At 38.8% G+C, this 144,179-nt stretch overlaps 3 protein-coding genes and 1 pseudogene across 3 annotated transcripts in view; all 4 read left to right on the top strand.

Annotated features, from left to right (window-relative positions):
• The window catches only part of LOC150077705 (alpha-tocopherol transfer protein-like), a 62,608-nt gene extending 35,650 nt beyond the window's left edge, over window positions 1–26,958 (top strand). The window contains exons 5-7 of the mRNA XM_090385512.1: window positions 5,985–6,181; window positions 19,572–19,682; window positions 26,467–26,958. Of these exons, the coding sequence (XP_090241638.1) occupies window positions 5,985–6,181; window positions 19,572–19,682; window positions 26,467–26,646 (488 nt within the window). The 3' untranslated portion in view covers window positions 26,647–26,958. The remainder of the gene's footprint in view (window positions 1–5,984; window positions 6,182–19,571; window positions 19,683–26,466) is intronic.
• Window positions 26,959–44,212: 17,254 nt separating this feature from the next.
• On the top strand, window positions 44,213–69,550 carry LOC150077703 (uncharacterized). The gene is made up of 5 exons (XM_090385214.1): window positions 44,213–44,295; window positions 45,096–45,239; window positions 62,908–63,061; window positions 64,609–64,776; window positions 69,546–69,550. Exons 3-5 carry the CDS (start codon window positions 62,917–62,919, stop codon window positions 69,548–69,550), a joined length of 318 nt encoding a protein of 105 aa, XP_090241340.1. The 5' UTR covers window positions 44,213–44,295; window positions 45,096–45,239; window positions 62,908–62,916.
• On the top strand, window positions 46,565–46,678 carry LOC150077704 (U2 spliceosomal RNA; annotated as a pseudogene).
• Window positions 69,551–69,573: 23 nt separating the features above from the next.
• Window positions 69,574–121,396, top strand: LOC150077702 (alpha-tocopherol transfer protein-like). Its single transcript, XM_090384700.1, has 4 exons — window positions 69,574–69,811; window positions 84,942–85,138; window positions 92,225–92,335; window positions 119,897–121,396. The coding sequence occupies exons 1-4, from the start codon at window positions 69,664–69,666 to the stop codon at window positions 120,074–120,076; spliced, it is 636 nt and encodes a 211-aa protein (XP_090240826.1). The 5' UTR covers window positions 69,574–69,663; the 3' UTR covers window positions 120,077–121,396.
• The last annotated feature ends 22,783 nt before the right edge of the window (window positions 121,397–144,179 follow it).

The following is a 144,179-nucleotide window of genomic DNA, read 5'->3' as shown; positions in this document are numbered from 1 at the left end:
TCTCCTTCTTGAGGTAGAAAAAAAAAATATATATATTACGGTTACCCGTAATTGTATCTGTAAGTTGCTTGTGTTCTCCGGTCGCTTTGCCTGCCTGTTTAGCTGGACGAAAAAAAACCCAGTTTCTGAGGGCGGGGGACCTTACTATCGACGGCTGCAACCGACTAACTCAGCCACGGAGTGAAAAAACCCCATTAAAGTTCCTCGCGTTATTGATGGGATTCGAACTCGGGCCTTTTCCACCTGGTGTGGGGAAGACCTTCTTCAGGTAGAGGCGTATGCCGTTTGTTTATTTTCCACATGGCTTGATAGATGATCTCTGCCTCCTACTCGGATTCAGAGCTTTATTAGGCTGTACATGTCACGTTAAAAGTTCACACTGCACGCGTGGATATAGCAGTCGTCGACATCCCTACCGTCCCTAATCTACAAGTGATAAATAAAATAGTAGACTGGCTTCTCAACAAACTACATGTGTCAGCCACCCATATAATATATGGAGATTTCAATCTTCCACCACCACCACAGCTCAATAACCTGCTGGACACCATGTTAAATAGGCTGCAGCCATTTCCATTTCTCTTATCAATAACCAGCCTACAATAGGCGAAAATAGGCTAGACCTGATTATATTCTGTCTAACTGATGTACCTACAGACATTTTTTCTATCCGATCACACTGCAGTCGCTGTCCTATTAATGCTACCCTACATTGACTTCAATGTTAACGACAAATGCAAGAGCCAGCTTGCGACTTCGTCAGCCTTTCTGGACCCGAATAAATGCCTATATTTTGCTAGCTGTATCCCATGGAATTGCCTACTCACATGTGACGGCTTACTCGCGACATCTCTCTAAACCTGTTGGAACAACTCAGTTTCAGAATTTGCGGGTTCGAAACTTGTAAGGGATCTCATCAAGATCGAATGACAGTTCCATTTCCTGTGCACAGGAAATGGAAACTGTCAAATGATACACAAGACAGAATTAACTACTCATTTTCCAGAACAAGATTTAATAGGGAAACATCTAAAGCAATCAACTGCTTCATGAAAGACACACTTGACAAGGGACAGCTATCTCGGTGTAGGCATAGGAATGACACATATCAGCGAATTGACAGTGAAGCTTGGATGGACCACATCAGTAGATTCTCCAACATCATCAGTTGTAGATCATGGAGGCTGTGTGGGTTCCGTTGGTTGATTATGATCTGGAGTCTGTTATTATCACAAAATAAGCGCTGATACAGAGCATTTACTACCTCAGCGCCACTAAGACAGCTGAAGTCGATTGGGTTCCTCACTTCATGGTAAAGTGTCTCGGCCCATACCCAATTGAACCACTGCAAGCTATTTATAACTCTATACTTGTTAATAGAATTTTCCCTGAAAACTGGAATAAGTATGCTGTCATTTCTATGCCAAAACTTTCAAACCCTAACCGCATGGAGCACTACAGGCCTATATTTATTGCATCTAAACTCTTGAAAATACTGGAGAAAGTTCTACTCCCAAAGTTGGGGCATCAGATTCTGGCCAGTCAGCCTCAACAAATTCATTATGCTGTATCTAACAGGTCAACTATAACGAACCTCCTTACAGTGCAGACCGTGATACTGAACGCTTTCCAAGCTGGAAATGAAGTTGCAATAATATATGCAGCCTTCGATAGTTTCAATGTACATGCCCTACTACATCTGCTGCAGCACGACTTCCAAATAAAAGGAAACCTACTCAAGTTCCTGCACTCCCTATTAACTTGTCGATCCATTTATTTTCACACAGACAGTCAGATCCTCCAACGACCAGTCCATGCAGGTGTTCCACAAGGTGGCGTCTTATCCGGACTCCTATTTGCCGCAACGATAATCCCATTCTGAGAGGGCAGGGACGATGTATACACGTACGCAGATGATATTAAGATATTGACAACCATCCAACTGGCCTTGTCTAAAAGTGTAGTGTGTGCCCAGATCAACCACCATAAGATTATGGAGCTATTAATATATTTAGAAAAAATTGCCCTAGCCCTAAATTCGCAGAAGACTAATGATGGTGTACTCTCTCAAAAATGACTTACACTCGTGCGTCCAGAACAAAATGGGACAGCTGTCCCAATTGTCACAATTCATAGATATCTGGGAATAATATTTGACACCAAACTTACGTTCACGGCCCATGTAAACGGGCTGTAAAGAGATTAAAAACTATCAACGTTGGATAACCAAACAACGCCTGTTGCACGTGAAACAAACTACGACAACCGCAAGGTATATAAGAAGAACGGTGTATTCGGCCATGTTGTATGGTGCTGAATTGTGGGCGTCAGCTACCCCTACCCACATTAGGAGAATATATGCGACTTAATTCTGGCTGCTGAAGTGGACCAATAATTATAATAATTTATTTATTATCGGTGTTGTGTTTTCCTGTAAGTAATCCTGCACCTACTTAATTGCCATTTCCTGTTGTTATAATAATAGTAACAGAAATAGCCATATAGAGCAAAGAAACTACAGCCTTTTGCAGCACAGGTCTAAAAAAAAAAACAAGTAGATAAGAAAACATCTATCTGACCAGATAGATATTTGCCAGACCAGTCCCTCATTCTTTCTTGGCTATGGTCAGTGTCTCGATGGCCGACTTTGGATGGTTTTGGCGGCTCCTTTGTCATTATTATCCTGGTAGATCTGATAATCACCTCCAGATCCGTATTGGTTCCATCTATGATCCTGGAGGGGTATGTCATTAATATGACTGCTTAGGTTTTTACGGCTCTAACATGCTCTTGCCATCCAGCTCTCTTTTTACCAGGAACTTCAGCGTGATAGTACTTCTCATTCAGGCGGGCCTTGATCTCGTTATGTTCTTACTGTTGTCCTCTCCCTTCTTCTCTCATGGTTTCATAATCTCCAACGGTCTTCAACTAATAGTTTTGGCCTACTGGATTTTCATGATGCAATCCATAGGTCTTGCATTTGTCTATACTAAATTGCCTTCTGATTTCAGTGTTGAACCTTTCGGTGATGCGGAGCAGCTGGTGGAGTTGATTCTCGGTAACGGTAAGAATTTTATGTCATCCACGTACATCAGATGAGAACGGATGTTCAGGTTTTTCCTTTCTTCTTTTAGGGTGCATGAGTATTTGCTGTTATTGAGCATGGTGGACAGTGATTTGAGTGCTTCACAGAACCATAGTGGGCTCAAGGCACTGGCTCAAGGCACCCTGGAAGAATCATCGTTTGATGGGGATCGACTGGTCTTGATGGTCTCGACCTTGATAGTAGTCCTCCATTATGCTCCGGTTGCTTCTTAAATCCATAAATCCATAGACAATTAAGAATTCTTAAGACAAACCAAACTATTATTTTTCGGCCACCCGAATAATTAAATTCATCTGCCGTGTTGTGTCTTATGTCTGTTAAATGCGTGTGTTCTATGGTCGATTTGTCTGTTTTGCTGGACGAAAAACCCCATACGCCTGAGACCGACTAACTCTGCAACGGAGTTGAGAAAGCCCATTAAAGTTCCTTGCGTCATTGACGGGATTCGAACCTGGCCTTTTCCACCCGGTGTGGGGAGGTCGGTGACGGTACCACTGTGCTACCCGCGCAAGCGTCGTCTTACGACAATTGTCTTCTTAAGACAATTAAGACGTTCTTGTATGGTTACCTACCCTGACACACCCCTTGAAGTTATATAAGCTCGCTTCCCTGACATTTGCTACCCGCTCATTTGAAATGTTTCTGCCCTCAGAACATCTTGCTAATATGTTGTTGTGGTAACAAACAAGAACTCTTGAGGTATGTGCAAGCGTTAATTTGACCAATATTATCAGAGAAACGCGTATATGTATTACCCTTGTCCCCCCAAAACTAGCAGTTTCCCTGAACTTTAAAGATATCCTCAATAATACTGGCAAAAACTGTTGCACCACCTCTGTTTAAATGTATCTCGTCTCTACAAAACAGATTCCTTCTAACTACAAGTGCGGGCCAAGCTGATAGAAATTTCCCTCCAAAAGCCTTGCCGAGTCCTTCAAATCTTGAGTTAATCCAACAAGGCTCTCAGCATATAATCCTCCTATCGTCCTGGGCAGAACTGCAGACACATAGACATTGTGACCTAACTCGCGGAATTTCTTCAGGATGGTCCTGTATTTGTCTAACAAACCGTCAGATCATGTATGCTTAATGTCATTAGCCCCCACATGAATAATAATATTCTCTTCCCCTCCTCCTTAAAATCTGACAGTCTGTTGGTGACGTTATTAATAGTTGCTCCTGGTACAAATACCCTGGTTCTAGTCTACCTATCCATATTACAAAAAAATATTCCCTATTTCCTTGACAATGGACTCTCCTAACAGAACTTTCGAACCAGACTAGTTTGCACTTGGTTATTGTGCTCTGGGGCTCGAATCGGGAGTGCAACCCTTCGTAGGTTACTGGAATCTTGAGTCCCTGATGAGCTTCCAGTTATATCATTCTGGAGGAGAAGCACCTGTGTTTTCAGTGACTCAAATTCTTCTAGCAATGCACCAAATTTTATCTTTATCCAGGTAGGGAGGTGGCCCTGTTTAGTTTAGGCTTTGCTTCCAGTGATGGATGGTAGTTGATGGAAACGACAGCAGATGGAGTCACTCTCTACCTCGAAACCATTTCGACCTTTGAGGAGTTCCAATAAAGTCACTTGTACGTTTTTTTTTTCCCCAGCATATTTTTTTTTTTTTTTTTTTTTTTTTTTGTCTGTGGTGTCAGGATTCGATCTCAGGTACATCACATTCGTGGTCGTTGTCGCAATTCGCCCTTATTAATAACAATTATAATTCATCTCATTCCTTAATATAATTATTACAGTATTATAAAACCCTTTATTCAAATTACATCCACTTCCTGAACACCCATTTGGGTTGGGAAGGCGCAGAAGTAATGTGCATACACTTAGAGACAGGTCATAATGCGATTAAAAACGCAATTTTTAATAAATAAACAAGTGAAAATCATTATAAACTCGCATATAATTTTGATCGGGTTTGTATTAAATTTCAAGGAGTTCAAAGACGATGCGCATACAAAAGTTGCGGATTACACCAGTCTGTTAAAAGTTTCTGCAGGCCACTTAGCATTTCTTTTCAATAGACATATTTTTTTCTTTTCAATTTCCGCGGAGAACTGCTATAGATGGTTTACGGTTTGAAGATGGTTCAAAACTACACAGTTCGCAGATTCCAGTTGTATTAAAAAAAGTAATAATTCAGAAGAAGAAAGCGACGAACTCGCAGGAGAATACGTTAGATGACTTATCCCAAGCTTCAATACAAGGCGATGCTCCCATGTCAGTCTTCCAGGACTTTGTGTACTGCAGTTTTTTAAACTGATCCGCATGCTGGGACCAATTTTCGCACTGCTAGAAATATGTATAGCGATGTTTATTTCGCTTTCTAGAGTGTATACTTGAAGTGTATACATTACTATTATTGGAAATTGATGAAAGAAAACAAATTTACACAGCAAAACAAAAATAATAATAATAACTTTGCGCATCACCTGCCCATCCCCTCCAACAGTTTGTTTATATCTTCCTTAAGTTTATTCGAAGTACCCAAATCCAGAACAACAGATGGAAGTTTATTCCAAGAACTAACTACCTTCTGGTTGAAGATATAAATCCACCCTTCTATCCTACTACGATCGTTCCTCAAGTGTGTAATCTGAGCATATCCAACCATCCCCTCACGTGTGCATTTTTAGCAAGGAGAAGAATTTCATCAGCACCGAGCTTGTTTAATTAATGAAAAGCATGAAACACCTCAATCAGATCACGCCGTAGATGTCAACTCTCCAGACTCTGCTATTTGCAAAACCATTCACTTTGGGATCTTTGTGAGAATTCACCCTCTGTTTTTTTGTTTTTTTTCAATACGAACAGTATGAATATTTCGTTTCACTTTATCCGTTTTATTTATTTTTTGATATGCAGATTACTATACCCGTGAAGAGCTTCCAATGGACCTAATGATTCAAGCTTCACTTTGCATAGTTGATTGGGATTTCGACAACGAAGTCACTCAGATTTATGGACAAATTTCGATTATAGACATTGAAAGCGTAACCTGGGCAAATTTTTCTAATCGCTTTGGAGTGCGTGCCCTTGCAAAAATTGTGAAACAAATGGAGGTAAGTTTATTTATTTTATTTTATTTAGAATGGAGGCAAGTAAGTACGCAGTTTTAATAGAAATTAATACTTCTATTAAGCATTATAAAAATCATTGTACATTTTTCACGATCCTCACAAGAGTTTTCTATCTCTGTAGATGCAAATCGCTGAAACATTTTGACAAGTAATACAACTATTTTAATACCTAAATATTGCTGATTACAATAAATTTACGAGTATTTATTTAATATTTAAAAATGTACAAATATTAAAAAAAAGTTAAAATGAATACCAACAGAAGCATAAATTCTAATAGTTTCACATGTAATTAAAACAAAAAGATGTGCTACTGCACTGATAAAATTCTGATCGGTCATTCCAGTTTTCCTGCTCATTATTCTGCTGTATGGCAACCGGACTCTTTGAAGGACTATCAGATGCGTACTGTTCATTGATTATTAGCTTTCGTATTGAGTGTTCTCACAAAGGAGGGGCAGTCAAATTGGATCAGGTTATCAGAATACCTGAATTCTGTTTGCTGGCATAAGATGAGCTGAATTACGGCAGTAAAGAGAAGTTCAAATAGGATCAAGCCAACCCTGTGGTGCCAATAAGAATTAACGATCCGCGTGTAAGACTGCTTAGTTGCTTGAAGAACCCTTCGTCCTCAAGGGTAGCACATGGTTACAATTCCAACCGTCCTCCTACTTAGGACGGGTGGAAAAGTCAGGGCTCTTCTTCTCTGTATGGTTACTTTAGTCGGTCGGTGGTGAGGATTGAATCAATCATCCGGCTAGTCAACACCCAATTTATGGACATAAAAAATAAAGTGGACCCGGTTGTTCCTCATACAATCATAATACTGTATGAAAATTTATTTCTTTGTTTACTTTTTTTTGGATGCCCCCTACCCCACGTTATTAGTGACGCATTTAAGAATGTTACCACATCGACTTTTTCCTTGGTGCTTCGAGAAAATACAAGTTAATCAAGTACGGTACTCGCCAGAACAGAACTTTGAAAGAACAGGCCCAAATTGTTATCATATTCCTTGACCTAAAGGTAGCTTTTGATAATGTATCGTTAGCCGCAATCGAAAATTTATCGAAAGTTTATTTTCGCATTGAGGGAAAACTATTACAGATCATCAAGACCATTTTGAAGCCAAGGTATCTAATTGTACAACATCAAGTAATCCGTGAAGAATACACCCTCACCTGGGCATCCCTCAGCGAGGTGCTTTACCGACGTTGCTGTTCCCTGCCGTCCTGGAACCTATCCTTGCGCAGAATCATAATTTTATTTCTTATGCCGCCGACATTTTGTTGTCTCTAACGAAAGAACTCTTTTGTCCAATGTCAATATCCATGCCAACTAAGCTTTACGAATTGCATTTATACTTAGATAAAATAGGTTTATGGCTAAACTCTAAGAAGTCAGCACAACTGACAATAATTAATAAGAAGATAAAGAATCAAATCGAATTATGGAGCACAGGTAAAGAAAGTCACCTCATACACCGACCTAGGAGTGATGTGAAACGAGGGCCTCACCTTCCAGAGGCATTTTCAGAATACCAAATTAAAAAAAAAAAAAAACTCTAGGACAGGAGATAACTGGAATTTGAAACCAGCAACTAGTTACCCAGTAATTCCAAAAATGTATTGTGCCGGAACCACTTTATGCTTCAGTAATTTTGTCTCCTGCCCCAAATACTTATATCAGAAAGTTTCTCAGGTGGTTGAACAGGATTGCAGGAAGCCGTTTACAATTTCAAAAGCCACACTCTGTACAAACTGAAACGTAGATACATGGATTCAGATGGTCATGTGGACATGTGGACATGTGTATATGTAATGGGCGGCACCTAGAACGTCTGTTCAACTCCGCCTAGTGTCTCTGTGAAGAACAGTATCACTACAAATGGGTCAGATATGTGTGTAACGTAGGTTTATGTGTATTGTGTGTGTGTTCTGTTGTTATGTTCTGGCCACTTGGCTACCCAGAAGCATCAGTCACCTGGACAGATGATTCTGGGTACTCGTCCACACCACGGGAAGGTGGGCCAGTTCCAGTAGAGCACGTAACGCCTCAAAAGAGACTCTGACCCACCTGATGTTGCCAAAAGGTGGGCCAGATTCCTCCGGGGGCCCATTCCAGAGGAAAAAGGAAGGAGCGAGAGAGAAGAGAAGAGAAAAAAAAATAAAATAAAAAATAATAAATAAATAAAATAATAATATTAAAAAAAAAAAAAAAAGAAAGAAAATAATAATAGCACTCTTGCACAACTTCTGACTGGGAGTTTTGATATCCCTCAAATTGAAAATCTTGCGGTCAGGCTCCGCCCTCTAGCTCGACTCCACTAACCTCGTTGTCCCAGTAGTGCTCTCCATAATACGGATGGGTTAAGGCGGATGTTTCCTGTTAATACTCTGGAACTATACTCCTGGACGTTTCCTGTCAATACTTTGGAACTCTTTAGATACTTCAAAATAGACCCGGACATGTACTGTAATGACAGAACTTGAACCTGATTGTAGGGGATCTGTTTACTAAACACAAATATAGTGAAGAACGCAATTCAAGAAAGTAGAGTACTCATAGCAAAACACTTCAAGTGCCCATGAACTCATGAGAATCTGTACTGAACGCTTTATAGGTTCTCAAATGACTGTTATAGGATTGACGATATTTCTTTTTCAGTCAACAGAATGACTGTAATTTTGTACTTTTCTTATGTATATATCGATTTTTGTATCTATGTAATTTTTCTTCTTTATTTGTTTTACTTATTTAGTGATATTTTATTATATGATACTCTCTAATAAGTGTTGTTGGATGTATGTATGAGCCACTCTCCTAGATAATTTCCGCACATAGGTGTACATAACTTAAATAATTTCTGTACATAACATCTAGCAGAAATAGGTCTCCCAGCGAACGTCTACAAGGACCTCCAGAAAATCGTAATCCTGAACACCTGTAGGATAGTCAGAGAGTTCTTCGACCAACACCAGACATAACATCAACCATCCAGTGTACTTGGCTGCAATATCGGTCACGAAGTGGAACCCCCATTCAGGGGAAAATAATAATAATATAATAATATACTTATGTCTCAAAACTTAGGTTTTTTTTGGTAGAGAACCCATATAATAAATTCTGCCATCATTCCTTTGGATCAGGAATATGCTTGTGATCATGTTGATACACCGAACTAAAAACAAACATTCTTGGTCAAGAAACAGTGCAGATAGAGGTCTGTCATGTTATTGTAGACCCATATACACTGAGTGGTCACTGACTTATGAACACCCCTATGAAAATTTGCTATTTGCTATTTGTTTTTTAGGAGCATTAGCAACTAAGGCCATATTGCTCCGTGAATATGCGGTGGTCATTCCCTGACCTCTCGGCATCTTCCGTATTTGGTAGTCACGGGCTCGAACCACGGTCTAATCAAGAAGCGTGTACTGCAAAACTGCAAAGATCAGCGAAAGGTTGAACTTAGAGGTGAGCGCTGGGTCCGACGACTTGTACAGAGGAATATGCGCAGCACTGTTGAAGAGTTGACTAACCAATACAACATGGGCCAACCCGGAACAATATCTGGCATGACCATGCGTCGCACGCTCGCACGTATGGGCTATACCAGCAGACGACGCCTACGGCATCCACTCCTAACCAAGGTTCATCGACGTAAAAGATTCGCCTGATGCAAAGAGCATGCAAGTTGGAAGTTAAAAGACTGGAAGGTGTGATGGTCGGATGAGTCACGTTATTTACTCCATACCGTGGATGGTCGTGTACGGATTTGGCGTAAACAACAGGAGGCTCTTGATCCATCAAGCATGGTATCAAAAATGCAGGTCGGTGGAGGCGTTTGTATAGTGCGGAGCATGTTTCACTGGCAGGAACTTGGATCCCTGGTGCATGTGGAACAAGCTGTCGTCTACTGCTTGCTGACTGTGTACACCCGGATATGTTGCACTTTTTCCAGAATGGCGATGGTGTCTTCCAAGATGACAATTCGTCGAGCCATCGGGCACTTGTTGTGCAGGAATGGTTTGGAAACACAGTTCTGACTTCCAGCATATCGATTGGCCTCCGAACTCCACCGATATCAATCCCATAGAGCACTTGTGGGACACTATGGAAAGGTATATAAGGCGTCTGGATACACCAATCACCTCTATACTTGCATTGCTGACCGCATTACACACAGTTTGGTTGACCATACCTTCCGAACGGTCCGACATCTTGTTGAATCAATGCCACGTCGGATAACTGCTGTACTGAGGGCAAAAGGAGAACCTAAGTATTAGGTTGGTGGTCACATTCAGTGATACCTCAGTGTATTCTGGCAGTGCATTGGCTTTAATCACATTCCTGCCTACACCGGTTAGAAAAGGCCGAGGTTCAAATTTGTTAATGACGCAAGGATCTTTCATGGACTATTTTCACTCTGTGGCAGAGCTAGTCGATATCAGTAGTAGTGAGCACTTGTTTTCCCCCAGAAACTCAGGATTTTCTTTCTACCGAAACAGGTAAATGGACCAGAGAAGACACGCAATTGAAGGGCGTAGTACATGCGGTAGATCAGATCGTTGTCGGGTAGCGCTAAAATGAATGTTTTTTTTTGCATCCGTGTATAGCCACTGACCACTTGTGTTCCGAAGTCCAAGGATACACCTCCTACGCTGTCTCATATACTGGTTTCCTTTAAAAGGCATCCAGTTGAATCGTTATCGTGGGTAGCACAGTTGGCAGAATGATCGTCCCACCCCCTGGTAAAAAGTCTTGGATTGGAATCTCGATAATGAAGGGAAGAATTTTTATGGGTCTTTTTCACAACATGGCTGGGATAGTCGGTCTCAGAGGAAGGTAACGTTTATTTTTTTTGTCTCGAGGCTCTGGCACTTCGTCCAGCAAAGAGCAAATCTCTCACAGAACGCCAGTAATTTACAGACATATTATAGAGGGGGCAATATGGCCTAAGTTACAGACGCAACTAAACCTTACAACAAATAAATAACAACGAGAGGCGTGTACGCTTAAACTAACACAGCTATGACCTAATTCGTAACAAGATGTCAGGTTCAAGCCCTCAGAGGAACAAACTGTTCTCTTCCTTAAACTTAGACTGCTAGTGTTATTGACACTAGCAGTCCGAGCAAAAATTAACGAAGAGGAAATACCCTGCATGGTTGTGTGCTGAATTAAGGCACACTATATCAGACTTCAGAAAGATATAAAACGTTTAAAAATTTAAAAAGTAAGTGCTTTAAAAGTATAAATGTAATATACAGAGAGGAAATGTTAAACTGATGGTAATGTTTTCAATTAATATTTCTTTGAGTTGGTTTTAAATTACTAAATAAGAATATACTCAAATACAGTAAACTCCCGCTATTCGCGGGGGTTACGTTCCTGAGAAATGCCGCGAATACCGAAAACGCGAATACTGAGTTATGGCTCCCATAGTAATAAAGGGGTTCCGTTCCAAAGTTTGAAATATATAAGAAAAACTAGTCTAAAATTTTGTCTGTGTAGGTATTATATGTACCTTCATAATATGACTATGTACATAGACAGTACGTAGTGAAATGCAAGCATATGGCATTGAAATGAAAATAAGAAACAATTTAATATTAAATGTAATATTTATTAGAAATTTCAAACAAATCTTTCAAACCAGCGTCTTTGCTAGCTAAAAAACCTATCCCGCCAGTGCTATCACCAGTTTCGCTAAAGCGTTGATAAGGAGTTTTGCGTTTTGAGTTTTCACGAATGATGAGTGAAGTTAACGGAATTTTATTTTGAGTTCGGTCTTCTATCCACAGATTTAAAGCTTTTTCCATCTTTTCTAATTTAACATCACGAGTTACAGAGCGAATTTTTGAAGCAATTAGCGCGTTTTCACGGACACTACGGCGGATTTTTTCTTCCGATTTTTTGATTGATCGTACCGTTGACTCATTGATTTTATAATGTTTTGCCACTGAAGAGAGACACTTTCACCATTAGAAATTTTGTCTAATAACTCAATTTTTTTCGCTAATGTCATCACCTTCTTTGATATTTTCACATTTCTCTTGCTATTCGTAGTCATATTTTTGTAGGGGTTAGAAAGAACTTGTCCACAATAAAGTCACATTCTTCCGTTAACACACTCGAAAAAGTCTGTTTTACACTGCAAAACGGTAGATTTATTACTTTTGTAAGCATATCAATTTATAAATTTATTCAATTTATAAGCATATAAATTAAAAGCAAACGACGAAACCTTCCATAACAAGCGCATAACACATACTGAACAAGGATTAGCGAGAAACATTCACGCTCGCGATTTTGTCACCCCTCTCCCCCCACCCACTGAGCGCTGTTTTGACCGGGAAAGATAATTTTAGCCACGCCCATGTTTTTTTTTTATGGCGGAAAATATTCACGGCGCTTTAAAATCCACATTTTTTAGGTTTCATTTTATATTAAATCGGCGATCGCGAATACGCGAAACCGCGAATAGCGGGGGTTTACTGTATAGTGGTTCACACGGTCGCATTTCTACTGTGCTCCGTGTTTTCTTAGCCTCATAGCAGATAAAGATAGTAGCAGTTGTTCCGGTTTTTATGAGGTGGGAGGAGTAGTCTGATTATACATAGTCAGAATTACTGTTTTGTTTGAAAACTATTTATTTTTGGAACTAATATTTATTAATATCAATAGGGATCAGTAGAAAAGAATAGCGTACTGGTTTATTGTTCTGCATGTGTTTTTTTTTTTTTTTTTTTTTTTTTTTTATAATCTAGCAGTTGATTAGTTTTCACTGCAAAGTAATTAGTTTGAGTTTACTGTTCGAAATTAATAAGAACTAACACATTGTTAGCTGTTTAGTTGGATAATTGAATTTCATAAGAATTATGGAAGGATCAAGTGGAACAGTTAGGAAGCATACAGTGGGATCTGATACAGGGGAGGACGGTTCCCCCCTACTTCCACCTAAAGTGCCACAGTCACGGGAAGAGTTTATAAAATATGGGGAGTTTGTATACTCTCGAGGACGTAGTCAGGATCAGTTTAGAGCTTATGGGAATACGGACATTCAGTTAGCGCATGAAGAGGAAGTTAGTGAACAAGTAACTGTGAATAATACTGAGGTGCAACTTATACCAAGTCAGGATGTTGAAACTATGACAGATGAGCTATACAATGTACAAGATGTATCGTCAAGGTGTGAGGAGATTTCTAAAATGAGGAAAGATATTAGGAGCTTCCTCTTGGCAGAAGTTAATAAGGTTACAAAGAAGGCAGGAGACATAATTATGGACAAGTGGGCTAAGTTAGAAACAGCGACTACGGCTGTATTAATAGAAAATGAAAAACTTAGAGCTTGAAATGCTGAGATTAGTAAACGGGCGAATTTATTAGAACATTTAATTCAAACATTTTCGTCTGAGCCTTATAGTAAGACTGAGGCCCACAAAGAGCGCAAGTGCAGGGGGTGGAAGTAAAGCGTACTTATGCGGAGATAGCGAGTGGTACTCGTCCTAAGGAAGGAATACCCAGGTCTGGGGAAAATCTTATGATTCTTCGAGCTTCTGATAGTAGTGAGCTTAAATCGAGTTCTGAAGTGAAAACTGCTGTGGCAAATGCTTTAAAAAATGAAATTAAGTCAGTGAAAGTCCGAGCTCTACGGTTGGTGCGAAATAAAGGTGTGTTATTAGAAACAGCTATAAAGACGGATTTGGTGAATATAGCTGCATCGGATTCTTTGGCGTCTGTTGGAATAACAACGGGTGTTCCAAAAAGGGCAACCCATCTGTGATTATATATGATATTCCTAAGGAGTTAAGTCAGGAAGATATCATTGAAGAATTATACTGTAAGAATTTGGAAGAATGCGGGATCACGTTTGAGGAAGTTAAGAAAGACATAAGTTTTAGGTTTACGACCAAGTCTAGAAGTACAGCTTTTGTACACTGGGTTATTACTCTCTCCCCAAGGTTATATAAGTTTATATCCACATTGGATCGTTTATACTTGGCAGTAAGTTCGCATAGGCACCGCCCCTTTACTATAGTTTCCAGATGTTTTCTATGTCTTGGATACGGACACGTTACGAAATATTGTACTCACAGCTCCCCTACTTGTGGTCATTGTGCAAGAGGGGGGCATGTATATGCTGAATGCCCAAACAAAGATCAGGAGCCAAGCTGTGTTAACTGCAAGCGCCGTAAGCGGGATTGTTGCCATTCAGTAAGGGACGTCAGATGTCCAGAATATCAAAGAGCACTGGAAATGGTACGAACTCGGACTGCTAATGAATAGTTGTAATGAACGAAGAGAGAGGGGGTTGGAAGAAGATCCTGAGTTAACTGAAGTTTTTTATTCTACAGGAATTAAAATAATGCAGATTAATGGACAACGATCGAGATTGGTAGCGGACGAGATTAGGAAGATTAGTGAGGATTTTCAAATTGATTTGGTGGCAATACAGGAACCTTATTGGGCTAGAGTTCCAGGTGAGCAAACATCTAGAATATTTGGTTATCCCTTAACGTCACGAATAATACAACCGGTGCAGGAAGAGCCTAAAACTGGAATTGTGGTCAATAATAGAGATCTAGACGTAGTGGTTGTTCATAGGTTATGTAACCAGTTCGCTACATGTGTTATGGTGGCCTCGGCAAATGTTCAATTCTATTTTATATCTCTGTATTGTGCTCCTTCAATGGACTTTAATAATTGCGTGGATTATTTAGAGTATGTGTTGCTCATTTTAAGACCTAAACAAGTGATTATTTCGACAGACGCTAATGCAAAGTCTCCATTGTGGTATAGTGCAACATCTGACATGAGAGGTTTATTGCTGGAAGAGTTTTTATCGAGCCATAATTTATTTGTAATGAACAAGTCAAATCAACTCTCTACTTTCTGTGGACCAATGGGTGAATCTAATATTGATTTAACTATAACAACTTCTGGTATTAGACATTGTATTTGTAACTGGAAGGTAATGCCTGATTGGACATCAAGTGATCATCGAGCCATATTGTTTTATGTGAAGAATGTGCCGGATTTAACTGGTACTCAAGATCGGATACCACACATTGTTCGGTTTTCGTTGAAATCATTTGATTGGTCCATGTATGAAGCTTCTATTCTTCGGGACTTTTCCTCGGATAAACAACAACAGATAGTTCGTGAATCTGCAATATATTTAGCTAATACTATAGAGGATTCAATAGTAAGAGCGGCATATAAGTCAGGTAGGAAGAAGGTTATTAAACTAAAATCCTGCCCATGGTGGACAAACGAACTGACTGTCTTACGACGGGCTGTATATCGAGCTAGGAGACAGTACCAGCGGCATCGGAATTGGGGTCATTCTGAGGTAGTTAGATTGCATGACAATTATGTATCTCTTAAAAATAATTACAAGAGAACCATGGCAACTCGGAAGAGAGAAACCTGGCAATTGTTTGTAAAACAATCGGGGAGAAACGATCCCTGGGGTTTGCTATATAAGTTGTCAAGAGATAAACTGAGAAGTTTGGAGGTATTTAATACAATTCAAGAGGATTCTACTGAGACTATTGGCTGGGAGGATTCAGTAGATGCAATATTAACCAGGCTGTTCCCGGTTGACGATCCCATCTTAGACTCACAGTGCCAATTCGAACTGCGGAGAAAAAATCAATTTTATGTAGCTAGAGGCAATACCATGGCGTTTACAATAGATGAACTAGCAGGGGTGTTAAAGAAACTTAATTTTGCAAAATGTCCAGGAATAGATTTGATTGAGAACGCATTTATAGTGAGGTTTTTTAAGTTAATACCTAACATGTTACTTTTGTTATATAATAAGTGCCTAGAGGAAGGACTGTTTCCATTGAAATGGAAGATTGCTTTATTGAGGCTAATTAGGAAGCCTGGGAAACCTTTAATTGAGCCTAAGTCGTACCGTCCAATTGTTTTGTTGGCTAATCTGGGGAAAGTGTTAGAGAGGTTAATGGCAATACGTTTACAAGAATTGTTAGAACGCCATGACATGATTACACCTAATCAGTATGGTTTTACACCGGGGAAATCGTGCGAGGATGCTCTTCTGGACTTTCATACATACATTTCAAACTCTGATTCAAAATATGAACTCGCTATATATATAGATTTTGAAGGTGCGTTTGACTCAGTATGGTGGGAGGCAGCTCTTTCTCAACTGTGTCGTGCTGAGTGTTCTAAGCAGTTATACAGTCTGTTCAGGAGTTATTTTTCTGAGAGATATGTGACTGTAAGGTCTAAACATTTTCTCCTTCAAAGACAAATCACGCGAGGTTGCCCTCAGGGCTCTGTATTAGGTCCTTCTATTTGGAATTTAGTGTTACAGAACTGGCTGGTTCGACCACAAGTAAATTGTCACGTGATAGCTTTTGCTGATGATGTCACATTAATTGTGGCAGGTCGATCACGACACGATTTGGAGCAAAATGCAAACCGTGTAATAAATGATATTAATACCTGGGCACAAGGATTTAAGCTTACCATTAGCCCCCAAAAGACCAAAATGATGCTTTTTAAAACCAAACTTGATTTGGGACGACCGCCGCAAATAAAATTAAATGGGAGACAGCTGACTATGGTTTCTGAAACTAAATACTTGGGGCTCATTATTGATCACAAGTTGTCTTATTATGCGCATATAACACATCTACATAGCAAGATTAGGAAATTTGCCGGCTATATTATAAGAGTATCAAGAGGAGATTGGGGTGTGTCCAATAAAACTTTATTTTTATATTATAAGGTGGTGTTTCTGCCTATGGTTACATATGCAGCGGGAGTTTGGTCTCACAGAGTGGCTCTTGTTAGATTTCAGGCTAAATTAAACTCACTACAAAGAACGATGCTTCTCAGTATATTAAGGGTATGTAGAACTGTAGCTACGACTGCACTTCAAGTGATGGCTGGGGCAGTCCCTTTGGATTTGTTCGTGGCTTATCGAGGGCTGTGCTATGGCATTAAGAAGAAAATATCTACTAGACTTGTTGGCATAGAAGTTGACATAAATTCTGATATTAAGAGGGAGAAGAGAAGATGTTTAAATGAGATTGTTAACTTGTGGCAAACAAGATGGGACACTGTATCTACTGGTCGAGTGACAAAGAAATTTATTCCGGATGTTACCTTTTTAAGTGACAGAACAGTTCGAAGTTGGTTTACGCCAAGTTTACAAACATCATTTTTACTAACAGGTCACGGCTCGATGAAAGCGAAATTATTTCAGTTGGGTCTTTCGGATACAGATCTCTGTTTTTGTGGTGAGAGTGAAAGTTGGCACCATATATTATATGTGTGTACAATTTACGATAATGTCAGGGAAATAATCAGGGAAATCATTGCTGAAAATGAGTTAGGTCGGGAAGAGGTGTTTGTATCTAATAGGAGTGTATTTCAATTATTCCAGGATTTTGCAAAGGGAGCCTTTGAACTGAGGAAACGCCTGTTAAACACTTGAACCAGAATAGTGTGTTGAAAAGAATACTGAAGTGGGTCCAGAATGCCCAAGAGACTATTGGTGATGATGAGGAGGATTTTATTTATTTATTATTATTATTATTTTTTTTTTATTATTATTTTTTTTAATTTATTTATTTATTTATTTATTTTTTTTTTTTTTTATTTATTTTTTATTTATTTTTTTTATTATTATTTATTATTATTTTTTTTTTATTTTATTTATTTATTTTTTATTATTATTTTATATATATATATATATATATACACGTGTGTTATTTATTATTATTATTATTATTATTTTTTTTTTTTTTTTTTTTTTTTTTTAAGCTCTGGATTGGGCCCCCAGAGGGTTTTTTTTTTTTTTTTTTTTTTTTTTGTTGTCTCATAACCTGAGACCTTATGCGTCCCATCTACTGGAACTGGCCCACCTTCCCGTGGTGTGGACGAGTATCTAGAAGCAGCCTTCCTGGTGATAGCTGCTTCTCGGTAGCTAAGAGGTCAGCATAACACAACAACATAACATGCATTAAACTACACGAACATTGCACTACTACACGCTGGCCTGTTTTGCAGAGTCTGTTCAACGTACAAAGAAACGAGGTGGATTTGAACGGACGTTCTAGGAGCCACCCTACCTATACACACACACACACACATGTATAGTGGTTCACGCGATTTCCAGAAAGGTTAAATGCACGAAATGTACCAGTGCCAGTTTGGGTGTGCGTAATACTATATGGTTCTTTCAGAGAAAAAAAGAAGCAATTAATTTGAGTTATTAAAAATTGTTTTTCCTGGTAAATGGCAGCCTTCTGCGTCTCTTTAAAAAGTACAACCAGAAACATCTTTTCAAGTTGAATTTCAAGTTTCCCCGTTAGATGGCAGCACTTATCTGCCATCTAGCGGGGAAACTTTTATTCATTTTTAATCAACTTTTCATTTCCCACACTAGATGGCAGACAAGTGCTGCCACCTAGTGTGGAAAATGAAAAGTTGATTAAAAATGAATAAAAAATAAATCTAATTAAAAATTTACCCCTGTAATGAAATTAAACAATAAGAGGACCATCTGGCTGGCGCGACCCGACGATAGCAGTGCCATCTGTTGGAAAATTGAGAGAAATGCAAATTTTGATAAAAATTTAAAAAAAAAAGTGAGTCTAATTAAAAAGTAGGCGGTTATAATGAAAACAGACTCAAGTCGACTGTTTTTTTTTTTTTACAGAGAGATCAACCGCGGATCGTTGCACGTCAAACTCGCTTTCAGAAGCACGAATACGTGTTAGAATCGACACCTAATGTACTCACTTGTAACTTCCTATGTTTACATTTTTTTTTCTGAATTCTAACGTAATTTGGAATATAATCTCGAAAACTGCCATTATTAAGTCATAATCCCGAAGAAATTGTGAAAAATTCCCAGGGGATCGTCTTAAAGGTGCCACCGCTTCTTGACACAGTAAACGGTTTTCCAAGGTGTTCTGTTAGCAAACGATTGATCCAGATTAGACGCAAAGGAAACTTTTGATTTGAATAATAGCTGAATGAAACTAAATTCGTAGAAAACAACTGCGGGGGCATATTTTTTAATATATACTGCCTTAGAAAGCACCAGTGATAAATCCGGTAAGTTTTGTTTTGATCTCCTGAGGGCTGCAAAGACCTTTATAGCGATTTAACTGAAAGTATTTCTTCAATGCCGAGTATCTGGCCGATGCGAGAACAGGACTCGTTTATTTCAAAAGAGAAATAAGTCGAAATATCACCTGACTTCAACGACAGGGAAGCGATACAGAAAATATTGCTTGACATCTCCTTTATTTTTTATGCCACTCAGTTTCAAAAAATATATATTTGTCATACTACAGTAATAATTTAATTTTCTTTCTAGGATGGATATCCATATCGAACAAAACAGCTTCACTTCATAAAGGCAGGGTATCTTTTAAAAGCTGCATGGTATATAGTAAAACAGTTCCTCAGTGAGAAGATGCAAAATCGGGTAAGTATTCCTCTGTCCCGGAAACATCTCTGATGAATCCTCGATTGATAAATCATTGCACATATCTTGATAAACCATTTCACTTATGAATCCTCGATTGATAAAGATCATTGCACATATTTTGAATATAACAACGGGTTAAAAAACAAAAAAAAAAAAACGTAATAACTATGGAGTTGATCTTTTTAAATTTGAATTCCGATAAATCTGCTGGAATTTTGCGGAAAATCCCTGAGCGGCGCTCATGATAGTCTATGTGAGGAGAAGTTTTCTTAAGAAAGAGTCAGAATTTTAATAAAATTAACTAAAGGGGAAGAGCTCCTCGGCTGTTACACGCACTTCTCTAAAAATACTGGTGTACCTGACCTGGCTCCACGGGCTTAGTGCGGGCAACGTTCAGCCTCAGCAAGGGTCCAGCGGCTGAATGGCCAGATGAACCACGGTACACGACACTACACCCAACAATATCCATACACTTTTAAATCTCTGGCCTTCAGAGCGTACTCACGACAATGTAGACTACGGGGAGATGGGGGGAACCCCCTGGTGTCGTTAGATCCTAAACACACTATACACACTTTGAATGTCCCTTGTCTAAACACACACATACACAAAAATTCCCAGGCCTGTAGATAGTGTTACTGCTTTCATCACAGATTTTCCAAGGTGGAGTTCGATTAGCATCTAGGTGCCACCCAAAACAAGTACACTACATTGTTTGAATGCCCCCGACATTGATAAAATTCTATGCAACGAGAGGAGAAGAGAACAAAATTACAACATTACCACCTACAGAAAATTACTTCAAAGCCTAACATGTATTTCATATATGTTCTCCTCCAACATCATCAGTTTCTGCAACATCATTGAAATACACCCAAGTAAAATATGTTTCGAAAAGAAATACAGAAAACAAATCTTGGCTGAAACCTTCTCCGTGGTTCAATTCTGACGCAGCACGAGCGATTCCAGAAACCGATCTGATTAGTTCTATAGATCAGAAGCTCCCATGACGACGGCTGAGAGGGTCAATTCGGAATGTGTTTTCTACTTCGGAGTTTACCAATCGTCATTCTTTATGATGAAGCCCAAAATGGACCTCGGACTTCTTCCTACTAATCGCATTGATCCATTTTAAGGCTTACGTAGACGTGGTGCCACCCGGAAATTGGGGATGATGAGTTTCAGTACGGCTTGTATAATGTATTTAGGAAGGATAGGGTAGGTAGATAGAAGGGGTGCTGGGGTAATGCTTCTTATCAGAAGCAGCCTGAGTGCGACGATAGCTTTTACGGATTCAGACGTTTCACATGCTAGTATAGAATCTGTATGGTGTGAGATAGCTGGAAACAAAGGTAGGAGTAATCTACAGACTAGGTGATTGTGAAGCCTCTACTTGCAAATGGAATGGGCAAGTAAGCGTCAATGTCTTATTATGGGTGATTTCAATTTGCCTCTAATTGATTGGAGTAAATGGGAAGGAAACTCGACATGGGGAACAAAATTTTTAAATCAACTAGATGACTGTTATTTGTATCAACATGCCAGGGAAAGTGCTACAGAAAAGAAGATCGTAGACCTCATCATCCCACATGAATCAGATGACATAACAGGGCTGACAGTAGAGGAACCAGTAGCAGGAAGTGATCACGGAGTTCTACGGTGGATCATGACGAGAGAGGTAGCAGAAGTAAAAGGCAAAGGAATGGGTTTTAATTTCAGAAAAGGAAATTATGATGCCTTAAGGTACTACATGGCCTCTATTAACTGGATAGATATCGCGCAGAGAATGAATACAATTGAACTGTGGTACGCTTTTAAAACATTAATCACCGATGCCTTGAATGCGTATATACCATTAAAAAAATACTCCACGAGAAGGGTTCCAAGTTGGATGAATAGTGAAGTTGCCGCATTACTGAGCAGAAAAAGGTGGCATGGGAAGGTTACAGAGCAATAAAAGTACTGAAGCCTATAACAGCTACAAGGTGATGTGTAATAGAGCCACAGAAAAGGTTCGACAGGCAAAGGCAGTTTATGAGAAATCACTAGCAAACAGAGCAAAGAGGGGGGATAAAGGATTCTTCACATATATAAATACCAAGAAGAAAAGAACAAACCAAGTCGTATTAAATACAAGATAGTATTAAATAGAAACCAAATAGTATTAAATACACCAGCTGCTGTTGCAGATGAACTCAACAGTTATTTTGCATCGATGGACAAATCATGTTTAACAAATCTGGTTCGCTATTTCGAAAGGGTCACTCACGAGCTGGATTTAGGGAATAATTTGGACATTGTTTATTTAGATTTCAGCAAAGCTTTTGACTCAGTCTCACATGAGCGGTTGCTTTATAAGCTGGAACAGGTTGGAATCACTGGGAAAATCCTTAGATGGATAGCAGGATGGCTGCAGGGCAGGAGGCAGAGGGTTGTGATAAAGGGCTATTCTTCATATTGGGTTGATATATTAGTATTAGTAATACTAACAAGGTCCGCATGGCGCAAGAAAGCCTATGGCTTATTCTGCACCGGCAAAAAAAAAAGAAAAAAACCCGAAACCAGAAAAAAAACAATGATATAAAAAATAATAATAATAATAACATTTAATAAAAGAAAAGGAAATTACACCTATCATCCTATGCGCTTCCCTTACCCGAAAAAAATTATTATTATTTTAGGGTTGCCCGTAATTAAATACATTAGCCCTAATTTGTGTCTGTAAATTGCGTATGTTCTATGGTCGATTTGCCTATTTTGCTGGACGAAAAAACACCAGTTTCTGAGGGAAAAAACCTTGCTATCTACGCCTGAGACCAACTAACTCAGCCACGGAATGAAAAAAGCCCATTAAAGTTCCCCGCGTCATTGACGGGATTCGAACCCAGGCCTTTTCCACACGGTGTGGGGAGGGCGGTGACGATACGACTGTGCTATCCGCGCAGACACCATACCCCAAAGTACTATCCATATGACCTTTGAATTTCCCCAAACTGTCGGCCTCTACCACCCATGAAGGCAACTTATTCCAGTAATTTATAACTCGCTGGCTAAAATAAAACTTCCTGCAGTCCAATCTAAACATTTCCCCCCGTAACTTGAATTTGTCCCCTAGTTCTAGCATCATTTATAATCTTGAAAATTTCGTCCTCATTCATTTTACTGATGCCTCTCAGAGCCTTAAAACCTCAATCAAATCTCCTCTACTGTGTCTAGTTTCCAAACTTTGCAACCCACATATTCGAAGTCTCTCTTCATAAGGACGCCCTTTTGCCGATCTCACCAGGCGAGTTACCCTTCTTTGTACCCTTTCAAGAAGCTCGATGTCTTTCTTTAGGTGCAAATGTAAGCAGTGGGGTTCCCCAAAGATCAGTATTAGGACCACTGTTGTTTTTAATTTTCATAAACGACATTGATGAAAGAATAGAGGGCGTGATGTCTAAATTTGCAGATGATGTTAAAATTGGTGGAGTAGTTAATGATCACTGTCAAGCTCAGCTTCTTCAGAGAGACCTAAATAGACTTCAGGAATGGTCAGAAAAATGGCAGCTATGCTTTAATCCAACAAAGTGTAAGGTATTACACCTGGGAAACAGTAATCCCAAAAAAACCTATTCACTTGGTGGAGTTCAACTAAACCCAGTACTGGAGGAAAGGGACTTGGGTGTTACGATACGGTCAGACATGAAATTCTCTAAGCATTGTAAATAGGTTGCAAGGAAGGCCCATGGTGTCCTATCGATGATCTATCGAACTTTTGCAAGTAAAGATAGGGACGTGATAATCCCATTATATAAGGCTTATGTTAGACCACACTTGGAATACTGTGTTCAAGTATGGAGACCGCACCTAAAGAAAGATATCGAGCTTTTTGAAAGGGTGCAAAGACGGGTAACTCGCCTGGTGAGTTCGGCAAAAGGGCGCAAAGACGGGTAACTCGCCTGGTGATTTCGGCAAAAGGGCGCCCTTATGAAGAAAGACTTCGAATATGTGGATTGCAGAGTTTGGAAACTAGACACCTTAGAGGAGATTTGATTGAGGTGTTTAAGGCTCTGAGAGGCATCAGTAAAATGAATGAGGACGAAATTTTCAAGATTATAAATGATGCTAGAACAAGGGGACATAAATTCAAGTTACGGGGGGGGAGAAATGTTTAGATTGGACTGCAGGAAGTTTTATTTTAGCCAGCGAGTTATAAATTACTGGAATAAGTTGCCTTCATGGGTGGTAGAGGCCGACAGTTTGGGGAAATTCAAAGGTCATCTGGATAGTACTTTCGGGTGGAGGAAGCGCAAAGGATGATAGGTTTAATTTCCTTTTCTTTTACTAATTATTATTATTTATTTATTTTATTTTTTATTTTTTTTTATCATTGTTTTATTCTTTTTTTTTTTTTTTTGGCCGGTACAGCACAAGCCATAGGCTTTCTTGCACCATGCGGCCATTAGTAATACTAATTTCTGTTCATTTTTATGTAATTAATTTTATTTAATTTACTCTTGTTCTCATACATTTATTTTTATTTTATTTATTCCCATTACATCATAAATCTCTTATTTTATTATTGTTATATATTAATTATATTTCTCTTGAGTCTTATAATCATTATTTTAATTACTGACGTGTAACTAATGTAAACTCCGCTAGCACCTTGCTTTCCACGGTTGAGATTATGATCTCCAACTGAATAAATAAATAATTAAATAAATAAATATAAGTGCTTCGTAAGACTTGGAGAGATTCCTTTACGCTGGAGGAGTACCAACTGATTGTTAAAAGAGGTTCTTAGAGTGAAGTTGGTACCTATAGACCAGGTATTCTGACTTCAGTTCTAGTGAAGACCTTGGAAATAATGATTAGGTGTGCAATCCAGGGTCATTTAGATAGAAATGCAATTCTGAAAGACAGTCAAAGATTTGTTATAAGAAATTCAGAATTTACTAACGTGGTAAGAAATGTTGACACTAGTTACTCATCAACTAGATGTGGGGAACAATTTCGTCATACTTTATTTGGATTTATGAGTTGGTACTGTATAAGCTTGAACGACCTAAGATAGAGCATACGGTGGCTGAAGGGTAGAAGGTTGTGATTAATGAATATTCTTCAAATCGGTGTAACATCAAAAATGCGGTCCCCAAGGATCATTTTTTGGAGTACTGCATTTTCTGATTTACAAAAACGAAATTGACAAGGGGAGAGAGGGCATGATGTCAAAATTTACAGTTAATGTAAAGATTGAAAGAGTCGTTAATGATCAGTGTCAAGTAGCCCTCCTTCTAAACGAGTTGGACAGGCATCAAGGATTTAATGCAGCAAAATTCGAAGCATCCGAAAAGCCCATGCTGTCCAATCCATGATTTATCGAATAATAATCTGTAGAGATGGGATCGACATAATCCCACTGTATAAAGTATTTGTAAGACTGCATTTTAAAGGCTGCGTCCTTGTATGGAGATTTTATCTGGAAAAAAGACATTGACTTCTTTAAAGTGTCCAAAAGCGGAAACCTCGCATGATGAGATCGAAACAGGGCGACCCTAGGAGGAAAGACTTCGATTATGTGGGCTACAGAGCTTGGCAACCAGGCGCTGTACAGGGGACCTGAATGAGGTCTGTGAGGCTCTGAGAGTGGTTAGTAAAATGAATGAAGGCTACATATTATTTACGAATTTGAACGTTATGCACTAACTCAAAGTGTCAGTTTTTTGTAAAATGATATTTGCTACATTTCCAGAAGAACAATGTGATTCTGTGGTAATGCCTGATGGTTTGAATGTTTGCCCACCAATTTTGCGGAATTATCCTATTTGTCATCAACAATTTTTTAAATCGAAACTCAATTTTTTTGTAACATAACATTTGTTAAATATTTAGATGAACAATCCAATTCTATTGAATTGGATTGTTCATCTAAAAATCTAAATAGTACTGAAAGTAAAAAAAACATTCCATAACCTCCCCATCTGATTTTAAATACCTTAAAATGAAAATTAATTATTTCACAACTCCCATCGGGCTTCGAATTAACTATAATAGAAAAACATTTGGATTTGCTTCGTTAATAAAATTGTTCAACAACTATTGCTGCATAATATAAAAAAAAAAATCATTAATGAAGCAATAAAAAGTTAATTTTGCAGGAGCCGCAATACTGATACTTTCTCAGATGTCTTTTTAAGAAATCATGAAATTCTGCAAGATAACATATCCGAGTTATTAAGCTACACTTATGACTCGAACCCACATATTCATTTCGGCCTCTTAAACGAGGTCTTGAATTAGCAAGCAATTCAAAAACCGCAAAACAAGATTGAGTACCTCTCGCCGTTAATAACTTATTTTTCAAATTGAAGTGCCAGTTGGGAATCAACTCGTTCTGTTAGTTTGGTTTTATTGAAAAAAAAAATTAGTATTTGGGGATATCCTTATATTAGAGTTGTGTTAGCAATACTGTGGTATTAGGATTTGGTGCCATTTGATCTCGATGCATATAATGCGATTACCGATTCTGAACATAGGTCAGAAATCCTGTGGCACGCTTTTCGCACCTTGTAGATTCAATTACCCGAAGGATCCACGCTGTTCTGAGGGCTAAAGGGAAGGCAGGTCACTCGCTCTTAGGGTACTCGATCGTGTTCAAAGTGTACTCGATGAAGTGTCAACTCAGTGTAAATTGCAATTGTCAGAAAATATGTATATTTTCGGCCAGTAATGCTTAAACTCAAGTTAAGTCCATTCTGCGCATATTTATTTAATTATTGAATGTATTCTCTTTCAGTTTGTTTTCCATGATAGTTTTGAGACCCTACATGAATACATCTCCCCGGCTCTTCTTCCATCAGAATACGGTGGAAATCTCGGCCCTATGGAAGGACTCTCGGTGTATAATGAAATAGCAAAGTGGCATCCGGAGTACTTGAAGGGTCTTCAATATGGTTTCAAATCTCCAAAGCGCTAACTGTTTATCCAGGGTGTTTGTATCCAACGTAAATTTGTGTAAAGGAAGCATTCGAATTGTCTTGTTGTGCTTATAAAGAGATTTAAAGATCATAGGGACTTAGTTTGAAATGTTCGCCGTCTAAATCTAGTAGGACCGATTTCTTATTACATGCTGCAGTATTGCCAGTTTTACCTAATACAAAGTGGACAGGTGGTTTTCGACCTTTTTTTGTTCCCAGCCAAAATGTTGCTCCAATTCGTGTATACAACTGGAATAAAGTTTTCAAATTTAAGGTAAAAATATTCATCGTCAATTTCATAACTGTTTATCGGAAGTACTTCCCATTGAACAGAATAAATTTACTAAACAAAATGGGAATTTTTAATAAAGATTTTTTTAAAAAGAGAGAAGTGATTTGTGAGTTACTTAATAGTGATCTATAAATTACTTAATAAAATAAAATAAATGTTCTGTTTATACTGTGGGACAACCACGGCCAGAAGAGTTCAAAAGATAATACAGAGAACACAAGAAACAGCGCCGTAATTAGCAGTCACAGGATTGAATCCCAGTCACTTGCAGCACGTGTACTTATGCACCTTCGTGCTTGACTACTTGGCTGCGCTGAGGCCTGTAAGTTTGTAAATTTGTTTGAATTAAAATAACGAATTATTAAAAAGCCTTTGAGCATCTGGAACCTAAACACAAAGTCTTACAATTAAATTCCTGAATTGAGTTCAAAGCACACAGTCGAAGAGCATGGTGCAAAGGGCAGTAGCAGAGGGCTTACAAGTATTTCTCTCAACAATTTTACATGTATCGAAAGTCGTTCGGATGCAGTCTTGTTTAGAGGTAAGGGAGTCTTGTTATGTGGTGATGCAAAGAACGAAAATTCAATTTTGTTTCAAGCTATAGAAAACTGCGACTGTAACCTATGTATCGGTAACACCAGCATATGGTAAAGATGTTCTGATTCGCTTCCTTTTTTCACTGGTGTCAGATTTAGGATTACCAGGGAGTGTGTGGATAATGAGGTGCACTGTAGAAGTTCAGCAACTCTTCTAACACAAAAATGGTGCACTCGTGAATAGCACTGTTGGTATAAACACCGTCTTGGAAAAGACACCAGTTCGAATCTCATCAATAAAGCGAAGCATTTTTAAGGGTATTTTTCGAAACGCGAATGAGTTAGTCGGTCTCAAACGAAGACAGCATGGTTTTTACTCCCGAACACCAGGATTTTCGTCCGGCAAACGGCAATTGGCCACAGAACGTATCATGCAATTTTCAGTAATGTTATGTCGGTTCAATTCGGCCGAAGTTGCTGATGCGCGTAAACTCTACCACAATATTGGGCAATAACAGAAATAGTAGAAAAAATTAGCACATTGATGTCGACTGATCGTGGAATGATGTAAAATCAATTTTAAGTTACAAAGGATCCTACGCACAAGGCTGACAGAAGATTTGGAAGAGGAGAACATCGGTCCTAGTTTCGTTTCACATGAACAAGAGCTGCTCAGACTCCAAACATTGAAACAGTTATTATTATTAATATTATTCCGCTGCTAGAGGGGGCTAAGAGTAAGCATGGCTACTGTATTAGCGCTATGAGTAGATTGGAAATCTTTGCCATTTGTAAATTGCTAAATTCTTTCTTTAGTTGTTTATTTCGTGTAAGTGCATTATCTGAAACGTCTTGTGTTAAAACTAACTCTACTCCAAAGATTTGCAAACATGAGTCATAATATATGCAAAACGTGTAACCTACCGCTCAGGTGCTAGATGTGGTATGTCATGGCTGTGTGGGGGGGGGTTATTTTAATTCTATTTATTTATCTCTTTTTATCTTTATTTATTAAACCTATATCTCACACAAGATTACTACCCTTATTTATATTTATTTAGATTTTTCTTAGGTGCCCTCACACCTATCAAACCCCACCCTTTGCCACCTGACTGCTATACCCTGTATATATCACAGAAGATTCTCAAGATCTTGAGGGTAATTTCTTTTGATTCCCTTTAATCAGAGACCAGGATTCTCTAGCCAAAGTGTGTGAGAGAAAACTCTTAACTAGGCAAGCAAGGCGTATGTTACTTAGAATAACAGGACTCAAAGTGAAAACAAAACAGGAAATTTATTACACGCACATATACAACACAATATACAATTGAATTAGAAAGCATACAGTCGGAATATACAAAGTCGACTCAGAGATAACTTGCATACATTATTCTAATTACAGTTTACATTCACTAGCTAATCTGAGTGACCATTATATGAAAACACTTGATTCATTCTTCTTGCCCTAACTAACTCCTAACACTTGTACATTCACTATACTTATTTCATTTCTCCTGGATACAAATCTGTTTCATATATTAATAATCAAATATGATACATTCATCATTCAGCTCTGTGTTCTCACCACACTGTTACAATATATTTGTTAACCAATCTTCAGTATCCTAAAGTCTCTACTTGTTATTAGTCGTTCAGATAAACAAACAAATCTTCATCAATTAAAACACTATATTCAAAGTTGCTCATGTAACTTAATTATCTATAACTTTAAAACATATTCAGCATCCTTCTTTATAATCTTTACCACCCTTCTAACACATTATATCTGTTATATCAATTTCATCTATTACTCATTCCTTAGTTTCCCTTGCATTATACACTAACCCTTTTTAACATAGTGAATTCTGTTAGTATATCTACTTCAGAGATAATTTATCTTTCACTTTACTGTCTAGTGCTACTCCCTTTTCATTAATTACCCTACTATTTCACTAACAGTCCTTCTTGTTAACTTAGTGTATTTAATATATCGCTTACCTACTTCTATCTTTTTCTCTTCTTCTCTGGGGAGGTTTCAGGCTTCCATCTTAGGCTCTCCAGGCTATCTTCGAAGGCTTTCCTTCATCTGCTTTCTCCTGAATCTGCTTCAGATGATTTTCCGGAACTCTTAGCTGCATGGGTCTGGCGTCCTTTCTCCTACTGTGAATACATAACTCCTCCTTTACTACAGATCATTCAGATGTATCTTTCTCGAAGAGGTCGTTATCTTTCCTGGTTCACTTAACTGTCTTTCATAATCCTTTTCTTATCATCCTTAGCCTTCCCGTTACTTTTCTACTCTTAAATATTTTTCCCCTTTCTGTCTAGGGCAGATGCGTTCCAGTTTCAGTGCAGAAATGTAGGGAGTGCCTTTTTTGGCACTCTGTGCCAAAAAAGGCACTCCCTACATTTCTGCACTGCCCAACTTACTTTTCTCACTCTGTCTCTGCCATCCCCCTTTAGCCACACTCCCTCTTACACTTGCCACTTCTGTTGTGCAACAACTGCACAACAGAAGTCTCTTGCCACAACTGCGAGGATTGGATGTGACCCAATCCTCGCATTTGACTTAATCACAAGATGGATAAATACAGTCACCCTCTATGCATCAGCCAAAACCGTACACATTTCTCCAAGAACTAGAGCTTGGTGGACCAAAGATCTAGCGCGCAGTTTCCACAACAAGCAATACCTTCACAGGCAGTGGAAAATCTCTGGCACAACCCAAGATCGAATCCTATACTCCAGAGCAAGAGCTATGTTCAACAGACTCAAGGCATCAGCAATAAAGAGATACACCGATACTACCTTGTCTAAAGGAAAAGCGCCATACTCATCAAGACACAGTTGCATTAATTCAAATCTTGATCTAGATAACTGGATGGACTACATTTCAAGATTCAAAACCAAGTCCGCTTCTGCTGAAATCCCTCTCCAAAACTCTCAATTTGCTGCTACTGATGACCTCTCCATAATTTCCATCACAAGACAGCAACTGATATATGCAATTAACTCCCTGCGTCCATCTAGTACCGCAGGCTGTGATAAGATACCTCATTTCATAATTAAATGCCTTAGCCCCTATATCCTAGATGCATTACTCTCAATCTACAACTCAGTTCTTTCCACACGAGTTTTCCCTGCTCAATGGAATGAATACTCTGTGAGGCCACTACCTAAAGTTAAAACACCAACAAGCCTAAAAGATTTCAGACCAATCTCAACTTCTTCCACCCTCCTGAAACTTCTAGAAAAGGCACTCCTTCCAGCATTAAACAAACAGCTGATGCCACAGAAGCTGAAACAGTTCCATTTCGCAGTCGAAAATAGATCTACCATAACAAACCTCATGGCCGCACAGATATCAATTCTTCAAGCCTTCGAAAATAAATCTGAATTAGCTATAGTGTACGCCGATATTGAAGCTGCTTTTGACAGTCTAGACGTCACAGCCCTTCTCAGTCTTCTACAATTCTTCTTCAGGATTAATGGAGACCTACTAGCTTTCCTCACCGCCTTATTGAAGAACAGAAGTGTCCACCTCACTTTGAAGAAGACCCACTTTACAAGACAAATCAATGCAGGAGTCCCACAGGTGGTGTCCTGTCTGGCCTTCTCTTCTCAGCCATTCTGATTCCTTTCATGCGTCTTCGTGATGATGCTATAATATATGCCGACGATATAAAGTTTCTGACCTTAATCCCACCGTCTGCAAACCCAATGGCAATTACGTCTTCCATCACAGAGAATTTGACCGACCTTTCAACTTACTTGAAGATGTTTGGATTAAACCTTAACCCTTCAAAATCTGCAATAATGATATACTCATTGAAACACCAACCAACAATAATTCAACCTTCAGTTTTAGGTACTCCCATCCCAGTAGTTACCTGCCATAAGGATCTCGGTGTCTATTTTGATCCGAAGCTGAATTTTAATGTTCACACAGAATACCTCCGGAAGCGATTTAACACCCTACGCTGGAGAGCGAAACAACACCTACTTCATTCCAACGATGCCGCCACCACTACCAGATATCTTCAAGCCACTGTTTATCCGGCTATTTTATATGCAGCTGAGATCTGGGCATCTGCGTCGCCCTCTCTTCAAAAACCGGTGTTCTCGTGTGAATACTGGACCCTGAAATGGGCCACAAATAAGCATCGCCGACCCCATCAACGGAGAACAACTGACATGGCTGAGCAGCTAAATGTACCCAGGCTTCCGAGGTTAATTGACAACAGGCGTTTAATGACCTCAGTAAAAATGTACACAGGAGTGATAAACACCCCAAACATCTGGGATTTCTGTCAGTGGCACAATCCTCCACCATCCTTGAGGTCAGAGCCCACACTAACCCTCAAATACAACCGGCTGAAACTGTGTAGTCGGTTCCTACCTGCCCAGGCACTCCCCAAAATTCAGGCACTGCTCCGTCTTGGAGTCGACCTACAAAAAATGGCTACCGACTACAAATACCGTCACCTGCTCCTCGAGTGGATTACATCGGTGGAACTGGGATAACTTCCTCCATATGACGTTCAGTCCTCATATTTTCATTATTATAATTTCATTTTTACATGTTTAATTTGTGTAACTAATATTTTCCATGTAATGGTAAAAAAATGTTTTGCCAATTAATCTCAATATTATAATGTAAAACTCCTGGCCATGTCGCCGTGATGAGTATTATTGTCTCTAGTACATGTTCTGTACTTATCAGCAATAAAGAATTTAATAAATAGTAGGATTAACTGGATTAGCAGGCCAAGATCTAGAGCGTGTTATACAGCAACTAGGACTTGCATTGAAGCTACAGCACAATAAAGAAGTAGCACACTATTACACACCTAACAATAAGAAGAAAAAAAATTACAAGCTTACACTAATTGTGAAATTTTCAAATCATGTGGTAAAGGGAAAATGGATTAGAAAGTCAAAGCAGATCCGACTTACAGCAAATCATGGCTATCAGAAAAATAGCAATATTCCAATCTACATAAATGACTACTTAACAACCCACCTCAAGCAATTATTTTATGAAATAAAACAATTAGTAAAAACTCACAGTTACAAATTTTTATGGTTAAAACATGGAAGGATTTATGTGAAGAAGAATGAATCTTCAAGAGTCAAGAATTTTGAGTTCAAAGAATCTGCAGTATATAAAAGAGACTTCTTTATTGTGAATAATTGTAGTTATTTGAAATCTGGTACTAAGCTAAAATAAAGACATCAGGTATGCTTTTTGAGGAATCACAGATTTTCAACTCACCTTTACATTTTTTAAATAATCCAAATATTCAAGATCTTATAATTGATAAAAATCAGTTCTTTCTTGTAACCCTAATTATCAGGTCATTAAGAAAAAAAATGATTTAACTTCTTGCAATATATAATTGCAGTGAAATAATTTATTTCATGTATAGTTTTAACAGAGGTTAACATAAAAAGTGATGAAATTTCTAATTATAACATACAAGGTTATGACAAGATCTATAACATACTAGGATATGACAAGGTCTATAAGTTGAGAGAGTTGAGAAGAGGTTGGAGGAATAATAATATACTGCAGAATATGCTTTAAGGCAGTACAGGTTTACCACTTAACTCAGTCTTGTGAAAACTGCTGGGTCAAATTATTAGGAGGAGATCCAGAAAACACATTCATGATTTGTGCTATCTATAGACCACCATCAGAGTCTATAAACAGTTTCCTAATTGAATTAGATAACACAATTCTGCTATGGGAAGACATACAGGCTGATAAGACCATACTAGTAGGAGATTTTAATATTAATTTACTAACAGATGAAACTGATAATGTGATACCCAGATACTCTGCAATCTTAAACAATTATGGATTTGAACATACCTTATTTGGAATAATCAGGCAACAAAGGACGGAGAGTGATAGAACAGTAAGCTATTGTTTAGATCACCTTATAACAAATATAAAGTTAAAGTATACTAATTCTTACACACTACTAAATCAACTTTCAGATCACAGAACATGTATACTAATAGTGGATAAGTATTCAAAACAACATCCATGTGAACATAAAAAATTAACAAATGTTACGAAGAAAAATTATTTATCAACAGGTAAACTGAAACAGAACATAGAAAACATATTAATACAAGAGAAAGCATCTTACACAATTAATGCAAATGCCTTTTCAAATAAGATAATACAAATGATAAACAATTCGAGGTTTAATACAGAGAGAAAAGTAAATCACTCAGCTTGCAACACAAATTCTAGGAGTAGCAGGATTAAGCTTAAGAAACCTTGGATGACTAACGAAATAGAAAAATTAATGGTACAAAGGGATAAATACTCCAGGCAGTATTGAAATTGTCCATCAAAGAAAGAACATTATCACAATTATAAAACACTCAGAAATAAATTGACAGGTATGATTAGAAAACAAAAAAAAAACACTTATTACAATCAACTTTTTATGAATAAGCAGATAACTCAAAAGGATAAATGCAACATTATAAATAACCTGTTAAGTGCAAGGAAGAAAAAATCAAGGGGAAATCAAATTAAAACCCAGCAGCTTTCTGGTACAGACAAACAATATGAGGCTGCAAATAAGTTTGCCAAAGCTGTATTAGTTCTCAATAGATATTATATTCATTATTTTCAAAATTCCTTTAATCAACAAGATAGTCTTCCTCAGATAGTGAACTCTTGTATAGTCTTAACTCCACAATATACTCAGATTCTTAAGATTATAGAACAGTTAAAGAATAAGAAATCTCACGGACTGGACTGTATTAAAGTAACCGAAGTAAAGAGAAATAAAGAACAGTTCTCTATTCTCTTGGTGGAGCTCACAGCACGGATGTTAGAGTCGGGAAGCTATACTACAAATTTACTTTCATTTAAGATAATTCCTATATATAAAAAGGGACCGCCTGAAGACTTTTACAGTTATAGACCAATAACCATACAGTCAATTATAAATAAGATAATAGAAAATTATATATTTGCTAGAAAAAATTCCTGTGTATCATTGACAAGACACCATGAGCTACTCTTGCAGACCGCCTGCGATGCTCAGAAAAATTCTTATCCGCCTGCAAAAATACCCCCAGGTCCTATTCATTTTCTACCACTGTCAGTGTAGTACCACAGTGTTGATACTTCACTCTGGGGTTACTGCTTCTCATATGTAGTACTTTACATTTGTCAATGTTAAACTTCATTTGCCACCTCTCAGCCCATCTGCTCAACTTTTCTAGATCTTGTTTCAGTAGCATACAGTCATTAGTGTCCTTATCGACCGTGCTAACCTTCGTATCGTCTGCAAACGTGGACATTAAACTTGATATACCATCATCAATATCATTTATAAATACAGAAAACAACAATGGACACAACACTGAACCCTGAGGGTTCTGTGTTGGGTCCATTGTTGTTTTCTGTATTCCCTGTACGCCACTAATAATATTAGTCCACGAAGAGCAGTGTCCATTGATTACCACTCTCTGTCTTCTCCCGCTCAACCATCCCTTTATCCGTAGCAGCAATTTGCCTCTAATGCCACACTGCTCCAATTTGTTGAACAGTCTTCCATGAGCCACAGCATCAAAAGCCTTTCTAAGATCCAAATATATGATATCAAAGATATTCCCTGCATCCAGTTCCTTTGTGACCACATCATAGTATCCAATCAAATTGGTCAAGCAAGACTTTCCCTTAACAAAACCATGCTGTTTCCGAGCTATAACTGAAGTCTTCTCTACATGATCCTGCAGTGCTTCTTTAACCAGTGACTCCATTCATTTCCCTGGAACAGAAGTTAAACTAACAGTTCTATAATTACTTGAGTCGCCCTTTGATCCTCCTTTGTGAATTGGGGTCACATTTACATATCCCCACTCCATGAGTACCTCCCCTAAGTCCAAAGAAGCTTTCATAATTATTGCTAAGGGTTTGCTTACTTCCTTTGCTGCCTCCTTTAATATAACTGGATAGATCCCATCCACCCCGTGTGTCTTTTTTATGTTTATCTTCAACAACTTCTCCTCCACTTCACTTTACTCTCAGTTATTACAAGATTCTCTAGCTTACTGCCAGAGTTTAACTGACCTCTGACATTCCCCTCCCTGAATAACTCCTCATGGGTGAATGTCGATGCAAAATACTCGTTTAGTTTGTTAGCCACCTGAGCAGGATCATCAACAGTTGAACCATCAATATCCAGTCGACCAATTGGATTCATCCCTAACCTTCTAGAGTTTACATAGGTAAAGAACTCTTTTCTGTTTTTCTTTGCATCCTTTGCCAAGGATTTCTCATAATCTGCCTTTGCTTGCCTCATCTCCTTTTTTGACTTGGTTACAGACCAGCTTATATCTATCATAGGCTTCCCTGTCATCCATTAATTCATATGTATCCCACTCATTTTTATTCTCTGTCATATGTCTCATTAATTCATCTGACATCCATTTAGGCCTAAACCTTGAACAATAATTCTTATTTGGCATGTAAGGCCTAGTATCTTCCAAGATAAATTCTTTGAATGCTTCCTATTTTGAATTTGCTGTTGGTAACGTTATCAGTTGGTTCCACCGTATAGAATTTAAATACTGTCTCAGACCACCGTAGTCGCCTTTACGAAAGCAAAAACTCTTCCCTTTACCCCTGATTGTAGGTACCTCTTTGAGTAAATCCCACTTCAGCACACTGTGATCAATGCCACCTAGTGGTTCCTTGATCTGCAGATTCTTAATGCACGAAGAATCACTACTGATAATCAAATCAAGAGTATTACTCCCTCTAGTTGCCTCCCGAACATGCTGGTGTAGAAAACAATCATCCAATAAATCCACAAAAGCCTTCCTAGTGTGTGAGTGACCAAACCACAAATTCAAGTCAATATCTGGGAAATTAAAATCCCCCATTATAAGACTCTCTGATTTACTGGCCCACTCTATTTCCCTGTACAATATATTATTATACTCATCAGAGTCATTAGGCCTCTAGCACACTCCTACTCTCAATTTTGATCTCCCAATGCTTATGTCACACCAAACTGACTCGACACTGCACTGTCCAGCGATGTCGGCTGGCTTCACTTCCTTGGATTTTATGTGTTTCTTCACTAATAGCATAACCCCTCCTCCCTTTCTATCCTGTCTATCCTTTCTGTAGACATTGTACTCCCCAAATTCCAGTTCTGCATTCCTTATATCTGTGTGACACCACGTCTCTGAAATTCCAACAATATCTGCCTTTCATGCTTTGAGCAATACCTCAAATTCATCAAATTTATTTACCAAACTCCTTGCATTGGTGTACACGCAAGTATACATGCACCTGTTCCTATTCTTAGCTACACTAACACAGCCCATGTGTTTACTGTACCGCATTGACTCCCGGCAGTCTCTGAAATATCCTGCATCTTGTTTTCCAGTAGAAGCAGTGCAAGAATCACTTTCACCTCTGCCAGTGGCTACTGTTAATCTATTAGTCCTTGTACCCTCCCACTTCTCTGACCCACCTAACACTTCCCCGATGGCATCAGCAAATATTCTTGCATCCTTTCTATTTAAGTGTATCCCATTCCTGTAGAAGCAGTCTCTCCTGTTAACACAGAGATCTTCTTGAAGATCTCCTTTATACACGTCTGAGTTACGATACGCAGCCCCATCAAGTAGTGTAAAGAAATTACAGGCAATTGTATATTGGGTTCTGAGGTGCTTGAGCAGGATCTATGATAACCCATTCAGCATCTCTAGATCTATACTACATGTGAACACGAACATGATACAATGGAAAATCAAAATTCTGAGAAAAAATCTTATCACCCTTGCTAAATCATTATCTAATACGATTGATTTCTCCAACGTGCAAGAAATCATTTCAGCCTCAAGTATCCATCCAAGACAGCGACATAACAAAGAGTATTGGTCGACTTTTGCAACTTCGTCTGTCTTATAGATATGTTCCCGCAAACATTGAACATTTGATCAATCTGCAAATTGACCACAACAGACTTTTGGATAACAAGATATGGGGGAGGAATATCCTGGAAGACTTGCAGAGATGAACCAGCCTCCATGCAAGTCATTGCATCTTATAGACCTTCACGTGCCCTCTACAGACGCATAAATTTAGGAATTTATTTATTCGAGGATGTCTTCTGTCTTTTAATATATTGTTCTCAATAGATTGTTAACTTTATTTATTTTTACCGATGTATAGGTGTTCAAATCTGTTTCCCCCTCTTGTGAATATATACACTGCCCTACCATTAATATCCCTACATCCGTCCATGGATGAGGAAACAGGTCCTAAGCAGGCAACACGTCACTGAACCTGCTATAAATATGTACACTGGGCTTCGAACAGATAATTGCAAAAGTGGGAATGCAAGATAAGAAGTTCAACAGAATTAAAAGACTTCCAACGTGAAATGATAGTATGATGCCACATAAGCAAGCATTCTGTACGAGATATCGCAGTCATTCTGGGGATCCCTAGGTCAACGGTTAGTGACGTCATATGCAAGCATTCTGTACGAGATATCGCAGTCATTCTGGGGATCCCTAGGTCAACGGTTAGTGACGTCATATGAAAATGACAGAGGAATGAGACTGAATCTTTCAAAAAAAAAAAAAAAACGGCCTTGTAAACCTCGAAAGCTAACAGAATGGGATAAGAGAACTCTGCAAAGAACTTTATGCCAAATCGTAATTTGGCGTAAAGTCTCAAGTAACACAAACCTCTGTGAGGGTATTGGGACTAATTTCAGCACTAGTACAATGCAGAGGACACTCCATGATATGGTTTACAACGGTCGTGCAGCTGTTCAGAAGTCGTTGATCACCTCGACACTTACTAGACGCCGATTAACATGGTGTAAGGAGCGCGAATCCTGGACTATAGAGCAGTGGAAAACAGTTCTATGGACAGATACGTCGACGTTTACACTCTACCAGTCTGATGGCTGTTCCTGGGTGTGGCGAATGCCAGGGGAACAGTTCCTTCCTGATTGTATCCTCCCAACAATGAAGTTTGATGGAAGCAGTGTCATTGTATGGGGCTCCTTAAATAGTTTGGCTTGGACCAATTAGTCGTAATGGACAAAAACCATGAATGTTGTGCAATACCAGGACAGCCTGGACAATTATGAACTTCCAACATTATGACAATACTTCGGGGAAGGCCTATATTGTATCAGCAAGACAACGCGCTATGGCCCAACCAACATGCTGTACTGAAACCGTGCCGTAATAACGGACAAGCAATCCCGTACAACAGCCCGGACATAACCCTTGTGGACAAGAAGGAAAAGGCTACCTATCTGATTGACAAAGCAGTACCCAAAACTGGCAACCTGCAGAAAAACCGTGTGATAAAAATCAGGAAGTACACGAACCTAAGACAGGAGATCAAAGAGATTGGCATATGTAACAAGTAACGACCATCCCGATCATCGTGTCAACCACAGGTATGGTGCCAAAGACCCTACATAACAGCCTAGCAGCAATAGGTCTCCCAGCGAACACCTACAAGGAACTCCAGAAAACCGCAGTCCTGAACACCTGTAGGATAGTCAGAGAGTTCCTCGACCAACAGTAATACTAGATATAACAACCAACTTGTGTACTTGATATTAATACCAGTCAAGTGATGTAATCCCCCTGATCAGGGAAAAAATATAAATAATAATAATAATTAATTAATAAAAAAAATAATAATATAATACAATTCAATTACAATACAATATAATACAGTTTACTCTTCAAAAGAATTTGTTTAAAATAAATAAACTTATTAAAAAAATTAAATTTCTTGAGAACAAATTGTACTCATCATATAAAACAGTTTTCCCTACAAATTTATTATTTAACAGAAAAAATAAAGAAATTACAACACAGTACATTCGGCGCCTCCGTAGCTAGGTGGGCAGGAGGTGTAGTACACGCTTCTTGATTAGACTGGCGTTCGAGCCCGTGCCCACCAAATACGGAAGATGCAGAGAGGTCAGAAAATGACCACCGCATATCCCCGGAGCAATATGGTCTTAGTTGCTAATGCTCCTAAAAACCAAATAACAAAAACAAACATAGTACATTTCACACTGTAAACAGAGATAGTAACTTTTATGCATAACAATTCTAATCTACTGAATCACTAATTATCAAAAATTTTCTTTCGAAAATCTCAATTTGAAAATAGGATGACTTCTCCTAAGTCTGAATTCAACGCTAGCCAACAAATAGTTTGTTATATTCATTGCATGCCTTTCTCCAAGTCTATTTAGTACATCAGTATGAGGCAAAACAATTGCTTTTGGGTTCCTTAAATCATGTAAAAAATTCCTTTGCAGATTCAACTCTTCAAAAATAATGTTCAGATCATTCAAGATTATATTTAATTTCAGTTTTTGAATTGGATAAAGTATTTTATATTTTAACAAAGATTGCCTTCTCTGTTTGCATTTTCCCATTATAAGTCTCAAAATTCAGTTAATTAAATTATATTTGTTCGTGCCCACACATTGACTAAATAATTGAGTTGGGGATCCATTAATGCACAGTATAAGGTAACTTTGTTCTAAGATTCAACTTATTCTTAATGTAGTACACATAAAATGTAATTTTTTTCAGCAAATTTGATGTGTGAGTTTCTCAATTTGGACTGCAGTCAATCCATAACCAAAAGCAACAATGATTTGAAACTTCTACCGCAGTTTAACATTTGCAATTCTGGAAATTCTAATCATGAAGGCATTCATGTTTATGCAATTTCATAGAGGGATGACAATCCAAGATTTCAAGAGGAGGTCTAATTATCAAAAATTTTGATTTTTCAAAGCCGAGCGCTAATTTATTATCATGTAGTCAACTCTGAAAAGGAATAAGTTCCTGCTGTAAATCAGGCTTTTAAATAAACAATGTCGAAATTATTCCCTTAATACAGCTCATGAGTGACCTTGTCAAAATAGCTAACGAGGTTTCTTAACCTGATTTTCCAACTGTACATAAGTTGTTTATATCAACTTATTGATATAATCTTGTTGTTTATATCAACAAGATTATATAGAACTAAAAAACAATAAATTCACTAAATTCTCTAATAAGGTCTGCGTGCTCTTACCCTTCTGATATGAGAATAGAGAGTTGTTTAGCAGTCCGCATTGATGTATGTGTTTGCTAATATGGGAAAAAATATAATTTCTGTTATCTTAATTAATTAATTAAGTTTGATAAATTAAGTAAATAATAATGTGTTTGAGAAGTCGACTCATTGTGCTTTCGAATGTATGGGGCTGCTTTCTATACGTTAATAAACGCGGCAGTTCACTTTGCAACTCACGTGTATCGCTCCTTGTGCCTTGCGTAAGTTGCCAGTAACGTCTCTGTGAGATTTGTTTCATGATGCCAAGTCATCTAGTGTTCTTATGTAGCGTTTGTGTGTCGACTTGGCGTATGGTGCTGTGTCATCTTGGGTCTCTCTGGTGGCTGGATGCATAGTGACGAATCGATTTGGCTGCTTCAGCTGCGTACATGTATGTTAGCTTGCCAAAAAATCCAAGAATTTTGAGAGAATGGATTGAAGGGTAGGGAACGCGATCATTTTCGCTGATTGTTTTTTGTTATAAATCATGAATTATTACTACTGGTCAACGTGCCTGAAATATAAGAACCAACTTTCCTCCTTCATGATTTATCCGTTCAACTTCCGTTTCCTAGAACGAACGTCTCTTCACACGTATTTCCTGAAAATTGCAATCTACAAAAATTCAAGTTAAAAGTCAACAGTATCTTCTTTCATCTTCTTCGCCTTCGACCCACTAAGTACTCTAAGTTCCAATGCCTTTCGTGTTTTGGTGGTTTATAAAAAAGGGAAAAAAAAGAAAAAGAGAACTTCCTGCATTAAATAACTTGTTCTATGTCAGAAATATGTTTTACGAATTTAAACTATGTAATCAATGTTAGCCGAAACGGAAATGAAAAAACAGAGTATTCTGTAGTTGATTTTAAGTCTGCTTGACGCATATGCCGCCATTCACCTCGCAAGGATGCACCTACCTTTCGCACACACGAGCACGGCTATTCGATATCATCTTAGGGATATATGCTGCTATATGTGGGGGGGGATTGAATTCCTCGATAAGTGTTCTTCTGTCTACAGGTATCGTGCCTGATCTCTTTATGAGTTGCACACGTGAAAGTATAAAAACAGGAAAATAAATGTACTGAAAATGTTGGATTAAGTATGTAAGGAAAAGGATAAATATTCATAGGCTGATTGTATAATTTTAATGGAGGAAACCAGTTTTTAACCTTAGAATGAATGTCAGCAGGATTACCAAACAAGAACATAAAAGATATTTTCCTCCACGTGCGTATCATGTGGTCAGAAAAATAGAACTGGCTAGGGAGTTGGAAGAAAATGTAGACACACACATCACGTGCAGAAATATCTGATGACCATAAGACAAATTGCACTTATAACCATGTGCTGCTTAGTGAAAGAGCACTCCGGTCTCTAAACTTGGATCCGGTCAATGTGAATCAGTATAGATGTAATACACAACCTCGAAAAATTATTCAGGCATCTCTCAACCCTCCTCTCCTGAAGGTATATAAACGAATAATAATAAATGATGCCATGATGGCGCACGTATAGAAAAATAGATAGAAAAATGAAGGAAATATTACCAGTAACCAGTTTTCATTCCTTACTTTGCAAGTTGCACTTCTCTGTTACAATGTCGTTAACTTGATGGAATGCATTGGTCTTTGGAAGTCAATAGTGCATTGTATGCTTTTCAGGACGCAATCCATTACTGACTCCCAAAGACTAATACATTCCAGCTGCTGTCATGTATGAATATCCTCAAAGGGATTTGTCCCTCAAGTCGAAGATAGCTAATATTGCTAATCTGAGAAGTTTTTGCGCGAAGCCTTTAACAGCAATCAGTACTATAATGGAAGAATGATTTTCGTTATAATATACAGTATTTCCATTATGAAGCTGGGTGCCCTTCCGCAAGGAAGAGTATCTATTCCAGCAGATCCACATGTCGATCTGCGGGAACGTATTCGGAAAATGGGGACAACGTTAGTAAGGGGAACAAAAGGGTAATTTTACCAAGAAAGGCTTCAGTGCGAATTGCAGCGTTTAGAGACTAGGAACCTGTGAGGTAGTCAGATCGAGATATCTTTTAGTATTTAGTATTAGTATTAGTAATGGCCATATTGTTCCAGGAATCTTAAGGCTTCTGCACCAGCCAAAAAAAAAAAAAAAAAAAAAGGAAAATAGGAGAAAACATAATAAACAACCTATGCATTTCCTTCCTCCTGTAGGTAAAGATCCAGCTGACCTTTGAATTTCCCCAAAATGTCAGCCTCAACCACCCATGGAGGTAACTTTTTCCAGTAATATACAGTTTCATTAATAGTTAACAGAGCAGCAAAGGCGCAATACGTTCTACGTTATAAACAAATTAGTTTAGAAATGGAGGAATTACCTCTATGATGTCTTGTAGAACACTTCAGTACAGTACAACCGTATTGTAAAAACAATTTAATTGATTTAAAACCAAATAAATAATGAATCCATACTTTCAATACTTTAAAAAACTAATATTAAAACATGAAAAGCATTACATTAACACTCCTCTTAACCGTTAAGAAACTAAAGAATTTTGTTAGTTCCCTGAAGCGGAAGGGCTTTTCGACAAGGGTCGAAATTCGCGGTTTCACTTTCCTGTGATCATGACAAAGAAAAGACAGATGCGCGCAATGCTCTTTTGAGTCCATGTCAGCCTAGTGTTTTTTATTTAGAGCCGGACCTTTTCTTCCTACAATCGCTATCCATCGTGGGCGACAACAAGGAAAAACAACTACAAAATTTCAGCGAATATCAGTTGAATTAAGGCAACATATTCTAATAAAAGATACATATTTATTACAGTAAATTGATGCTTATGAAGTAAAGGAAATCCACTTCGACAGAATGGATAAACTGTAACCACTCTTACCTTAAAGACCGCCGTAGCCGAGTGGTCAGGCACGAGGTGCATAAATACACGTGCCTTGAGTGACCGGGGTTGAAGCCGAGGATTACTAAATGCAGTGCTGTTTCTTTTATTTTTGAATTCCTCAATCCTGTGGTCGCCCAGGAGTATAAACAGAACATTTATTTATTATTATTGGGCATATATTTACAACTAAAATGGCATAAATATTAATTTTTAATGGAAAAATGTATCGCACAAGCATAATTTGATAGAAAAATAAATAAATTCCTTCCCTTCCGCTGTACATGTCATATGCAACGTGATGTCAGCCTGTTCTAATAACTTGTATAACACCGCTGATAAACATTCGTGTTAAATTAATATCACTCGTCTTTGGCGACAACTATTTCAAACATTAAATACTTTTGGGCATAATTTTATAACTTCTTCAATCTTTAATAAGTGTATATGACAGCACAATGCTATAAAAAGTGTCATGGCACTTTTTCTAGACCAATGATGATGGGTCTAGTAAAATCCAATGCAACCATTCAATTGTTATAAAAATATTACGTCAGAATGCCAAGAATTAGTTTTGAAATGAGGCCAGCAATAGCGTATATGAAAATCACACACAGGTTCTGGGAAGGGGAAAATGGTTAATGATATTTAAGACCTTCGTTGGCACTCTTCCAATATTTGATGCCACTGTAAAACAAACCGGTATGTGTTGCAATTAACGACGAAATGCTTCCACAAGTACATTTTCTTAATTTCTCTTCTGGTTTCGACTGCTGAGGAAGGTTTTACTGCTAATATTACAAGGTAAGAATTTTATGTAAATTTTTCTATGCTGTCCTTTATATTAGATGACAAGGAATTGCAGTTTTATCGAATTGTTTTCCTCTCTCCTGTAATAGAACTTGTCGAAGTTGTATAGTTTTTATTGTATTGTACTTTATTGTATTTTATTGTATCTTTATTTTCAGACACAGTCGCCTAATTAAAAGTGTTTCTCTTATTAGCTCATTATTATTCGGTCTGATTTCATTAATATTGTCTCAATTCTGTTTGTGTCAGTTCGTGAATAAAACATTCTTTGAAATAAATGAAATATTATTTTAGTAATGATATTTTTCATCACTTAAACGAATGGAATCAAATTTGGAGACAGCATCTTAAAAAAAAGAGACATTGAGTTTCTTGAAAGGGTCCAAAGACAGGCAACTCGAATGGTAAGGTCGTCAAAATGACAACCGTATGAGGAAAGACTCCGATTATATATGCTACAGAGCTTGGCATCCACGAACCTGAGAGATGACCTGATTGAGGTTTTTTAGGCTCTGAGAGGGATTAGTAAAATGAATAAAATTATAATTCTTACAGTTCTAAACAATTCGAGAACTAGGGGCCATAAATTCAAATTACAGGGCTTGAGGTTTAGATTACATTGTAGGAAGTTTGCTTTTAGCCAGTTAGTCGTTGATTGGTGGAAAAAGTTTCCCCGAGAGATATTTGAGGCTGTCCGTTTGAACAAATTCAAAAATCAACTGGATAGTCACCTGCTGTGTGATGAGGGACGCATATAATTTGTTTTCTTATCTACTTTTGTTTTCTTTTGCCAGTGCAACAAAGTCGGTTGATGCAATCAAGATATTAGAGATAAATGGACAACGGTCGAGGTTAGCTGCAGATGAAATCAGGAAGACAGATATATAGAGCACAAATTTGACATAGTTTGTGTGCAAGAGCCGTATTTCTCGAAACAGGTTAGTGGTTTGTCTCATAAGGTTATGTGTTACCCTGTTTCTGTTAAAATGATAGCTTCTACTGATTCTCCTCCAAAGGCAGCCATAATTGTGTTCTACAATGATCTTATTATTACTTCACTAGCAGGGGATCACTCCTCAAATGCAACCTGTGTGCTAGTTTCCTCTAAAACAATTTCATTCTATTTGGCCTCCCTCTATTGTTCCTGGTCAGAAAATGTGCAACAGTCTCTTCATCTATTGGACTGAATTTGCGTTAAATTTGCTTCTAAAAATTTAGTTATGGCTGCGGATTTGAGCGCGAAATCATTGACACGGAATAGTCTCCTCACTGATACCCGAGGAGAACAATTTCAGGAATTCTTCCTCTTGCATAACTTATGCGTACAAAACATACAGGAAAAACCGTTTACGTTCTCCACAACAAACGGGGAATCAAATATACATAGATGTAATGGTAATTCCTATAAAATGGCAGGAATAGACGTAACTTCTATAAAATGGCAGGAAAAATCTTAAATTGGGACGTAAATCCTGATTTGATAAATAGTGATTACAGGGCAATAACCTTTGAATTAAACTCTGAGTCCCAGCGGAACTTACCCCTAATCCAGGACCAGGATCTAAGGAGATTCTGTATGAATAAGGTAAATTTGAAAAAAAAAAAAACTTAAGGAGTACCTGCAGACCATATTTAATAACCAGGAAGCAGACAATATTTAATAACGTCAACAAAATTGAGAATATACAGGGTCGACAGATGTACCGCTGTTCTTCTTAGCAGAACTTGAAGCTGCCACAGCTACCAAATAACAAAAAGTGTCCAGGCATTGATCTCTTGGAAAACCAGCTAATCATGAAATTCCTTTTTATTTCCTTTTTATTTATTTTTTATTTTATTTTTTTTATATATTAATTATTATTATTTAGTTATTTATTTATTTATTTATTTTTTGTTTTTATCATTGTTTTGTTCGGATTTTTTTTTTTTTTTTTTTTTTTTGGCTGGTGCAGCATAAGCCATAGGCTTTCTTGCACCATGCGGCCGTTACTAATACTAATACTAATACTAATTCTATGAATTGCACCCAAACATTCTCCCATATATATTCAAAAAAATGCTTCTTAGAAAGCCTCTTTCCAGAATCTTGGAAACTGGCATCACTCAAAATCCTGAATAAACCGGCCAAGAAGAAAACAGATCTAAGAGCATATGGGCTAATATCTCTATTGGCGAACCTCGGCAAGTGCTGTGATCGGATGATTGCATTTAGAATCCTGAAGAATTTACAGGAAAATAACCTGTGTTCTATCAATCAATATGGATTTAATCTCGGCCTTATGGCTTAGATCTTAGTGTAGTGTCTGTTCTCGTTAGCTTAATATCTAATATGGATTTAAGAAAGGACATTCAATAGAAGATGCTATTGCAACTCTGCGTAAATATTACAAGACTCACAGAGCAAATATGTCTTGCAGTGTTCACTGTCTTTGAGGGTGCTTTCGATCCCCTTTGGTATGGGAGCTCCCTCGGGTAATTTCGAAAAGCAAAATGTGACTAGTACACGTACCAAGTAATGCGTTCTTATTTTAAGGACAGGAGAATCAAAGTTTATGCAAGGCACCTTGAATATAGTACAACTGTTTCTAGAGGATGCCCTCAAGGATTAATATTGGGGCCTCTCCTCTGGAACGCAGTATTGGACCGGTGGCTGACGAGAGACAACAATGGATATATTAAAATAGCATACGCGCATGACCTGGTGGTTGGAGTGACGGGTAGGTCAAGAACCGTAATGGAACAATGTATTCAACTTCCATATGTTTATCATACCAAATATTTAGGGATGACAATCGATGATAAATTAAGTTTCCTTACCCATGTTTCCAACATTGCAGTTAAAATTTTTAACTTCACTGCTCTCTTTGGTTCGGATTACACGAAAAGAATGAGGACTGAACAAAAAAACCTTGTTATTATATTACAGAAATATTTTTCTCCCCATCGTCACATATGCTGTAGGAGTGTGGTTTTGGGCAGCTAATAAGTCCAAATTAAGACAAAACTACATTCACTCCAGCGAGAAGCACTTTTGTCCTTCCTACAAGCTTCCAGGACTGAATCGAATAACGCACTTCAGGTCATAAGCGGATACTTTACCCTTGGTTCTAGTTGTTATCTTCAGGGAATAACGTATGAACTGAAAAAGGCGTTTCTACCAAAATTTTGGAAATTGAATCGAATCCTGCAAACAGCTTAATTAAGAGATACGACGTGTATGGGAAAAATTGATACAAATTTTCAACTAAGATGGACCAGTACTATGCATGGTGAAGTTACCACGAATTATATTCAACGGGCTGACTGGTAAAATACGCGACGTGGCAGCTCGATTTTCTTCAGTTATGCCAACTACTTATCTTTCGACAGGCCACGACGCGCTCAGGGCTAAACTATTCGATGGAGGACTTGAGCAGAACCCTTACTGCTCCTGCGGAGACTCGAAACATGAAAGCATGTGTTACTATATTGCCATAATGACAATGAAAGACGAGAAATGCTGGAAAAATTACCCACGCTTACAGAGGACAATGTTAACCCTCTGGTGGAAACCTGAGATATTTTTCCTGCCTTACAACGATTTTCAGTGGCAGCATTTAAGAAAAGGATCGAACTGAGGGCCCTTCTCCAAGAACAAATGTAAAAATATGACTCAGTATATAAAATAGTAATTAAATTCAATTTAATAATTGAGATTTATAAATATTCTCTGATATTCTAATGTATTATAAAGAGATAATACGTGGGGGTTTAGAAACCTTCGTAACGTGATCTACAAAAAACATCAGAACGAAAATGAGGTTTTAATTTAAGTTGTCTGCATATTCAATAATTGACAATGTGAAATTTCATTCCCGTAGTTTATCGTACACCACAGGTGGAGCCCGGAGTCTGAGGAAGGATGCTATGGTTGAAAAAGTGGAGTATCGAGTAATGATCAAGTTCCTGCATTTGCAGGAAAAGAAAGTTCAGGAAATTGAGGAAGAAATTAAAGCTATGTATGGGCAGAATTGTCCATCCTATGACGCTAAAAAAAGTGGAAACGGGTGTTCCAGTGTGGTCGTACGAGTGTCTTTGACGAGCCAAGAGAAGAAAGGCCATCAACATCCACAGAAAGCGTGACGGTTCCAAAGGTTGAGAGCAGCTGATGTTGAGTGACAGATGTGTGACTATTTATTTCAACACACATGCAGTGGGAATTAGTTATGGGTTTGCCTACAGCATTCTACATTCGACATTATCTGTGCCATATAAACTCTGTGGAAACAAACAGTATCACTATGAAAGCCAGAAAAAAAAATTATTTGTTTCAAGTATTGTGCTGGGTTCTGTTGGGTGTCCTAGCTTTCGGCCGCATGGCCCCCTGGTGGAACCCCACATTGCCCGCTGTTGACACGTAATTCTCTGGCTAGCCTCCTCCAGGCCGCCTGAGCTTCCTGGAAAGAGACCAATTAAAAAAAAAATAATAAGATATAGGATACAGGGAGTACAGGATGTATCGGAGAGGGTAAAGGAAAGGAGGTATAGACAGGCGAAGGAGTATGTATGAAAAAATTCAATCGACCTGAGTGTCAAGTTCAGTAGCTAGAAGTAGTCACAATCTAGGTGAAGATGTTCACAGTTGAGTTAATACAATCGAATCTGGACGAATCTGAGGTGGAGATGTTCAGTATATGAGAAAAGGGTGTTGATCAATGTGCATTAGTTCCAGGACGTTGTACCGGTGATCTACTTCTGGTGAAGAGATCATTGGCGAAGACAGAGAAAGCGTGGTACTGGTCTTCCTCATTGATCAGAAAAGGTTCACTTCCTCGAGGCAAGGTATGTATTTTTGTTATGAGAAAAGTTCGCAGATCCTCGTAGAGCGGGAAAACACAAAATAGGTAATCCCATTCTTCGTTTTCACCACAAAGACAGCGAGGATCATCCACGACATTCATAGAGGCAAGTTTGTAATTTATGGATCCATGGTCTGTAATTAGGAAAGTGGCATATAACCCTGGGCTGTACCATGCTGGAGCTTTAGGATAGATCTGGTCTATTTGAAGTAAGAATTTTTTAGTGATGGAGTCTTTGGGGGTGATATTCCAAATATTTTACCAAGCGTTAAGAAGGTAGACTGCAAGGCGCTTTTTCTTCTTTGATGGTGTTTTCTGGGTTTGTACTGAAATCCAGATTGGTGGTAGGGAGTCCCTTTGCGAGTCGGTAGTGCACGCCTTTGCGAATTATCTGCAGGTCCAGAGGAAGAACTCCTGCCAAGACTTGGAGCGCTGGGTTGCTTACTGTGCAGCAGGTACGAGTGATAGTGAGAAAGATATTATGCTGAATGGAGGTGACTTTCCTTTGGTTACGAACAATGAGTGCACGACGATACAAGACACCTGCACAGTAGGTTATAGTGGGAATAAATACAGCTTTGTATAGCATTTGCAGTGAGTGGCGATTTAGGCCCCAATCACACCTGCTATCCTCACTACCATTGCCGTGTAGTTCCTGACTTTGCGATGAAGCTAGTCTAGATGCGGTTTGCTTCTAGAGTCGAGAATTATCCCAAGGTACCTCATCTCAGTTGCCAGTTTGATGGTTCTACCAGTAATTTTAATCTGCGGCGGCCTGCTTATTTGAAGGGTTTCTCTGAGTAGATTTGAAGTAGTTTACTCAGTGGATATATGGAGTTTATGGAGGCTGGCTCACTCGTGTAGCTTTGTAAGGGCTTCCTTTCCAGGGAACCTGTGGAGTTTCCAGTGACTGTCAGTAGCAAGTCGTGTGCGAAGGCTTGGTTGGAAACATCCCCCAGGTCTAGGTTCAGGAACTCATCCATGACCACATTCCATAGGAAAGGGCCAAGGACAGAACCCTGGGGTCAGCATCTGTAGACATTTTTGGAGACTTCTCGATCGGCATTTCTGACTGTAACACTTCTGCTGTGCAGATAGTCCTGTATGCAAAAGATTTGCTGGAACGCTAGCTTCTCTGAGTCTTCGTAGTATGCTTGGACACCAGAGCAAATCAAAGGCTCCGGCGAAATCCATTGATATTACTAAGAAGTATTTGGTAGCTGAATTTTTGACAGAATCCACGAGCTGTCGAAGAACATCTTCTGCTGAACGGCCTGCCCGAAAGCCGAACTGATTTGGGGACTGGAGATTTGCATTTTTATAGTGTTTTTCCAATCTGGATAAGAGAAGACGTTCAAATAGTTTGCTTAAACCGGAAAGGACTGCTATGGGACTATATGGCTGCTCTGGTGGCTTACTTGGGATCTTCAAAATGAGGCGTAGTTGGCCTCTTTCCAGACATCCGGGAAAAATCTAACTTCCAGACAATGGTTGTACGGGCTGAGAAGGAAATTTGATTGCGTCTCTGCAAGCTTCCTAATTACTTCTTCTTCAATGAAGTCTAACCCTGAGCTTTTTTTTTGTTTTTTGTTTTGCCAATGGAGAGTTTTAATTCATCTAAGTCGAAAGGCTGTATTCTACATGAATATCTGCACATTGTAAGACACAAAGTCTTACAAATTAAATTAAATGTCTATATAATTTATGATAGAACGCTAGATTGAGTGATATTATAGACCTTACAAGAAAACACTTAAAGTCACAAATATTGTTTAAGATAATGGGTCTCGCGCTAATGGAATTAATTTAAGAGAAGGTTAAATTTAATGTACAAGCAAATATACCTTGAAGATAAACATTAGAAAGAGATATACGATCAGCGCCCACTACCTGAAGCAGCAAGTGAAGATATCGAGACGGAACAGTGGGGGGTTAATTGATGGCATGGCAAAAGGGACGGAGTGCTCCAGAGATTACAATAGGGGTAACAGGTGTAAGCGTTTTTGTTGACTGCAAACAGAGCGGGTGTGGTCATTTTAAAATAAGGCGAGACGAATCAAGAAAATGGACGCAGGTGTTTTCTGGATGATACTGAGCTCCGAAATTTCGATCACCTTCCAGAATATTCGAGAATTCTCTAGAAACGGAAGTCCTCTCTACACCGGAAGGGGCTCGACCATCGTGTCATGGGTCATAGGCAAATGAGAATGGAGACGATGATGGTCAGATAGAAATGATTGGTCGAGGAAAGGAGGGCCGTTACGAAATTTTGGGAAATAAAGGGGGAAGAGCGCACGCAAACGAGAGCGATAAAGTTTTTTTCGGGAATGATAAAGTTTTTTTTGGAGGGCGAGAAAGGTGTTTTTGGAGAGATAGGCTCAGGAAACAGTCCCCGGAAGTAATCCACTAGTAGAACCAGTTATGGTGAGTTGACTAAGTTCTGATAGTTTTAGTAAAGTATTGCTAAGTTACTGTAAAGGGAACTTTCTCGAGATGGAACATAGAAGTCCTAAAGCGTCCACCGAGAGATATTTTTAGGAGGACAGCGAGATAATGCATGCTTATGGAAGAACACTGGACCGTCCTGTAGCCTACAGAAAGAAATAAAGTAATGGGAAGCGACTCCTGCTGAATGATCCTGCACAGCAAGGAAGCATATGATACCAGGAATGATTGGCAAAGCGAATAGTGTCCCTGGCAGAAGTTAGCAGTCCGGAATCGGAGAAGAGCGTTTCCAAACCAATGGTGGACCACGATGCAGAGCGGAAAGTCACAGGCCAAACATTGTATTAGCGGTAGGATCCAAATCCCCAGAAGTAAGTGGTTAAACAACGAATTTACCTCTATGTAATTGCAAAGAACTGCAGGGAAGGTAAATAAATATTAAGTGAGATTTAGGGAAGCATACAGTTAATTCAATGCATGTTGTATAGATAAGTAAGGAAATATCATAGAAATAGTTTAATGAAGGATGGTTTACAGTTGTGGTCTATTTACTGATCAATTAATGGAGGAAAAGTAATAAATTTGGACGGGTTAGCCTATAGAGCAGGTACAGTTGTATGTTATTTATATAATGTCACTGATGTAGAGAAATTAGTCGCTAAATGCTGGAGTTTACCTGAGGGAGTGAAGAAATAAATAATCCCATGTATATTTCATTAACATGTAACTTTAAAGTGTTGGGGTGAGAATAGAATAGAATAGTTTGTAAAGTGGACATTAAATTCCAGAAGAAGAATTGTATCAACCATGAAGAAGAATGTAGGATTGTGCTAGATAGGTATGAAAAAATATATATATATATAAAAATGTCAATTGTAATTAAGAAGAGTTAAGTTAAACTGATTGTACGAGATGTTAGTGGGCCAATAGTAAGAAGAAGATGATGGATGGGAGAGCCTAATGACCAGGAACGTAATCCATGCCAATGTACCTATATATGAAGTGAATAATGTGTAATGAATTGCTTGATCTTTTATTTGTAATTATGTATAATAAACTAATTGTATTTAACTTAATGCAAATGGTGTTTGGTCATTTCTGAACACACAGCAATATCCAAAGGAGGAGTGCACTAATATAGGAACTCCCACAGGATCGGAATTCTTCTGTGAGATAACAAGTCAGATGCAAAGTGGGGTATAGTAAGAATATAAATAATAATAAATACAATAGTAATAATATAAAATAAATAAATAAATAATAAACATATATATATAAAACCCCACCCCCACAACATGTTTAAGATCTCCTCAGGGTTCAAAGATTGCTAACACCTTTTCAGAAGCAATACTACAGAAATATTTTGCAAACGTTAGGCGATACTTGGAAGGTTAAAAGGCGTGGAATAATAAACAAAGTTGTCCGTCTTCTCTCAGACAATGTATGGAGTCACATGGCCGTTGCCACCACCAAATTTGTTGTCCAGTGCGACTTCGAACTACTGTAGCACCCACCCAATATGCCTAACCTAGCACCGTCAGACTTCTTGTTTCGAAAAATGGAGAAACCATTGCGTGACAATTCTGAGGACACCTTTCTCTACGCCTCAATATTTCTTATTATTCTCTTCCCCCCACTTGACTTTCATAACCCCTAACTCTATTTTTTTTTTTTTTTTTTCATGTATAGGTCCTGTCACTGAATGTTCAGGCAATTAGGTGGCAGGATCTGCTAGAGAATAATGGACATCCCTCAATTACCTCCTAGCTGTGTGTGCGGGCAACGTGGGATCCAAAGACTTCTATGAGCAAGGCTTTAAATAACGGATCCATAGATGGGAAAAATGTGTTACTATACATAGAGAGTACATAGAACAGGATTAAAGTTCTTCTGAAGTTTTACTTTTCTAGGGCTATTATTTCTAGATAAGGGTACGAAAATTTTGATAGCCCCTCGTATAACATAGGACTATACAAAGGCAATAGGAAGCCGTTTTGTGAATATTCATGATGATAGTCCTGTGAACAGATGCACATGGGGAAGGATTACCTCAGTACAGTAGCGTGCACCGGTTACAGTACCGCCTTCCAGTATCTAGAGTTGTGTATGTCCATCCAAGATAACGCCTTCCCAGAGGAAAATACCTCGACCGCCATATCGATCCCTTTCAATGATGTTTGTGTGGTGATTCCGTGTGCCAACCTCTCGCCAGATTAGATGACGTCCAGAATCGCTGCTGAAACTGAATATACTCTCATCAGTAAAGGTTTTGTGGTTATAACCACTAGAAATAGTGTTGGTCCTTAAGTTTTGCACACCAGTGTATTAAACTTGCAAGATTCATTGCTTGAGTGTTGGCTAATACTTATATATTGGTCATTATATAAATAATATTGGAATTGTTAATATTGTGCTAGTTTTGGGCCTAGTTTCAGGCTTGAATATTTTTTATCTTATTGATCCTGAGATCTTCCTCTTTGGTTATTTTAAAGACCAATAAATTACTTAATTTTGTGAATTTTTGCGGCGCCCCTACGATATAGGAATGGAGATATGAAAATCTCATAAATTAGATTCTCAGTAGCACTCAATTTTCATCCAGGAACTAATGGGAGAACTTCATGTTAAAAATTGGAAAAGAGTATCTTAGAAGGGAATAAGATAAAATAAGAGCCATAATATATATTTTGAGAAGTCTTAATAAAGGATGGGTAATTAAAGAGATACTAAAGTTACAAGTAGAAGTGCTAAAGCAACACAGAAAGTGGTGGAAGATGGTCTTTAGTATAGGAGTGGATATTATTGATAAGATTGGTAGAAACAAAAGACAAGAAACTAAAGGAATCATTTCCTAAATAACTGTAGCATGGATTACGGAGATGGGAAGTTGGGATTTAATCCCAGGCAAAATGTAATTATGTCCTAATAGAAGAAATTCTACTATATAGGAGTTATATACCATATTTTACTTTACGAAGACAAAAATAAATATGCTAAGAGTAAGTTGAATATAGAATTTTTTCTTTTTCAGGACTAGGATAGGACACAATAACAATACCAGACAAGGGTTGACAAATGTACTTTGAGTGCCTTCTTGTTTGTTTTCTTGTTGGGTTGTACTACATGACATGTAGTACAACACAACCTATTTTCTTCCATGACATGGCAGAAAATAGTTCTGTGAACTATGAATTGCGGACATAACTGAACTAATTGTGAGTATTAAAAGAGAAAACAACATTGAGACCTTCTATTGAGATTTGAACCCTGCAGAGATGGTAACCTGGACAATACGGATTTGGACATCACGGTAGCAGTCTCATTGTGTCTGCTAAGGCTAACAGCGATTAGAGATTGTTTTCAGAGTATTTCGTTGGAAAATACAGATGGTGGCGAAGGACTTGAGAGATTAACATGTGGAGGACACATTTTAAGGGTTAAGAACTCAGGTTTCTACACATGTTAAAGACATGTGGGAAGTGAATAATGTGAAAAGTACAACGTTAGGGTGAAGGCTGCAATCGCATTGTGGTTGTCAGCCTCTCAAGTTTGCGGCGGTGGTCTCTTGCGACTGCCTGGCGCAAGTATCCTTTCAATGTAAATATGTAACTTTTAATTAATGGTATTTTATGTAAACTTGTTCCGCAAAAATTCCGAGATATGTAAATAGAATATTGATCTGAGTAGTACTGAGCTGAATTTGTGCACATGTTTCCACTGGTATTTTTTTTTTTTTTTTTTTGCTTGGTTTTTTTTGCGAGGTTTGGGCAATCTGGAGAGGAATTGTTGGCACCAATCTCGCACCCACTGGATGCTACATCGGTGGGTGCGGGATTGGTGCAATACAGCACACACAGAAAGAACAGTAGACTCACAAACTAGTCGAGGTCTGCCACAGTATAAGAGTAGTTGTAGCCCACCTCCCCGTGGTGTAGACGGACATTGGGCAGCCTTTCCAGGTGACAAAGAGGGTGCCGTCCTAAAAGAAGATAATTTACATGCCTACACGTTGCCTACATGTAATTTATAATTTACATGCCTACATGTACACGTTGTTGAGCATGGTGGATAGCGAGTTCATTGCTAGAGAGAACCATAGTGGGCTCAAGGCATCTCTCTGAGAAATTCTGATGTTCTCGACCTCGTTGGTGCTACTCCATTTCTCTATAGTTGTCTTTAGGAAGTAGGCATTACCGGATTGGCTTTGTAGATCTTTTGTGTCTTAATTAGCCAGCTATGAGGCACGGAATCGAAGGTCTTACGGTAATCGATGTAGCCTGCGTACATGTTGCGTGGCTTCTTGTAGGCTTGCTCTGTAACCGGGCACTATAGTTAATTGTTCTTTGTATCCTTTGCTCAATCTTCATTTGCATCCTTTCTGCTGTTCGGCCATTATGTTCTGGCTTTCCAAGTAGTCTGATATCTTCTTGGTTATGCAGCTGGTGAGGATCTTGTCTAGTGTTTGGAGACAGGTGATTGCCGTTTATTCAGATATATGTTTCTTTAAGTGAGAAACTCTAGGAACAGTCTCTGGGGGAGAAAGACAGATGTATGGGCCAATAGAGAAGACAAACCCAAGGGTCAGTTAGGCACGACCATGGCCCGGCAGAGATAAAAGAAGGGTGGCAGGGAGGAGACTGGGAACCATCTCCTGACCCACCAAGTGATAGGGAGTTAAAGTGAATCTGGTAAGAGCACCCTATTGAGACCCCCAGGTGGCGTTGGCAGCGGAGCTGAAGGTCATAGCTCTTGTCCTGAAGTGTCATAGATCCCGAAACAGAATCCATCCGGGAAAATTCATGGAAGGACTAAATCAAGTATGTTCTGTGGTTGTGGTAGAGTCCCATGCCTTGTGAAGAGGTCTTGGGCCAGTTTTGAAAATGCAGCATAGGTTTCCTCTGATTCCAGGAGATATTGTTCCCAGAGTCTCGGGATGAATCGAATTTTTGATATCAGAATGCACCGAAGGTCCCAGTATAATGGGCACTGGTACATCAGATGCTCCTATGATTCGTGTTCACCACAGGAACAGAACAGATTGTCGGTGAGGCCCAGGGTGATAAGTCTTCCCCTGATGGCGCCGTTTCCAGTCAGTAGATAGGTTGTCAGGAGACCTGGGGTGAACCAGGTTGGTGACTTTGGGTAGATTGTCCAAATGTCCGGAATTACTTTTTCGGTTGTGGTCCCTTTATCTGTGGCCATCCTGTGTGGATGGTTGCGGTATTGATATTTCTTGGGACTGACACCAGATATCGCCACCAGCGGCCTCGGCCTTCACTTCGACAGACGGCGAAGTGAAGCTACTTTTGCGATGTTTTTATTATTCTTCTTTTATTTATTACCATTATTATTATTATTATTAGGAGCTTATAGCACGGATGTTAGAGTCGGGAAGCTATCCTACAAATTTACTTTGTTTTAAGATAATTCCTATATATAAAAAGGGACCACCAGATGACTTTTGCAATTACAGACCAATAACAATACAGTCAGTTATTAATAAGATAATAGAAAATTATATATTTTCCCATATAAGCAAATACTTACATCAATATGGGCTGTTAAACTACTCTCTATTTTCATATCAGAAGGGCAAGAGCACACAGACATTATTAGAGAATTTAATACACTCTTTTTTAATTTACATTTAAACAACAATAACCTCATAATGATTTTATTTATAGATTTTACAAAAGCATATGACTTAATTGATGTCCCAATGTTGCAACAAAAATTACAGAAATATGGTATTAGGGAAAGAATCAATCAACTCTTAGCATCTTATTTAACCAATAGAAAAATAACAGTAGAAATAGAAAATATAAAGGGAAAATCATATAATGTAAAGAGAGGAGTACCGCAGGGCACTCATGCAGGGCCAATCGTGTTCAACATCTATATAAATGACATATTCGAAGTAATTAAGAACTCCTTTATAAAACTTTATGCAGATCATATAATCTTATATAAAATAGGAAAGAACCTGACAAAAATGGCAAAAGATTTACAGCAGAATGTAATACATTTACAAAAATGGTTGCATGATAATAAATTGGCATTCAGCTTTGAAAAGACAAACTTTTTGGTAATTAGACCTCCTCATCAAACCCAGGACATTCATCCCTCTATTAAATTACATAAACATGAATTCGTACATGATCACAATTTCCAGAATTGCAAATCTCTAACTGTGGAAGAAGTTTCAAATCACTATTACCTTGGCTTATTGATTGACTACAGTCTAAGTTGGGCAATGCATATAACAAACTTGTACAAAACAAATTAGATTTTATATGTACTTTTTTTCTACATTAAGACCAAGTTAAATCTTAGAGCAAAATTTACCTTATATTATACATTAGTGTACTCCCGACTCAATTATTTAGTAGATGTATGGGCACGATCAAACAGGTGGGTATATGGGATATTTTAGGGTAACTAATAATAAGGATAGGTACATGTATACTTGCATGTATACCAATGCTAGAAGTATAGTAAATAAATTTGATGAACTTGAAGTGTTGGTCAAGACATCAAAGGCGGATATTGTTGGGATATCAGAGACGTGGTGTCACACAGATATAAGGAATGCTCAACTGGAATTCGGGGAGTACAACGTCTACAGAAAGGATAGACAGGATAAGAAGGGAGGAGGTGTTATGCTGTTAATAAAGAAAAACATAAAATGAAAAGAAGTGCATCCAGTTGGTATAGATGAACAGTGCACTGTTAACTCAGTTTGGTGTGACATAAGCATTGCGAAAACAAAAATTAGAGTACGAGTGTGTTATAGGCCTAATGACTCGAATGAGTACAATGAACAATTGTACAGAGAAATAGAGTGGGTTAGTAAATCGGAATGTCTTATAATGGGAGATTTTAACTTCCCAGATATTGACTGGAACTTCTGGGTTGGGCACTCATACACTAGTCAGAGTTTTGTGGATTTATTGGATGATTGTTTTCTGCAGCAGCATGTTCGAAAGGCAACCAGAGAAAGTAATACTCTTGATCTGGTTATCAGCAGTGATCATTCATGTATTAGGAATTTGGAAATAAAAGAACCACTAGGAGGCAGTGATCACAGTGTACTGAGGTGGGATTTACTTAAAGATTTAATTACCATCAGGGGAAAGGGAAAGGGTTTTTGCTTCCGTAAAGGCGAGTACAGTGGTCTCCGACAGTTTTTAAATTCTGTACAGTGGGATCAACTGACGATGTTACCAACAGTAAATTTTAAGTGGGAAGCATTCAAGGAATTAATCGTGGAGGCTACTAAAAGTTTCATACCTATTAAGAAATATTGTTCAAGGTTTAGGCCTAAATGGTTGTCAAATGAACTACTGAGACTCGTAACAGAGAAGAAAAATGCATGGGATGCATATAAATTATCAAGTGACTCAGAAGGCTATGGCAGATATAAGTTAATCTGTAATCAGGTCACAAAACAGGTTCGGAGGGCGAAGGCAGATTACGAGAAATCCTTGGCAAAAGATGCTAAGAAAAACAGCAAGGATTTCTTTACTTATATAAACTCTAAAAGGAAGGGGATGAATCTGATTGGTCCACTTGACATCGATGGTTCGACTGTTGATGATCCTGCTCAGATAGCAAACAAACTGAATGAGTATTTTGCATCTACATTCACACATGAGGAGTTATTAAGGTTTGAAAATGGTAGAAGGTTATCAAAGTGTAGCAGGGTGCTTAATGATCTTGTAATAACTGAGAGCAAAGTGGAAGAGAAATTGTTGAAGTTAAACGTAAGAAAAGCACCTGGAGTGGATGGGATCTATCCAGTTATATTAAAGGAGGAGGCAAAGCAACTAAGCAAACCCTTAGCCATAATTATAAGAGCATCCTTGGACTCAGGGGAGGTTCCCACTGACTGGAGATGTGCAAATGTATCCCCAATTCACAAAGGGGGATCGAAGGGTGACACGAGTAATTACAGACCAGTTAGTTTAACTTATGTTCCGGGTAAAATAATGGAGTCGCTGGTTAAAGATGCATTGTAGGATCATTTAGACAAGACTGCAGCAATAATTCAGACACAGCATGGGTTTGTTAAGGGAAAGTCTTGTCTGACAAATTTGATAGGATATTATGAAGTGGTTACAAAGGAACTGGACGCAAAAAATAATTTTGATATCATATATTTGGATTTCAGGAAAGCTTTTGACACTGTTGCGCATGGAAGACTATTGTACAAATTGGAACAGAATGGTATTAAGGGTAAGTTGCTACAATGGATAAAAGAATGGTTAAGTGGGAGAAGACAGAGGGTAGTAATCAATGGGCGCTGCTCTTCTTCGACTAATGTTATTAGTGGAGTTCCACATTGTTCGGTGTTAGGTCCACTGTTGTTTTGTATATTTATCAATGATATTGATGAAGGTATATCAGGCTTAATGTCGAAGTTTGCAGATGATACAAAGGTTGGCAGGGTTGTTAATGACAGTAATGGCAGTGTGCTACTGCAACAGGATCTAGATAATTTGGGCAGATGGACTAAGAAGTGGCAACTGAAGTTCAACCTTGACAAATGCAAAGTACTGCATATGGGTAAAAGTAACCCCAGAGAAACGTACCAACTGTGTGGTACTACACTTAAGGTGGTAGAAAATGAAAAAGACCTGGGAGTAATTGTGCAGTCAGATATGAAGTTCTCTGAGCAGTGTAGAAAGGCTGCCAGGGCAGGTCATGGGGTTTTGTCAATGATATATAGGAATATTGCTAACAGGGAAAAGGAGGTGATTATCCCTCTGTATAAGGCAATGGTCAGGCCACGCCTTGAGTACTGCGTGCAGGTCTGGAGGCCTCATTTTAGGAAGGATGTCGATTTACTTGAGCGTGTACAGAGAAGGGCAACAAGATTGGTGAGGGGAATGAAGGGATCCTCTTACCAAGAGAGGCTTAAGTTCTGCAAATTGCAGTGGCTGGAGACTAGGCACCTGCGCGGTGATCTGATTGAGGTATACAAGGCCTTGAATGGGTTGAGCACACTGAATTCTGATGGGATCCTTCCACTTGTTCAGATTACGAACCTAAGGGGGCATAAATTCAAATTAAGAAAAGACAGATGTAGAATAGATGTGCGGAAATTTGCCGTTAGCCAGCGGGTGGTTAATTGCTGGAACAAACTTCCATCTGTCGTTTTGGAAGTTGATAAGTTGAATAAATTTAAGGAGGAACTGGACAGGCATTTGGAGGGAATGGTGTGATTTTTTTTTTTTTTTTTTTTTTGGCTGATGCTGCATAAGCTCATACATTTGCTTTCTTGCATCAAATGCCACTACTACTACTACTACTACTACTACTATAACGGAAATAATAGTAATACACAACTTAATTAACAGGATTTTGAAACCATTAATGAGGGCAAACTCTTGGAATGACCTGAATAAGATAAGCAATTTTTGTTAAAATACAAAATACTGTATCCAGTTCAAAAACTGAAGTTAAATTTATTCCTAAAGAATCTTAACACTATTTTTGAAGAGTCGAATCTGCAAAGGAATGGCACACATAATTTAAGGAACCCAAAAGCAATTACTTTGCCTCACCCTAGGGTACTAAATAAATTTGTAGATAGGCACACAATTAATATAATAAACAACTTGCTGGCTTGTGTTGATTTCAGGCTCAGGAGAAGTTATCCCGTCTCCAAATTAAAATTCCTAATAAGAAGATTTTTGATACTCAATGATACAGTCGATTAAAATTACTATACAGATAAATTACTATCTCTGTTTACAGTGTGGAATGTACTATGAGTAGTGACTTCATTGTCTTTTCTGGTTGTAAAAGAATTTGTATACAAAACTGTTGTAAATGAAGAATTTCAACTTGTTGTCAAGAAATTCACTTTTCTTAACAAGTTCGTTTATTGTAAACATATTCTCTTGATAAATAAATTGTATTGTATTGTATTATTAGCCATATGGTGCAAGGAAACCTGAGGCTTATGCTGCACCAGTCAAAAAATAATTCTGAGTTTCCCTGAAAGAGAGATAGAGAGAGCTGAGGATCCCACAGTGTCGAAAGCTTCTGTAAGTATTTTATTTTATCAAAAGAAGCGCGCGCAACTCTCCAGTTATTATCATTATACCAGTAACCCAGCGTGATGCAGACGAGTTTGCTTCTGCGAAAGCTGGACTTGCACCCGGATCCATCAGGCTGGTAGTCCAGTGTCGTAACCACTGGGCCATCGCGCCCCTTATTATTACTATATATATATATATTTTTTTTTTCGTTTATTTAAACACCAGATTTTGTCCCTACACAGCTTGAAAGCAAAGAGGGCTTTATACACGTTACAGTGCACATATACAGGTGAACAGTAGTTATAAGACCATGGCAACATGCAAGTTTTACAGATCAATCTATCACTATCACCAGGATAATAGGAATACTTACAAATACAAATTCAGCTAAGACTGTATACAGTTTCGTAGAACTTTCACTAACACCTCTTCTGAAACAGCAACGGAAACTTTATTGTGCTTTTAACATGGAGTTTCCCTTTGGTGACTAAAGGTAAGCAACAATTACTGTGGGTGTTTTGTTGAAATGCCACAAAGTCTGATTGCTGATACGGCTCCCTGTGATGATTTCACACTGATCAGCGTCTCTTTCTATCTAGCGCATTTCATTGATCTCCTTACATTCTGGAGCGAACAAGTGACTTTTTTTAATCTGATCCTGACACGTGGATTGCAGATCTTGTTTTCATTTCCTAAAATTTCAGAGGTGTCCGATTATGAAGGAAATTTAGTGTAACAGGATAAAGGTCTGTCACAGGTAAGGAAGGCCTCCTATGCATCTGCCTTGGCTTGCTCTTTGTTTGTAGTAGTTCATAAGCTTCATTTGTCCTAGAATACCAACCATAATTGGTTATTATTCACTAGAATAACAAGAATGAAGTTGTGGAAGCCATTTATTGTTTGGTCATAAATGTTAGAGGAAGTTAATTTATTAAGAAATCTGCTTCAAGCTAGTTATACTTATAACGAGGGGATTTGATCCTTTCACGATTTGTTTCTTACATTGTCTTATTTTCTACCTTGAGTTCACGACGTTTTGATGGAAGACGGAAGGTGAAGTGGTCAAGGCGTTTTCTGGAAGTTCTCCTTGTACATGTAATAAATACTATTAAAGGGTCTTCGAATTTTCGTACTTAGGGTTTACTAAATGATGTTTGACAGGCACTATTTCCTTTACAGTTCCATATTTTTACTGCCCACAATTTCGTACTTTCATTAGATTTTATGCTACATTGTAGGAGCTCTCTTATTATCCTTCGTTTCTCCTTTTTCTTTAGATATCTTGAATGACATGCACAGGGATTTCCTACAGACCTCTAGAGGAGGACCATTTTCTATTCGGAACAGATATTGATAAAGAAGTGAAAGAAATATGCGAAAATCCCCGAATAAGAGAATTTTATGTTAAAAAGGTGCACGAAGTGGTTCCTGGTAAGTTATATAAACTTTTAAGAATTCAGAAAAAAAATACTGATTTAAATGAGTCTGATTGTGTTTGACATTACGTATATTTGATATCTGAGAGAGAGAGAGAGAGAGAGAGAGAGAGAGAGAGAGAGAGAGACTGTTCTTAGTAGATACGTATTAATTTTAGTATTTGTCCAAACAATTTTGGGCATTTATAATAAGTACACCCAAGTGTGCCTACAAATACACTGCCCTACCATTACTATCCATACGCCCCTCCATGGATGGGAAAACAGGTCCTATTCATGCAACACATCACAGAACCTGCTATATATATGCACACTGGGCTTCGAACAGACAATTACAAAAGTGAGCATGCATGATGACACGTTCAACAGAATTACCTCAACAAATGCTAGACACCAATTAAAGTGACGTAAGGAGTCGGAATCCTGGACTACAAAGCAGTGGAAAACAGTCCTATGGACAGTTCGCACTCTACCAGTCTGATGGCTGTTCCTGGGTGTGGCGAATGCCAGGGAAACAGTTCTCTCCTGATTGTATCCTCCCAACAATGAAGTTTGGCAGTGTCATGGTATGGGAACTCCTTTCATGGTTTGGCCTGGGCCCAGTCTTTATGGACAAACCATGAATGCCGTGAAATACCAGGACATTCTGGACAATTATGCACTTCCAACATTATGGCAATACTTGGGGGAAGGTCCATACCTGTATCAGCAAGACATCGCGTCATGCCATACTGCTTGGGTCGTAACAGAGTGGTTTTCGGACATGGGTGTTGAAAAATTGGATTGGTCAGCCCAGAGTGCTGATCTGAACCCTATCGAGCATCTCTGGGGTGTATTGGATCGTCGGATACGTGCACCTCGAGGTGGCCCGAAGAACAATGCAGAACTGGTGGCTGCGTTAAAGGCCGAGTGGAGGAACATATCACGTGAAATTTATAAAAAGCTAGTTGAGAGTATGCCGCGAAGATTTAAAGCATAAAAGCAAAAGGTTTCAGCACAAAATATTAAATGACACAATAAAAGCTCTTTTTCTGTCTCTTTAGAAGTGTCCGGATATTAATGGCAGGGCAGTGTATGTAAGTATACTAATATATTATTTCAGTATTCCAAAATATTTCAATTTTCAGCATATCCACAATTTCTTGTGGTTAATAAACGGATAATAATAATAATAAAATAATAATAATAATAATAATAATAAAAAAAACAGTGTAATGTGATTTCTAGAACTACTTTATTGATACTGATTTTAGTACCCTCTCAGATGCTGCTAGACTCCTGCAAAATGTCCAAAATGTGTCTCATTCAACGAAGTTTCGAAGCAATGGAAAGAGAAAGAAGTCAGATGAATTCAAATCGGAGGACGAATTTCCGTCTGAATTTAAAAGTGAAAAATTGGCTAACAGATACCACGTCATAGGACACTGCCTCACTGACAATTTTTAGCGTTGTCAGTGAGTCAATTATTGTTAATGAGTTATTTATTATGCAAGGCACCTCCGATATTCCATGTCGTTTATATTCGGTATTTTACCTCTCCAGACTTCCGTCCACAATGTGCCAATTTAGCGAATGGAAAGATGATCGTCTTCAGACGCCACGATGACCAAGTTCTTACTGAAGATGACCTGAAGAAAGCGGCAGAAGAATTGAGAGAGAACCCTGAGACAATAGATTTTCACATCCGAAAACTCAATGAAATGCTGCACGGTAAGTTTAGATCAATTTCCAGAATATTCAGATGCTTTATAAGAAAAGGTTTTTGAGGCTATTTTGATACAAAGAAGCAGTGCATAATTTTATTTCTGCAACTGCTGAAACAAGTCATATTATTCCCACCGTTTAAAAGGCAACTTATTCCAATGTTCTACAACACACTGTGTGAAGGTAAATTTCATAACCCAAACTGTTATATTTTATAAATTCAAAATTTAATAACCCAAGATGTGGTTCTTGTCTTACTCAGCAGTTAGAATGATTCTCCCACATTCGTTTTATTAACCTCACCAGTGAGAAAATTAAAGAAAATATCGTAAACCCTTTGTATACAGTGACCGTATTTGTTAATAGTTTATCCAATGCTTACATGTAAGTATTTTGGAAAATTATTAGTTTATTTTTGATTTGGTGCTAATACTGTATCATCTAACTTGTAGGTGATCCATCGTAGTGGAATTGCAGGGTGATCTGATTGAGGAGTTTAAGGATTTGAATGATTTGAGCAAGCTCACTGCTGATGGGATTCTTTCTCTTACCCAAATTAATCGTCTGGGGAGGCTCAAATTGAAATCGAGGAAGAATGGTTGCAAAAAAGAAGTGTGGAAGTTTGCCTTCAGAGAAAGGGAGGTTGATTGCTGGAACAAGTTTCCATCCGTTGTTATGGAAGTGGATAACCTGAATAAATTCTAGTAAGAACTAAGCAAACTATTGAGGGAACGAATATGTGAATTGCGAAGAGGTTTTTATATTTTATTTTATTTATTTATATATATATATTTTTTGGCTGATGCTGTATAAGCCTGTTTTTTGCATCATTTGCCACTATTACTAATAATAATTCGTATGGGTTTAAACTTGGGAGTTACGTATCTCGAAGATTCTAAATCACTTAGGTTGGCAGACAAATATTTGTGTTTAGCAAAATTTACTGTAACTTAAATATAATTTAAAACTAAATTTAAGCTAATTAAGTCAGATATAAAACCCTATGAATGTAATTGTCTAGCGTAGTAAACTTGATAGGGTAATATGTATTATTGCACTTAGATCTATGAGTCTACTGTAGTGTTCTAAAAATTGAATACTTTATTGAAGTAAGCATTAGTAGAGGCACTAATGCAAGAAAGCAAGTTTATACAGAATCAGCTAAAAAAACTTCCCATTTCACCTATCCATTCGTTACGAAAGTCAGCCCTGTTCTTCCTTGAATTTATTTAAACTATCAACTTGCAGAACAATAGATGGAAGTTTGTTCCAACAAGCAACCACCTGCTGGCTGAAGGCAAATTTCTGCATATCTGTTCTGCAAACATCCTTCTTCAATTTGAATTTATGCCCCCTCCGTTGGGTAATCTGAGCGAGAGGAAGAATTCCATCAGCATTCAGCTTGCCCAATCCATTCAAACTCATATAACACCTCAATCAGATCACCACGTACGTGCCTTGTCTCCAGACGCAGCAATTTGCAGAATTTAAGCCTTTCTTCGTAAGAGCAACCCTTTGTTTCGCTCGTCAATCTCGTTGCTCTTCCCTGTACTCGTTCCAGCAGCTGTACGTCCTTCCTAAAATGAGATCTCGAGACCTGCATGCAGTATTCAAGGTATGGCCTGACCACTGAGTTATACTGAGTTAAACTGAGTTATACAAGGAGATAATCACCCCCTTATCTCTGCTAGAAAGATGGGCTCAAAGTAGCGGGAGTGCTGCGGATAGGGGAAAAATGAAGGCGTGGTTCTACTTGGAATTACAGCCTTACAAAATGTGCTATTTGTGTAATATTTGAGGAATACATCAGAGCATGAGGAATTTAGGCGTGAACTCGGCGTTCTGAGAGAGAGGGAGGCTCGATGAGAGCATTAAGAACAGGGTGGATTCCTTCGAGTGAATTAAAGTGGAACTCATCAAGGTCTCAGTTGTCGAGCTCAAAGGCAGAGCTTACACTAGTGCATCAGGCAAGACAGCAGTAATACCTAAAGCAGAATTCGCTGGTCCCACAAAACGTAGATATTGTCGGATACTCTTTTGTCAAGGAAACTGGAAATAAATTCCGCAAAAACGATAGGTGGAATACACCAGGGTACTCTTGACAGGAGCAAAGTTAGATGACACAGTTGAGAAGATATTGGCACTAATTATATTAAGAGTAGGAGATCTGAGATCATTCACCAAATACGGAGGATGCGGAAAGATCAGGGAATGACCACCGCATATCCCCTCAGGGAATGACCACCGCATATCCCCGGAGCAATATGGCCTTAGTGGATAATGCTCCTAAAACCCAAATAACAAACAAACAAACATCTGAGAACATTAAAAAGTACAGGACAATAACCTGAAACATGAAAATGTTCTGCAAATCCGCCCAGACACTATAGAGAAAAGTACAGGAAAACAAGAGGTCTGTCAATCAATTTAGCCCTGAAGGAATGTGCTAGGCTCATGGGGTAGAGCTTTTCCAAGAATGGTCTGTGCGTGCTAAAAGGCGAGATTTATCAATATGATGGGATACATTTATATAGAAGGGGTGCAAAAAAGCCATCCAGGCAATGCTAGGCTGGTAAGAAAACCACAGGCACACATAAAAGTGATTCTTGGACTGTTTCTGTTGAACATGCAGGGGAACACAATGGGGACAGCATGGCATCGGCAAACAGGGGCAATTCTTTGAGTTTGTTGCTACACTGCCATAGTGCAGCAGCCAAGAAAACAAGGTATATAGGATTTCAAGCTTTGCTGTGGATCATTAAGGAATAAGTAAATACGTCGGTTGTATTAGGGTCACCCTGTGTGGAGAGGACGGCTACCCACGAGGGCCTTCCACCTGGTGTGTATAGCGTATACTATTTCTTGTCAAGTTACTCCGATCCCTTTCCCCCAACTCTGGGTTTGTAAAGGTTGTAACGCAATAAACACTCGATAAAGGCCAGAGGATGCTTGTGTTTATTGTGTACTCTGCGTCGCATTGTTTTGGGTTACACTGTTCTGATTTTCCTCAGGCCACTTAGAGACCCATGGAACAACACGATCCCCTGCTTCCATTTAGCACCAAAGGGAGGCGAGTGGGCAGTAGGGTGTGAAAGGTCGCTGGCTGCGGACTCTGGTCGTTATCCAGAAAAAAAAAAAAAAAAACCTCTGGAAGTTTTTATTGAAAGAGGAGCTCGTAGGTAATACGAGCTCGTCTTTTCTTCAAATTCATATTCGTAGGTTTCTTTTATGTCTGCCTTTATGTCATAAAAGTGAGTTATTGCAAGATCGTCTGTACAAGACTGCAGTAATAATTCAGACACAGCATACGTTAGAGAAAATTATTTTCTGATCAATTTGATTGGATACTACGATGTGGTCACAAAGGAACCGGTTGCAAAAAATAATTTTTATATCATATATTTGGATTTCAGGAAAGCTTTTGCCACTGTTGCGCATGGAAGACTATTGTACAAATTGGAGCAGAATGGTATTCAAGGTAAGTTGCTACAATGGATAAAAGGATGGTTAAGTGGGAGAAGACTGAGGATGGTAATCAATGTGCGCTGCTCTGCGTGAACGAATGTAATTAGTGGAGTCCCACACGGCTCGGTGTTGGGTCCACTGTTGTTTTGTATATTTATCAATGATACTGATGAAGGTATATCAGATTTAGTGTCGAAGTTTGCAGATGATACAAAGGTTGGCAGGGTTGTTAATGACAGTAATGGCAGTGTGTTACTGCAACAGGATCTAGATAATTTGGGCAGATGGGCTAAGAAGTGGCAACTGAATTTTAACCTTGACAAATGCAAAGTACTGCATATGGGTAGAAGTAACCCCAGAGAAATGTACCAACTCTGTGGTACTACACTTAAAGTGGTAGATAATGAAAAAGACCTGGGAGTAATTGTGCAGTCAGATATGAAGTTTTCTGAGCAATGCAGACAGGCTGCCAGGGCAGGTTATGGAGTTTTGTCAATAATACATAGGACTTCTTCTAGTAGGGAAAAGGAGGTGATTGTCCTTCTGTATAAGGCAATGGTCAGGCCAAGCCTTGAGTATTGCGTACAGGTCTGAGGCCTCATTTTAAGAAGGATGTAGATTTGCTTGAGCGTGTACAGAGAAGGGCAACAAGATTGGTGAGGGGAATGAAGGGATCCTCTTACCAAGAGAGGCTTAAAATCTTCAAATTGCAGTGGCTGGAGACCAGGCACCTGCGCGGTGATCTGATTGAGGTGTATAAGGCCTTAAATGGGTTGAGCACGCTGAATTCTGATGGGATCCTTCCACTTGTTAAGATTACGAACCTAAGGGGGCATAAATTCAAATTAAGAAAGGACAGATGTAGAATAGATGTGCGGAAATTTGCCTTTAGCCAGCGGGTGGTTAATTGCTGGAACAAACTTCCATCTGTCGTTGTGGAAGTTGACAGGTTAAATAAATTTAAGGAGGAACTGGACAGGCATTTGGAGGGAATGGTGTGACTTTTTTTTTTTTTTTTTTTGGCTGATGATGCATAAGCTCATACACTTGCTTTCTTGCATCACATGCCACTACTACTACCGCTACTACTACTACCCGCTTGAAAATCTATGTAATTTCGGTTTAATTTTTTCCATTCTCTTTTGCATTATAAAAGCATTAAACCAATTCCTCACTAACGTTTTTTAATAATTAATTAAAATTCAGATGTTTATTGCTGTTTCATGCCATCAGTGTAGATGAAAAGGGCATTGTCCCTGACACAACGGAATATGCTTTATTTTTGACAAATATTTTTTAATTTTTTCAAGTATGAACTTTTTTTCTCCTCCAGAGGTTGAAGATTTTGCTCCACCAGCAGATCCCAAGTTCCTGCTGAAGTTTCTTCGTGGTAGAAAGTTCAACCTTCAACAAGCTTTCAATGCAATCATGGAGTACTACAAGAATCGGATGGAAAGCGATGAATATTTTATCATGCGCGACCTTTCTCGTATTCCTGAGGCGGCATGGAATGAATTCTTTATAGTTTTGCCATATCGGACCTCGGACGGAGCTTCCATTCAATTAACTAGACATGGTAAGAATCTGTTCTAATTAACAAAGTTATAAAGTTATATAAACACATTTATATTAGAGGGTTTTTGGGCAGCTTTCTAATATTATGCTATTTGAGATGAGATAGTAGGATTCATAATTTTACATTGGTTCAATGCCAGGAATTTCTCAGTAATTATGATTTTATTTACTATAAAAGAATAATGAAGATTATCAGTAAACGAAGGGTAATGATAACTACATTTGGTGATACTTATTAGAATAAAGCTATAATTTATCAGTGGATGAAATTTTTCCAAACGGCCAAGAATCAAACAAAGGTGATCAAAGTTCAGGTTAACCTTCAACTGAAGCAGTAACGGACGATTTTCCAATGGGCGTTAAAAAATTCATGCTGAGTAGTCAGCACGAAATTTCATCATAATGAACTGTAAATCTCTGCTGATTCATACCAGGCGATTTTGACAGAACGCCCTAGTGTGCCTCGAGGGTAAGTAAAATTTGTTGAAATATTGCTGAATGATAATCTAATTATTTAACGTCGAAAACTGTACGAAGAACATTAAAGAAGGGTAGAAACAGATGGAAAAACATCAATTGCAGTCCCAATAGAAAATTTACCCGTCCAAAAAAAAATGCCCCAATTTACGAAGGGTATAGATCTGCTGTAACGGGTGCAGATACGGAAACCAGACTGGTAAAGGGAACGAAAGGGTGCTCCTAACCTAGAATGGCTATAGTTCTGCAAATTGCAGCGTCTCGAGACTAGAAACCTACGGGGAGGCTTGATTGAGGTGTTTAAAGCCTTGACTGGATTGAGCAAACTGAATGTTAATGGTATTCTTCTACTTGATAAGATTACACAAACGAAATGGAATAAATTCAAGTTGAGAAAAGATGGTTGCAAGACAGATGTATGGAAGTTAGCCTTCAACCAGCAGGTGGTTGATTGCTGGTACAGGCTTCACTGCTACTACTACTTCTAGTAACTCTCAGCATAATTAGAGCATCAGCTGTTTATGCCGAAGCATGATATGAATGTACACTGAAAGTACAGAATTCATGGGATACCTTGTTCCTGGGCAATGCGAGGCTGTCACCCCTCTCGCTGGTAAACGAACACCTCGCTTGGCAGGTATATAGTTACACTGCATCACTGCATTAGAGTAGACGGTAATTCGATGTCTCTATGGATAAAAGTAGTGAGTTAACTGACTTTGAAAGAGGGATGATAGTGGGTTCCCGAAGCATGGGGCACTCTATCGCGGAGGTGGTACAGAAATTACACTATCCCCCGTTCGACAGTATCAAGAGTGTATCGGGAATACGCCATTTCCAGAATAGCATCTCATCGTGGACAGCGCTGTTGGCGTGAACGTTAGCACACGGCTATCAAAACCGTTAGCGCTGTGGGCGGAGAAAGGTGGCAGCAGTAGTAGAGGCATGCGATGCAAGAAAGCAAGTGTATTTGGCTGAGCTTATGCAGCGTCAGCAAAAATAAAAAATTACAAAACAATTCCCTCTAAATGTTTGTCCAGTTCCTCCTTATTTCTTTTTTAATCTATAAACTTCAAAATGCCAGATGGAAGTTTGTTCCAGCAATTAACCACCCGCTGGCTAAAGGCAAATTTCCAACCACATCTATTCTACTTTCCTCAATTTGAATTTATGCCCCCTTAGGTTCGTAATCTGAACAAGTGGAAGGATCCCATCAGAATTCAGCGTGCTGAACCCATTCAAGGCCTTATACACCTCAATTATATCACCTCGCAGGTGCCTAGTCTCCAGCCGCTGCAAATTGCAGAGCTTAAGCTTCTCTAGGTAGGAGAATCCCTTCATTCCCCTCATCAACCTTGTTGCCCTTCTCTGTACACGCTCAAGCAAATCTACATCTTTTCTAAAATGAAGCCCCCAGACCTGTACGCAGTACTCAAGCCGTGGCCTGATCATTGCCTTATACAGAGGGAAAATCACTTCCATTTCCCTGCTAGCAAAATTCCTGTATACTATGGTCAATACTCAATGTTCTGCCCTAGGTGCTTGTCTGCATTGTTCAGAAAACTTCATATCTGACTGCGCAATTACTCCCAGGTCTTTTTCATTTTCTACCACCTTAAGTGTAGTACCACACAGTTGGTACGTACGTTTATCTGGGGTCACTTTTAACTATATGCAGTACTTTGCATTTGTCAATGTTAAACTTCAGTTGCCACTTCTTAGCTCAACTGCCCAAATTTTCTAGATCCTGTGGCAGTAGCACACTGCTATTTCTGTCATTAACAACCCTACCAACCGTTGTAGGGTTGGTAGGGTTGTTAATTGAAAATTTCGACACTAAGCCTGATATACCTTCATCAATATCATTGAAAAATATACAAAACAACAGAGGACCCAACACCAAACGCTGTAGGACTCCACTAATAACATTAGTACACGAAGAGTGGCACCCATTGATCACCACCCTCTGTCTTTTCCTACTCAACCTTCCTTTTATCCATTGTAGCAACTTAAACTTAATACAATTCTGCTCCAATTTGTACAATAGTCTTCCATGCACAACAGTGTGAAAAGCTTTCCTGAAATCCAAGTATATGATATCGAAATTATTTTATGCATGTAATTGCTTTGTAACCACATCATAATATCCAATCAAATTTGTCAGACAAGACTTTCTCTTAACAAACCCATGCTGTGTCTGAATTATTGCTGCAGTCTTGTGTAAATGATCCTGCAGTGCATTGTTAACCGGTGACTCCATTATTTCACCCGAAAGAGAAGTTAAAGTAACTGGTCTGTGATTACTCGTGTCACTCTTCGATCCCCCCTTTGTGAATTCGGAATACATTTGCACATCTCCAGTCCGGGGGAACTCCCCGAGTCCAGGAATGCTCTCATAATTATGGCTAAGGGTGTGCTTACTTCCTCCTCCGCCTCCATTAATATAACTGGATAGATCCACTCCATCCCAGGTGCTTTTCTTATATTTAACTTCAAAAATATCTCCTCCATTTTGTTCTCAGTTATTACAAAATCAGCGAGCACCCTGATACAATTTGAAAACCTTCTGCCATTTTCAAACCTTAATAATTCCTCATGTGTGAATGTAGTTGTAAAATACTCATTCAGTTTGTTTGCTATCTGAGCAGGATCATCAACAGTAGAACCATCGATATCAAGAGGACTAATCAGATTCATCACCTTCCTTTTAGAGTTTGTATAAGTAAAGAAATCCTTGCTGTTTTTCTTAGCATCTTTTGCCAAAGATTTTTCGTAACCTGCCTTCGCTTTTGTGTTTGTGCCTTGATTACGGACAAGCTTCTATCTGCCATAGGCATCTGAGTCGCTTGATAATTTATATGCATCCCATGCATTTTTTTCTCTGTCACGTGTCTCATTAGTTCATTTTACAACCATTTAGCCCTAAACCTTGTACAGTATTTCTTAATAGGTATGAAACGAGACCATTGTAGTCACCTTTATGGACGCAAAAACCCCTTCCTTTACCCCTGATGGTAATTAAATCTTTAAGTAAATCCCACATCAATACCCTGTGATCACTGCCACCTAGTGGTTCCTTTATCTGCAAATTCTTAATACACGAATGATCACTGCTGGTAAACAGTTCAAGAGTATAACCCTCTCTGGTTGCCTCTCGAACATGCTGCTGTAGAAAACAATCATCCAATAAATCCACAAAAGTCTTGGTAGTCTGTGAGTGACCACCCCACAAGTTCCAGTCAATATCTGGGAAGTTAAAATCCCCCATTATAAGACATTCCGATTTACTAGCCCTCTCTATTTCTCTGTACAATTGTTCATTGTACTCATTCGAGTTATTAGGCCTATAACGCACTTCTTCTCTTACGTTTGCTTTCGCAGTGCTTATCTCACACCAAACTGACTCAACAGAGCACTGTTCATCTATATTAACTGGGTGCCCTTCCTTTGATTTTATGTTTTTCTTAATTAACAGCATAACCCTTCCTCTCTTCCTATCCTGTCTATCCTTTCTCTACACATTGTACTACGCAAATTCCAGTTCAGCATTCCTTATATCTGTGTGACACCACGTCTCTGATTTCCCAACAATATCCGCCTTTGGACGTCTTGACCAACACTTCAAATTCATTAAATTTATTTTCTGTATTTCTGGCATTGGTATACATGCAAGTATACATGTACCTCTTCTTATTCTTAGTAACCCTACCACATCCCACCCATATACTCACCTGTTTAACGATGACTGCCATCATGTGGACATGTGGACATGTGTTTTTGTAAAGGGCGGCACCTAGAACATCTGTTCAACTCCGCCTCGTATCTCTGTGAAGGACAGTATCACTACAATTGGGCCAGATGTGTGTGACGTAGGTTTGTGTGTATTATGTGTGTGTTCTGTTGTTGCGTCTGGCCACTTGGCTACCCAGAAGCATCAATCACCTGGACAGATGATTCTGGGTACTCGTCCACACCACGGGAAGGTGGGCCAGTCCCAGTAATGCACGTACTGTCTCAAAAGAGACACTGACCCACATGATGTTGCAAGCAGGTAGGTCAGGATCCTCTGGGGGCCCATTCCAGAGGGGCAGACAAAAAGAAAGGGGAAAAAAATTTAATAATTAAATAAAAATAAAAAAAAGAAAAGAAAATATATATATAAAAAAAAAAATAATTAAATAAAAAAAAAATAAAAAAAATAAATAAATAAAATAAAGAAAAATAATAATAAAAAAAAAATATATATATATATATGTATATATATATAAAATAAAAGTAATGTGGAGTGGCTGACTCCAAACAGAATTCAAGGAGGAGCAGGAGAGAAAAAAAAAAAAAAAAAACACCATTGTCTATTCCACTTCAGGCCCAATGCCAGGGGTGTTGACCACTCTATATGATCTCCTCCTTCGAGAAAAGACTTCCATAGCAAAGTTGTGAAGAGCAAATAAACGTTCAGGGGTTTGGAGTAACTGGTCTAATTGGTTTTCTGATATTGGGATGGTGGTCACTAAATCTTGTCTCAAGTCTTCGTACAGAATACAGTCAAAAAGGAGGTGCCTCCAGTTTTCCTTGGCTCCACAGTAGCACAGGTCAGTCGTGCAGAGGCCTAGTTGGTGCAGTTTTTCATTAAGTGAGCCATGTTCAGTAACTAGGAAGGAAGTCTCCATGGTGAGGGAAAGCCAGGATTGAACCAAATTAGAGGATGTAAAGGTTACATCAGGAAGGAATCTTCTAGTAACCACTCCAACCTGGGATGTATCCCATCGGGTCTGCCAGATGTTCACTAACTCGTTGTAGCATCTGGCTTTCTCAGCTTTTGGGTCAGTGTCAAGATCAAGCTCGATGTCAAGGAACTTAGTGGGGATGCTGTTTTTGATTCTAAATACTAGTCTTCTGTAAGCAGCATACAAATCCAGAGGAAGAGTTCCAGCTATGACTTGGATGGCTGCTGTAGAAACTGTTCTGCAAACTCTCAGGGTAGCCAGTAGCATTGTACGTTGGATGGAACTCAATTTGTTTCTCATCTGGACCAAGCCAACTCGGTGAAACCAGGCACCGGCTGCATATGTGACGATTGGAAGGAAGACTGCTTTATAGTACAAACGAAGTGTCCTCTTGGAAAGGCCCCAGTCATTCCTGGAAATACGAATAATGGAGCCAGAGAGTTTCTTGACTTTTGATCTGAGATGGGTGAGGTGTGGCAGGAAGCTCAGTTTGTGATCAATTACCACTCCAAGAATGGTAGCTTCAGTAACTATGGGTAGCCGGATTCCAGAGATTTTAACTTGTGGTGGACGCCTGAGATCTAGCTTGTGCTTAAAGAGCATCATTTTGGTTTTACTTGGGTTAATGCGGAGTTTGTTCAATGCTGCCCAGGAGGAGAGATCAGACAAGACCAGATTGGCATTATGTTCAATGGCACTCCTAGATTTTCCAGACACAATGATGGTAAGGTCATCGGCAAAGGCAACAACTTTGGTGTTCTCAAAAGAACGGGAGAGCCAATTCTGTAGAACCATATTCCACACCACAGGCCCCAAAACCGACCCCTGGGGGCATCCCCGAGAGACAGGCCTGAGGACATGTTGATACTTAGATTTTAGGATAACAGTTCTTTCGGAGAAGTAGCTAAGGAAAAGTTTATATAATTGATGGGAACAGGAGGCAGACCGTAGGCGCTCCAAAGCGCTGTCCCACCAGACAGTGTCGAACGCTCCCTCAAAATCGACAAAGATTGCCAGTTCAAACTTAGCTTCGGAGTTTTCGATATGTAATACCAGGTCAAAAAGGGCCTCTTCCGAGGAGCGTCCTGGTGTGAAGCCATATTGATGTGAAGAGATTAGATTTTTCGCCTGGAAAAGCGCCGAGACTCTTAGGGCCATAAGACGCTCGAGAATTTTCCCGAGATTTGCCAAGAGTGCAATGGGACGGAAGGAGCGAGGATCTGAAGGTGGCTTGTGTGGTTTCTTTATCAGGCGCAGAAGAGCAGTTTTCCAGTCCTTGGGAAAGATACCTCCCTGGAGGCATTTATTGTACAACAGGAGGAGGTACAGCGGCCTTAGTTTAAACAGACAAAAGATGAAGGTATACTCTATCTGGTCTAGGCCAGGGCATTTGTTTGGGTTTATTTTCTGTAATACTGCATTCAGCTCTTCCAGGGTGAAAGGATCCGTTGTGCTTTCTGTGGCGTAGTTTCGATTTGCTCTTCTAATTGCTGTATGCTCTGGGAGATCCTCAGAAACATCGTCTGGAGGAAATAACCTGTCAAGGATTAGGTTGGCTGAATCAAGCCAGTTGGAGGTTTCCTGGAAGTTAGCCTGTACAGTGTTAAAAATTTCAGGGGTGAAGGATTTATCTCTTGTTATTTTATACACTAAACCCCAGGGGTTGGAATTTCCAGTTTCCTTAACAAAGCTCACCCAGGTTGCTTCTTTCCTGGCTGCTATGGCTTTAGTATAGTCGTTTTTCTTTTGGATGTAGTCACTGTAGAGCCGTTCGACTTCTGGGGGTGCCCAGTCCCGGTGCCGCTGGTAGTAACGTCGTGCTCGCATTGCCAGTCTCCGAAGTCTAGTGAGATCATTGGTCCACCAAGTGGAGACAATAGGTCGGAATATTTTCTCTTTGGCGGATTTATATGATGCTTTGAGGATTGCTTGCTGGAGAGCAGTTACCAGTTCATTGGCTTGCATGGATTCATTGGGATTTGGCTCACTTTCAGGGAAGTCTCCTTTAAACGTTCAAAGGATTTTGAACGTTCAAAGGATTGCCAGTCGACATTTCTGGTGGAGAACCTCACAAGTGCAGGCAGTCTTATCTGGTTGTCTTTTTTCAGTGGGGTTACGTTTATGAGGAAAAGTATGACTCTATGGTCACTGAGGGTCCAGTCTGGGATAACCTTCCAGTCAGAGACCAGGGGGTCAATGTCCCTAGTGGAGATGGTGACATCAATGTTTGATTCTCCTGTAGAGCTGCTGTATGTGGTGTAGGGACTGGGTTGATTGTGTATTGTTAGGTTTCTATTCAGGACAAGGTCTTCCAGAAGTAATCCACGGGCATCAACAGTAGGGCAAAACCAGAACTCAGACTTGGCATTCACATCAGAGGCAACTAGGAGAGATTTTGAGCCGAGGAAGTCAAGAGCATATTCCAAGAAGTTAAGTGAGTTGTTAAAATCAGCAGAAGGGGGACAATACAGGGACAGCAGGTAGAATGACTGTGTGGCATATGTGATCTGCACACAAGTGGCAAGCTGATTGCAGAGGCCATGTATTACGAGGACATCCAGATCCTTGTTTAGAACGACGATGCAAGTCTTTGGGTCCTCCAAGATAGGCTGGATTATTCGAGTGTGCATTGAGAAGCCGGTGATTTTGGATGTGTGGTTGGAATGGTTTTTAGCAGCATAAGGCTCCTGGATTGCGATCACATCCACTGCATGCAACTCAGCAGCCAGACGAATCTCATCAGCAACGGCACGAGACCTGTGCCCATTGATTTGCATGACTTTGAGGCATTGGTGGCTGGGTGTGTCCATGGCAACTGTATCCATTGGAGGAAAGGGGGTATTCCGGGGAGACCGTCCTCTAGTTCTTGTAGGAATGGGATTGGGGCTATTCATCGGCGGTCCTTAGCCGTACGAGTTCTAGAGCCTTCTGATATTCCGGGCATGCTGTATCCCGGACTGAGTGGTTATGGGGGAGGCGGCGCCTCTTGCAATTTACACAGCTGGGTTCTTCCTCATGATGCGGACACTCCACATGCACATGACCACTTCGGGCACAGTGACCACAAGATGGGGAATTATGGGTACAGCTCTGGGAGGTATGCCCATAGCCAAGGCAGAGAAAGCATTTTGTAACTATTGTGAACTGGCTGAATCTGTGTGCTTGGCAGCCTAAGTAAATTCTATCTGAAGAGAGAATGTGCTTAAAGATTCGTGGACTGAAGCTGATTACTCTATGTTCAGTAGCACTAGACTTAGATTTGGTGTTGAATCTAAAGGTAGTCTCTGTCTTCACTTCATTCCATGTAAACCCATAGTCTACTAGGTTCTTATGGAACAGATCTTCTAGCACCTCTTCGTTTGTCAGTTCCTTAGGTATGTCATACACTATGATGGATGGATTGGATAGTTTTGGTGGGGCTATGGAGACTCCAGCTGTGGACAGAGAGCAACTGGCTGAAATGGACTTCAGGTCCTCTTGGGTAGCTGTCTCCAGCAGCACTCCTTTATTTCTGATTGGCCGGAGGGACTTTATCTTTAGGTTCTTATATTCCGTTCTGATGGTGTTCTGTATCAACTCTTTCACCTCACTGCTTGTTTTTAATTCCGAGTTTTCGCTTGCTCGTAGAAGAAGGAGATGCTGTTGTCTCTTCTCTGCAGGCTGGGGCTGTAGGGTCCTCACTTTGACTTGGGTGGAAGAACTAGGTATGCTAGATTTGACAGTTCCAGCATAGGATGTGGTTCCAATGGGAAGTCCAGAGGTGGTGGGATCCTTGGCAGCTACACATTCATGGTCGATAGAGGCTGGAAGTTTAGTAAAGGTGTTTATCACTTTCTCCAGCAGTGAGGTTTTTGTTCTGAGCTCATCATTTATTGCTTTTAGCCTTTCATTGTCTATTAGCAGCTCAGTTGTTATGGACTGCAGGCTGGACCAAAGTTCCTGGATGTGGTTCCCAGCTACTTTCGTAAATCTATTTGAGTCGTTGTTTAGGAATGCAATGCCATCAGTCCCTGAAACCCCCAGCACCCCTCGCTCCAGGCCGCTGCTTATTCTAATAGAAGTAGTGCAAGAATCACCTTCACCTCTGCCCGCGGCTACTTTTAACCTTTTAGTCTGTGAATCCCCCAAAGCTAGCAGTTTTCTGACCCACCTAACAGTGCCTGGATAACATCAGCAAATATTCTTGCACCCTTTCTATTTAAGTGTATCCTATCCCTGTAGAAGCCGTCTCTCCTGTTAACAAGCACAGACCAGGCTGAAAAAATTCTACCGCTTGAGCCTTGCACATTCCCTCCAGGGCCGAATTGATTGACAAGGCTCTCATCATGTACTCCCTCCTATCATGTCAAGGCAGAATTGCAGACACTTTTACATTTAAACCTTAGTCGCGACTTTTTTTAACATTGACCTGTACTTGTTAAGTAAATCTGCGCACTCCTACTTTTTATATCATTGGTGTCAACGTGTACAACGGTATCATCTTTTGTGCACTTAAAAGGTGATATATGCTTTCCAACATTATCAACTTTTGCCCCTGACAGACATACCCTGGTCCTATTTTATCTACCCTTTTTCACAATATATTCTTCGTCTCCCTGACAATTGATTCACCAACAATAACTAACTCCTGTGGGACCAGCGCATTCTGCCTTGGAGATTGCGCTGTGTTGCCAGGTGCCCTGTGTTGCCTGGTGCCCAGGAGTGAGCTCTGACGTTGAGTCGGGCAGCTTAGAGCTTGATGGGCCCCTCTTATTAATTTGTTCGAGGGTACCTATGCTACACCTCAAGCTCTCATAGATGCCCATTAGAACGCTGAGTTGACTCCTAATTTCTAGACACTCTCTGCACTTGGCACACACGAAGACATCCTCCCTGTCTAGATCATGTTTCTGGCACCTTCCTAGTTGAAGTCGGATGTGATTTGTGCGACTGTCGTTCTCATGTTGACTGAAACAATGCGAGACAGACGTCGATGGTAACGTTCATATACTACATGGAACGGAACAGAACATGATCTAGCCAAGGAGGATGTCTTTTTGTCCCCACAAGGACCATCAGGCGATCATTAGCCTCAATAGGTTAAGGGAGCCGCTGACTCAGTAGAGTCCCATTGCTAACACTACAGCACAAGATTCTATGCCTCAACTAGGTGAAAGAACATTGGCACTGGACCTTGGATGATTGGAGACGGTTCTCCTGGTCCGATGAGTCCCGTTTCGAGCGAACGGGATGGTGCTCATCTAGCGGAAACCGCAAGAAGCTATGTACCCGTCATGTTAGCAAGGAATTGTTCAGGCAGCTGAAACCTAATGGTCTGGGGCGTGTTCAAATGGCATACGTTGGGACCTCTGGTACGTCTAGACGCATCTCTGAACGTTCCAGATTGTGTCCATGCTTGCAGACCATCTGTATCCCTTCATGGCCATCGTGCATCCACAGGGTATTGTACCTTTCCAGCAGGACAATGTGCCTCTCCATAAAGCCGTGGTAACAAGAACATAGTTCGAAGAGCATTCCGCAGATTAGGTGCAGCTAAGTGCAGGAGTATGGCAATCCATTCGTGATCGGATTAAAAGAGATTGTGAGGGCTGTCTTCGTGGTCGCATGGTGCTGAGGAGAATACCATATCTAAGAGATTGGATCCTCTCGTGGGGTGGCAGTTGAGAAGGGTGATAGCCAGTGAGTCCATACTGCTAACAAATGTCCTACTAAGATGTGTGAGAGTAGGTGGAAGATTGAATTCTCCACAAACAATGTGCTTAACAGAGGGGTGGAGGTGATTCACTAGCCAATGGCTTACATCTTCAATGATATCACTGTTTGGGCCTGGTGGAATATATACTGCTGATATGTCTATCAGGAAGGTGTTGAGCTTGAGGGACACCATGGCAACTTCAAATGCAAGGGATTGGGTTACCACAGAATGTACCAATGAAAAGAGGGTGGTGTTGTAGATTATTGCGACTCCTCCTCCTCTACGATCCACTCTAGAGGAGCAGAGTATCTGGTAACCAGCCTGAGGTGCACAAGTAAGGTAGTCCTGCCCATTACCAAGTCAGGTTTCAGCGATACAGAGGACATCCAGGGTATTCGAGAGTAGAAGCTGTTCAAAAGTGTCTAGCTTGTTACAGATGGCATTTTGAAAGACAATTCGAATGGTGGTAGCCATAGCAATCGAAGTTCGTACGGGTGGGAAGTCTCTGTTTTGGCTCCGCATTGGTCTACTGTGCGTTGTGATGTGTACAGGGATATTAGAGACAGGTTTGCAGCCTTGGGGATTGACATCATAAACGGCTGTTAGTTGGATTGATTGATATGTGGACATTTTGTTTCCTATAGTAGGTTTGTTCTCAGTAGATGCATTTGAATTCTTCCGTGTTTCTTTGGTTGGCAGCTTGGTAGCTTTAATTGCTATTGAATTTGGTGATAATTTTGGTGGATTATCTCGGTCCTTGACGACTGGTGTAGGAAGGGTTTGACGAGAGTTTCAGGGGCCATAACCTTGGATCCAGCACGAAGCTCATCATCTCTGGGTGGCAGGTAAGGATGAAAGATGCGTATGTTGGATACCTGGTTCTTCTCTATCTGACATTAATAGTTATTCTGTGATGTTCTGCAAACATGGCCTTAATGCTGCCTTTTTTATTAATTAGTTTCAGTCGAGAAACAAAGATTTGCCCACGAGTCTGGACCTCTGTGATATTGTATGAATATGAGTATTTTTCCTTAGTGGAGTGTTGTGTGCCACCTGTTTTTCTCGTTTGTCTTCCATGTTCCATTTTCTGATAGGTTGAATATACGATCCCGGTTTCTTTTGAGTGAACCTGTTGATCTGTAAAGGCAGCTAGCAAAAAACTAGGTTTCCTGAAAAGAATTAACCGAGACTTCAATCAGTTGGCACTTTTCATCTTTCTTTACAAAATCTATGTTAGGCCAGCCCTAGAATTTGCCTCACAGGTCTGGTCCCCACATGTTGCGTACCAAAAATTAGAAATTGAAAATATTCAAAAGAGAGCAATCCAGTACGTTAGCTTTAAAAGTGGCCTTGAATACTATGAGAAATCCTACCAAGAGTGGTGTGTATTCTTTGGACTCGAAACGCTGGAAAAAAGAAGAGATAAAGCCGACTTACTCCTTCTTAACCAACTGTTAAATGGTACCCTGAATTGCCCTCATCTCGTCTCACAAATAAATTTCAACGCTCCGACAAGAGCGTTAAGAAACCATCCACTGCTGAAACCATCCTATGCGAGAACAAATTATGGATACTACAACTTCTACAACAGGACTGCAAGGTCAATGAACAAAGCAAATATTGAGATATTTGATACCCCCGGACACTTCAAGAGGCAACTGAAATTGCTAACCTCATCCGGTACCTGACTTAAAATAGACTATTCTTTTAAGTTCTAAGACTCTTATTGTGTGTGAAGAAATACCAGTGCTCTGCCTGTTCACTTAAATAGGACGGATGAGTCCTTTTATTTATTTAGTTTTATTTTATCTGTACATTTACTTTTTTCTTTACTTTGGGAAATGTATACTCCAAGCTTTTTGAAGCTATGTAATAATTCTTTGTAGCTGCACCCTCAGGCACGTTGTTTGCTGTTTTGTAGCTGTTAATAATAATAATAATAATAATAATAATAATAATAATCGGCGAGAAGAGACTTGGGCAGGGAGTGCATGCAGTTTGTAAGCCTTGCTGATGGGATCTTTTGGATTTTATGATCATCTTTTTGGCTGGTGACTACTTATGCAAATGTGGGTATCGATGGACTCTTTCCAGTTTGGATTGTTATGCTTTAACATTTCAGGTTTGGTATTATTTAGGGTCGATACTGTAGAGGGGGGGGCACCTGAGAGGTCTTTGAGTGGCTATTTCCAGTGATGATAGATGCAGGTTTGGGAGAATTATCTTCACTGAAATCTGCATCTTTACTGTTGAGCTGATTAGTGGATTGTTTCAAACATTGTTGACCATCACACTATGCTGGTACCTTGTATTCTTTTGGTGTATCTCTTTTGCTATTTTGAAGGTTGGGTTCTATGGTAGAAGGCTGGTTCACTACAGTGAATTTATTTGCAACTACTTGTGCCTTGAGTTGTTGTATTTCTTCAAGTAGGCTTGAGTTTTGTGCTTTAATTTACTTAATCTCATTAATAAACATATTCGTCTGAGTGTTTATGAGCATCACATAATCATCACTTATCTGCAAGCAGTTTTCCCTGTGCATCAAAGTTGTTACCGTTTGGCAGCACTTTGTGGCCGAGGTAGGTACATCATATTTGACTCCTCCAGGGCAGCGTGGAACGGCTGTGCATTGCAACAGAGACGTGAATGTAGCGCTGTCATCGGTGGGGGAATGATTGTCGCTATCGGCGATATGCACCTGCTGATCGGCAGTTTCCAGTGTGGTGTTTCCGCTGGGGTGTGGTAGGATGGCTTTAATTTTCTGCGCAGATGATGCAGTTTCAGTAGATGTGCAGGATATCTCACTACGTTGGGGAGGTACCCTAGATCCATTGTAAAGGGACTCACTGTCAGGCATTTCCTTGCATGAAAGACATGAAAAATTGCGACTCCGTTGCTTGTTCATCTTTTTTAAATCAAATTTGAGGCATGATCCACCAAACGTAGCGTAGCACGTACACAGTTAATGCATAGGTCAGTGTTTAAATTGCATAATTTACATTCAGCTATGATGAAGACTTCATTTAACTCGGTCATATTTGGATGTCTGATGGAAAATGCTCGTGTTTGAAGGTTTAACCCGTTAAATTTATGGTATTTAGTTCAGATAGTATGAATCAGAGCTGTAATACTCAATATGTTCTACGTTGATAATAATATTAGTAAATTAATAAGAGGAGTTTTCCTCAATATAGTACGTGGAACACTTCCGTATGATACCCTCCAGAAATTAAAACGGAAAAAACGAAAAAATCGACAACTTACCGGTACATTAAAGTAAAATATAAATAATTAAAGTAAAATATAAATAATTAAATAATCAATTTAACACAATTCAAAATCAATTCAAAACAATTAAAATTCAAATTAATGCAATTAAAAGAATCTAACGAAAATATTCTATTTTCGTTAGATTCTTTTCCATTAAAGTAAAATATTATATTTTACTTTAATGTACCGGTAAGTTGTCGATTTTTTCGTTTTTTCCGTTTTAATTTCTGGAGGGTATCATACGGAAGTGTTCCACGTACTATATTGAGGTAAACTCCTCTTATTAATTTACTAATGGTATTTAGTTCAGAAAGCTTGTCACCGACTTTAGGAATGCCGTTAATCTGTTTCCGGGGGAGGGTTGAATTTCCAGAAATTAGTAATTGACGCGTATCGCCAGGGCAACTGACCGCAAGTACTAACCTACAGCGGTAAGTGGTTCTGGTCAATTGTCAGAGCTTTAATACAGCTTGATCGTGGCCGATTACGAGATTCTGCAATATGAAAAGGAACTGCGAATAATAAATACCTGGGTGCGATGGTCGCCTTGACGTTGGTGTCATCATCTTCAGAGTCACTTGAGAAGCATAACGATAATAAAATCGCCTTATAAACTTAGGCATAACTATTAATTTTACTGAGAGCAACACACATACGTGACCGAACCGTCCGGTCTGCAGGTAATATCCTTCTTATTACCTGTAAACTAAAAAGAAATAATAATGAAAAATAAAAATACCATGACCCAATCAGTACTGCATGCCAACCTTTAACCCACCATGTATATAAGTTAATTACGTAATGGACACGTGTAAGACAACAAATGTGACTTTTTTAAATAAAAAATAATTGTGAAAATTGTTTTAATTGAACAACTCTCCCATCATTTGTATTTAATTGTAATATCTTACTCCGGGTCTCAGAGTTCATGAAATTAAATTTTGTTTTCGTTACATTCGCAGGTTACTATGCCCGAGGAGAGCTTCCAATGGAATTTATGATTCAAACTATGATGGCTTTAGTTGATTGGGATTTCGATCATGAACTCACACAGATTCATGGGATAATTTCCATTATTGATTGTGAAAGCATAACCTGGACAGATTTCTCCAATCGCCTTGGAGTGTGGACACTTACAAAGTTACTGAAAAAACTGGAGGTCAGTATGTATTCAAATTTTTTATTTATCATTATATTATGCTCTCCCTGCCGAAGTTTGGCGACGCCGGTGTCATAACTGCAATATGTTTCCACCCCGCTTTTGCCCAATTACAGGGTAGAAAGATCCTCCAAGACGTTAAAGCGTCATTAAAGAGACAAAAATATATGCATTACTTTCTTGCTTTGCTATTTTAATAGTCAAATCTTTATTGCAGAGGTTTTGTCCTAGGCAGAAAATGCTAAACGTAGGCAGAGCAGGGAGGAAAAGTGTAAGGGGAGAGGAAAAGCAATAAAATAACCCCACCCCCCCAAAAAGAACGTGAAAAAATTAAAGTTAAAGCATACCAAAACGCATACCATACCATACCATACCATACCATAACAAGTTAGATATGGTTTTTGGTATTCAGTAGCTTAACCCCAGTTGTCCAGTTTATTTTATATATATACCTACCTCTGGAAATTAAGTCTATTTCTCTCATCTTATCGAGAAAAAGCCTATCAAGAACGGCGAAAAACAAGAAACCCAAAATCCTACACCTTCTTCAAAATGAAAAGGGCAATGTGCAACAGGATTAGACGACAGGCCATAACAAGATAATCTTCGAAAAACTAAAAAATCAAATCAAAGAGAATTACCAATAACTTAAATGCGTGTCCACATGGCATGGGAGGCTTTCAATGAAGGGGCAGATCGCACACACACACCTTTGGAGATTGTAGTAACTTTTCATCTAGTACAAGACAGTCTATAGACCCAATAACCAACAGGCTCCCCTGGAAAAGCTATTCATTCCAAGCCATGAAATCGCAACGGTCAACCGAAGGCTTCCAAAGAAGCGCACCACAGGCCCAGATAAATTCCCTCTTTTTATTATTAAGATATGTAGTTCTTACCTGCTGGAATTACTGTCCCATACGTTCAACAGAATCATCGAAACGGCTACTCTCCCTGAAGCCTGGTAAACAAACCACACAAAACCCATACCCAAAACCAATAGATCCAAAAGCTGAGAAGACTACAGACCTACCTCCATAGGATGCAACGTATTAAAAATCTTTGAGAAATCCATAATCAAACAATGAAATAATCAATGTTTTGGTCATCGTCCATGATATATATATACACTCAGTCACTGAAAACAGATCAACTATAACAAACCTATTAGAGACAAGTTGAGGGATCCAAACCGCCCTGAATAATAAAAGCCAGATGGATATCCTTTTCCTGGATATTAAAGCGGCTTTTAACAGGATAGCAGTTCAAACCTTCTTCCACTCCATGTAGTCTCACTGTCGCATTACAGGAAACTTATTCACTCTCCTTCAGGAATTATTATTATTAGTTTTATTATTATTATTATTATCGATTTATTTCCCAAGAAATGTCCCTTTATTTCTATGCAGTTAAAGGACACGAGTTACATACATAGGTTAAATATTAATTACAGACAAATGCATTGTGTACAGAGCCCAGATACAATACACGGCCTTAAACAGCCTCTGGTGAAGATACATAAACATAAAGATACAACAAATAAAAGTACATACAGATACAACAGAGCGTGTATAGCGCGGTATCCCAGAGAGTCCACCTAGAGTATGACGAGGGCATACATGTCTGCAAGAATGAAAGATCTGTAGGATTTGTCCTTGCAGAGCTTCTCAACGTCTATGGCTAATCTATTCAATATTTGGGAAGAGTTATGTGGAAACATATTGTCCAGGGAGGACATGCTATGCAGCTTTGATCTGTATGGGAATGTGTTGGTCTGGAATCTTCTCCTGTCTGAAGGTCTGGCGATGATATCTCATATATCAGGTGAGCTCAGTTTTCCGGTAGAAGCTGAGAGAGGATAAGAAGGTTCCTAGAGATGATGTGATACCTCCAAGGAAGCGTATTAAGATTGGTGACCAGAACAGATTTTGAGATTGTAGGTGTTAGCCCGGGAACCCTATTAAGCCATTTCAAAATACAGTATTCCAGGGAAAGGAACCCGGCTTGGTATGATGAGGATGCTGAGGACCATATAGTCGAGGCATACAAAGGAATTGGGATTATGCATCGAAGAATGTATTTGATGATACGATCCGGGTTATGGAAGTTGGAGATCTTCTGTTTTACTGCCCCTAAAGCCGAATATGTTTTCATCCGAGTGGCATTAAAGTGAGGCAAGAAGGTGAGGTCTTCGTCCCAGGTGACACCCAAATCCTTATGTTGGGTAACTTTTTTAACTGGGGAGTTCCCTATAATAATGTTCACATCGTTGGTATTTTTCTTCTTGGAGATAGAGAGTTGTGAAGTTTTCTCTTTGTTAATGGAGAGCCCAATCACATGAAGGTAATTTTCCAGTCGATGTACCTGTCGATTGTAGATCGCAGTAATAGACTGTAGATACTGAGGGAATTTTGTGATGATGATGATGAACTTAATATCATTTGCGTAAGTGGTAAAATTACTATGGTTTTCTAGGAAGGGTTCTAAAGTTGCGGCGAAAAGGGCAGCAGAGAGAGAACGCCCCCTTGGGGAGCCCTCTGGAGCAGAGAATGCAGTGATTATGGTTCTGATTGCTGATGCATAGGGTCCTGGACTGAATGAGTTTCCTGAAAAGATCTAGGATGTAGACAGAGATTTTGAAGTAGTTGCACAGTATGGCACATAATGCATGGGTGGACACATTGTCAAAGGCCGTCTTAATGTCGAGGAACGCAATATCCAGTTGCTCTTTTTTGCTTAAGGTACCTTCAATTCTAAACAGTGTGTCCATGAGGTTGGTGATCGTGGATCGTCCATATAGTACACTATGGAGGCATGGAGGCATGGAGGTTTGTGGTCGAACAAATGATGGGTGAAAGCAGGGAGTATGGCTTTTTCCAAGATTTTGAGGAAGGTGCATCCTACGGAAATTGGTCAAATTGGTCTGTAGTCATTAGGTGATTTTGTGTTAGACTTTTTTGGAACGGGAGAAACATAATGTGTTCCAGATGGCAGGGTTAACTCCTGTTTCGAGGATGGCGTTGAATGCGTAAAGCAAGAGGTCTATGATATATATACACTGCATAGTTTAATCATAAAAACAGGGAATCCATCCGGGCCAGTGGTAGACTTGTTGAGAAGACTGTTGATGACCTCAGTAAGGCGTTCTTTTGTAATGGCTATTTTATACAGTGATGTTTGGATAGCTGGTGGATTAACCCGAATAAAGGGGCTTGGGGCAGGTAGGGGCTTAGTTTCGAGCGAGTTAACCCACGCGAGGACGATGTCAGTGGTCATGGGGGACTGTTGGTTCTTGTTGGTGTAGATTCTTTTCCCAAGTTTCATTCTGTGTGCAATCCAGTCATTCTGTGCCTTCCTTTGAATGCATAGGAAGCGTGCCCGATGTTTTTTATAGAGCTGGTTGTCAGCTGGATCCCGTGTCCTTTGCCATTTCCTGTATAGTTTCTGTTTCACGATGAAGGCGAGTTTTGCATCTCTAGTAAACCAGTTCTTGGTCCTGGAAGACAGGCGGACGGATTTGAAAGCCCTTTCACGGGCGATGTCTTTTAACAAGTTAGATAAATTGGTAAGCGTTTGATCAGGATGGCTAGCAGCAATTGTTTTTTACCAGTCTGTCTGTAGCTTTTAGTCTTTGTAAGAAAATTTGAAGTTGCATATATTTTAATGAGGAGATCTTGAGTTGGGATTCTTTATGGGCATATTGTTCAAGTTGTCGGGGAGAACATAGGCTTTCACAATCAAAGGCAATTGGGAAGTGATCTGAAGCAAACTTACTTACAGATAGGCACATTATTGTAACCCTGAAAACTTTAGCATCAATTACACATTAAAAAAATGAGTTCACAGGGATGGGTTCTTCTCAGCGACACTTTTCGCTGCAGCCCTGGATCCATTCCTCTAAACCTGCAATAACATCCTAACCCACACGGACGACATTAAAATCATTAAAATGTTCTTTCCGTCCAGCAATAGCGTTAGCGAGCACAAAGTCGTTCTACAAGCCTCACATCAGTTAACTAACCTGGCCAACTTCCTGACTTCGATTGGTCTTGAAATAAACCCTCTCAAAACGACCCAGATGTCCTTCTCCCGAAAGCATAAAAGGCATAACATCACTATACTCTTAAATGGTCAACCCATACAGAAAGTCGAATATCATAAGGATCTAGGAATTACGTGGGACAACAAGTTATTCTTCAGGAAGCATATTATTACCATAAAGAAGACCCTTGCCGCCATCTGGAGCTCAAAACAGGAATTAAGTGGGGTTCATATTGCTCCACTGGTGAAAGAATACATTATTAGGTCTGTTGCTCCAGTTGCCTTATACGCTTCGGTCATCTGGTCATGAGCTCCAGAAATATATATTAAAACTCTCCTAAGTATCGAATATTGGCTTCTTAAGTGGTTAAACGGGATCTTACCCTGTAAGTTTATTGTAATCGGGACAAATATTCATATCCTGGTCAAGTCACTGACAGGTAGATGTGATGCGCCAGTCCTATAAGGCATCACCCACGAAGTCAGAGGCAATCATGAGTCTGCAAATCAAACCACTCCGGTCCAACCTAATCTCCTTGAAAAGCTTTAACAGAATGTTTCTGGTTAATACGATGTAAATCCTTAACTAGTTAAAAGTAAACTGTGAAATATTATGCTGCAGTAGGACCTACAAAACAGGTGTCTTTCAACAAAAAACTGAATAGCATCAGTACTAACTGGAACATGATGTGGATACTGCATTTGGGAGACACCCAGCAAGATGGACTTTTTTTTTTTTACTAAACTGTGAATATTCATGTAATTTCTATCCCCTCTGGCTTGCACGATGCAAAGGGGAGATTTTAACTAGCCGTCAGTTGAATAAATAAATAACTCTTTGCCTGAAGTTTCTATTTACAGCTATTCTTTTCTTAAGTATAAACTATTTGTGTAAAACATTTCCGTTTCAGTTATTATTTGGCTACTTAGTTATATTCTCGAATCTCTGTTACTCGACCAGTTTCTTCCAGTTTGCTTCGCTGCTTTTCACTCTGTCATCGATACTTTTTAATTACGTAGCTTATTCTTATTCCCCTGCATATAATATCGCTGGTTGCTTTGCTCTCAATTCTTGGAGATGACTCTGGTCTCACTCTCTTCAATAAAAAAAAATAAAAATAAAAATAAATAAAATATATATATATATATATTTGAGAGTGATGGAAAGAGAGATTACAGAAGTACGTAGGAAAAAAAAAACTGTGCAAGATGAAAGAAGAGAGAAAATGAAAAATTAAAAACAAAAATAGGATAAAAAATAGGAGAAATAATTATTATACATATAAAGAAAGAAGCCAATAATATATATTAGATATAAACACGATTATAAAAGATTATATTGTCGTACATCGCAAGGTTCTGGTGTCGTTTTCAAGTGTCAACTACCAGAATTGCCCGACAAGACACCTATATATTGTCCTCTGTTTCTAACATAAAGTAGATGCCATAGCAAAATAGTATTATATCAAAAATTAATAAAATAAAAATTACAATTATAAAAATTCAAACTAATTTTTTTTAGGTTAAAGAAGGATATAAAGACAGCGGGTTGTAATTTAAGGTTGACACGACAGGGGAACGGAAAAAAGAAAACGAAAGAATGGAAATAAAGCTAAAGCTAAAATAAAATTACTAAAAACAAAGGCTATAGTTGTGAGGACAAAAACTATTGTACACAATAGACAAAGGATATAGAAGATTTGTATAAAAATTAAAAATTGTTTGTAGCTGTTCATAAGTAATATTATGGCTAACTGAAAGTTAAATAAAGTAGGTTATAGGAGAGTAATAGACACTCCTGCCCTCGTATTGCACTAATGGCCCAGAATGTAGAAAAACGATAGATATAGGAAATTTAACAGTATATGAATGAAGAATATAAAGTATTTGCTTGTCTCAGTTAGCTATAAGTAGTATTTTTCCTCCAGTTTGCCATAAAGCCATAATATTGCTTATAAACAGCAACCAACGATTTTTAATTTTTTATAAAAAATTTTTTCTATATCTTTTGTCTACTACTCGCAATAGCTTATGTCTACTTTCCACAATAGCCTCTGTCTACTCACAACGAGAGCATGTCATCCCTCTTTCAAAGTCGATTAACTCACGACGTTTATCCATAATAACATCCAATTACCGTCTAAATGAATTCAGTGTACCTATATAGCTGCCAAGCGGTGGGTTCGTCCAATTGCGAGAGGGATGACAGCGTGGCGTTACCCGTTATCCCATTAGATGACAGGCCATAATAAGATAATCTTCGAGAAATTAGAAAATCAAATCAAAGGGAATTACCAATAACTCGAAAAAGCGTGTCCACATGGCTTGAGAGGCTTTCAACGAATGGGTAGATCGCACACACCTTTGGAGATTGTGGTAACTTTCTACCTACCACATGACAATTTATAGACCCAACAACCAACATTGCTCTCCTGGGAAAGCTATCCATCAATAGCTATGAAATTGCAGCGGTCATACTAAGCCAACCAACAAGCACACCACAGGCCGAGATAATTCCCTCTTTTTATTATTAAGATATGTAGTCCTTACCTGCTGGACTTACTGTCCCATACTTTCAACAGAATCATCGAAACAGCTACTCTCTCTGAAGCCTGGAAAACGTACCACACAAAATGAATACCAAAAACCAATAGACCGAAAAGCGGAAAAGACTACAGACTTATCACCATATGATGCAACTTATTAAAAATCTTTGGGAAATCCATACTCAAACAATTAAATAATCAATATTTTGGACACCATCCATGATATCTTCACTCAGTCATCAAAAACAGACCAACAAAAAAAACCGATTAGAAACCAGTTGAAGGATCTAAACTGCCCTGATAGTAAAAGCCATATGGATATCCTATTCCTAGATATTAAAGCCGCTTTTAACAGGATAGCAATTCAATCCCTTTTCTGAATATTAACAATTTAGTAAAAAAAAAAAAAATATATATATATCAACTTGTTTAGAAAATGAATGTGCCATACTTCGCCACGACTCTCACACATTTTGCAACCTTTCGCCTTTCCTTCTAGGATGGTTTTCCCTGTCGAGCAAAACAGATCCACTTCATAAAGGCTGCATATCTTTTGAAAGCCACGTGGTATATAATAAAACAGTTCGTCAGTGAAAAGATGCAATACCGAGTAAGTGTTACAATGTCAAGTTAAAAGCATTTATAAATTAGTTGATATTTTACAAACATTTCAAAGAGTATTACAATTCAAATAACAAAGGAATAAACTTCCTTTTTTATTTGAATCGTGTGTCAATATCGTTTAGTAATCCTGATGTAAAGTAAGTGGTGAGTTACACATAATTTAGCAGTACTGTTATATACCCCCTCCTCTGTTTGCCCAAGTACAGGGAGGGAAAAAACCTGCCATGACCGAAAAAGATTGATATAAACCAATTGAAAATAATCAAATTACATAAAAAAAAAAATTTCAGACAAAGTCCAAACTTATCCTTGAGGTTGTCACAGACATTCTCTCAGATATGCCAGACAAGCTGCACTTGCTACCTAGGAGTCTAAAATGCTGATGGAACTGATATTCGCGTGACACTCAAGTCAAGTGGACCCGATTTCGGCGAAGCCCGGACGGTCTGTGACAGCCAAATCCTCTGCTTGAACCTTCACGATGATGGGAGTAATAGTAATCCTGGATATAACCTCCATGCACAAGTACATGGTGGGTGAACCAACATAAGCAGGGGTCCAAGTGTGGCGCCCATACAACATGGAGGAATGCCGCCCCTATATGTTACCAGGCAGTACTAGGTGGTAGACGACTCTCATCAACTGGTGCAATACCACCACTTTGCTTATTGGAGGCTTGAATTGATGGAACCCATGTTTAGTCTTTAGAGCTAAGTTCCGGTAAACCCTTCCCTATCTCTTCCATCATGCAGTATGATTGATTACTTTTGAGGATTATCTGAACGATGTCCATTTCCACTTGCAGTCTTCCAAACCCCATGTACGTTTTCTGACAGAATCTCAGTTATCGGTTGATTCAACTACTGCTCATCTCAGTTGCCCAAATTATTCGCTGTATGATTCATTTCGCCTCAAAGGTGGTATTTGTGCATATGTGCGTTCTGATATTCCCTGTGAGAGACTTGGCGATTTGGAATCTACCCTCTTTGATCTTCTCTGGCTTAAAATCTCTCTACCTCATTGTGTAAAATTCAGCTGTTGTCTCTACCGTTCTCCCAACCCCACTAATCACTTGGAGCTCTTTGACTTCCTCTCTTTGCAACTTGACTTTCTCCAGTACAACTTTCCTAACAGTAAGGTAATTTTCCTTGTTGATTTTAATGTTCACAACTCCAGCTGGCCTCCGTTTTCTAGTCACACCGACCCAGCTGGTCGAGATGCTGAGGCTTTTGCAATTACTAATGACCTTGCACAGATTGTTCATTTACCTAAAGAATAACGGACAATTCTAATCATACAGCCAACACGCTTGATCTTTTTCTCACAAACAACCCTTCTAAGTACACGGTCGAAGGGAGAGAAACTTCAGCCACATCAGTTCACAAATCGGTGATTGTCTCTTCTCCAATGGAGCCTTTATCTCATGGCTATTCCAAACCTCCTGTTGTTTGGCATTACAAGAATGAGAAATGAGATGACCTGCGAGATTTCTTTTCTTCTTTTCATTGGTCGGATTACTGTTTCAAAACATCTGATATCAAAGTTTGCTCAGATCGTGTCAGTGAAATTATTCTTGCAGGAATGGAATCCTTTATCCCACACGCCACTTTAAAATCTCGTCCTTTATCTAAACCTTGGTTTTCCAATAATTGTGCTAAGGCTGTTCAAGAGAAGAATGTTGCATATCGTAATTGGCTTGTTTCTAATTCTTCGTTTTCATTTTCTGCCTACATCAAAGCTCGCAACAATTGTAAAGCAGTTATTAACCGGTCCAAACTACAGTTTGAACAGACTAAGAGTAGAAAACTTGCTTCTACTTAATGGTAGAAGCAAGTTTTCTACTCTTCTACTTTTACCTTAATGGTAGCCGAGCACTCTGGTCCCTTGCCAAAGCTATTGGCCGCAATTTTTGCCCATCTTTGCTCCCACCTCTTACCAAACCAGATGGTTCTATTGTCACTTCAGCCAAAGATAAAGCCGACTTGCTAGCATCCCATTTTTCTTCCAACTCATATATTAATGATCTTGGTAAAACACCTCCCACCATTCCCAACACGCTCCATTCAATGCCTCCTGTGGTCTTTCGTCAAAACGATGCCAGAATTTTCACGAATCTTGATGCTAAGAAAGCTCCAGGTCCCGATGGTAATTCTCAACCTGTTCTCAAAACCTGTACTCCTGAACTTACTCCTATTCTTTGCAGCCTTTTTTCACTTTCTTATTCCAAAGGTGTTTTTCCTTCTGCTTGGAAATTTGCTCATATCCAGCCAGTTCCTAAATAGGGTGACAAATCCCTCCCATCCAATTATCGTCCCATTGCAATTACTTCTACTCTTTCTAAAGTAATTGAGAAATCAATTAACCGCCAACTCTTAAACTACCTAGAAACCTTTCGTCTGATCAACGATCGCCATTAAAGATTTCGTCAGTGTTGATCCACTGGTGATGTTCTGGCTTATGTTATCCTTTTATGGACTAATTCAAGGGAAAGGTTCGGGAAACACAAGTAGTTGCTCTTTACATCTCAAAGGGTTTCGATCGTATTTGGCATACAGGTCTGCTAGACATTCTTCCATCTTATGGTTTACCAACTGTTTTTAATAATTGGTTATCCAGTTTTCTCTCTTGTCGCTCACTTAGGGTGATGGTAGATGGCTCTCTGACTCTACCCTGACTCTGTCTTCTAACTTCTCCACTAATGCCGGGGTCCCCCAAGGTTCAGTTCTTTCCCCCACACTTTTCGCCTTGTATATTAATGACCTTCTTTCATTGCCTGGAAACGCTGTCCCTAGTTTTGCCGACGATAGCACATTGCATTCCACTTTCCATTTTGAGAAACCTTGTCCTGCTCAATCAGCTTCAAATCTCGAATATCCACAACCAATTCCTTAAATGCCGATCTTCAGGTAATCTCCAGTGGGGCAAAGACAACTTAGTTCATTTCAACCCTTCCAAAACTCAGTCTTGTCTTATATCTCGCAAAAAGAATTCTTTTGCTCCTATGCTTATCTTCTGTGACACTGATTTCTAGGCAAGATCATATGTCTCTATTGGTGATTACCCTAACTTCTAATCTCTCTTGGCACAAGCACATTACAAATATTGCTTCCTCTGCATCTAAAAAACTTGGTTTTCTCTTTCGCTCTCGGCGTTACTTTTCTTCCAAACAGCTGCTCACTCTGTATAAATCGCAAATCCGTCCTGCCATGGAATAGTGTTCCCACATCTGGAGTGGTGCCCCCTAAACCTCTCTCAGGCTTCTTGATTCCATTCAGAAGAGGGCAGTTAGGTTAATTAATGATTCATCTCTAGCAGAGTCTCTCCACTCGCTTTCTCATAGACGTACTGTTTCTGCTGCATGCCTCTTCTACAGATACTTCCATGAGCACTGTTCTTCTGAATTTCCTTCTATAATTCCCGCTCTCTCTTTCAAAACAGTCCGAACACGTGCCGCCACCAGCCAACATCCATTTACTGTCCAACTTCAAACTCACATACCAACTTTTCAAGTCCAATGTGAACAAATATCTTCTTTCGCCTTTTCAACTTCCAACCTAAGCGTGGTACTAAGTACTATAGGTTCTGGTACCTCTCGTGTTTGGGACCACGCTTGGGTTGGAAGTTGAGAAGAAGAAAGAAGATATTTGTTCACATTGAACTTGAAAACTTGGTATGTGAGTTTGAAGTTGGACAGTAAATGGATGTTGTCTGGTGGCGGCACGTATTAGAACAGATACCCTAATATCTGTTCTATCAGCGTGTAAAACGCTGATAGAACAGATATTCGGGTGATATTCAAGCAAGTAGACCCAATTTCGGCGATGTCCGGAAGGCCTGTGACAGCCAAATCCTCTGCTTGCACCTTCACGATGGTGGCACTGTTAGTAATACTGGGTATACCCTCCATGCACAACCCACTTGGTGACCACCCAGGTATGAACCAATATAAGCAGGGGTCGGCATTACTGAATGCGGTGTGGGCACCACACCGCATGGAGGAATGCCGCTCCTCTGTGTTACTAGGCAATACTAGATGGTATATGACTCTCATCAACCGGTGCAATGCCACCACTTTGCTTATTGAAGGCTTGAAGTGATGGAACCCAAGTTTAGTCTCCAGAGCTAAGTTCCGGTTAGCCCTTCCCGATCTGTTTGAGCATGCAGTATGACTGTTGAATTTTGAGGTTATGATGAACGTCGTGGCGAGATCCAATATTCCTTACATTTCGAGGGTACATCTCTAAAACGGTGTTCAGAGGCCGGATGCTAGTCAATACACCGGACCGAACCTATTAGTAACTCTTTAGGAGGATTCCAGATCAGCTAGTGTACAATCTGGCTACCTCTACTCTGTCCAGATATTGACTGGAGGGAGTGCGAGTAGTGTTCATGCTGCGAGTATTGTTGAGGCCACGTTAAGTCAAGTATCTGGGTATATTCTTGCCATGTGTACGCCATATCGAATGCTTCATACAGCAGGTCCTCCCCACTTTTCCTTACTATTGAATACACCATGAATTGTCAAACTAATAGAGTAAGCTTACCTGCGAAAAGTTCTAAACCTCCCAAACACTTCCTAATTCATTTTACAAATATATGTGGTCTCAATTCTAATCTCAACTACGTCCATTTCCACTTGCAGTCTTCCAAACTCCGTGTACTTTTCTGAGAGAATCTCAGTTATCGGTTGATTCAACTGCTGCTCATCTCAGTTGCCCAAATTATTCGCTGTATGATTCCTTTCGCCTCAAAGGTGGTACTTGTGCATATGTCCGTTCCGATATTCCCTGTCAGAGATTTGGTAATTTGGAATCTCCTTTCTTCGGTCTTCTCTGGCTTAAAATCTCTCTACCTCATTGTGTCGATTCATGTGTTGTCTCTACCGTTCTCTCAAACCCACTAATCCCTTAGAGCTCTTTGACTTCCTCTCTTTGCAACTTGACTTTCTCCAGTCCAACTTTCCTAACAGTGAGGTAATTTTCCTTGGTGATTTTATTGTTCACAACTCCAGCTGGCTTCCGTTTTCTAGTCACAATGACCCAGCTGGTCGAGATGCTGAGGTTTTTGAAATTACTAATGACCTTGTACAGATTGTTCATTTACCTACAAGAATATCAGACAATCCTAATCGTATAGCCAATATTCTTGATCTTTTTCTCACAAACAACTCTTCTAAGTAGACGGTTGAAGTGAGAGGTCCTTTACGCACTTCAGATCACAATTGGTGATTGTCTCTTCTCCAAGGGAACTTTTGTCTCATGGCTATTCCCAACCTCGTGTTGTTTGGCATTACAAGAATGCAAAATGGGATGACCAGCGAGACTTCTTTTCTTCTTTTCCTTGGTCGGATTTCCGTTTTCAGTGAAATTATTCTTGCAGGAATGGAATCCTTTATCCCACACTCTACTTTAAAATCTCGTCCTTTATCTAAACAGTCTTTAAAACGGTGATGCGAAAAATTTTTCTGTAGGCGTTTTATTTGGGGTAATAACATCTGTTCAGTTGGGGAGTGCCCCATCCTGCTCTGTGATTGGTTGGTGAAAAAAAAAAAAGTATATATTTTACTTATTAAATGGAACCGCATGTTTTTTCTTTTTGTTATTTTTTTAAATGTTTACCAAAACTGGGTGATATAGTTATAAATGTGTGACTGTGACTTTAAGAGACCTGTAATCTGCAATGAATTGTGGGGTCCTCCTTTGTAGGGCCGGCCACTGATCGTTGTTTATTCCTTCTGATTCTATGTTCCTGAAACAAAAAGTTTTCTTTATTTTATTTTTTTAATTTCCAACCGTGATACTATTGGAAATAAATACTGTGTTATTGTTAATCCATTTTGCCAGTGAGAAGCTGAAATTAATGATTTTTATTTTATTTTATTTTGTTTTCGATGGTTAAATATATATTTTTACCCATAGCTATGTATGGTGGTGCCATCTATCGGTCCAATCTGCAACTTCAATTTTACGCTATATTTGAAATTTTACATTTCTAAAAGTAATTTCCCAAAGTTTAAGATTTTAAGGCTTTTGATGAATGGAAAAAATTCCAAAGTTATTTTCTAGTAGCTAAGAAAATGACAGACGCAATATGTACAGAAAGAATATTTTTTTTTATTGATAAGATTTTACAGAGCTACAAATCGCAATTTTTTTTTTTTAATGTTAAAATTTTTTAAAATTTTTAAAAAGACAAAAGTATAAATAATTAACACAATCACTTACATAAGATACAAAGATTTTTATCTGAACGGATTTCAATGTGTAGGCACAATTAAATTCATCGATCATCGAACTTACTCCACTGAATAAACCATACAAGCTGAACTCTGTTTTCATCCCCTCTTTCTGGCACTTAGCAGAAAAAATTTGAACGCCAGTATATGGTTTTACAGTTCTCATACAATATGCATAGACGTCGTTAAACGATACATCGGAGGAGTTTGGAAACACATCGGTCTTTAGACGTTCTCTAACGCTGTCAAGGTGCTCCAATATAACTGTTTGCATTAACAGAAATGATGGTTTTCGTTTTCTAGGCGTTGAAGAAAAGTATCGATATCTGTGATTCTAGTAGCCAAAACTTCAAGCTCAAAAAGTTGTAAGGTTAAACATACCTCTGGCTCTAGGGATGTATGTTTTCAGTAGAAGTCACCAGTGCCGTCCTCTGTATCGATCCGGGCAATTGGATTTCATCTTTAGCTTTAGCTCTAACGAAAAGCAACATATCAGACAATCTATCCTTGAATTCAGTCCACTGTCTTCTCCATAATCGCATGTATGCATTAGATGTTTCGATCGTAATATATGATTCGGATTCGTAACAAGAAACTCGCACTGTGGTACTATGACCCAAGCGTCTATAGAAAATAACGTTCTGTTTTCTCACTTCATCAAACTTTGTAGACACTGACATTTTGTCAACCGCACCTAAAAAGTTTCAAGCTGCAACTGAAGTCCAAAATGTTGCCGCCTCACATTCGCAGAATCTAGAGCCACATGGCTACAGCCTCCCCCATCAGCACATAATAGACCCAACTCTCCCATGGCGAGGGGCGTGATAAACTACGTGACTGAAGCCGATTTATTCAAAAGCAGCTCCATAGGACTGTCTTTTTTGCTTCCTAAAATATATGATAAGAATGTAGTCTCCTCGCAATAAAACAAAGGCTTGTTTTAACTTCAAAAGAAGGTGGTAACTTTATGATCGCAGATGTGCCAGTAGAAATCGATGAACGTGTGGTGTACCGAAAGCTGTTTTTCTTTCTATTTTTTTTTTTTTTTTTTATTTTCAATAAAAAAATAAAAAAAAGACGTGTTTTAACCCCAAAAAGAAGACCGCTACTTTTATGATTTGCAGGTGTGCGCTCATAGATTTTGTTGCACGTGTTATGTTATGTACGGAAAGTTATTTTTCTTAGGAATAACCACTACAGAGAGAAAAAAAAAATTATTTCCATTTACTGTATACAGTATTTTCTTAAATTCATATCAGTCCTTTTGAATAGTTAAATTAGAATCACAGCAAACAAGAATCTTTTTTTTTCCCTAACAGTTTTCAAAAGTAGCGTTTCTAAGTCTAATGAAACACATACTTTATTCTAAAATCAAAATCGTATTCATCTTTAATCCAAAATCATACCAGAATAGAGAAAGGGAACGTCATAGTTAGATTGAAACTCGTTTATCGGTAAATTTGATTTCAATTCTGCGATGTCTCTACTCAAAACAGTCTTTACAATAAAAATTGCTATTTTAAACCATTTGCTGAATGTTCGTTCGTTTTAGTCGTTTTCTTAAGTTCATTTCATTCCTTTAGAAAGACAAAATAGAATCACAACAGCCAAGTATCTTTTTTTTTCTCACTGCTTTCAAAAGTCGCATTTCAAAGTTTCCAAAGGTCATGGGCCTAATGACTTGAATGAGTATAATGAACAATTGTACAGAGAAATAGAGTGGGCCAGTAAATCTGAATGTCTTATAATGGGGGATTTTAACTTCCCAGATATTGACTGGAACTTGTGGGTTGGTCACTCACACACTAGTCACACTTTTGTGGATTTATTGGATGATTGTTTTCTGCAGCAGCATGTTCGAGAGGCAACCAGAGAGAGTAATACTCTTGATCTGGTTATCAGCAGTGATCATTTGTGTATTAAGAATTTGCAGATTTGCTGAAGTGGGATTTACTCAAAGAGGTAACTACCGTCAGGGGTAAAGGAAAGGGTTTTTGCTTCCGTAAAGGGGAGTACAGTGGTCTCAGACAGTTTTTAAGTTCTGTACAGTGGGATCAACTGACGATGTTACAAACAGTAAATTCTAAGTGGGAAGCATTCAAAGAATTAATCGTGGAAGCTACTAGACTTTATATACCGATTAAGAAATATCGTTCAAGGTTTAGGCCTAAATGGTTATCAAATGAACTAATGAGACTCTTGACAGAGAAGAAAAATGCATGGGATGCATATAAATTATCAGGTGACGCAGAAGCCTGTGGCAGATATAAGCTAGTCTGTAATCAGGTCACAAAGGAGGTTCGGCAGGCGAAGGCAGATTACGAGAAATCTTTGGCAAAAGATGCTAAGAAAAACAGCAAGGATTTCTTTACTTATATAAACTCTAAAAGGAAGGGGATGAATATGATTGGTCCACTTGACATCGATGGTTCGACTGTTGATGATCCTGCTCAGATAGCAAACAAACTGAATGAGTATTTTGCATCTACATTCACACATGAGGAGTTATTAAGGTTTGAAAATGGTAGAAGGTTATCAAAGTGTAGCAGGGTGCTTAATGATCTTGTAATAACTGACAGCAAAGTGGAAGAGAAATTGTTGAAGTTAAACGTAAGAAAGGCACCTGTGGTGGATGGGATCTATCCGGTTATTTTAAAGGAGGCGGCAAAGCAACTAAGCAAACCCTTAGCCATAATTATGAGAGCATCCTTGGACTCAGGGGAGGTTCCCACGGACTGGAGATGTGCAAATGTGTCCCCAATTCACAAAGGTGGATCGAAGGGTGACACGAGTAATTACAGACTAGTTTAGTTTAACTTCTGTTCCGGGTAAAATAATGGTGTCGCTGGTTAAAGATGCATTGCAGGATCATCTAGACAAGACTGCAGCAATAATTCAAACACAGCATGGGTTTGTTAAGGGAAAGTCTTGTCTGACAAATTTGATTGGTTATTATGATGTGGTCACAAAGGAACTGGATGCAAAAAATAATTTTGATATCATGTACTTGGATTTCAGGAAAGCTTTTGACACTGTTGCGCATGAAAGACTACTGTACAAATTGGAGCAGAATGGTATTAAGGGTAAGTTGCTACAATGGATAAAAGAATGGTTAAGTGGGAGAAGACAGAGGGTAGTAATCAATGGGTGCTGCTCTTCGTGGACTAATGTTATTAGTGGAATCCCACAGGGTTCGGTGTTGGGTCCACTGTTGTTTTGTGTATTTATCAATGATATTGATGAAGGTATATCAGGCTTAATGTCGAAGTTTGCAGATGACACAAAGGTTGGCAGGGTTGTTAATGGCAGTAATGGCAGTGTGCTACTGCAACAGGATCTAGATAATTTGGGCAGATGGGCTAAGAAGTGGCAACTGAAGTTCAACCTTGACAAATGCAAAGTACTGTATATGGGTAGAAATAACCCCAGAGAAACGTACCAACTGTGTGGTACTACACTTAAAGTGGTAGAAAATGAAAAAGACCTGGTGGGAGTAATTGTGAAGTCAGATATGAAGTTTTCTGAGCAATGCAGACAGGCTGCTAGGGCGGGTCATGGGGTTTTGTCAATGATATATAGGCTTTTTGCTAGCAGGGAAAAGGAGGTGATTGTCCCTCTGTATAGGGCAATGGTCAGGCCACGCCTTGAGTACTGCGTACAGGTCTGGAGGCCTCATTTTAGGAAGGATGTAGATTTGCCTGAGCGTGTACAGAGAAGAGCAACACGATTGGTGGGGGGAATGAAGGGATTCTCTTATCAAGAGAGGCTTAAGTTCTGCAAATTGCAGTGGCTGGAGACTAGGCACCTGCGCGGTGATCTGATTGAGGTCTATAAGGCCTTGAATGGGTTGAGCACGCTGAATTCTGATGGGATCCTTCCACTTGTTCAGATTACCAACCTACGGGGACATAAGTTCAAATTAAGAAAGGACAGATGCAGAATAGATGTGCGGAAATTTGCCTTTAGCCAGCGGGTGGTTAATTGCTGGAACAAACTTCCATCTATCGTTGTGGAAGTTGATAAGTTAAATAAATTTAAGGAGGGACTGGACAGGCATTTAGAGGGAATGGTGTGATTTTTTTTTTTTTTTTTTTTTTGGCTGATGCTGCATAAGCTCCTACACTTGCTTTCTTGCGTCATGTGCCACTACTACTACTACTACTACTACTATTTCACATTTAAATTTTTAGTTTAAATGAAAAAAAAAAAAAAATATATATATATATATACTTTAATTCGAAAATCAAATCGTATTCTAAAGTAATTTTCCAAATATACTATACCTTCGAAAACCTGAAAGTAAAGATTTTTAATGTGCTCTATACTGTTCGATGTGAAAATTACTTTTACCAATGTTAGACTATGATGGTGACTCCATACAGCGATCCTTTCTGCATCTTGATTTAATATTTTTGTTCTATATTTTGAAATATAACGATTTTTATATTAATGTTTAAAATCACTCACCCACAATTAAAATAAGTGTGGGTGAGTGAGAGGTTAAGATTTTGACCTAAAGATGGTTTTATTTTCGGACTGTGAACTTCTTTTTAAAATGGCTATCATTATTATGTTCGGACATAGGAAATTTCAAGGTCATTAAATTTTTAAGGAACTATAATCAGTCACTGGGAATTCTTAGTAGAATAGTTGTGCTACCTGATAGCTTTGATGTAGAAGTGTTCAGGATACCAAATTGTATTTAAAAATACTCACGTGTTGCTGAGTTATACATTATTGGTATTTTCAAGATCACAGTAATTCTACCGAGTCAGCCATTTGCATGTTTCCAGGAGATAAAAGAACTACAGCAGTGCCACCTGCTCGTTCAGTAGTGACTAGAAATTCGGCATAAATTACATAAAATTATTAAAATAATGACATCACGAGATGATGATGATGTAAAGTGTGAATTGGGAACATTGAATGCCGACTCCATATAACGTGGTAAAAGGCAAAGACAAAGAAGAAGAATGATTTTTAAATTATAAAGTAATTTCCCAAAGCTGTTTTAAGATTTTCAGGCTATTGATTAATTGCAATTTTTAAAAACTAATTTCTCTTTCTATAGTAACTAAGAAAAGGTAGGTACAATATTTACAAAGAGATATTTTTATTGTAGTTAGGTTAACATGATTAGCTACAAAATAAAAAGGTTTAAACAGTCACGAGAAAAGTTACGGTTGGCTACAATACCCTGCATCTGTTGTAAGAACATCGCGAATTCGGTCATTCCATATGATAGGAAATGTAGAGGCGCCCGATGTAGATTTTCTGAAATACATACAGATCATTCTAATATGTATAGTGGGTAGATTTTATAATTAGAATGTAGTTAAGCAATGTGCTTAAAGAAGAAACATCGAACAGCTTACAAAGTAGTAGTAGTGGCATGTGATGCAAGAAAGCAAGTGTATGAGCTTATGCAGCATCAGCCAAAAAAAAAAAAATAAATAAAATAAAAATTACAAAACAATCCCCTCTAAATATTTGTCCAGTTCCTACTTAAGTTTATTTGACCTATAAACTTCCACAACGACAGATGGCAGTTTGTTCCAGCAATTAACCACCCGCTGGCTAAAGGCAAATTTCTGCACATCTATTCTACATCTGTACTTCCTCAATTTCAATTTATGCTCCCTTAGGTTCGTAATCTGAGCAAGTGGAAGGATCCCATCAGAATTCAACGTGCTCAATCCATTTAAGGCCTTATACACCTCAATCAGATCACCGCGCAGGTGCCTAGTCTCCAGCTGCTAAAATTTTCAGAATTTAAGCCTCTCTTGGTAACAGGATCCCTTCATTCCCCTGACCAATCTTGTTACCCTTCTCTGTACACGCTCAAGCAAATCTACATCCTTTCTAAAATGAGGCCTACAGACCTGCACGCAGTACTCAAGGCGTGGCCAGACCATTGCCTTACACAGAGGGACAATTACCTCCTTTTCGCTGCTTGCAAAATTACTGTATATCATTGACAAAACTCCATGACCAGCCCTGGCAGCCTGTCTGCATTGCTCAGAAAACTTAATATCTGACTGCACAATTACTCCCAGGTTATTTTAATTTTCTACCACCTTAAGTGTAGTACCACACAGTTGGTACGTTTCTCTGGGGTTACTTCTACCCATATGCAGTACTTTGCATTTTTCAAGGTTAAACTTCAGTTGCCACTTCTTAGCCCATCTGCCCAAATTATCTAGATCCTGTTGCAGTACCACACTGCTATTACTGTCATTAACAACCCTGCCAACCTTTGTATCATCTGAAAACATCGATATTAAGCCTGATATACCTTCATCAATATCATTGATAAAAATACAAAACAACAGTGGACCCGACATGGAACCTTGTGGTACTCCTCCAATAACATTAGTCCACGAAGAACAGCACCCATTGATTACCACCCTCTGTCTTCCCCCACTTAACAATTCTTTTATCCATTGTAGCAACTTACCCTGAATACCATTCTGCTCCAATTTGGACAATAGTCTTCCATGCGCAACAGTGTCAAAAGCTTTCCTGAAATCGAAATATATGATATCGAAATTATTTTTTTGCATCCAGTTCTTTTGAAACCACATTATAGTATCCTATCAAATTTGTCAGACAAGACTTTCCCTTGACAAACCCATGCTGTGTCTGAATAATTGCTGTAGCCTTGTCTAGATGTCCTGCAATGCATCTTTAACCAGTGACTCCATTATTTCACCCCGAACAGAAGTTAAACTAACTGGTCTGTAATTACTCGTGTCACTCTTCGTTCCCCTTTGTGAATTGGGGATACATTTGCACATTCCGGTCAGTGGGACCTCCCCTGAGTCCAGGAATGCTCTCATAATTATGGCTAAGGGTTTGCTTAGTTGCTTTGCCCCCTCCTTTAATATAACTGGATAGTTCCCATCCACCCCAGGTGCCTTTCTTATGTTTTAACTTCAACAATTTCTCCTCCACTTTGCTCTCAGTTATTACAAAATCATTAAGCACCCTATTACAATTTGATAACCTTCTGACATTTTCAAACCTTATCAAATGCTCATGTGTGCTTGTAGATGCAAAATACTCATTCAGTTTTGTTTGCTATCTGAGCAGGATCATCAATAGTCGAACCATCGATGTCAAGTGGACCAATCAGAATCATCCCCTTCCTTTTAGAGTTTGTATAAGTAAAGAAATCCTTGCTGTTTTTCTTTGCATCTTTTGCCAAAGATTTCTCGTAATGTGCCTTCGCCTGCCTAACTTCCTTTGTGACCTCATTACAGACTAGCTTTGATCTGCCATATGCTTCTGAGTCGCTTGATAATTTTTATGCATCCCATGCATTTTCTTGTCTGTCACGAATCTCATTAGTTCATTTGACAACCATTTAGGCCTAAACCTTGAACAATATTTCTTAATAGGTATGAAACGTTTAGTAGCATCCACGATTAATTCCTTGAATGCTTCTCACTTAGAATTTACTGTTGGTAACATCGTCAGTTGACCCCACTGTACAGAATTTAAAAGCTTTCTGAGACCACTGTAGTCACCTTTATGGAAGCAAAAACCCCTTCCTTTACCCCTGATGGTAATTATATCATTAAGTAAATCCCAAATCAGTACACTGTGATCACTGCCACCTAGTGGTTCTTTTATCTGCAAATTCTTAATACACGAATGATCACTGCTGGTAAACAGATCAAGAGTATAACCCTCTCTGGTTGCCTCTCGAACATGCTGCCGCATAAAACATTCATCCATTAAATCCAAAAATGTCTTACTAGTGTGCGAGTGACCAACTGGTAAGTTCCAGTCAATATCTGGGAAGTTAAAATCCCCCATTATAAGACATTCCGATTTACTAATCCACTGTTTCTCTGTACAATTGTTCGTTGTACTCATTGAAGTCATTAGGACTATAACACACACTCCTAGTGTTATTTTTGCTTTTGCAGTGCTTATGTCACACCAAACTAACTCAACAGTGCACTGTTCATCTGTATCTTCTCGATGCATTTCTTTTGATTTTATGTTTTTCTCAAATAACAGCATAACACCTCCTCCCTTCCTATCCTGACTATCCTTTCTGTACTCATTGTACTCCCCAAATTCCAGTTCTGCATTCCTTATATCTGTGTGACACCACATCTCTGTTATCCCAACAATATCCGCCGTTGATGTCTTGACCAACACTTCAAATTCATCGACTTTATTAACTATACTTCTAGTATTGATATACATGCAAGTATACATGTACCTATCATGATGAGAGCCTTGTCGATCAATTCAGCCCTGGAGGGATTGTGCAAGGCTCAAGGGGTAGAATTTTTTTCAGCCTGGACTGTACTTGTTAACAGGAGAGATTGCTTCTACAGGGATGGGATACACTTAAATAGAAAGGGTGCAAGAATTTTTGCTGATGCTGTCGAGGCAGTGTTAGGTGGGTCGGAAAACTGCTAGTTGGGGGGGATACAAGGACTAATAGATTAACAGTAGCCAGTGACAGAGGTGGAAGTGATTCTTGCACTGCTTCTATTCAAATGAGCAGAAGTCTGAAAAACAGGATGCAGGATATTTCAGAGACTGCTGGTAGTCATTGCGGTACAAGTAAACACATGGGTTGTGTTAGGGTAGCTAAGAATAGAAACAGGTGCATGTATACCTGCGTGTACACCAATGCTAGGAGTTTGGTAAATAAATTTGATGAATTTGAGGTATTGCTCAAAACATCAAAGGCAGATATTGTTGGGATATCAGAGACGTGGTGTCACACAGATATAAGTAATGCGGAACTGGAATTTGGGGAATACAATGTGTATAGAAAGGATAGACAGGACAGGAGGGGAGGAGGGGTCATGCTATTAATTAAGAAACACATAAAGTCCAAGGAAGTGAAGCCAGTCGACATCGATGGACAGGGCAGCGTCGAGTCAGTTTGGTGTGACATAAGCATAGGGAAATCAAAATTGAGAGTAGGAGTGTGCTATAGGCCTAATGACTCTGATGAGTATAATAAGATATTGTACAGGGAAATAGAGTGGGCCAGTAAATCAGAGAGTCTTATAATGGGGGACTTTAATTTCCCAGATATTGACTGGAATTTGTGGGTTGGTCACTCGCACACTAGCAAGGCTTTTGTGGATTTATTGGATGATTGTTTTCTACATCAGCATGTTCGTGAGGCAACAAGAGGGAGCAATACTCTTGATCTGATTATCAGTAGTGATTCTTCATGCATTAAGAACCTGCAGATAAATGAACCACTAGGTGGCAGTGATCACAGTGTGTTGAAGTGGGATTTACTCAAGGAGGTAACTACCATCAGAGGTAAAGGGAAGGGTTTTTGTTTTCGTAAAGGCGACTATGATGGTCTGAGACAGTATTTAAATTCTATACAGTGGGACCAACTGATGATGTTACCAACAGCAAACTCAAAATGGGAAGCATTCAAGGAACTAATCTTGGAGGCTACCAGGCTTTACATACCAACTAAGAAATATTGTTCAAGGTTTAGGCCTAAATGGTTGTCAGATGAACTAATGAGACATGTGGCAGAGAAGAAAAATGCATGGGATACATACAAATTAATGGGTGACATGGAAGCCTATGATAGATATAAGTTGGTCTGTAACCAAGTCACAAAGGAGATTAGGCAGGCAAAGGCAGACTATGAAAAATCCTTGGCAAAGGATGCAAAGAAAAACAGAAAAGAGTTCTTTACATACTTGAACTCGAAAAGGAAAGGGATGAATCAGATTGGTCCACTGGATATTGATGGTTCAACAGTTGAGGATCCTGCTCAGGTGGCTAACAATCTAAACGAGTATTTTGCATCTACATTCACGCATGAGGAGTTATTCAGGAAGGAGAATGATGTAGGTAAAGTAAACATTGGCAATGAGCTGGATGATTTTGTAATAACTGAGAGGAAAGTGGAGGAGAGATTGTTGAGGATAAACATAAAAAAGGCACCTGGGGTGGATGGGATCTATCCAGTTATATTAAAGGAGGCAGCAAAGGAAGTAAGCAAACCCTTAGCCATAATTATGAGAGCTTCCTTGGACTCAGGGGAGGTACCTATGGACTGGAGATGTGCAAATGTGACCCCAATTCACAAAGGAGGTTCAAAGGCTGACACAAGTAATTATAGACCTGTTAGTTTAACTTCTGTTCCAGGTAAATTAATGGAGGCACTGGTTAAAGAAGCACTGCAGGATCATCTAGACAAGAATTCAGTTATAGCTCAGACGCAGCATGGTTTTGTTAAGGGCAGGTCTTGCCTGACCAATTTGATTGGATACTATGATGTAGTCACAAAAGAACTGGATGCAGGGAATAACTTTGATATTATATATTTGGATCTTAGAAAGGCTTTTGATACTGTTGCACATGGAAGACTGCTGCACAAATTGGATCAGTGTGGCATTGGAGGCAAATTGCTGCTATGGATAAGGGGATGGTTGAGTGGCAGAAGACAGAGAGTGGTAATCAATGGACACTGCTCAACGTGGACTAATGTTATTAGTGGAGTTCCTCAAGGTTCAGTGTTGGGTCCGTTGTTGTTTTCGGTGTTTATGAATGATATTGATGATGGGATATCAAGTTTAATGTCCAAGTTTGCAGATGATACAAAGGTTGGCAGGGTCGTTAAGGACAATACTGACGCTATGCTGCTGCAACAGGATCTGGACAGGTTGAACAGATGGGCTGAGAGGTGGCAAATGAGGTTTAACATCGACAAATGTAAAGTGCTGCATATGGGAAACAGTAACCCCAGATCAACATATCAACTCTGCGGTACTACACTGACAGTGGTGGAGAATGAAAAGGACCTGGGGGTAATTGTGCAGGCAGATATGAAGTTCTCTGAGCAGTGCAGACGAGCTGCAAGAGTAGCTCATGGTGTCTTGTCAATGATAAAGAGGAATTTTTCTAGCAGGGATAAGGAGGTGATTATTCCCTTGTATAAGGCAATGGTAAGGCCACATCTTGAGTACTGTATACAGGTCTGGAGGCCTCATTTCAAGAAGGATGTAGAGCTGCTGGAACGGGTACAGAGAAGGGCAACAAGATTAGTAAATGGAACAAAGGGTTGCTCTTACGAAGAAAGGCTTAAGTTTTGCAAATTACAGAGTCTGGAGACTAGGCACCGGCGAGGTGATCTGATAGAGGTGTATAAGGCTTTGAATGGTTTGAGCATGCTCAATGCCAATGGGATTCTTCATCTTTCTCAGAATAATCACCTCAGAGGGCATAAATTCAAATTGAGGAAGGACGGATGTCGGATAGATGTGCGGAAATTTGCCTTTGGCCAGCGGGTGGTTGGTTGGTGGAACCGACTTCCATCACTGGTTGTTGAAGTTGATAGCCTAAACAAATTTAAAGCTCAACTGGACAGGTATTTCGAACGAACGGAGGGGTGAAATGGGAGTGGGTTTTTTTTTTTTTTTTGTTTTTTTTTGGCTGATGCTGAATAAGCTTGCTTTCTTGCATCATATGCCTCTGCTAATGCTAATGCTAATGCTATCCTTATTATTAGTTACTCTAACATATCCCATATACCCACCTGTTTCACGATGACTGCCATCAGTCCCTGAAACCCCCAACACCCCTCATTCCACGCCGCTGCTTATTCTAATAGAAGTAGTGCAAGAATCACCTTCACCTCTGCCTGCAGCTACATTTAACCTTTTATTCTGTGAATCCCCCGAAGCTAGCAGTTTTCCGACCCACCTAACAATGCCTCGATAGCATCAGAAAATATCCTTGACCCTTTCTATTTAAGTGTATTTAAGCTACAGAAGAAGCAGAAGACACTGCTTCTTCTGTAGAAGCAGTGTCTCCTGTTAACAAGCACAGACCAGGCTGAAAAATAATTTTACCACTTGAGCCTTGCACATTTCCTCCAAGGCCGAATTGATTGACAAGGCTGTCATCATGTTCTCTCTCCTATCGTGTCTGGGTAGAATTGCAGACACTTTCAAATTTAACTCTGACTCACGACTTTTTTGCAACATTGACCTGTACATGTTAAGTAAATCTGCAGATCTTCTAATCTCCTACTGTTAATGTCATTGGTGCCAACGTGTACAACAATATCACCCTTTTGCCCTTAAAAGATGATATCTGCTTTGCAACGTCATCAACCTTTGCCCCTAGTATACATAATCTGGTCCTATTCCATCTATCCTTTTTGCACAATATATTCCCCATCTCCCTGACAATAGAGTCACTGACGATAACTAAGTCCTGTGGGGCCAGCGCATTCTGTCTTGGAGTTGGCCCCTGTGTTGCCTGATGCCCAGGAATGAGCTCTGGCATTGAGTTGGGCAGCTGAGAGCCTGACGTTCCCCTCATATTAATTTCTTCGAGAGCATCTACCCTACACCTCAAGCTCTCATAGACACCCATCAGAACGCTGAGCTGACGCCTAATTTCTAGACACTCTCTGCACTTGGCACACACAAAGACATCCTCCTTGGCTAGATCATGTTCCGTTCCAGAGAGTTCGGCAAAAATTTCACAAGTTGCGCATTTCTTTAGGGTGTGATGCGTTGGAGAATTGCCTCCCCTCAGTTCTCCCCTGAATCATAGCACTCCTGCCACTTTGTGCCCGTTTCCTTTCTACTATAGTCTGGAGCATGATATTTTAAATCAATAAGATCAATAAATTGGATTAATGAATTGTCAATGTTACGCTATCTAATTGAATACTAAATGCAGGGATGCGATTACGATGGAACCACCGTTCACAACATTGGTGAAATAAATTCACACATCAAACTGTACAGAACACATAAAATCTTTACTTTTCAGGTTTCCAAATTCAAAGTGTGTCTCTAAACATGGATGACATAAATAGTATCAATACAGGAAATAACAAAAAAAAAACTTTACATTCTAGAATAAGAAGGAAAAATAATTTTTTTTTTTTCAGCTTGCAGAAAGGAGCGATAGATGTCACGACCATACATAGCTATGGGTAAAAATATATTTAACAATCAAACACAAAATAAAATAAAATAAAAATCATTAATTTCAGCTTCTCACTGGCAAAATGGATTAACAATAACACAGTATATTTATTTCAAATAGTATTAACGTTGGAAATTAAAAAAATAAAATAAAATAAAGAAAACTTTTGTTTCAGGAACATAGAATCAGAAGGAATAAACAACGATCAGTGCCCGGCCCTGCAAAGGAGGCCCACACAGTTCATTGCAGATTACATGTCTCTTGGCGTCACACTCACACATTTGTACCTATATCAGCCACATTTACACGCATTCATACAACTCAAAGGGTAGCCCAGTGGATAAGCACAAAACAACCAGCTTGGATGACTTACGATTGAGCATCGGTAAAAATAACAAAAATAAAAAACATGCAGTGCCATCTAACGAGCAAAATGAGAACTAAATTAAATATGATTTTTTCTATAAAGCATTTAGGGCGTAAGCCTCAAGCTATGGAAAAGTCTAGACTATGTATAAGTATAGTGTGAAAGCATCAATAGTACATAGCCAAATCTGAATGAAATCTGAGTATTAGCAAAGCGGCATCGTTTTAAGTTATAGCCCTGAAACGGTGCCGTCTGGGTGGTGGTATCCATCTGAGAATAAGTAACATTAGTCTTCTCCTCAGGTGAAGCGTTACCTATTCGAAGTAGTGCAATATCGTGGCAACTCGTTGTGAAGGTATTCACAATATGAGATATAACTTAAAACGATGCCGCTTTGCTAATATTCTGTTCATTCAGATTTGGCTATGTATTATTGATGCTTTCGCACTATACTTATACATATGATTTTTTCTCAACAACCAATCACAGAGCAGGACAGGGCCCTTGCATATCCCTGACTCAAAAAATGGCTTATTACCCCAAATAAAACGCCTAAGGCAGAAATGTTCGCATCACCGCTTTAACTACTCTAAACCTTGGTTTTCAATAAATGTACTAATGCTGTTCAAGAGAAGAATGTTGCATATCGGAATTGGCTTGTTTCTAATTCTTCAGTTTCATTTTCTGCCTACACCAAAGTTGGCAACAATTGTAAAGCAGTTATTAATCAGTCCAAACTAGAGTTTGAACAGGCTAAGAGTAGAAAATTTGCTTCTTGCCCTAATGGTAGCCGAGCGTTCTGGTCTCTTGCCAAAGCTATTGGCCGCAACTTTTGCCCATCTCTGCTCCCACCTCTGTCCAAACCAGATGGTTCTGTTGTCACTTCAGCCAAGGATAAAGCCAACCTACTACGTTCACATTAATACAAGACTCATGTATTAATGATTTTGGTAAAATACCTCCCACCATTCCTACAAGTTCAATTCAATTCCTCCTGTGGTATGCTGTTAAATGGATGTCAGAAAGATTTTGACGAATCTTGATGCGAAGAAAGCTCCAGGTCCCGATGATATTTCTCCACTTGTTCTCAAAACCTGTGCTCCTGAACTTACTTCTATTCTTGGCTTCCTTTTTTCACTTTCTTATTCCAAAGGTATTTTTCTTTCTGCTGGGAAATTTGCTCATATACAGCCAGTTCCTAAAAAGGGTGACAAGTCCAACCCCCCATCGACCCATTGCAATTACTTCTTCTCTTTCTAAAGTAGTAGTACTAGTGGCATGTGATGCAAGAAAGCAAGTGCATGAGCATATGCAGCATCAGCCAAAAAAAAAAAAAAAAAAAAAAAAATTCCAAAACAATCCACTCTAAATGTTTGCCCAGACCTCCTTAAATTTATTCAACCTATCAACTTCCACAACGAAAGATGGAAGTTTGTTCCAGCAATTAACTACCCGCTTGCTAAAGGCATATTTCCGCACATCTATTCTACATCTGTGCTTCTTCAATTTCAATTTATGCCACCTTAGGTTCATAATCTGAACATGAGGAAGAATCCCATCAGAATACAGCATGCTCAACCTATTCAAGGCCTTATATACCTCAATCAGATCACCACACAGGTGCCTAGTCTCCAGCTGCTGCAATTTGCAGAACTTAAGCCTCTCCTGGTAAGAAGATCCCTTCATTCCCCTCACCAACCTTGTTGCCCTTCTCTTTACACGCTCAAGCAAATCTACATCCCATCTAAAATAAGGCCTCCAGACCTGTACGCAGTACTCAAGGCGTGGCCTGATCATTGCCTTATACAGAGGGACCATCACCTCCATTTCCCTGCTAGCAAAAGTTCTGTATATCATTGGCAAATCCCCATGTCCTGTCCTAGCTGCCTGTCTACATTGCTCAGAAAACTTCATATCTGCCTGCACAATTACCAATTACTCCCAGGTCTTTTTCATTTTCTACCATCTTAAGTGTATTACCACACAGTTGGTACATTTCTCTGGGGTTACTTCTACCCATATGAAGTACTTTGCATTTGTCAAGGTTAAACTTCATTTGCCACTTCTCAGCCCATCTGTCCAAATTTTCTAGGTCCTGTTGCAGTAAAACACTGACATTACTGTCATTAACAACCCTGCCAACCTTTGTATCATCTGCAAACTTCGACACTAAGCCTGATATATTTTCATCAATATCATTGATGAAGGCATATGGAGAAATCAATTAACCGCCAACTTGTAAACTACCTAGAAATCTTCCATCTGATCAACGATCGATAGCATGGATTCCGTCAGTATCGATCCACTGGTGGTATTCTGGCTTATGTTACTCATATATGGACAAATTTGATGGAAATGTTTGGTGAAACACAAGCAGTTGCTTTTGACATCTCAAAGGCTTTTGATCGTGTTTGGCATAAAGGTATTCTTAACAAGCTTCCATCTTATGATTTGCCAACTGTTTTCTGTAATTGGTTATCCAGTTTTCTGTCTGATCTCTCACTGAGGGTGATGGTAGATGGCTATCTGTCTTCTAATTTCTCCACTAATGCGCAAGGTTAAGTTCTTTACCACACCTCTTGTATATTAATGACCTTCTTCCATTGACTGGAAATCCTATCCATAGTTTTGCCGATGATAGCACATTGCATTCCACTTTCCATTTTGAGAAACCTTGTCCTGCTCAATCAGCTTCAACTTCTCGAAAATCTGCTACCAATTCCTTAAATACCGATCTTCGGGTAATTCTCCAGTTGGGCAAAGACAACTTAGTTGATTTCCACCCTTCTAAAACTCAGTCTTGTCTTATATCTCGCAAAAAGGATTCTTCTGCACCTATGCTTATCTTTATTGAAACTCCAATTTCTAGACAAAATGATATATCTCTTTTGGGGATTACGCTGACTTCTGATCTCTCTTGGCACAAGAACATTACAAATATTGTTTCCTCTGCTCTAAAAAACTTGGTTTTCTCTTTCGCTCTCGGCGTTACTTTTCTTTACTTTACTAAAAGTTACTTTACTTTTCGGCGTTACCACGTCAACCGATTCCTAATTGCAATTGCATTAGTATACATATTTTTGCTGACAAGTATTTATTGTCTAACCAATCCACTTCATTAGTTGACCAATATCTATGACGTTAATACTTACGTCATAGACATTATTGGAATGCACATTCTTCCTCTTGAGTGCAAGTTAATTATTCCACCAAGAGCAGATTTTTGGTATCACAAGCTTCTTTCTTGCTGACTTGTATGACGCCTTCAGTAAATGGCTGTCGATCTAAGTGACTAACTCTGCAGTAGGGATTAACTCAACTGCATCCCAGTTAAAGGATTAGTAATCCTCTTGAAAATTGATGTTTCAAAGGCAAGTCAGTCAATGGTATTAATAGAAAACCTGACAAACTCTGGCGTTCTGTTTTAGAATTAGTAGAAACATATCGATGTGATGAAAGAAAGCAAGCTTATGTAGCATCAGGGGAAAAAAAACATTTCACACATCCATTCCATTCCATCCAAACATTTATTCAATTCCTCCTTGAATTTATTTATTTAAGCTATCAACTTCCACAACTACAGATGGAAGGTTGTTCCAGCAATCAACAATCCGCTGACTAAAGGTAAATTTCCACACATCTATTTTCTATAACTGTCTTTCCTCAATTTGAATTTATGCCCCCTGAAGTTCGTAATCTGAGCAAGAGGAAGAATCCCATCTGAATTGCGCCTGCTGAACACATCACAAACCTTCTATATATCAATCAGATCACCTCACAGGTGCCTAGTTTCTAGGCGCTGCACTTTGCAGAATTTAAGCCTTTCTTGGTAAGAGCATCTCTTCGTTCCCCTCACCAGTCTCGTTGCCCTTCTCTGTATTCGCTCTAGCAACTCTACATCCTTCCTAAAATGAAGCCTCCAGACCTGTACGCAGTATTCAAAGCGTGGCCTGACCATTGCTTTATACAAAGGGACAATCACCTCTTTTTCCCTTTGGCAAAATTCCTATATATCATTGACAAAACCGCATGACCTACTCTTGCAGCCGGTCTACACTGCTCAGAAAACTTCATATCTGACTGCACAATTACTCTCAGGTATTTTCATTTTCTACCATCCTAAGTGTAGTACCACACAGTTGGTACGTTATTCTGGGATTACTTCTACCCATATGCAGCATTTTGCATTTGTCAATGTTAAACTTCAGTTGCCACTTCTTAGCTCATCTGTCCAACATTTCTAGATCCTGTTGCAGTAGTACACTGCCATTACTGTCATTAACAACCCTGCCAACCTTTGTATCATCTGCAAACTTCGACATTAAGTCTGATATACCTTCATCAGTGTCACTGATAAATATACAAAACAACAGTGGACCCAACACCGAACCCTGGGATACTCCACTAATAACATTAGTGGAGTATCCCAGTCCACGAATAGCAGCGTCCACTGATTACCACTTTCGGTCTTCTCGCACTCAACCATCCTTTTATCCATTGTAGCAACTTGCCTTAATGCCATACTGTTCCAATTTGCACAGTTGTCTTCCATGTGCAACGGTATCAAAAGCCAAGTATATGATATCAAAATTATATTTTGCCTCCAGTTCTTTTGTGACAGACTTATAGTATCCAGTCAATTTTTTGTTAGACAAAACTTTCCCTTTACCTACCCATGCTGTGTCTGAATTATTACTGCAGTCTTGTCGAGATGATCCTGCAATGCATCCTTAATCAGAGACTACATTATTTTCCCGGAGCAGAAGTTAAACTAACTGGTCAGTAATTACTCATATCACCCTTCGATCCCCCTTTGTGAATTGGCGATACATCTGTATCATTCCAGTCCATGGGGACCTGTCCTAAATCTGAGTATGCTCTGATAATTATGACTAAGGGTTTGCTTACTTCCTTTGCTGCCTCCTTTACTATAACTGAATAGATCCCATATACCCCGGGTGCCTTTCTTATGTTTAACTTCATCAATTTCTCCTCCACTTTGCTCTCCGTTATTAGAAAATCATTAAGTACCTTGTTACAGTTTGATAAACTACTGGCATTCTCCTCCCTTAATAACTTCTCATGTGTGAATGTAGATGCAGAATACTCATTTAGTTTTTTAGCTATCTGAGCAGGGTCATCAACAGTTGAACCATCGATATCAAGTGGACCAATCTGATTCATCCCCTTCCTTCCTTCTAGAGTTTATATAACTAAAGAAGCTCTTGCTGTTTATCTTAGCATCCTTTGACAAAGATTGTATTCGACCAGTTTATAAAAATTTGTGGGGCTGTTAAAACTTTGTTTAAACGGGAGAACTGCAAATTGGGCAACGGTTTCAATTCTTAGCATATACAACTTACACTGCTGGTCAAAATTAACTGAACAAAAAGTGTTTCTTGAATATTTTATAGTGAACAGTGTTTCCGAAATCAAATACATGATATAATAGGCAGGCTGGCATGCAAATTACAGGTATCTAATAATAATCGATCTATCACCTTGCACTGGAGCACATCATGCAAATTATTCATGCCTATAAAAACACAGATTGAGACCATATCAGTTCATTCCCGTTTTTTGATTTGCTCATTAGGATAGCGACATCTCCAGTAATGAGTATGGCAAGTCATCTTTGTTAAGATGATTCTTTGAGATAACAGGCCTTCTTTCGACTTGTGCAGGGTAGGCAGGTGGAGGTGGGACGTTGGCTTAATATGTCGAGCATTACCGTTTCGGAACTATGGAAACAGTTTCAAGAGACTGGAACCATTAGAAGAAGAACCGGCCCAGGTCGCCCAAAGATTACGTCAACCACAACAGATCGCTATCTGGCTCTGAGATCAAGATGGGACCCTACAATGTCCCGTCATAAACAGTCTCTTGTTGCAGCCACTGGTGAAAATATTTCTAACCGGACTGTGTTAAGACTGCTCAATTCAAGTGGACTCTACACAAGGAAGTCAGTGGTTTTTCTCCCATTAACCCTAAACTACCGCAGAATTCGTCGAAACTGGAGCCACGAACATGAGACTTGGAGCTCTGGCAAATGGGGTACAATTCGCCTCTCTGATGACTGCCGTTTTCCTACACACAGATTATAGACGCTGTTTCATTTGGAGACAACGAGGAGTGCGGTATCCTCCCTCCATTATCACATAAAGGGGCACTTACGGTGTAGGCGGTATTCTCGTGTGGGGCGGAATAATGATCAACAGCCGCATCCCTCTTCATGTTTTTGATAGGGGTACCGTAACTGGGCAGATATACGGAGAAGGCGCTCTCCGAACTTTAAGTGCGACTTTTTAGTGGGTGCGATTGGCCCAGATTTCCTTTTCATTCACGAGAACTCCACTGCACATAGAGCTCAAGTGGGGAAAGAATCTTCAATCTGAAGATATACAACGACTCTGTGGCCAGGACGATGGCCAGACTTAATTCCGAATGAACATATGTGGAACGCCCTTGGGAAATTCCTCGTTCACTTGATAAATAAATAAATAATCTTTAATTGTCGCAATATACTAAATAAAGCGTTACAATGGTGAGTGACAAATTCCCTTCACCGCAGTAAATGCCAGGGAATTCAAATAGAAAATATAGATTCATTAAATCTACACTGCATTTCTGTTCTGAAAGTTAAGTGCAAGTTGCTCAGTACACACACTTCAAAAACGCGCACACCTGTTAGGCAACAGTAGCCTCAGCGAACCACATTGCGGTTTTTTTTCTGTACTTCGGATCATCCATCAGCCTTTCGAGATTAATTCCAATTTGAGATAAGCAGCAGATTGATTCCAACTCCCTGGCTGGTATGAACCTACAGTCAGCTTCAGTCTGTTTGCTTTCATCCTCAGGGATTTGGTGCCTCTTAAGGCAGATGGAGCCTCCGTAGCCGAGTGGTCATGAGCAGGAGTGCAGTAGCACACGCTCTTTGAGTAGACCGGGGTTCAAGCCCCTGACTGCTGAATACGGTCGATCTGCCAACCCGCACTGGACCAGCGTGGCAGATTATGGTCCATTTCCCTCAGCATGAATTGTTGAGGAGGCTTCCATCCTGCAGTGGGTTGATAATGGCTGCACTTTAAGGCAGACGGCGGGATGCGCCACTCACAAATCTGCCAGAAGCACGGTGAAGATATCACGCCCATCATCATCTTAATTGAAGTTATGAGTTGTTTCCAGGCAATGATGTCTGGCAAACGCTGTAGTTTCAGTTGTTCCGCAAGCTGAGTGGTCCTTAACTGATGGGGGAGATGGTGCTGATTTTTGGCCCACTTCAGCAGCCAGTATTCAGTGGCATATATTCTCCCAATGTGGGTAGGGGTGGCGGACGCCCACAATTCAGCACCGTACAATATGGCCGAATACACTGTTGTTCTTATGTTCGAACCTTTATACCAAGCATTGTTCACCGCTGTCAGGTCTGCTGAGATGTTGGAAGGGATCATACGCCCTACTGATATCATGTATCGTGCGGTTGTCTGGTGCTGCTTGGATGTCCAACGTAGAGAGGTCATCCGCTTTACTTGGTGAGCCTCGGTCTGCCCTTGTGGAAGAATGGGATTTTTTTGCCACATAACCTTCTAGACACCTTTTCGTAATTACCAAGCATTGTTCGCCGCTGTCAGGCCTGCTGAGATGTTGGAAGGGATCATGCGCCGTGATATGTGGCCATATTTTCGAGCATCTTGAATCGACTTCTGTAATGTGTCGTTTTTCGTCGTTCTTATACAACCTCTCTAATTGTCTGATATACCTGTCAGAAGTTTCCTGATGTCTTCTCATTTCATCATTATTCTGTGGTACACCATTACACCAAATGTTGTCCTATTTCATCGCAAGCAGCACGAGTTACACCTGTTCTGTTAATTTTGTCGAGCCGTGTAGAATGGAATTAGTGCATTAAAATACAACCTGTATTTATTGCCAGTAATGCCTAAATCTCATTGAACTCCTCTATTCACAATTGTTTAAAATTTCTCTTTCAGGTTGTTTTCCACGAGAGCGTCGAAAGCTTACATGAATACATTGTCCCGGCTCTGCTTCCATCAGAATACGGAGGAAATCTCGGACCAATTGAAGAACTCTCAGTGTACAACGAAATTGCAAAGTGGCATCCAAAGTATTTGGAGGGTCTTCAGTATGGTTTTAAATCTCCAAAAAAATGAACGCTTATTTGGATTCGGTATGAATTCGTCATTAAGAGGGAATGAAACTAAAGAACCAGAGTAAGACAACTGCTGGACTTCTAACTGGAGAGAGAGAGTAATTATATTCTTTATCATATGCTACAGTTTGATCAGGTTTATCTCATATAAGGTAGCCAATTGCTCTTTGACCGGTTATTGGCCAAATTTGCATTTCCCCCCAAATTTAATGAAAGAAATAGTAACGATATTCAGTATCGACTCCAGAAGAGATTACAGTACATATAGCTAATTAAGAAGTATTGCTCACTAAACATAATGGCTCGGATCTTTTGATTGCAAGAAGTATTTCGTAATTTCTGAAATATTTTGTGTTCATTTAAAATTGTGATAGCTTACTAAAGCGTACAGAAAGGCAGTGGGACCCATCACAGCAAGTAAAGCTACGGATCACTCAATGAGAGTTTAAAAATGAACACAATTCAATTTTAATTCTGATACAGTTAAAATATATTTTACATCAATTGATATATACATTCACTATGTATAAATATAGTGACGCTTGAAATAGTGACGCTATAAATATAGTGACCCTAAACGCTTGAGTCTATATACATTCAATAAAGGCATTTACTGGTCGGAGCAGTTTTCAGAGATCACACTTCAGCCATACATGATCTCTTCAATGATGACGACGGTTAGGGTGGCGGGGGTTATAATTAATGAGTAGTGTCATCCAATATGGAGATAACTGCTCTATTATTCTACATCGTTATCTAACCTGCATTGCATTTATATTCATGTTCATCTTGGCCGCGTCCAACATTAGCAGCAATTCAAGGAGCTGTGCTGGTATGAATCACAAGCCCTGCCTTTCCATATTACCGAAAGGCAGACGTTGGGAGACCTATGCAGATGTCCTAGGAATTAGGGTAGTGGATTACACCTGTAATCCACTACCTCAGCAGAACATCACCCCTTTCCTAATTAATGAGACATTTACAACGATGAGTCAAAACATTATGACCACCTAACTAATAAGACGTTGGTCCTCCACATGCAGCCAAAACAGCTCCTATCCGGCGAGGCATGGATACTCAAAGTATTCAAAGTATTTTATTAAAGGTTTGAGGGATCCAGGGTTTCCTCTATCCGCCGCTAAAAGGTAACAGTGTACATTGTGTATAATTTAAAGCAACTATATGCATTGATGATGATACATACAGTCTATTTACAATGATGATGATACATAAAGGCTATTTACAAAGATGATGACACATAAAGGCTATTTACAATGATGATGACACATAAAGGCTATTTACAATGATACAAAATAAATAGAGAATGTTTAATTAATTTTATATTACCTAAAAGGCTAACGGAGAAATAAGAGAGTTGAATGTATTTTTGAAATAAATATTTTGTTGAGTTCAAATCTGTATTCGATGTGAATCTGATGTTTCTTCTTTTAAAAGCGAAAATAACATAACATTACCAGCAACAGATTTAGATTCATTATTCAGTTTACTGCTTTTTTACAATCACCCCACGTAAAGCCTCCAGCATTCAAGCTGGAGGGTTTACTCTAATTTGCTAACGACATCGTCGTTCTTGAAAAGGGTCCGAAGGTGAGCACTCCGCTTTGTGCGACATGCAAAATGCACCGTATGAGGAAACACTTCGAATATGTGAGCTACAGAGGTTGGCATCCACATTGTAGAGAGGTCTAATTAAGGTGCACAAGGCTCTCAAAGGACAAAATTAAGCAAACGAAGACGAAATCTTGACTGCTATATTTAATAATAAAACTACAGGCCATAACTGTTCTCTTTGAGTCTGTTTGAGCTGATTTACATGCAGTAAAAATGTATCCTGAATAATTTCCCGTTTTTATAGTCAAGGTGAAATGTTCCTTCAGGACGACATGGTTAGGTTTTAAGGTTAGCCAATGGGAAGTCGCAATTATCCAAATACGTTACCGCCAAGGAACAACCTTGGGAAAACATACGTTAGGAGTTAAACATATAGTTTTTTATAATTTTTTAAAAAATTATTTGTTTTTATATTTTTTTCAAGTTATTTATTCCTCTTTATTTTATTTATTTATTTTTATTTATTTTTTTTGACTAGTGCAGCAGAAACAGGTTGCTTTTGTAGTAGGATTTTAGGAGCATCAGCAACTAAGGTCACTTTCGCATTGCTCTTTGTACAGTGTCTGTAAATTGCGTATGTTATGTGGTCGACTTGCTGTTTGTTGGACGAAAAATCCTACTTTCCGGGAGGAAAAACCACGCTAGCTTCGCCTGACACTGACTAATTCAGCCACGTTGTGAAAAGGGCCCATAAAAATTCCTCTCGTCATCGACGGGACTCGAGCTCAGATCTTTTTTCACCCGGTGCGGGGTGGGGAGAACAGCGATTCTACGAAATGTGCTACCCACGAGAGCACACACACGCACATACAAATTGCTTCCTCGCACTGGGTGCTAACACTGATACCATACAGATATAATACTAAATACACAAATGAATCGTATAATGACATTTCATTTCTTGTATCATTGGATGGCATTACCACATTCGAAAGCAAAATAATATTTCTATTGACGTCTTTTATTTTTAAAAAGATTGTAAAGTAGCATTAAAGTAAAATACATGGTGTTAGAGTACATCTAAAACTTCATATAATACAAACGAAATGAGTTTGTTATTACATATATTAATGCAAATACACTGCCGTACCATTAATATCCGGACACCCCTCCATGGATGGGGAAACAGGTCCTATGCATGCAACACGTCACAGAACCTGCTATAAATATGCACACTGCGCTTCGAACAGACAATTGCAAAGTGGGCATGCAGGATGACACATTCAACAGAATTGATCACCTCAACAAATTCTAGAAGCCGATTTACACGGTATAAGGAGGCCGAATCGTGGGATGTAAAGCAGTGGAAAACAGTGCTATGGACAGAGAAGTCGAGGTTCGCACCCTGCCAATCTGTTGGCCGTTCCTGGATGTGGCAAATGCCAGAGGAACAGTTCCTGCCTGATCGTATCCTCCCAACAATGAAGTTTGGTGGAGGCAGGGTCATGGTATGGAGATCCTTTTCATGGTTTGGCTTTTCGCATTAGTCGTTATCGACAACACTATGAATTCTGTGCAATACCAGAACAGTCTGGACAATTATGAACTTCTAACATTATAACAATACTGTACTTCGGGGAAGGCCTGTACCCGTATCAGCAAGACAACGCGCCATGCCATACTGCTCGGGTCGTAACAGAGTGGTTTGAGGACATTGGTGTGGAAAAGTAGGATTGGCCAGCCCAGAGTGCTGATACAACCTAATTGAGCATATTTTGGATGGATTGGATCTTTGGGTACGTTCACGTCTAGATTGCCCAAAGAAAAGGGCCGAACTAGTTGCTACATTAAAGGCGTAGTGGAGGAACATATCACCCAACATTTATAAAAAGCTGGTTGGTTTTTATTGCGAAGATTAAAGGCAGTCATGAAAGCAAAAGGTTTCAGTACAAAATATAAAATGACACAATAAGAGCGATTTTTTTGTCTAAAGGCAGGTGTTCGGATATTAATAGTAGGATAATGCATATAAGAATATACAGAACCTAGCTTATATGGAGGATCAGATGCTCGAAAAATGTATAGAAGTTTAGTCGAAATTGAAAACGATATTCAGAATTTATAAAGAATGAAAGAAATAAATAAAATAATTTGAAGTACATAAAACTATATATAAAATATATAGAATTCATTATATGTAAATTAATATAATATACAAAAGAATATATGTTACCACATTCAGAAGACGAACAGTTGAATTATAATAATGCTACAAAATGTCATATTCGAGAGAATCATTTGTACAGAATTTGCAAATGAAAAACAACGAAAGCTGAAGCAGAAACGTTAAAGACCAAGATCATTTTTATTTATTTAATCAAAATTGAACCAAAAATGGTTCCACCCCTGTACATCCAATCACCTTAGAGGTTGCGCAATATAATAGTTAGTAATACACATGATATATACAGTTTACAGTAAAACATTTCTAAGAAATAAGCTCACACAGAAGTAGCTGCGATAAAAGGGTGAAACAAATGCAATGTATTATAGTTTTTTCAGCATAGTCACCAGACAAAATGCCACGGTTCTGCCACTTCTTAACACACTTCCTCAAGCCAATTTTGTAGAAGTCCTTTCATTGTTCTTCAAACCACGACTCGGCAGCAGAAATCACCTCATCATTAGCAGCAAAGTTTTATTATTATTATTTTTTCCCACGAAGAAAAGAGTTCAGAGAAGGAAAGAGGAAGAAATCCGAGGGTGCAAGTTCAGAGGAACAGGCAGGATGGGGTATTTTCTCATTTTTTCCTGCCATACCGACAACGTTTCCTGTGTGTGCGCATTGTGACCGTTCCTTCATCTGGTAAGGGGTCAGAAGTCTGAAAACCCATCTAGCAAACACCCAGGTGCAACTATTGATGGATGATGTTCTCCAGAGACCCAACACTAATTTGGTGCTGTGCAGCCAGCATTTTGACGCTAATACGGCGATCTTCCAGAATTAATGGTTCAATTTTTTCAACACTCTCTTCTGTTACTGCAATTGCTTGTTATCCTGGGATTTCATCATGTTGAAGTTCTTCCATATTTTAATTGTTTTTACCAACGCGCGAGAACTCTGTAAACTCGGCAGGTTTCTCTCCACAAACAACAACCATTTCTTCGGGAATCGTTTTGGGTGTTTTCCCTTGCAGAGACAGGAATCGGATCACTGAACCGTATGCCACTTTTCCCATTTTGAGATGACAGAGACAATGCAAGAGTAATTTTGTTTCAGTTGCGCTAGTGTGAACGGATTTTGCGATTCGGAAGTCTATTCTTGTCAGCCACACAATGATTCATTTGATTTGCACTGGAAGCGTTGGAAACCACTAGAGATCACATTAACTTTGTCAGTATCTCACGTAGTCAGGAGAGTGTCAAATACTAAATGAATATCGGGGAGAGCGTCTTCTTAAATCTCAAGGTTTGCCTAATTGCTCTTCAATCCTAGAGAACTGGGGAATGAATATTTTATTATTATTTTATTTATCTTTATATTTTAATTATTATTATTTTTTTGCAAATGAAGTTGTCTTATTAAAATAAGACAACATCAAAGAAAAGAAAAATGTGGATAATCATTTATAACTGAAATGGTAAAAATAATAAAAAAAATAAATATGAATAAGCAAATATGCAATTTGAATGAATAAACATTTCACTAGATATATGTCTTCTGAATTCCTGTTTATTATCATTTTTTCCATTGGAATATCAATATAAAAATGGCGCACAGTTGTTATACTCACAAGAACGTAACAACTGTTATTATGCCGATATGTCACGAATAAGGACATTCGTTTGAGGTTATCTAAATCAATTTTCATCCAACATGAGCTTAAAAACAAATTAGTTTCGCAAGTTCGATTCCAATATGGCCAAGATATGGCAATCAAAACTATAAATTGTGTCATTGCTAAACAAATATCACTTTGTCTACCAATGACTCTATTTATGCTTTTGACATTGGCACTATTTACATTTGATGCAATGATACGTGCTGTCCTTGCGATTCGGTATGACGATGAATATCGTCATACCTTAGCGGATTATGTTAATTACGAAGCTATCCTACTGCGTATAGAATTGGTACATTGCCAGTGGCGTCACGGAAGCCATGTGTGCCTTTCTTCATCAACCTGTGGACATCACCCCTTCAATGATTAAGATTATCGTTTCTGTTTTAAAAGAAAAGCAAGAGGCTGCGAGAAAAATATTGTTCCCATAAAACCTTTTATAATTGCATACAGATCCATAATTTTATATGTTCTTTACTTGTTCTGCTGGGCTGATCTTAATTGAAATGGCTCCTTTTATATAAGAGGGCTATCGTAAGACTCGTAACTGTTGGTAGGCCGTAAATTTTCCTTCGAAAAATTCATGGTTCTTTTTACATGTGCGATAAAGTGAAATTATCATTCGGGACATGGTTAAGACTTTGGCTGTTACTTCGGTTTATTCTCATCACTTTTCTTCAGAAATCAGCGATTCCTTAGTCCCCAATCCTAAGTCAACCAGTCGGCTGCAGTTGATTTATTCGGAATCAAACGTGTGGCTGTCAGTTATAATGAGTTTTCTTGTTTTGCGTTTATGACTACGATGGAGGGTAAGTTTAAAGTGTCATGCAATATCAGCAGTTCATACAATTTGTAAGACGTATATAGGTCGAGTTCACGAATACCGTGCAAAGGGAGATGCCCAATTTATTTGTTTGAACTAATCATTGCGAATATAGAGCTTTATAGTAATCCAATTTTTAACAACAAAGTTTATATTTATTGCATATACTTCTGTAACATATATAGTTTCTACGGCTTAAGAATTAACTTCTGGAACCAAATCCGTAAGTTAGGGTCTTGCTGTATGCATTAATGAATTTTCTTACTTATGTAGTTGGAAATTAGGGAACGAACTCTCACAACGCTTTTCGCGTTTTACAAATTTTAAAAATGCTTAGAATTCGTAAATATACATGACTGCTAATTAACAGATGGAAGGCTCTGCCATGACTTTTGAGTGCCCATGAAAGAACAAGAAAATGCCACCCAATCCCACTAAACGATAAAAGTCTCAATATTATTACTGGATTCATTTTCACGTCACTATAAATGGTAATATTAATTCTAATCATGCATAGTGCAGTAAAGTATGAAGACGCGGACATAAACTCAAAGGTCAATTATTTAAATTAGAACACAAACATTACCTTTCTAATATTGATCGTTAAAAAATAGTGTGAAAAATTAAAGTTCCAAAAGATAAAAGCAGTATTATGGAGTTCGTGATATTTCAAGAGTATTTGGAGACTGAAATAAAATATATAAATAATATCCAGCAGAATGGATCATTATATTACAGAGGTACTAAATACAAATTTCCACATTTGTAATTATTAATCCCAGAACACTTAACAGTTTGATACTACCATTTCTCAGCAGTGTACGTAGACGTCCTTTTTGATTTGTAATATGATATACTCTACAAGAATTTTCCTACTAGCGAGAAACACGTAATTCTTCATTATTCATATAAAGACCTAGTTGGCACAGGTCATGGTTATTGTGTATGGTTTGCGATTTGTATCCGAGAAATCGCAAACCGTTTACGATATCCATGGTGTGGATAAAATACAAATGCGCCTGATCCATCACTGTAGTTATGATTTAGGATTGTTTTTAATACCTAATAATAGGTACACATACGTAATAGTGAATAGGTGCCCAGTTATCACTAAGAGCAGCCTGGATTGGTCATCGCGTGAACTCAATCATCGGTCATCGCGTGAACTCAATCATTGGTCATCGCGTGAACTCGAAAGCGGGCCACGGGACTATTGGTCTGTATTGACTCAATTGCTCCCTACAGTTGTTGAAAATTGGACAGCTGCGGCTATACTTCGAAGAGCTTGTTCCATCTCATCCCCCAGGTATCCAGTTTGAATGGGGATCCACCGCAGGAACATGAATCCACTCTCATGTTCCTGGAACCAGTTGTCTACAATTCTGACCTTGTTACACGTAGCATTATCCTGTTGGAAGATGCCGATTCACTGACACTGCAGACATAAAGATGTGTCTGTCTGAAACTATTTCCAGATAAGAACTGGCATGCAGTTGTTCCTCTACTGGTATCAGAAAAATAAAGATAATAATAATATCATTTCCTTTGGGACACAACCAACGTGTGCACCACGAAAACCCTCTCCTACACGATTACGCTGTGTAGGCGTTCTTCCTTTCTATATTATATTTATATATTATTATTTATTTTTATATACCGGTATATATTTTGTTCACCTACCGTTATTTATTTAGGTTAACATTATGTTAACTTGGGCCACTGACTGCGTATAGGTGTCCAGGGATCTTAAGTTAAACTAGAATAAAGTGAAACAACTGACATAGACAAATATAATTTCAACATGTTTAATATAAAGATTTCAGGCATGGGTTTATACATTGTTGCTACAGATAATAAAGATCAATTTCACGAACAAGTTGTCTATGACAAATACACCCTTTTCGTATGCACAAATTCTACGCTTTATAATAATTCCAGTTCTCAGCAAGAAATAATACCAGTTCTGAGCATTTATCTAGAAATCACATAAATTTCCCCCCTTTTCATTACACTTGTTAATTGAGTGAATGGACGTGGGTTCAAGCGCGCGACTGCTAAATATGATAACATTTTGTTAATAAACTGATAGTAAAAAAAATTTGTATCGATTGATTTATTGTAAACTCCACTGACCCGGTGGTCGTGCCGGAGTATAAACAATAACATTTTTTTTTTTAATTCCTCTTCTCAGGACAACATCTAGACATAGTATGAATAAAGTGTACTTAGAGTACTTTTCCCATCGCCACGTTGGGCCAGTTCCGTTATCAAGGGATGATTTTTCCATTCTGGGGCTTGCAATTCAGTGGAATCTTTCCGTATTCTTCCTCCTCCATTTTAGGACTGTCAGACCGGACTGAGGTGCTAGTGGACCATCTGGTTTACGCATATACTTAACTATGGCTAGTCGAAAATCACTCAAAACCCTTTTAGCCTACTCTGCTCATATTCAGCTAATTTTCACTGATCCAAAACGCTTTTCGGCATACTCCCCGGTACAAAACAACTACAAAACCTCTAGACACCACCAAAGCTTTAGCCAAAAGACCAACTCATTTTCCCGCCACTCCATTCCTTATACACCAAAATATGTTCTCATTTATCCTGCCCTTATTTTAGTCTAATCCTTGATTAATCTTTTCGTCCTTGACGATCTAAAACCCTTTCTGTTCGTTTGGCCGTATTCGGTCTTTTCGATGAAATCGGACTTGATCTTCTCTGGGTCAAAGTTGCCTTTCCTTTCTGGGAATTTTGCCACGCCTTTAGGCCCTTTGCCCGTTTCTAATTTTATTCAAATTGTTCGAGTATTTAAATAAATGTTTTGCTGAATTTAGCTAAACTATATTTAGGTATAGTATCCAAAATTTTATAAGTATAATATATTTTTTTTTCTAGTAAGCCAGAGCTTACAACTGCTACCACCAGCCTGCATTGTTGATAATACCCTGGCATGTGTGGCCCCTCAACTTACGTTGTTTCGCCATAATCTGGTCTTTCCATTAGTGTCAAATAGGAGGAACCGATATTTGTCAGACCAGGCAATGTTTTTCCATTCCTTCGTTATTTAGTGTTAATGTTCCCGAGCTCATTATTGTGTAAACATTCCTGTTTTTTTCTGAAAGGATTCCATTTTCGGTCGTCGGTGTACTTTTCATAAGTGTACTCTAAATTTGTATAATTTTATAACATCGCTGATAAATATTCGCGTTAATTTGCCGTTTATGCAGAAGACTTGAAGTGTTTCATCACCTCGTACTCCAGCTCTACCTCCAGTCCAGACCAGCATCTCTATCATCGCCATCTCGTGATACCACCACCATCGTCACTACCACCATTTTTTTTAGCTCAAGTGCCATCTTCACCACCATCTTCGACTTGGACAGTTGATTAACAAACGTGTATGACGCCAAGTGACATCACTGTCTTCTTGACTTCTATTTTCTGCTAACCTCAGGCTGGTCCTGAGGCGGGGTATGCATACTTACACTGGTACAGGATGATTTTTTATTTATTTTTTTTTTTTATTATTATTTAACTTATTTTTATCTTTATTTTTACTGAATTTTATTTTTATTTTATTTAATTATTTTTTATTTATTTTTTTACTTATTTTTATCTTTAATTTTTCTGATTATTTTACTAATATTATTATTTTTTTAAATTTATTATTAAAATTAACTTTATTTGCTCATATTTTGAGTGATTTCGACATTCAGTACGTGACACTCGAGGTTTGCTGAGATTAGCGCTCAGTTGTGGCCCGCCTCCTCGCGGCGTAGACGGGTATCTGTACTCACCACCCTGGTGCTTGTTGCTTCCTGATAGCAAAGCGGCCAGAAACAACTAAGCAACGGCACAAACATAGCATTACACACATTTCTGGCCTTTCTGCAGAGTTTTTGTAACATCACAGTTTACCACGGCGGAGTTGAACTAGCGTTTGGGAGCCGCTTTACATAAGACACTATAAATGTCTACATCACCGCGAACGATCAAAAGACAGCAACAATGACACTAATTCCAAAATCTTCAAGTTGCAAGAATACCTCAATTGCGTGGAGCTCCGATTAAATGAAGACAAGACGGCACAAATGGTTTTCACCAAGAAAATATTAAGAACCACATATCAATACGCGTGAATGGAAAAGAGGTTAAAAAAATTCAGACATATGTTGATCTTGGTCTTAAATGGGACGAAAACCTGACCGTCACACAGCAATTCGGACATGTAAAGAAGAAACTTATGCGGCAGTATGGACCTCCAGAAAGGAGCTTGTAGGCATCGTGAACCTTATTAAGCAATACATTTTAGAATGCATCGTTTCTGTCCCTCTCTACGCATCAGGTTTGGTTCTTTGCCCCTGATACTACTATCAAGGCTTTCCTGGGTTTAGAGTACTGGATGCTGAGATGGTAAAATGGGATCACTACGCAGCCATTTACCATTTCAAAGGCTATTTTATACGCCAATTTTGTTTTCACACCGTGGACACACATAATCATTACAAAGAACATTCTAACGCTCGCGAAACTTCTGACCGGGAGACTCAACTCGCTGAAACTGAACACTTGCTGAATCGGTCTCTCATGACGCAAAGGTGGGCGAATAAACCGCCACCATCTTCACTCACGTACCTGGGAAGTCTCCAGCGAATTTTTCCACTCAACACCAGCAAGATCTACAACGATCCCCAAGTAGATCCAGAAAGGCTTTCCGCAGAGAACTAGAGGATCGAACGTTTTCAGACTTTTACTCCATATATAAATGCTGCGAGCAAGTGAAGTCCATAGATAGAAGAAAATAGAAGGCAGGAAATGAAGAGTGAAGTGAATTCGAGAAGACAAACTGAATGGCAAAATCATACTGTATTACTTCCGGGACTTCTGTTATATTTATTTGCAAATTATGCTCTGAATTAAAAATAACTATATAATAAGACAATGATATGTGTAATAGTATTGTAATATGTATAAATTATAAGTGGATAATGATATGTATAACTTATACTTGTATAATTTTACGTGCACCCCCTACCCCCTGGTCAACAGCCTTAACCGGGTGTCGCTTAGGCGAAAATGAAGATAATAATAATAATAATATCACTCTCCTTTCGGAGACAACTAGCCCACACTAATCGCTCCGACTTTTGGTAACACCCAGATCCCTGTTGAAACTACGCATTCTGTCTTAGGTGTAATGTTCGACCCTAAACTTCGTTTTAATACTCACTTGGATAAACTCTCCTTACGAGACTCGAGTCCGTGTTGAACTACAAAACAAACTCTGTTGCATATTAAAGATCCTGGAATCATTAAGAAATACCGGGTGTCCCTTATCATTCTGATGTAAGAAATACATCAGAAAGATTGTCGACCCAACACTATTATGCACATCGGAAGTATGGGCATCGGTCGCACTAATGGCCAAAATAGCCTCCATTGCATCTGAATATTGGCTACTGAAGTGGACCAATTGGAATTCCAATCTGCCACTGCAAAACCGAACAACAGCATTAGCAAATGCAATGGAGGCCTCCCCGTCTCTCCGAGCTTATTGATTCCCGGAGGCTGATCATCACGGTGAAAATGGTTGGGGGAATTATTTCTGAACTATCCATATGGGAGTCATTCTACTCCTGGAGAATTCCTCTCCCAGCCTTGCAGACTGCTTCAAGACTGTCCCCAGAATACGAAACTTTTCCTCCCTTTTCAGATGCTATCTCGGGTCTATAAACACGATAATGACCTTCCAAAATTTACATTTGACAAAAGCTATAGAAATTAAGTGTAACGACAACAGTTGGACTTAACATATTCAAACTTGCAAACATATCTGGTTTTGACTCTTGTATTGTGATGAGGCTTCCCAAAAAGAATTTACTGTCATGTGACATAGAACAGCTCAAAATGTGTTTTTCAGAAATTGTCGTTCAAATTCTTTATAGAAGTTACAGCCATGTCCGATGGTCTTGTAAATGATGTCATGCTCGACTACTGTTGAAACCTGTGGAATGTCTACAACAAGCGATTGAGCTGAAATATGATTTTGCTTCTTTTGGATGATTCAATCAAAGCTGGTTGTTGCATTATGCTCTGTCTAGCCGGTCAGGAATAAATTGAAAATCAATTGAAAATACTGATGAGAAGTCGATGTAGAAGGGTTATGTTGATCAAAATCTTGAGAACTAGGACACCATTTTTTTTTTTTTTTTCTTCTATGTTTTTGAACTCGTCCTTTGTGGACATGGGAGGCTTCTTCGGTGGCTTTGAAGCTTTTATTCTTGCATAATATTACTACCCGATGCCTACTCTACCGAGTCAACATTAGTAACAGTTAGCGTCATTTAGGAAGTGACTTAATTTGCGTTATTTCCGTAAGAAAATTTCGTTATCAATTGGTTTTGCTTTAGTCCGAAAATGTAGTAGGTGCCGTAAAAGATGTTTTCACATCAAAAATAATAAATGAAATAAAATAAATAAACAGTCAAGGCTGTCAATCCGTTTAGAATCGTACTCGAGATGAAAGAACATTTTTCACTAGGATGTACGTAGGTTAGGCTATATATATATATAATAAGAAACACAAATTTTCATATAAAAATAACAAACAATATTGTAATATTGCGGTCAGTTGAAAATCATGAATCTTTAAAATTTTTGTTAAATAATCAGTTAGTAAATAATTCTTCAGCTGGTGCAATTAAACCGACTGCACCCTTTTGTTTCTAATAGGAAGGGGAAGGGAAATAGTTGAACGCGTGATGTTTTAACCCTGCTGCATTATTTGTGGACAGGGACAGGTAAAAATCCTATAAACATGTGAAAAGCCAGTGTATAATTGTATTATTTTTTTCGAGTGCGTGAAGGCAACGAGTTTTCCTTGTTCGGTTCGCTTCTTACGGGATGAAAATCAGATTATCCTTTTCTCGTAAAGTCTGATTTTCACCCTTAATCAGGCGACTTGAACCCTACAATTTAAAACATATTTATGCCTTACGACCCCTATTCTAAACGTTGAGTAAATAAATGTAACAGAGTGTCAAAATAAAATTTAATATTTCGATTTACTATTTAAATTTAAAAATTACATTTTTCGAACTTGTTCATTAAAGTTTTCTGTCAGTTTTGGTTTTGAATGGATTTATTTGTTCAATGTCCTCGTTAGAGTTGGTCTATAGCAAATTCTCATTTTATCCATAAAAGATTTGTTCGTAATCGTTTTGATAGATGTAAAAATTATGCCAGCGGACTGATGAGTTTTATTTTGCGAAAACCTACGTAATAGCGAAACTATAACAGTGGTAAAAAAAAGTGTGTGAGTGTGTGTGTGCCGCGCATGCATAACGGAAGTAAGTGAAACTTCTTTAGGAGAACATTTATCACTTGACCGAGTATTGACCGTATGAATGCCGCAGGCGACGAATCGGCATGAATTGGAGCCTCGGAGATACGAGACGTTCAGTTGCCAAATCTAGTTTCGGCAAGTGCTGTGGCATCGGATGATTTTTAAACCCATTTGATTTCGATAGAGACGGAATGACTTTGTTCTTGAGGGAGCCACGACAGCTGTTACAGCCCGACATTTGACTTGCACCCTCATTTGGAAATGTTGTTTGAAGAAGAGCGTTATTTCGAGCTGCTACAATCCTTACATCGTTCGTGAACCAAAGCCGATCACACACGGAACAGAGTAAACCGAAATGATTATCCAGGAATGTACGTTTAAACGTGCTCTATACACCTTACAACGCTCACTATTAGTGTTCGGCATGTTGAATTATATATATATATATATATATTATGTGAGGTAAAAGTTAGGTAAAAGTAATAAAAATAAATAAATATGGCTATGTAGCTATCATTAGAGGCAGCAAATGCACATCCTCCACATGATGCCTAATTATATCTGATAATTAAAATAAATATGATATTTGAATAAAATCATCAGCCAGTAGTACGGCAATAATGCAGAGCGAAATGAAACGCAAAATAATGTTTGCGTTTCATTTCGCTCTGCATTATTGCCGTACTACTGGCTGATGATTTTATTCAAATATCATATTTATTTTAATTATCAGATATATATATATATATATATAGTTCGGCATGTTGAATTATATATATATATATATATATATATTTTTTTTTTTTCGTTTTTATGAAGTACGGTAGAAAATGACGAAAGACATATTTTGGTTTTTAAATTTTTAAAATTGGACTGCTAGAAGCTGAGATATAGCGATTTAAAACGTAAACGCGACATGCGTGCGAGTTACACCGTAGCTGAGCTGTAGTAGTAGTAGTAGTAGTAGTAGTAGCAGTGGCACGTGATGCAAGAAAGCAAGTGTAGGAGCTTATGCAGCATCAGCCAAAAAAAAAAAAAAATCACACCATTCCCTCCAAATGCCTGTCCAGTTCCTTCTTAAATTTATTTAACCTATCAACTTCCACAACGACAGATGGAAGTTTGTTCCAGCAATTAACCACCCGCTGGCTAAAGACAAATTTCCGCACATCTATTCTACATCTATCCTTTCTTAATTTGAGTTTATGCCCCCTTAGGTTCGTAATCTGAACAATTGGAAGGATCCCATCAGAATTCAGCGTGCTCAACCCATTCAAGGCCTTATAGACCTCAAAGTGGGTACTGATCGCGTCATGCGTCGCTGCTATGTACGGCATTGCGTCGCTCGTGCCTGGTGCGGAGTGATACAATAGTGAGGGCGATGAATCATTTCGTGTCGCATTTTTGTGGCGATTATCATCAATCCACAGACGCTAGTTACTCTCATGTAAAAACTGCGCCTAAAGAAGATTCACTTCAAAAATTAATGGAAGCCCTACTTTGATTCCGTACAGAAGTACTTCGGCAGAATGCGTCTATATTTTCGTTCTTTATGCGTAATTAGCTCTGAGGACGCAGCACTCTGACGAAGGGACTATTAGTGAAACAGTTTTGCCGGGAAAGAATTCTGCGCACTCGAAGGACAAAACCTGAAAGTCTTCCTATGATGCCAATGCGAGGTTAGCAATGCTAGTTCCTTACGACATGTTTCGTGAGAGACAAACCGAATATCAGGAAAGGTAACTCAAAATTACTATTTACCGACATTTCCTTCAGCATAATCAAGGAAAATTGCATCGTAAATTGTTGCGGGGAGTCTTGATAAATTAACTAAACACGTGCAGGAAATTTTCCAATTCAAGAAACTTCACAATCTCATGAGTCTTTTATGATATTTTATGAAATAAAAAATAATAAATTTAATGCAATAAATCAATCGTGAAAACATTTTGTTTAATACTATTTAACAAAATGAAGCACTCAAACCTTTAACACCTTTTTCACTCAAACCGTAATCCAGCACGATACTAAGTACTATAGGTTCTAATACCCTCGTGCTTGTGGTCTCCGGCATCTTTCTACTGTCCCTGATCCGATTATCCGTGCAGTGGACAGATATTGTGAAATCTCATCCTGAACACGTACAGCACACTATTCACATAACCCACACTATCCACATCGACTTGTTTTGTAAAGTTGCGCAGCATCACAGAGTACGTTGTTTAACGTTGATTGGTGGGAACCAAAGGAACTGACTAACAAACAGAAAATTAAAAATAATAATAATTCAAATAAAGTACATCGCGAGATTTCTTTTCTTTAGTATAGATGTACAGATTGCGTTTTATTTTTATTATAAAGTACATCAGATTATCGAAAGGTTGACAAGTATTCATTTTCGGTGGGATTGCTTCTTGACTGTATCGACTGCACCTGAACTTGAAACGTTTCCATAGGTTAGAGCTCTCCTCCATGGTGGGAATACTGATTTGGCCATCAAACTCACAGTGAGCCGATCACTAAAAAGCTATACCAAACAGCATTGAAAGGATCAGCAAAATAAATTAAAATATCTGAGAGAACAAAGAATGGTTCGCCCCACAGCTGAAATCAAGTTTCCTCAGGAAGAAAAACTGTATAGAAAATGGCAAAGAACGCGTCATCCCACCGATCACGTTCGTTATAAGAAGGAAAGAGCACATTTCATCAAAGAAAAACGACAGGCACACTGCACCGTTGTTCATAACAAACTAAAACGAGAAAAAATAATTACTAGCAATAGAAATAGCACAGAGAATATGACCGAATGCATTTTCAAGGAATGGGCTAATAACACTTTTGGTAACCTGCCTGGACTGAATCAAATCGAGACCACTGATAACATTAACAAAATTTTGGACCTCCTGAAAGATTTAAACACGCGAAACTATTCGACAAGAGAGGAACCAACAAGACCTCCATTGAGTGAAATACAAATCACCAAAGAGAGCGTAATGAAAGCAATCAACGATCTGCCCAATAAGGCCACTGTTGGACCAGACAAATTTCCAATGTTCATCCTTAATATAAGTAGACTATTTATAATAGATCTATTACTGCACATCTATCAGGAAATCATCAAGTCAGGAGCGTTCCCGCAAGCTTGGAAAAATTACATTGTAACCCCAATACCAAAGATTAAAAACCCAAAATTGGCTAAGGATTACAGACCAATTTCTGTTAGTCGCACCCTACAGAAGGTATTCGAAAAAGCACTGCTTCCCACCATCAATCAACACTGCTTCAGCCATAGACCACCACATTTACACTCAAGTCGTTTCGGGGAGATCAACAATAACAAACTTTCGTGCAGAAAGCACGAAATGAGAAAAAACAAATTGATATAATTTTTTTTTTGGGTATCTCCGCAGCCTACAACAACGTCTCAATTCCAGCGCTCATTGCGAATTTAAAGAATTATTTTAATGTAAGAGGAAATTTGTTAACTATAATAAGCAGCCTGCTATAACAAACAAAACTTACTGTTAAGAACCAAAAGCTACAATCTTGCTTGACCATCTCACGAGGAGTGCCACAGGGGGAGGGGGGGGTTCTTTCGGCTACCCTCTTCTCGGCCACTCTGGAGCCGTTTCTTGCACGGTACTACAATTTTATAACATTTGCTGACGATGTAAAATCCTTCATCACTTCCAATGGCCATGAATCAGCAGAAGGTAATTGCCTTCTGCTGATTCATGGCCTCTGAAAGGTGGATGACCTCTGATTTCTTCTTCCTTTCCATACCATATATCGCTCACAGTGTATACCGTATATTCAATAGGTTTAAATAAAAATCTTCTTCACACTTTCTACATACAATATACTTTATATATATATATATATATATATATATATATATATACATTATGGCTGTAGGGTACGTTTTGCTAATGCAGTGTCCCTAATCCATAAGCTATGTTATCTTCCTTTTCGTACAGTCACATTCCACCCCCATGATTAATTAGCTTCTTAATACAATTATTCTTTACTATTATCCTAAGCATTCTCCAGGCCGTGCTCACGCCACCTAGAACTGCTTATATATAATCTTCTCTATAAATTCTTAAATATTTTCACGATTTCTATACCTACATTTGAACTTACGGTCTATACTCTTCATTCACTCCTGATTTCATCGTTGTTTTTCGATATATTTTTGATTTTTATATTTTTGTATTTTATATAAATGGAGCCACAAAACAATGAATATATGCTACACGAGCAGAGTAGTCTAAATTTGACACCGGGGACACATGCTCTGTACAGTACCCCGCAACATGTCGATCACTCTATACATACACAATTTACACACACAGAACAGAGCATAACAGCATCTAATGCTTCTAACTTGGATAAACATGGGATCCATAACCTTAAATACAACACATGTAAAAATAAACTATGTTTGACCTGTAATCGAATGCACCCGAAACACATAACAAATGACGCTAAATCCTATCTTTTGTAAATCCAGTAATGTTATATACCTAATAACATGCAAAACTTGTAATATAAAATACTTTGGACAAACAAGTAATAAACTACATCTGAGACTAAATCTGCACAGATCAGACATCAGCAACTACAAATATAGACATAGTAATAATATAGAACAAGAAATAGAATATATGCACTTTCAAACACACAGCTTCACCAATATATACATATCCATTCTAGCGCACATTAATAACACCGACATTAGAGCTAAGCAAGAAGAACTATTTATGTTAAAATTAAAAACCCTATACCCATATCGTCTGAATAATAAATTCAACCATACAATTATTACTAATAACATTGCAGACTGTTGTAAATATGACAAATTCAATATAATTAAATTCTACAGCAAACCACATAAACGTCAGATATGAAGTTTTCTGAGCAATGCAGACAGGCTGCCAGGGCAGGTCATGGGGTTTTGTCAATGATATATAGAAATTTTGCTAGTAGGGAAAAGGAGGTGATTATCCCTCTGTATAAGGCAATGGTCAAGAGACGCCTTGAGTATTACGTACAGGTCTGGAGGCCTCATTTTAGGAAGGATGTAGATTTGCTTGAGCGTGTACAGAGAAGGGCAACAAGATTGGCGAGGGGAATGAAGGGATCCTCTTACCAAGAGAGGCTTAAGTTCTGCAAATTGCAGTGGATCGAGACTAGGCACCTGCGCGGTGATCTGATTGAGGTGTATAAGGCCTTGAATGGGTTCAGCACGCTGAATTCTGATGGGATCCTTCCACTTGTTCAGATTACGAACCTAAGGGGGCATAAATTCAAAATTAAGAAAAGACAGATGAAGAATAATTGTGCGGAAATTTGCCTTTAGCCAGCGGGTGGTTAATTGCTGGAACAAACTTCCATCTGTTGTCGTTGTGGAAGTTGATAGGTTGAATAAATTTAAGGAGGAACTGGACAGGCATTTGGAGGGAATGGTGTGATTTTTTTTTTTTTTTTTTTTGATGATGCTGCATAAGCCGATGCACTTGCTTTCTTGCATCACATGCCACTACTGCTACTACTACTACTACGTTCTAAAAATCTAAGAAAACTAACAGTAAACATAAGCCGAATTTAGGCAATTTGATGCAACCTTAAAAGACTGGGACAAAAATAACATAGATGTACAATACATACATAACTTACTTTTCAGTACTAAACACAATATACTGAAAGCATTGCACAGGTTCATATACACATTAAACTTGCAGTCCAAACAACTCTTTCACATAATAGACGATATCTGTAAATTCAATCTAAAAAACCCGCACAATAAATTGGGTACAAAAGAATCAATCATAAACTTAAATTTCCAAAGTAAAACAATAGATAACATCAACATTAATAAACGCATAAATCATCATAATGATTTGCTTCCTAACAATCTCCAAAACAACATAAAAGTTAGATATAAATATAAGAAACAATTTGGAATACTAGCCTGCGACTTCAAATCCATAGCAACCAATTTAATATCCTATCCTACAACACAGACATTAATGACTGCATTTGCAAACATAGTAATATGCAACAATATATTGATCCTGACCATGGGCACATCATCACAGGAAATTTAAACATCGTTGCAGACCCAACGCTCAGATATATACTAGCACAAGGATTCAAATTGAGACCATGTAACAAAATAAATCAAACTTCTTTCAAGAAACAGCTATATCAACACCTATTAAACTACTGCTTTCGACTAGCACATAAACATAGCACACCTATAGAGGCATACCACATGTGGATCAGCAATACATTCACTTTATTAAAACATAAATATACGTCACTAATCTATAAGCTATGTTATCTTCCTTTTCGTACAGTCACATTCCACCCCCATTATTAATTATCTTCTTAATGCAATTATTCTTTAATATATATATATATATATATATATATATATATATATATACGTTGCAAGTTACATGACCACAGTTGTGGATATAAATGCAGCAGGACAACCTTTCTACTATCAGTTAAGCGTTCAAACCGTTGCAAGAATGGGGAAAAAGAGTGATCTAACGGATTTCGAATGTGGCATGGTAGTAGGTGCAAGACGTGCTGGGCAAAGCATCTCTGAAACGGCAGTGCTCCTGAATTTTTCACGCACCACATTTTCAAGGGTGTATCGAGAATGGTGCAACGAACAGAAAACATCCTCTCAACGGTACTACCGTGGAAGAAAATCGCTTGGTGATGAGAGAGGTCAGAGGAGGATGGCTAGAATTGTGCAAACAAACAGACGGTCCACAATGTCGCACATCACGTCAGAATACAACCTTGGTGTGCAGAACTAAATATCGCAACGGGCCACTAGTTGCACTTTGTCGCGAATGGACTACAACAGCCGACGGCCACATCGCGTAAGAATAAGAGAACATGCCTCCGCACAGCAACACCAGCACTGGACTATCGAGGATTGGAAAATAGTTGCTTGGTCTGACGAGTCGACGTTACTGGTGCATCATGTTGATGGATGGCTCAGAATTTGGCGAAAACAACATGAATCCATGGACCCGTCATGTCTGACGACTACTGTGCAAGGTGGTGGGGACAGTGTTATGGTGTGGGGAATGTTTTCTTTGCACACGTTGGGTCCATTGATACCCACAGTTTCAAGTCTGAATGCCACATCGTACCTAAACATCGTTGCTGACCAAATGCATTCGTTCATGTTGACAGTTTATCCTCAGTTAGATGGTTACTTCAAGCAGGATAGTGCGCCGGCGCACAAAGCCCGAATCTCTATGGAATGGTTCCAGGAACATGACAATGACTTTTCTTTTTTGCAGTGGCCCCATTTGTCCCAGGATCTCAATAATATTGATGATCTTTGGGATGAGCTGGAAAGGGCTGTTCGCTGCAGCCCTACACTTTCATCGAATCTCAAGAAACTGCGTGGCACACTCATGTCTGCATGGTACTCCATTCCTGCACAACGTTTTCAGCATCTTGTTCAATCCATGCCTGGACGAATTCAGGCTGTTTAGAAGGCTCAACATGCTACTAGGCAGGTGTACCTAATAAAGTGACAGCACAATGTATATTAAGTTATTTCAAGTTAGAATAACAGTTGTTGGAAAAATAAAAACAAAAAATGAAAAATCAAGGTACAACAAGTGAACTAAAACGCACAAACTAGCAGTAAAGAATGCAAAAGTATATAAGCGCGTAAGTATGTAAGTTTAATAGATCTGAAAACGTTGGTATAGATGGATGTGAGAATTTCACAAAGTGCCAGTAACTAGAATGGTAGGGAGAGTAGAAAAAATAAGTAATGAAAGAGGCGAAAGAACGTTAATATCCTAAAGGTTAATGAATTAAGCAAATTACGGGCTGAATTTGCAAAGCCAATTTGGAGGTGAAGGAATTGTAAAGTAGAATTATTAATACAAATGATTAAACAAAATAAAGTAAAATAAAATAAAAATAAAAATAAATGGTAAAGCTGTCATCAGATATGGGAGGGAAAATTTAGTAATACGTCGAATAGAGGTGTAAGATTTGAAAATCTTACAAAAATAAAATTTTTTTTAAGACTTTGAGAGTTAGTTTTCCTTTTGGATTCTTGCCATTAGTAGGATAAAATGGTAATATCCGCAGTTTCAATAACAAGAATTATTGAGTAGGAATTATAAAATTAGTGGGTAGTAGAAATGAAAGCAGAGCCATTAGCACTAACTTCCGTTGTAAGCAGGGAATAGACGGAGAATACTATGGCAAAACAGCATGGGGTTTGGCGCAACAAACAAGTTAATGTTTATGCAGGATCGAAATAGTCGGGAAAATTTACTGAAAACAGGAAGTCGATTCTTAAACAGCACACACAAGTTTCCAAAGATAGATGCTGTGGTCACTAATGTCATTTTTTGTGGTTTTAGAACGCTATGAAGACAAGCCGTTATATGTGAGGTGTAGAGTTGTTTTTGGACAATCGGCAACATCAAAGGGCACACCGGATGGCAGCAGATCCAGCAGATTGTAAAAATGGAAATATTGAATCACATGCTACTGGGCCGGCTGAATAAGGATTTTCCGATGAATGGAAGGAAAAAAAATCTGAAAGTAGCTATATGGAAGAAATCACTGGGAATAGGCGTGACGAAATCGGGAGCAAGATGAAGGAAAAAGGGAGTGAAAGGGTTGCAGTGGTCAAATAGTTGAGGTTTTTTGGTCGGTGCTAGTAAGAATGGGTTAGTCAGACACATAGTTTAGTTTTTGGTCGGTGCTAGTAAGAATAGGTTAGTCGTTGAGAAAGTCAGAGTTCTTTTTTGAGTGAAGAAGTGGGTAGAGAGGAAGAGAGATGATTTTAAGAAAGTTAGTTGGGCATTCCAGAAGTGCAAAGAAGTGTACAAAGTATAGGACAGTGTAGCACTGTAGCGTAGTGTAGTGTACTGGGAAGCGAGCAGTAAGAAAATGAAAGGGGAAGGGAAGAGTCGATAGCAAGTGCCTGTGACAAGTAAGTGGACGAGGAGAAAGGGGAACATAGTCAATGTTGGCTCTTTGGAAAGTCTAGGTGTTGGGAAGAAAGGAGCGAAAGATAAAACGAGTCTCTCCCAAGAAAAAGGTAAATCAAATCTGCCGTTAAAGACCAAGATTCCTGAAATCTTGGAAGGCAAAGTGCTGGACCGGATGGAATCGGAACCCCGACCGACATGAGAGAAGCCATTCTGGAACAGAAGAAGTGCATCAAGCGGGCTGAATAAATGAAGCCGAAACCTACCTGGCAGCCCTACTACCCGAGCAAAATTCTTTGAGAATAGTAAGACGCCACCCCAGACAGTGAAGATAAGCTGTACCTGACAGGAGGGACGAAAGATGACACCCCGCCGAGTTCTACAAGTAAGTCGATAGATTGTAGTAGTACCTTCACATAAAGAAAGAACTGTAGGAACCCAGTAAATTGGTCAGCAGGACTTTTAAAAATATATATATATACTGTGAGATATATACTAGAAATACCTAATTGTAAAGATAGTTTAGAGAAGAATCAGGAAGGAAAGTCATTAACCAAGGGGAAAATTATTAGATATAAGATATTTCTGGAATGTTGGATATATGATAACGTAGAAAGGAATAGAATGGAATTGATATTTCTTGTTAATGGTATTTAATTGATGCAGTATTAAACATATGTAGAAAGGGATAGAATGGAATTGATAATTTTACTAATGGTATTTAAATGATGCAGGATTAAATATATCTAGAAAGGAGGGGATTGATATCAGCTAGTATTGATTTTAACTGATGTGTGATTATGATATATATATACACATGTAGGTGAGACCAAATCATGTTGTCATATGTATGAATTCAATTATTTTGGTTTTAATATGCTCATGTAAATATGTCTAATAAACCGATTTTTTATATACAACATTTGTGTGTTTTTTGTTGTTCTGAGCGCAAGCCTATCCAAAGGGAATTAAACACATCTAAGAGATTTCCCCCTTGAACTTAGAATTTTCTGTGAAGTTAATAGTCAGATGCGCAAGTGGGGAGTTATTTTAAAGGGGAGTTGTTTAAAAAGGGGAACTAAACAAAAGGATATAAAGCAAAATAATATAAAATATATATATATAAATCACATTAATTTTCCCTCCCCCCACAGAGGGAAGGCAAAATGCAGAGTGTAATGTCAGCAACAGTAAATATTGATTCATAGTTAGGTAATTCATCGAGGGACTACCATGAATCAGGAACTGCCTTTCTATACTTGTTCATAACCGTAGAAGAAATGTGAAATAAAGCCAAAAAGCAAAAATAAATGGAATTCTCTTACAGTGTGGACAAGTTAGTTCAAACGCAGTGACATGGTATGAAAATTATTATGGTAAAAATAAAGACAAGGTTAAAAATATATATACATATACATATAATTAAGTGTTTCTAGAGTGGAAAAGAAGTAGTTTGATCTGTAAGTAGAATTTTGAGTAAAGTAGAAAAAAAATGTAGGAGTTATGTGACGATAAGAAGATTTAGA

The sequence above is a fragment of the Mastigoproctus giganteus genome, chromosome 11, assembly GCF_048544385.1.
Source record: "Mastigoproctus giganteus isolate SK-2022 chromosome 11, ASM4854438v1, whole genome shotgun sequence".
Taxonomy (NCBI): domain Eukaryota; kingdom Metazoa; phylum Arthropoda; class Arachnida; order Uropygi; family Thelyphonidae; genus Mastigoproctus; species Mastigoproctus giganteus.
This window is presented reverse-complemented; position numbering and strand designations above follow the sequence as displayed.

Bases quoted from the DNA above. Each gene is read 5' to 3' on its own strand.
- LOC150077702 (XM_090384700.1), top strand. From the start codon at position 69,664: ATGGAGTACTACAAGAATCGGATGGAAAGCGATGAATATTTTATCATG. The intron at 69,812-84,941 runs GTAAGAATCTGT...TTACATTCGCAG, and splicing joins CATTCAATTAACTAGACATG to GTTACTATGCCCGAGGAGAG. The intron at 85,139-92,224 runs GTCAGTATGTAT...CTTTCCTTCTAG, and splicing joins AGTTACTGAAAAAACTGGAG to GATGGTTTTCCCTGTCGAGC.
- LOC150077703 (XM_090385214.1), top strand. From the start codon at position 62,917: ATGACATGCACAGGGATTTCCTACAGACCTCTAGAGGAGGACCATTTT. The intron at 63,062-64,608 runs GTAAGTTATATA...TTACCTCTCCAG, and splicing joins GGTGCACGAAGTGGTTCCTG to ACTTCCGTCCACAATGTGCC.